General features: G+C 41.5%; 2 protein-coding genes across 3 annotated transcripts; one reads left to right on the forward strand and one right to left on the reverse strand.

The window, feature by feature from the left end:
• Positions 1 to 20,184: 20,184 nt before the first annotated feature.
• GPRIN1 (G protein regulated inducer of neurite outgrowth 1) lies at positions 20,185 to 54,956 on the forward strand. Of its 2 annotated transcripts, XM_087924194.1 has the most exons (3): positions 20,232 to 20,266; positions 41,130 to 41,553; positions 46,958 to 54,956. In XM_087924194.1, exon 3 carries the CDS (start codon positions 47,010 to 47,012, stop codon positions 48,768 to 48,770), a length of 1,761 nt encoding a protein of 586 aa, XP_087780320.1. In that variant the 5' UTR covers positions 20,232 to 20,266; positions 41,130 to 41,553; positions 46,958 to 47,009; the 3' UTR covers positions 48,771 to 54,956. The 2 variants fall into 2 exon arrangements, with proteins under 2 accessions (XP_087780319.1, XP_087780320.1); XM_087924193.1 differs by lacking the exon at positions 41,130 to 41,553 and having other exon boundaries at positions 20,185 to 20,262.
• Positions 54,957 to 56,003: 1,047 nt separating this feature from the next.
• CDHR2 (cadherin related family member 2) lies at positions 56,004 to 116,538 on the reverse strand. Its single transcript, XM_087923164.1, has 31 exons — positions 116,451 to 116,538; positions 113,638 to 113,706; positions 112,850 to 112,989; positions 95,055 to 95,108; positions 94,432 to 94,521; positions 90,186 to 90,275; positions 87,113 to 87,238; positions 84,817 to 84,960; positions 82,376 to 82,451; positions 80,742 to 80,848; positions 80,343 to 80,573; positions 78,750 to 78,905; positions 76,069 to 76,239; positions 75,306 to 75,367; positions 74,946 to 75,189; positions 72,485 to 72,724; positions 72,180 to 72,249; positions 70,544 to 71,158; positions 69,270 to 69,341; positions 68,807 to 68,856; positions 68,502 to 68,653; positions 67,276 to 67,378; positions 67,097 to 67,185; positions 61,046 to 61,126; positions 60,542 to 60,619; positions 59,931 to 59,991; positions 59,025 to 59,149; positions 58,664 to 58,777; positions 57,813 to 57,884; positions 57,463 to 57,529; positions 56,004 to 56,178 (listed from the first exon to the last, which is right to left on the reverse strand). Exons 1-31 carry the CDS (start codon positions 116,536 to 116,538, stop codon positions 56,020 to 56,022), a joined length of 3,996 nt encoding a protein of 1,331 aa, XP_087779290.1. The 3' UTR covers positions 56,004 to 56,019.
• Between the last annotated feature and the right edge of the window lie 27,641 nt (positions 116,539 to 144,179).

Raw genomic sequence — 144,179 nt, forward strand, 5'->3', positions numbered from 1 at the left:
CTGCAAAGACCAGCTGACCAGTGTGCAAATGCACGCCAGAACCCGGAAGAGCAATGGGCGATGGCTGCCGTGCCTGGAGAGATAGTTCTGTGTGCTGCTTCTGGCACGCGTGCCATAGGTTCGCCATCACGGCCCTATACTATTTCAGGCAAATCATTAATTGCTTAGTAGCTTTCAATACTGTCAGCCAAGATTGAATTGATTTTGAAGGTTGGGAGTACAGGCACTGCTTTGGGACGAGTTTCCTTTCTCCGTTGTTGTTTTCAATTGGTGTAGATGGGGAGGGGGATGAGTGGTGTTGTTCCTGTCCATTTGAATTTCTGCAATTTTTTTATTTCTCCCAGGCCTTGTGTTAAGATGATTTCTGAATCTCTCTGGTTTTGGGCTCAGTCATTTGTATTCTTTTTCTTTTCTTTTTAATTTTTTAATTCTAAGATATCCAGAGGTGCTATAGAATCAGGCAGCTTGCAATTAAAATAAAATTTATTTTTGTTATTGTTTTAATAAAATATTTCCCTTGAACTCCACCTGGTATCAGGAAGGGCATCCATCCAGTAAATGCTCAGGTTCCATCCAGTCACTCTGACTCTACCCCAAATTAAAGGATTACAGGGTCATGAAAAGGGGAGTATTGTTTCTCTTTAAGGGCAGAGTATTGTAATTTCAAAGACAGAATACTTAATTTTAAGTTTTGTCATTGTATAAGCTTTATGAGTATGGATTTTCAAATTTTCACGTGAATAAGGAACTAGGAATGGGGAATAGGTAACTGACATTATTGCCTTATCAGAGGAGACAGATTTTGGCTGGTTGGATTGGCAATAGCTAATTTAAGAAAGTGGTCATTTTGCGGAAACTAAAAATTGAACTTAATAAAGTGTAAGCACCATACTCGCTCACAAGATACACGTCTTTATGCATGATTTAATTCCAAAAGCTATGGCCCTTTGAGAGCATGAAAAAAAAGTAAAAGATTCAGCCTTGTGAAAACTGTTAAGCTGCTTCTTTCACGAGAGTTTCCACTTTCATATTGCTACATATATCTGTCCTGAACAAATTAGTGCTTCTTGTCACCTATAACCTACGTTGGCTTTTAAAGCATTAGAATAGTGTGGCATTTAATAAACTTTATTTTTATTCCATTTCTATATTTAGCGCTCTTATCTCTCCTCCCTCTCCACATCCCAGCCTTCCTTCCTCACTGTTTACTGGTAGGAGCATTTTCTGTCTTTGCATCTTCTGTGTTGCCTGGCAACCAGGTCCACAATCGATGCTGATTGGCTAAGGCAGATTCACCAGGCTCTGGAAGCATTGCACCTCCCTTCTCCCCTCCTCATATAGGGCCCCCTTATAATCTGTATAGAAGGGGGAGCGTGGGTGGGGAGAGGGGAGCAGCGGCGGCGGGTGGGGGGTGGGATTGTGAAAGACACTGTAACAGAACACTCAGGTAGGAGATACCGGAGCTTCTCAGAGTCATGATTTGCTCAAGTCTGGCATATCATTGGAAGCAATCACTAGCTTTGTCAAGCAAAGTGTTTGGGTCTCCCTTTGTTTCTCTGTGATTGTGTAACATCAGCCTACCTCAGAGCCTATCCCAGCCTATCTCCCCATGCAGGATAAGCATTTATATCCCAACCTTCATTCTAACCCTAACCGTCTATAACAATTGTATGTCTTTGTTGTTTGAAGACGACAAGAATAAGTTTCTTTCCGTTTTAGCCCATCCTCTCCATAGAGCCATCAAAGCAATTATGAAATATCCCAAAGCCCCTTTAAGCAACAATTCATATTATCTCACCAGATTTTGAAAACCTTACATGAAATGTGAATAACCTTCAAACGTAATTCCCATCTTTAACTTGTCCTTCAGAAGCTGGCTTGTCAGCCAGATAAATCGGTAGGTTGATAAGCAGAAAGAGAAAGAGAGATGTTTGAACTGGGGAAGTCAAGTCAAATTCCCTGTGTACAAAACTTGTGAGCTCATAAGTATAGGCTCCAATGTGCAAGAGTCATACTAGTCTAGCAGTCCTAAAAATCTGGGTTCTAGTTTAAATGTTTAATTCGCTTCAGAAGTGGTCATCCTGCTTTCACATCTAATTTTTTTTTATCACCCAGCTACTCAATCGGTAATACATTTCCACCATGTGGTTTAACTATCAGCTATGGATCATGGAGAATGCAATGTTCCCATTGCAACTAAAACTGTTGTATTTGTGGTGCTTTGCTGTTAAGTCAGTGAGCTCTGTTTAGGCCTGTAATTAAGCTTGGAGTAACATAGTCATTCTCCTGAGGCTCACAGGGAGTGAGAAAGGATTTACTGTGTCTGTAATGGTACTTCCTCCTGGAACTTTTACAACCCATGTCTTTTATCATGTCTACTGGGAGTATTTCCTCTCACTTTTTTTTTTGGCTTCCATCTAGTTCCATCTGTTCTTACTCCTGTTGTTGTATCCACAAGCAACAAAGGAAAAGTCAAGAGGTGAAGGTTTTTTTGTAAGCATTTCTTCCTTTGCAATGGCAATTCCACCAGCCTTCCTTCCTTCCCCATTACTACAGGAGCTTTCAGAGCAGTTAGCAGCAGATGATACTCAACCAGTTCCTGCTGGTAGAACTAGCCAATATCCTATTTGTGTGCCCACACAAAAAGCTAACAAAAAAAAAAAAAAGCCACAGCCCTAAAGAAGGCCCTAGTCAGTCTTTCCTTTCCTTTTAGACAGAGCAGAAAGGAGTGAGCCTCAGCACTCTAATGAAGAAGCTCTCTCTCATTCATTGAATGAGCCAAGCAATTAGTTTCCCCGGAGATCAGAGTGACACCGAGAATAGTCATGGAATAGCCATGGCGTATTGATATAGCACGTCTAGAGCTCTCTCACAAAAAAATACAATCATGAAAACAAAAACAAAAAATGGCAAGCATTACTAAAGCAATAAAGCAAATGCATAGCCAGGCTGGGGAGCAAGGTGTTCTTTTCATTTCCATTTTTTTCCATCATTACTAATCTTATTTTCCAACCCCATCTACAGATTTCTTCAGGATGATGAAAATGCTAGTTAAAATCAGAAACCCAGGAAAGGTATCTTGCAGAAATTTCTCGGTGGTATTCCTCCATCTCTGAGCTGGACTCTATGAACATGAAGGAATGTTATTGTTGGTTGTTTTTTTTAAATGGACCTCTTTGAAAACATTTTTTCTCCCTTATCTATCTTCCTTTCTTCCAGTTAAAGGAAAACACCTTCCTTAGTTCCCACCTGCATGGACACATTTTTCCAGATTCTCACCTCCCCTTTATAGGGAAGGAAGTGAAAAAGATGTTTGCATGGTATCTTCAGAGGGTCCTGGGTGAGATGGATTGTCTGGAGCCTTTCCACTCAGGTTTCAGGCCTGATTATGGGACAAAGACAGCATTGGTCACCCTTGTCCATGATCTCTGGTGAGTGTGGAATCCTTGTTCTTCTTGATCCTTTTCATCAGCCTTCAGTACTATCGAGCATGATATTCTTTTGGTTTGGCTGTGTGGTTTGAGGCTGAGCCGTGAAATTTTGTCTTGTCTTGGCTCCTTTCTCTAAGGCTGGTCCCAATCAGTCTTGATAGGGCGTGAGAGATGCAGTCCTTTGTGGTGTACCACAGGGTTCAGTACTCTCTTTGCTGCTTTTTAATCTCTACATGACGCCACTGAGTGAGATCATTCAACACAATGGGGTGAAGTATCGTCAACTTGTGTCTTCATCCCAGGTGATACAAGTGATGTTGTCACTGTGTTCTTGTAGTGCCTGAAGTTGGGGGGAGATGTCTGAATGGGAGACAACAAGCTTCAGCTGACACCTGGTAACCTCAAGTGGCTGTGTTTACATGGAGCTTTGGGATTCTGGAATTCAATGCAGTATTTTGAGTTCTGGAAGGGCTTGTACTATCCTAGACAGACTCTATGCATAACCTGGGGGGGCGGGTCTTCTAGGTTCATGACTCCTGTTTGAAGAGCAGATGGCAATTGTGGCTAAAAGAGCCTTTGCAGAATTTCATGTTGTGCGCGAGTTGTACTTGTTCCTACACCATGAGACCCTGCACTCAGTCACTTATGCCTAGTCATCTCGCATTTGGACCACTGCAATGTGTTCTGCGTGGGGCTACCCTTGAAGAGTATTTGGAAGATACAGCTGGTACAGAACATAGCTGCAGATAGTCGTAGGGGCCTCTAGAGTGACCCATATAGCACCACTGCTGCATTAACTCCATTAACTGAGCCATATAGCACCACTGTTGATGGTTTGCTTCAAGGTGTTGGTTATCACCTTTAAAGCCCTTTATGGCATGGCTCCATGTTAACCTGAGGAACAGTCTCACCCCAACCACTCACTTCAGCGGGAAAGGGATGCCTGGACCCTGTTGGACAAGGTATTTCAGTTGGTGGCTTCAGAAGTAATTTTTTTTTTGCTGTGGCTCCTGCCCTATGGAATGCCACGCCCGTCAAGATGACATCTGCCCTTACCTTTCTGGCCTTTCGAAAGGCTCTGAAAACCTGGTTCTGCCAAATATCTTGGGGCCTTGATGAAAACGTCCTACATGTGAGGTGGTTAGTGGATTAGCAGGAGAACCCACTTAAAATTAATTTTCCAAAATTGGATAAAAATGGACCGATATATAAATGGAAAATGTAAGTGGGATCTTCTAATATTTTAATGTTTAATGTTTTTAATATTTTTAATGCTCTAGTTATTTTATATTATGTTTTATGACATTGTAATCTGCCCAGAATCACTTAATACTGAAATGGGTCACATATACAAGAAAGAGAGAGAGAAGGAAAGGGGGGGGAGGGAGGAGGGCAGAGAAAAAGAAAGAAAAGGAAAGAAAGAAAAAAGAAAAAGGAAAAGCTGCGGTTGACTAAAAGCAGGGCCAAATGAAATGGTTGATAGTACCTTTCTCTCAAGGATTTAAATTGCATATCATGAAGGGCTACTAAAACTAATTACACTTTCCTTTCTGGATTTTTTTGATAAGATCTGGAAAACATAATGAGCTAGTCCAACAAGACCAAACAGACATATGGGTTAATGAATAAACATCACTGTCTTTTAAGCAATGCTGCGGAACAGATCAGGTTCTCTCTGGTGAAGAGAATTGCCAAAGGGACCATTACGATGTATTCAGCAGTAATCTTTTCTGACAATGAGCACTGACCCAACAACCTCCGTAACAAAAGGGCAGAGAGCATTCCTAAAGGAAAAGCAGCAGTTTTCAGCATTAACACCAAATTCCAGCGTCCCCCAGATCAACTTTAACTTTATTCAGAAGGCATTACAAATGCAAACCCGATCTCTGAAAAGGTAAATAACCTTTAATGAACATGATGATGATGACTATTGCTCAAATTAACTGCAACCAGACAACACACTGTTTATATAGACACTCAAACTGTTGCTCTTTCTTTATATAGTAAAAAAAATATTTAAAAAATAAATAAATGATTGTAAGGAGGGCAGAGAACAATGAGCACAATTTTTTTTGCAACTTCCGATTGATCAGCTGGTGGAAACACTGATGAACAATGTAAGAGAAAGAAGACCCTTGCCTGCATGATGAAGCTATTGCAGAACTTTAAGCAAGGCAATACTGGTTACATGCATTCCGACCAAAGAAAAGATCAGTATGAATAAAGCTTGTAGTCACAAGCAGTTGCCCAAATTGAAAAATACTTAATATGCAAATCAGGAAAAAATATTTGGCACACACATTTGAACAAGAGAATGTATGCCTGAGGAGGAGAGTTATGGAATATTATCTTGAATTTTTTTCATGCAGAGTAGAAAGCAGAAAGCCACATGCAATGCATTTTGGATATTTTAGGCCTTGCAAAAGCAGAGGAAGCAGTAGGTGTTTAAATCTTGGACTTCATGTTGCCATTTCTCAACATAATACTGGGTACAGTAGTACTACTCTGTGAATGTCAGTGATGAAATGTCTGAGCCAGCATCATTTTCTTTCCTCATTAAAACTGCATCATACTATTATTTTTACATAGGGCATTGATGCTGCTTCCCCATTACTATGCCTTTAAGTTCTCATACTAGAACTGATTGCCCCTTAGTAGGGATTCAAGCAAATTTTCTTTCAGCTCGGCCTCCCAAAACTTAACATTGCAACCCTTCCATTTTTCTATTTGCATAGTGAGCTCCATGGATCTGGAAAACAGTCCATGTTCATTGTCTTGATGGCTTTTCTGCTTTCCCCTCAGTTGTAAAGCAGTGTACTATCTATAGTGACCTCCAAATGATCTATGGATTTTTGCCAGCCAAATTGGCTGCTTTTCTCCCTTAACTTTAAGGCAAGGACAGAAGCAGTAGATGCAGGTGTGCTGGCCAGACACCAATTTCTACATTCTGTCATTGGTTGAGTAGAGGAAAATGCAGATCACTTCTCTCATTCCCTGAACAACTACTGTCAATCTTATGCTATTGCAGGAATGACTGAGGGCTTAGAGAGAACCGGGAGAGTGGGATGAAGATGGATGTGTAAAGTAACATTTTTGTCCTGAGCATATTATTCAAGGTAAGGCCATCCTGGTTTCTTCCCTCTTGCTATGCTTACTGACCTCTTTTCCTCCTACCCAGAAAGAAACCATTATTTTGATGGTATGAATTAGCCACTGGGATGTGATTCACATATGAGTCGTAGCACAACACACAGGTGGCATCAAACAAATTATAGGGCATCCACCCAGCATTCGTCTCTTCCAAGTGCCAGAATGCACCAATATATTCGCTTTCTTTAAGTACTCAGAGTACTATCTCATTTGCCCTCTTCTTGTAATTTTTGTTTGCTGCTATACTCACTAAGCTACTTCATTTTAGCAGGAATAAGGAAGAAGTATGCCAAGTAGGCATCACGCCAAGTGTGAAGGTCATTCCAGCTGCCTCGCTAAAACTGGAAAGCGTTGGAAACAGATTATCATTTTAGTAACAACAACAAAGATTTTTGGCCCAAATCTTCATGACACATTTTGCAGTCAAATTCAGTCTGAAGTAACAGAACCTGCAAGCAGTTATCACAGCAAAGGTGTATCCATGGATTGGTTGTGAAACAGATCAAAAATTGCTCATATTCAAGTTCCAAATCTAATTAAAATAGAGGAACCAAGCTAACCGGTGTCCACAGTACAATTCTGAACATATATCAACCATTTTCAAGAAGACCAGATATTCCTATGAAATCCTGAACCTCAATAATAGGAAAACAGAAGAACTGTGGAATGAAATCAGATAAATTAACGATTAATCTGAAAGGAGATTGCCAATAACCCCAAAGAAAAGAAAGCAAATTGAATGTTAATGGTGTACACTGCCAAGAGAAGCCAGCCAAGAAACACAAGATCTTAGAAAGAAACTTAACAATAAATTTCAGACAGCTATTACAAGAGGCAAGGGGCAGTATTACAACACTTGTAAAGACATCGAAGATGGAAACCGACATGAATAGTTTTCCAGACTATTAGTTCAGGACGAAGTTCCAACCTCAAATTGTTATGCTAAATGACAATAGACAGATAGTATCTGATTTTCTGATTAGAGAAAGAAGGAACATGCTTAAATTCGGTAAAGTGAAATCAACATCCAAGGTACCTTATATTTATTCACAGGAATCTAGTACTAGAAAATAACAAATTAGGGAGGGATTCTTGTCTCTACCAAATCAGAAGACTTTAGGAGCTCACATTGCTGGAAAACTCAGAAATATGGCAAGACTATGGGTGTGGTTATAAAACTGGAGAAAGAAACATTGATAACTTGCAATATGTTGATGACACTATTGTAATAGCTGAAATTACAAATTATTTGTCTGCTCTAGTAATAAAAGACAAGGAGTACAGTGAAAAAATATAAATATAAAAAAGCCAAACTAACAACAGCAGGTACAGCATCCAGTCTTAGAACTGAACAATTATTATAGTAAAGTAGCAGATAGCTTCTGACTTTTGGGATAAATTATCAACTATAAAGGAACACGCAGACCAACACTTGTTAGGTTAGCAACAAAGGCCTTGGAAATGTTATTCAGATGCCTTGACATGTCTATATCTACAAAGATCAGAATTGTATAGATACAGCTCACATAATTAAAACAATCACAAAACAATAATCAGAATACTAATAAAATTAGAAAAAAAAGCCAAATTAAAAATCATAAAACATTATCATTGAGAAAGTACAATACATGCATCAGTCCATACAACCATCTAGCAGACTTCACAAAACCCTCAGGATCAGGGCCTGTATTGATGATGTTCTAAAAGGACGTGCTGCAACACAAAAGCCTCTCCTGGATCCCACCAGATGACGCTTCTTAATAACTAGGATCTGTAACATGTCTATCACAGAACAATAGAATTGTAAGAAACTTTAGAGATGTTCTAGTCCAGTGGTGGCTAACCTTTTTGGGCTCCTGTGCCAAAAAATTGTGCGCGTGCTTGCATATATTGACAATGATGCCGTTAATATGGCTCTGCACTACATCCTACAACACCTTGAATCTCCAAATACCTAGGATCCTCTTTGTAGACTTCAGTTCAGCATACAATACCATCATTCCAGACATTCTTCTAACTAAACTAAAGTTAGCTAGAGGTACCTGAACACACTTGTAAGTGGATCATAAGCTTCCTAACAGACAGAAAGCAGCAGGTGAAGCTAGGCAGAATCACATCTGATATCTGTACAATTAGCACAGGGGCCCCCAAGTCTGTGCTTTCTTCACTTCTCCCTATATACCAATGACTGCATCTCAAATGATCCATCTGTTAAAATACTGAAGTTTGCAGATGATACAACAGTGATTGGTCTCATGCGAGACAACGATGAATCTGCATACAGACGGAAGATTGTACAACTTGCCTCGTGGTGTAACCAGAACAATCTGGAACTGAACACATTCAAAACTGAGAAATGGTGGTAGACTTTAGGAGAAACCTTCCCATACTACCACCTCTTACAGTACTAGGCAATACAGTATCAACAGTAGAGACTTTCAAATTTCTAGGTTCTATCATATCACAAGACCTAAAATGGACACCTAACCTCAAAAATGTCATCAAAAAAAAGCACAACAAAGAATATTCTTTCTGCACCAACTCAGAAAGCTCAAACTGCCCAAGAAGCTGCTGATAACAGTTCTACAGAGGAATTATTGAGTCTGTCATCTGCACCTCTACAACTGTCTGATTTGGTTCTGCAACCCAACAGGACAGATGCAGATTTCAGAGGATAATTAGGACTGCAGAAAAAACAATTACTACAAACCTGCCTTCAATCGAGGACCTGTATACTGCAAGAGTCAAAAAGAGGGCTGTGAAAATATTTACAGACCCCTCACATCCTGGACATAAACTCCTACCCTCAAAAGGATGCTATAGAGCATTGCACACCAGAACAACTAGACACAAGGACAGTTTTTTCCCCAAACGCCATCACTCTGCTAAACCAATACTGTGTTTCTCCAACAATACGGCCTCCACCAATAGGAAGGCCCAGCATTATTTCTAGGCATGAGGTGAAATTAAGCCCCACCCCCAAAATTTAGGCCTATTTAAACCATGTGTTTCCCCAGCATTTCTCACATCATTCGTTAGAACTATACGAGGTGAAGAGAAATGGGGGGAGGGGAGGGGGGGAGAAAACTTACCTTTAGGAGTGCCCTGCAGGTAGCCTAGGCTAGAATACCCTGATCTACTACCGATAGAACAGCAGCCAATAGAAGCTCCCCAAAGGCAGAGTCACCAACCACTTCGATCGGCCAATAGAAGCAGCCTCGAGGCGAGTGCCCACACACATTCCCCTTGCCACAAGGCCACTTCTATCGGCCGATGAAAGCTCCCCAAAGGCAGTCACCAGCCGCTTCAGGGCGAGGCGTGGCTACCCGCATCCCCTCGCCAAGGGCAGTCACCATCCACTTCAATTGGCCGGTAGAAGCGGCCTCGTGGCGAGGGGAGTGTGCTTGGGCGCTCGCCCTGAGGCTGCTTCTACCGGCCGATTGAAGTGGCTGGTGACTGCCCTTGGGGAGCTCCCATTGCCTGAAAGACACTGCCTTATGGCGAGGGGACGCAGGCCACGCCTCACCCCGAAGCGGCTGGTGACTCTGCTTTTGGGGAGCTTTTGTCGGCCGATAGAAATGGCCTCGTGGAGAGGTAAGTACGCATGGAGCGCTCTAGGTGGGGGACTCCCAAAAAGACGGCCTAGCTGTTTTTTCAAGGGTCAAAAAAAAATAAGGCCCGGCTTTATTTTGTGAGAAACATGGTAATTCTCTCAACACTGTCCAATTATTTACAAAGTCTGCACTACTATTACTATTAACCTTCTCATCACTCCTTATCACCATCTCCTCCCACTTGTGACTGTATGACTGTAACTTTGTCACTTGTATCCTTGCGATTTATATTGACTGTTTCCTAGTATCATTTGATTGCTTATTGTACCCTATGACTATTATTAAGTGCTGTACCTTATGATTCTTGACTTTTGACAAATGTATCTTTTGTTTTATGTATACTGAGAGCATTTGCACCAAGACAAATTCTTTGTGTGTCCAATCACACTTGGCCAATAAAGAATTCTATTCTATTCTATTCTATTCTATTCTATTCTATTCTATTCTATTCTATTCTATTCTATTCTATTGTAAATGCATTGGCTTTGTTTGGGCAGCTGCAGCACACTGCTGACTCATACTTAAATGGTTGTCCACTAGGACCCATAGATCCTCTTACAGTTACTGTTAAGACAGGTACCAACTATTCTATACCTGTGCATTTGGTTTTTCTTGCCTAAGCGTAAAAATCTAACTTTTGTCACCACTGAATTGCATTTTGTTTGAGAGGACCCAATGTTCAAGTCTTGTGAGCCATCTGGATCTTGAGACTATCTTTAAAAGTATTGGCTAGTCCTCCTAACTTGATGTCATCTGAAAATTTGATGAGTTCTCCTTCTATCTTCTAAATCCTTCATGAAGATTTTAAAGAGTACTGGGCCTAAGACAGAACCTTAGGGTACCTCTCCATATAGATATAGTTGCATTAAGGGTCACACATTGAGTATGGTTTATCACTCAGTTATGAATCCATCTTTGCTTCCTTTTAGGAGATGAAGTTGTCTGCTAGATTGGTCAGAAACCAATTTGATTTCCTACTAGGTGCAGAGTTTGTCTCCCAGTTGGTATCAAGATAGTTAATGTCTCCCATTACTCTTGCAGGGTGCTTCCTGCACACCTTAGTTAACTAACTCAGCTATTTTCTGTATTCACCTGGTCTCTTCTGCTGGACCTGATGTGATGGGTGGATGTAACTGGGGGAAGGTGGTCCCATATGTAATCAGAACTAGTTACCTCTATTGGATAGATAAAAAGGTATATAGCACAGCTGTCAGCTTTGAAGCCATTTTGGGCTGAAGCCATTTTGGGCTGAAGCCATTTTGGAAGCATCTTCAGGGCTGCCACAGCAAGACCGGTTGGAGCTGTGGGAACATGAGGGGAGAAATAGAGATAACCAGGGATGTATAGCCAAAACAATATTCTTTCCTATGAAAGCCAAGGATATTCTACCAGGTGTGGGAGAGGTGTAGACCAAAGCCAGCCAGGATGGTGGTTGTGACCTGGTTGAACCATGTGACGGATGTGTGACATGGGGAAAAGGGGGGTGATTTGGGTAGGACAAACCTAGGGTCCATTAGAGTCGGATTTCCCCCAGATGTGCCAAAATGGCATGCCTAATAAATCTATGCTTTGAGGAATATGCCTGCCTTGGAGTTTTGATGTTGTTGGGTGTGTTTGCTGGAACCCTGACAACAACATCATTGTTGACGTTGTGTTGGATCTCAATTCATTACTAGCACGGCCAGTTGCGAACATGACCCAATGCTTTCTGATTCTGTGATTTTCTCTGAATAGACAGTGGGGTTTCCTATAGCCAAGCTACCATACTGTTGTATTGTATGGCAATGATGGCACTGAATGCTTCCAAGAAGTATAATTAAATATGATAGCATTTTAGTGGAAGGTGTTGTAAGCTCGAAATAATGGCTTTCTTTTAGCATGGATGTCATTTTATATCAATATAATTCAGAACCTGAACATCACTAATTTATTTCTATAGCATAATTTATTTATTTCACTAAGAGAGTCAAAGTAATGGTCTTCTGTTTCAAGCACACTGCCTAAGCTAATTTCCTTTTTCTTTTTGAAGTATAATATCACCATTACATCTCATAACATTTTGTGATATGGTTTCTTTATGTTGCAGTATCTGATCTTGACCCATATATGGGCTCTTAATTTTAGTGTAACTCTGGCATATTAATTACCGGAGCTATGTACAACAAAGATGATACATAATTACCTTGTTCAGTTATCTTATAATCTATTTGAATACATCTTCAAACTATGAGAAAATAGATTTGTGATCTTGAGAGACTGGGGCTAGCTCAAAATGTTTGATATTTGATATACAGGAACCAAATGGCATTTTCCCTTTCTCTAAACAAAGCAGGGTATAACGCACTGGCAATTTCACTTTAGCCAGCCTCCTGAGAATAAAATAGGATTTTGAATTCTATAGTCCCAGAGCCCTTTAGCTTCTTCATTTTCTATTACTTTGTTTAGTTTGTGATCCCACCAGTATTTGCTTGCAGGCAAGCGGTATTTCTTGCAGATACTCCAGTGCACCATTGTTGCTACTTTGTCATACAATTGTTTGAGGTCAATCTGTGTGATCTTCTGCAGCAGCTAACTAGGTAGAAACTAGCTGCTTCTTCAGCTTCTTTGTAGAAGCGCTATTAGCTTTCTGGCTTTGTATGCATTTATTCTTAAGGCTTGGTGCAGCCAGAATTAGTTCCTCTGTCTCTTTTTTCAATTTTCCTCTTCTTAGCCCTTGCCAGGTCATAACTGTTACCCGCTTCACCTGGTATTTTGTTTAATGTACTGCCCATGTAATACTTTGCATTGCGGTGCCTCCATTCTGTTCTTCATTTAGTCTTTCTTGTAGGACAGTTTGGTCTCTCCAATTCTCGGTAAGCCTTCTTGGTACACTAGCTTCAGGCATCTTCTTCACTGTCTTTCAGATAATCTTCAAATCCTCTTTTCCTTCTTCAATTGTCTGGTGTACTTGCGATATTCCACACCCACATATTTCCTTGGGTAAGTAGTCTGGTCAACATTGTTGCTTGGATGAAAGGTATGATTCATTGTCATTATTTTTCTTCTCCCTATCCAGGACTTCTGTTTGAATCAAGTCCTCTATTCCAGCAGTGTATCGAACAACTAGAATTGCCTGGGTGTTAAATGCCTTGATGACATTTCCTCCACTGAGTTTAGACTTCAAGATCTTATGATGTATTCACTGCTAACTTTCTTCTTGACTTCATTGTGCTTGGTGTTGTCAGTTTGAAGGATTGCCCAGATGTTTGTAGTAATAGTCTTCTAGACTCCAGGTCCTTTTTTTTCCTGGGGCATCTTGATTCCTTTATTTTTCACAGTTTGATGGCGAGTCTGTCATATTTATTCAATCCAAACTCCTTTGCAATACCTTGGCTGAAGATATGGGCAAAGTTGAGAAGCGATTTTATTGCAGATGGTGTTTTTCCTGAGAAATGTGGAATAACACACAGAATACGTAATTATTTTAAATCTTAATGAAAAGGTGATTGGTGTTGGAAGAAATATCCATCTGGTTCAGTTCCAAGCTGGGAGGAAGGCACTGGAGACAAAATGGTGGCTGGAGGCTGATTGGAAAGAGTGTCCATTTATTGATGAACAGAACCTCATGTTTGTACTTCTGATGCAGCTGACCACATGGAGTTGAGAGTGTGGGTATTTATACCTTCTCTTGCACTTTGCACTTGAACTTCCTGTTCCTGTTCCAGAACATGTATTCTATTGGCTGTTGTCAGACTCCCAGGGAGCCATGTACAAATCCTAGGAGTTTGTCTGAGCCAAGTTTGGTTGACGTTTGGGCTGATGCAATGAGGGGGCTTGTTGGGCAATTCCTATTGTGCCTGAGGGCTAACCTTACCTCTGTTCAGACCTTGCTGCAGGGAGTAATGGGTTACCAAATCTGCATTTCTAAAAGCTGGTGTCAGCTTAGTATCTGCTTGTGATCAGGGAGCTGGGGTTCTGAGTTTCTGTCTCCCTTAAGATTTTTATTTCTCTTTTAGCGGAAATATTTTATTTTGCCTTTTTTAATATTTCTCAAAATATTTCATTCTTCTAGGAGAGAGGTGGGTGCTAACTTTCTACACTGGTAAAAAGTAGAAAAGGTGATTCAACCATGAAACTTTGCAGTTAACCTCTATCATCAGAGGCCAAAGTGGATAGACAGAATCCTGGAAGTTATAGCCCCACATCCTAAGAAGCAGGCTATTCTAAGTGAATCATTCTATTTTGTTCCATTCTTAGATCACTTTATATTTGTTTGTTTATTTATATACTGTAGTTTATAGGCCACCTGACTTCCAGTGACGTTCAAATTAAAAGTTAAAGAAACTATACACATACATATATGCATACACACACACACACACACACACACACACACACACACACACATAATAAATATAAACATCCCCCAAAACTATATATAATTTTTAAAAAAGCCAGATCATGGAATTATTCCTTCAGTAATAAGTGTAAGCCTATTATCCCAAAAGGGCAGTTTTTGCTGGAAACTGCCAAAAATCCCAGTGGTGGGACTCAGCCAGTTCGCACCAGTTCGGGAGAAACGGTTGTTAACTTTCTGAGCGGTTTGGTGAACTGGTTATTGGAAGAAATCATTAGGGTAGAGAACTGGTTGTTAAATTATTTGAATCCCACCACTGAAAAATCCTCCAGAAACTAGTAAAAAAATTGCAAATCACTATCATGCGATTGCAGGGAGGGGGGAGCTCAACAAGATTAACATATACCACCACAACTGCACAATTAACACAAACTGAAACTGGTTTCAAAGAAAGCAGGAGAAATGAATCCTTTCTTCAAAAGTACAGCTAAGAGGTTAAAAAAAAAGTTACTTTGCTGCGATGAACCCTGGTCTGTGACTACAAGTAAGCATCTGTTTATATTTCACAGTTCGATGAGCTTGTTGAAATGTGTTGAAGTTTTACTTGTCTGGTTTCTATTGCATCTTCTCTCGCACTTTAATTTCAGTACAATATCACATTTGAAGTATCTGTTAAGGGAAGCCTCAAATATAAGCTAATTAAATTGAGGGGTGTTGGACCTTTTAATAGGACAACAGTTTATATCTGACAATAATAATTACTGACTAAAGATCAAACTCATGTTTGGCCTTTTAGCAGCTATTCCCAAACAATAAGAAATAACAATTTGCTCTGATCTTGAATCTATTATCTTGTCTTAAAGCCAAGGAAACTCTTCAGAAAGGCATGCAAGAACAGTGCTGACTTGCTACATACTGCCTGTTGAGCTAAAGCAGAGAGAGTCTGAAGAATGACGGACCGGGGAGATGCTGCTGCAGACATGTTAATCACTGTGACTTTATAGATGCTGCTAGATGATGCCTGAGCTAGGAAGCCGAGGCAGCACTCCCACTGGTCCATGGGGGAGGGCTTTCCTTCCCTGGTGCACTCGGCTGCCATTAAAATGAATCCTGCATGTTCTCCTCATCGACAGATCTTCTAGAAGAGGCTCCTTTTTGTTTCGCAGAAAAAGAGGGTCATGAAAGAAACGGGAGGTGTACACGTAGAGAACAAAACACAATGGCTGCTGCTACATCTGCCTCCTCTCCTTTCAAAGAACCCAGTCTCTCTCTCTCTCTCTCTCTCTTTCTCTCTCTATCTTTATGGCTACAGAACATGTTGGTTCTCTAATGGAATTGGCAGAGTGGGTGGCATCAATTGTAGATTCAGAGCGTGGGTGGATTCGCACTTTGTGGATTTTATTTTTCCAAGATAATATTACTAATCTAAGCAGGGCAGAGGATGGCAAATACTAACGAATATTGGGAGGAGAAATTGAAGGAGGAAAATCATAAAGGATCACTATTCAAAGTGCAGAATGTGTGGCTTATCCCAGTGTTGCTATTGAACTGTGGTTCTTGGCTTTTCATTGGAATTTTTTCCTACTGGGGAAAAAATGGACTGTGAAGGCAAAAGTATATGTAGTCTAAAAATCAATCTTATTGATGTTATAAAAACAAACACTTGTTTAATCTCCATGGCCCAACATATCCTTCCTGAAGAGTGTAATAGAGGCAAAGTTCTTAAATCTGGATTTAAAAAAAATCATCTTCAGGAAGATATCTCAAAAATATAAATGCTTTATATAGACCAAGATGGTCCTTCAGATAATCTGGCTGCTAAACATGTATGCAGAGTTTTAAAGGTCAAAATCAGAATTTTGAATTAGTCCTAAATCAGCTTGGTAATGAGAGCAATAGGCAGAGCTTGTATTCTATATTCTGATTACTTTGCAGCAAAGGAGATTCTGCACATCTGATTTTTAAACATTTTTCAATAGCAATGCATTACATTTATCTATTTCAATTTTAATTAGTGCACATATCAAGAATAGATTTACTGTTCTTTTTAATGTATCCACAATTCCCTGAGGAATTGGTACAAAGAAAACTTGGTTTGTGCCTCCTTTTATGTTTCCGAATAACTGAATATTTTTGCCACTGAAAGTTATAAGAGAAGCAGCTGGTTCTAGGAAATTGGGAAATGGGGGTGGGAGATGGGGAGAGTGTATTTCTGAGGCATTTCTCTGTTATCAAGTTGGCCCTCTAGAAGGTCTCCCACAAGAAATATATTTAGTCCTAACTCAGGTCACTTTTCCGGAGTTTCTAAAATTGAAGCTTTTCTGGAGGACATTTGGAGGCTGATATCAAATGCCATCTAGAACATAACCCTATGGGACAGCCCTTCATGGAAGACCAGATAAGGACACCAATGCCATGTAAGTCAGTATTATTTTTATTGTGAAGCTACATTAATACGGTACAATCTTGCAAGTCTGTGTCCAGGTAAACCAGACAGGAGAAAATGACCAGTTGAGCTAATTCTACTTTATTGGGAAGCTATATTGATAGAATCTTGCAAGTCTGAAAGTAGATATCTCCCACCAAGACTTTTAATAGCCAGATCAATTAGGACAGGTCTTTCCTAAGTTTCTTACTCTGCCCATTAAGCATCTGCAGATTCATCCTTCTCATCTGGTATCATCTAGACAGCATCTCTTCCCAGCATCCTTCAAGGTCATTCCCACATAGAATTACAGCCTGAGAGTGTGTTCCCTTCCTTTATCTTCACATGAACTAGGGAGGGTCTATTTGAGACATTTACTCACGGTTACATTCTTGGCCCGGGCTCAGGTCTGTTTTACCTGATTGTTGCCTTTGGAATACTTCCTCCTGTCTTTCGAGGCCATTCTCTCAACGTTCTCCAGTTTTGTTGTGCGTTTTTAACTGTGCAATAGGTTTTTATATTTTTCACATCTATTACTATTTGTTTTTCATTGGAGCTGCAAAGAGTCTTTGTATGACTGCAACAGGATATAATTTTAATTTATATTATAAAGTTTATTTTATTTATAAATGATATTCTTATAAATTATTATAAAGATTATTTATATTAATAAATAAAACTTTCATTTGGGTCTGACTGATTTATAGATGAAACCTGAATGAACAAATACACCAGTTTTTGATGCTTGTTTATTTCATAAGCAAAAATAATCCAATATGTAAAATGCTGGTGGTAAGAGTAATCATCCATCCTTAGTTTCAGTAATCAATTTTGGCTATTGATGATACTCTGATACTCCTCCATAGTAAGTACCTTCAACTCAATATCATCTGGGATTTTCTAGCATAAGTATTTATACGAGTGTAGGTTGAGCTGATTTAGCTGTTCAAAAACACCTAATTCATCCATTCTGTTGTCGAATAAGCATCCTATACCCCCAACCTTTGTGGCCCCAGGGACCAGTTCCGTAGAGAAAGCTTTTTCTATGGACCAGAAGGGGCATTCTCAGGCTGCCTACATCCCACAGATGGGGCTTCTTTTGTTTGCCCGGCCCAGTTTCTGGCATGTCATGGACCGGTGCTGATCCATGGACTGAAGGTTGGGGACCCCAGCTGGTTATCTGGATAGAAACCAATGCCACTGGCTGTGGAATAACAGAGTCTCAGAGTTTTAGAAAGAAAGAAAAAACATAAGTTTGTTTCTCCTTGGAAACCCCTTCTGAACTTTGTGCTTGAGGTGGGGAAAACATGAAACTTTGACTTTGGGTTTCACTGATTAGATAGGTTTGTTGTTCTAGAAATGGCTAGTTTATACTATTATGCAAAAGTGAAAAGTTGAGGTTTGATGTTATCTTATTCTACTGCACCAAAGGGAGTTGGACGTCAGTGTCTTTTCTTTCTTTTTCCCTTCTTTTCTACAGTTTTCCCTTTTCCCTACCCTATTTTTCCTATTATTTGTTTTTGTATTTTATATTATAGACTAATAAAAAAGGACAACTCTAAAAAACAGAAATAGTTTTCTAGACTCACAACTATTAATTAGTTTTTTTACAAGGCATGTGAAATTTATTTTGAGTGGGGAATGATCCTTCTCTAGAATCTGACTGGTAAGAATTTCACTGTAATTAGTGAGGAATGGCTAAAAGGACAGTTCCAAATGAAAAAGTTATCTTCAAATGTTATTCAGTGTAAAAAAAACCCGGTGTACAGTGCAGTACACAAAAAGGTGGATGGATGGATGGATGTCGATAGAGACAGAGACATCACCTCTGTTTGTCATTTTCTAAAAGATGTATGTTGTAGATGACTCCTGTTTTTTCTTCTGGGGTTGTTGAGTCTTGGTCTCCTTAGGATGCTTTGAAGAGCTTGAGTTGGCTTATGTGGTTCTAGTAGTCTGTTGGTAGTTTCTGGATTATACTGTATGGCAGTGTAATTCTTTTTAGGTTTGTGTTGGTTGTGCTATATTGAGTTGAGTGGTCAGGGTATCTATTTGCATGGGTATCTATTTTGTTGGAATATGTAGTGAGATGCTCAATTTCCTTTTTCTGCTGTTCTGGGTTGCTGTACTAGGTTTGGGCTCAGCTAAATAAAGTCCTTATGCAGCTTCTCCTGTGGAAGATTGGATTGTTGCTTTGGTAGAAGAGCACCTGGTTAGTATGGGTGGTTTTTCTGTAGACCTGCATTTCTAATTTGCCATTGTGGTCTCAGCTAAACAGGATGTCCAGGAAGGGTAGTTGTTTTCTTCTTCTCTATATTTTCAAAATGTCATAGTCAATCATTTTTATTATGTCTTCCACAAAAACTAATAGCATTCACAGAATTCCATTTTACAAAAAAATGGGGGAGAGAAAAAAAAATTCCTCAATTATATTGAAACTAAGCCACAAAACCTTTTAAAGTTTTTCAGTAAATTTCTATGCACTTCTTTCCCAAAACAAGCTGTTCAGCCTTTGGATCCAGCTGAGATTCCTGCTTTCTCAGAGTCCATGGTGACTGCTCTTGCAGTCTCTCACAGCGTGCATCACTTCCAAACGCATTGACCTGTCTTTGCTCTTCTGCTCCTTTAGGGTTTCATCTGGGGCTCTGCTTCCAAAGCAGGAACCACTTGGGACGGAAGACTCACATTTTTAAAAAAAGAAAGGCTTGTGCATTTTATTTTGTCACAAAAGACTGAGTTGCCTTCCGATGACTAGGAGATCTCCCCTTCTTCCATCTGAAAATCCGCGGTTTTTTCCTCAGAGACCCAGGGGGACTAAGGAGGGGGAGAAGGGAAATCCATTTTTCAGGCCTGCCACCTGGCCTGCTTTATTGGGCTAATGGCATTCATAGCTTAAGTAGAGAGGGGCTCCGTTGTCTTAGCCTCCTAGACAGGCTCCTGAGGATCTGCGGAAGGAGCCAGGCTCTCCTCCTGCTCCTCCTCAGGCGGGAGTAATGCATCTCCATGTTCAAGTGCCTGAGCTGTCTCTCTCCCAGCCTCCCTCCCTCTCGCGTTCCTCCCCCCACCCATCAGAAACCAAATGCCTGGCTCTTCCACGCATGCTCCCCAGCCTCACACTCTCGTCGGCAGCAGCGCCTGGAACGGTAGTTGCGGGGCAAGAAGAGCCAGCCTGCCGCACCTGGGTCAGCTCGACATTCCGGCAAGTCAAAAAACAACAACATCAACAACAACAACAAAAAACCACCTCACTCAGACGCCACGCTTGATTGACCCCCCCAGGAGAGGAAGAAGCTCTCCTCCGGCTCCCAGGTAGGTGCGCGATGGACTTGGAAGCGCCTAACGCGCTCTGCCCACCGGGGGTTGGAGAGGTGGCGGGGGGTGGGGGAGAAAGGCGGCGGTAGTGGAAGGAACACACGTGCGATTTGTAGCTGGGCTGGCTTTGTTCGGAGACCGGTCCTGCCACCCCTCGGGGCCAAGGAGGAGGTGGAAACGAGGGTCCTTGCTCCCGATTCTCACTCCTACAGGTTATCTGGAGAAGGTGGCGTGGGCATCAGTCGGGCTGATCAGGGAACGGGTGGATTCTCTCCGCTGTTGTGGGTTAGAAGCTCCGGGCGTGCGGCTGACAGGAGCGTAACCGGGTTGGTTGAAGCCCCAACCCCCACCCCGCCCTCGCCTCCCGTTGAAATAGTTGGAGATGCGCGGCAGCCTGGTCGTCTACTTACGGTCATGCGTGTATGTATGTGTGTGGGGGGGAGGGGGAGTGGGATTTGCCTTGGTTCCGTTGCCCATGGTACGCGCTTAAGGACGCGTATTGGAATCGCGAGTTACCTTGAGGTCGGTAGGTGTCGACGCGTATTTTTGGCTTTGTTGTGTTTCATTCGCGGCGTGTTTTTGCCCGCGCCCGACCGCGGGTAAAATAATTCGCGTGGGCTGGATCCATTACGTGAGGTTTTCTTCCCGCTCGGTGTGCGAGGCTGCTGCCCTCGTTGGGTGTCTATACACACGCATCGGTAGTTGGAGAATAGGTTTGTGCACAGCCTGCCGATAGGCTGCTTCGATCCAACGGGTGCCTTTTTGGACGCTGCTTGGGTGGTGTGGGTTCCATTCATTGATTTCCCTCCGGGTCGCCCGTTGGCTTTCCGAGGCGATCATTCCATCACCGCCGCGCCGGGCTCTTCGCCCTCTTTCCCCTGCCCAGCGAATCCTCTTTGCCTTCATACCGTACAAGCCGTCGTGAAAAGCTCCTCTTTTCGAGCGGCGACAGCTTTGCTCCGAAGCCCCGCTTGCCTTCCCAGGTCCGCACACCCGAGTAAGCGATTGTCTGTCTGGCTTCTTAGCTCTCGGTCTGACAGCTGCCCCGGCAGGGATTTGACTTGACTTGACTGTTCGCTTCACTTGAATTCCTTTCGCTAGCCAGGTTTTGCTTTTCTGACTGTTTGTTTGGGGCTTTTGGTTTGCATGTGTTTTGGATCCTTTGGTTTGCATGTGTGTGCATGTAAACAAGGCACATGAAAGAAGAGGGTGTGAAATGTGGATCCCAAATGAAATCTGAATGTAAATCTACAGGTTTGAAATCATAAAGGCTACAGTTATTAAGCATCCCATAGTGGGTGCTATCACTTCAGAAAGAGGGAAAAATAATATTTTATTTGTGGGGTTTTATCTTAGAATTTCTTAGAAAAACATTATTAGCTTCTTATGATTATTACCATAGATCAAAGAGAAAAGAATAATACTGAATTGCCTGATAGCGTGGCCAGTGGTAGTAAGGTAGTATGATGCTGGAAATTGTTCAGTAAAATCGTGACAAACACTCTGTTGTAGATGGAGAATTGAAGCTAGCTAGCTAAAAGAAAAAAGCTTATCTTTTGCCTGCAAAGAAATATCAGGTTCAGTCTCCAGAACCTCAAGATAAAGAAAATTGCTCTTTGGGGTTCTGAAAAGTTGCTGCCACTTAGATCAGGGGTCGCCAACCTTTTGGACCTCAGGAACCAACCAAACTCGTAATTTTAAATCCCGCGGACCACTAATATGAATTTTGACTGACGGTGGCTTGCTGACATTGGTGGGAAAGTCGGTCCCATATTCCAGAGTTGCAGTAGTCACAGGACTGGCCCTTTGGTCATCTCGGAGCAGCTGCTCCTCCACCCGGGTGCACCAGACTGCCATGGACTGGAGGAGCTGCTCCGGGATGATCAAAGGGCCAGTCCTGTGACTGTTGCAGCTCTGGAATATGGGACCGACTTTCACACCAATGTCAGCAAGCCACCCCAGGGTGGATTTCCCTCCCCCACCATTGGTTTTACCTTCCAATTCCAGCTTGGGTGGCTCTACTCAAGGTAAGGTTTGCGCTTGGCCGAAGGGTGGGGGCCAGCGGGTGGGTGGGCCATGTGGGCAGCTCAGTCTTCTGTTCCTGCACAGCCTGGATTAATTGCTTTGGAGGGGGGTGCTTTTGGGGGGACATTTCTCTGCAGACAACCAAAATTCTCTCGCAGACCGCCAGTGGTCCCCGGCCCACCAGTTGGCGACAACTGACTTAGATCATCCCACCTTAACAGGATGCCCTGCGTATGCGCTGGGAACATACGTTGTTGTAAACTGCCCAGAGTCACTTAGGTTTAATGGGCAGTGTAAAAATGTGATAAATAAGTTTAAGCATTCCAAGCCAGCTTGGTCCACTCAACACAATATGGCATTAAGCCATTACTATACCTTCCTTTGGGATGAAGTAACCTCATATAAACCTTTGTCTACTCCCCTTGAGGATTTCATGCAGCAAGTAAAATTTGAAATTAAACTTGTGCAGTAAGTGCTTTTGCTTTCAGTCAATGTCTTCCTGTGACATGGTTATAGCTAAATAACACAAGGCATATTTTAATTGCTGCAGATGTGCCGTTAAGCAAAGCAGCTTTACTGGGGCTGGATAAGAATTGAGAAGAGACTGTGGGTTAATGGTAGCAAATGCCTTTTTTGTGGTCTGTGCAGCTGACTTGCTAAGGGAACCCTCCCAGCTGGCATCCTTTCAGAAGGAAACACATGCACAACATTGCTTGGGTGAAGTTCAAACCTTCCTTGAAGTCAGACTTTAATATCAGATGTGGGACTGGGCCTGTTTCTTAAGGAAGTGTGCAAACTTTGTGGAGAAACTTTGTTCTTGATGTGATGAGAGGTTGAACACTCCGAAAAAATAATGAGGAGTGGGTTATGACCCTACCAGTATGACTGATCTACAACTCTCAACAGCCTTAGCCAGCATGGCCAATGGCAAGGGATATAGAAAGTTGTTCAGCAACAACTCAGGACCACAGGGGTGAGAACTATTTGGGGAGCTGGAATTTCCCAGGGCAGGAATTCTGAGAACCTTCCATTGACCATGCAAAGAATAAAGGAGGGCTTCTATTAAACAGTGGAAAGGGTGGGGTTTAAACTCTGGAGGGTAGAAAATGTACCAGCAGCTTTAATGTCAGAAAGCAGTCCAAAGAGTTCATTGGCTTCAATCCTAATAAAGGACCAAAATTTGAGCTATGTAACAATTCAGAAGAAAAAAATGTAATTCAAAATACATGGGGTACTCAAGTCATACTTTCCAGCAATTACTTTAAAAAAAAAAGTTTTTCATGGACACGTGTGATTGTTGCTATGCAAGTCCAAGAAAAGGCACATTTCATTTATGAAGGTGCCAACAGATGAGGCATCCATATGCTCCAGATAATCTTTTTCCCCTTGGTCCTGATCATGGCATAGCCCTAATAAAGGTTTTGTTATTGTGGTATCAAATAGAGTGGCTGACAACAAATAATAATGCATAATTTCTTTAGACCTCTTGAATGATATTTCCTTTTATACCCTAATTTAAGGCTAGGCAACTTAGTACTTAGAGGTTGTGAACCGTGGCTGAGATGATTACATCCTCAAGAGGTTGCAATTCAAACCATCAAGAGGTTCCAGATTGCAATATCTGGCTCTGGCCTGATTCTAGATACACTGTGGCTTTTGCCTTGGAGTTGATTCGCAGAGAGTCATAGTTCGGTTTTTCTACTGAAGCCAACTGCTAATGGCTGGTGTTGATGTAGCTTTAGTGTCAGCTCAACCATTTGCTATTCATAGAAGCTGCAGCTTGCTGTTCTCTGTCCTTCAACAGATACTTGAAAGGATAAACATGCAGTGATAAATGAAAGCTTCTGGGCAGATTACCTAGATGGTAGCTTCTGGTCATGAAGGCAGCAACCTGTTTGCTATAAGCATTGAATCATTGTTCATAGTTCTCTGTGTGTGAGCAGCTGAGCATTGAAAGCATATACTGGTGACTGCCCAAAGAATTGTAGATAAATATAAGTAATGAGAAAGGAATTGCATTCTGAGCCATGGATGTGCCACAGGGAGCAGCAATTGATTTGCATCTGTTCTCAGCTTGGCACTGAGATATATTTCTGCGCGCACACACACGCGCGCGCGCACACACACACACACTTCCCTTAGTTGTCTTCATTTTTGTTGTTGCTGTTCTAGGGAAATCTGTCTCTTTATATTTATATCTGTTTGGAAAACTTGTAAATTATTTAAATCTTACTACAAATACCTTTTAGCTATAGATAAAATCATTCACGAAGAAACAGTTTAGTCTGATTGACCTGGTTTCATCTACTACTCTCAGGGGATAGACCAGAGGTGATTTAACAGCCAGATCTCTGCCGTCCTCTTTAAAATAATAGCTGGAAAAGAAGACACTGGGTGCCCTAAAGGTTTTATTTCATGGATAAAGGGAATCAGTTGTCCATTTAACTAATTCATAGTTTGCTATCAGGCACAGTGCTTTCCTTCTGACTGCTGCCAGCAGACATGGCCTGGTCAGAGAAAAGATGTGTGTGCATTCCCTATCGACCATATTCCCTTAGACAATTAAATTGGTCACTCTATAAAAGAAGAGATCAGATTGATTTGACACAACTTAGTTTTGATCAAGTCATGCTATTCCTGCTAAGCAATGTGTTTCTTTTTAAAGTACTCATAGATCATATACTTAATAGTCTAGTAGAGAATCTCCATAGACATGAAAAGAGATAGCAGAGGATATAACAGAAAATCAGGCTATTTTGAAAATAGACTTAAAATCAACAATATACAAGAATGACATAGACAAAAGTGTTGCATAGTATCTACAAATGAAACTGTCCAAGGTTTTATTAGTTAAAATAGATGTACAAATAATAAATGTACAAACAATAAATTAAAAGAGTGACTTGGATTTTAAGTCAGAAAAGGGACTTGGACAATTTTAGTACTTTGGATTTAGAAAAAAACCATAGGTGTGTTATACCTATAAAGAAATGTTGAGAAAAGGAAAACAGAGAAGAAATAAGCTTTTGGGACATTATCGAAAAAGAATAACCAAGACCTTTAAAACTAAAACAAAGCTTTAAAAACCAAGATTAAACTGTTTATAATCCTCTTTTTTCTAACAGCTTTTAATGGTTTTTTCTTGACTAGAGCTGAATGATAATGTTTTAAAGATTTGTTTATAGCTAAGATGTGGGAAGAAGAGAATTTTGTTGTATTTTTAAAGAAAGTGATAAGTAATGGTATTAAAATTTGACAGGAGATGAAGATAAGATGGTAAGAGATTGATTTGTAGGACATCATCTGAAGAGATTAAAAATTAAAAATTTTAATTTGCTATTTCTAGTAGATCTCAATGGAATTTTTCTCGGTTAAGTTCTAAAGGTTCTAAAGATAGTTTATAGATTGGAAGAATATTTTTTATTTGTATTTATTTGTTTGTATAACTGCAAACACTGATGGTGATGTAGACAATTCTCAGTCATCCAGCTCATGGTTGTCCCAAAGGAGGCAACTGGACTTTATTGTTTTTCTTTTGAAGACTTTTCACTTCTCATCCAAAAGCTATAAAAAGCGTGGGTATCTGTTACCTAGAAAGATGTTATATAGGTAGTTTGTTTCCTATTTTTTACATTCCAGGTTATTGGAAGTTTTTGACACAGATTACTGCAGTGTCCTTGAATAATTTTCAAAAAAAAAACCCACCTTCTCTTGTTACTGATAGTGAGGCACTTGGTTAGTTTGAGGTTTGTTTGTTTTTAATGAACTTGGTCTCAGATTTGCCATCATTTCTTCTACTAATGAGGATATGCAGGAAATGTAGTGGGTTTTTGTTTCCTTCTTCTCTTATAAATTTCTGTTTCCCCGTCTCATCTGTCTCTCTCATCAATATTTTTTTTATTATGTTGAAAGCTTTGTCTACATAGGAGATTCATATTTTTAGTTGAAAGTGTGAGAATTATTCCTTCTAGATGTTGCATCACAGTCTCAGCAATCCTGTTGGTGTTGCTTCTTTTTCCTCAGGGCAGAGGCAGAAATTCTTCCATTTGTAGAGGTTGTAGAGCACGGGTCGCTAACCCCCAGTCTATGAACCGGCACCTGTCTGTGGCATGCCAAAAACTGGGCTGCACAAACAAGTGAAGCCCCCTCTGCAGAAAGCAGGCAGCACATGAAATCACGCCCCCCCCCCCTCTGGTCTGCGGAAAAACCTCTCTCCACAGAACTGGTCCTTGGTGCCCAAAAGGTTGGGGGCCACTGCCGTAGAGTCTTTCCCCTTTTCCTTGAATTAATGGCAGCTGCTGTAAATCCAATGGTTGAAAAATATAGGGAGGCTTAGAAATCTATACTGAAGCTTCAGTGGAGAGGAGCTTCCCTTGACAGGTTTGGGTTTCTTCGTGTCACATTTCTCCCTCTCACTATCCTGTCCACTTGGTTTTTGTCTTATCTTCTGGGAGGCTACTTTGTACTGTTATCCCTCCCCAAGTGTCTTCTGATAAGTCGGATATACCAATAGACCAGAATATATGTAGCTCAGGTTGAACTGTGGAGTCCTTGATGCTCTCTGAGCTCTCTCTCTCTCTCTCTCTCTCTCTCTCCCTCTCCTCTCTCTCTCCCTCTCTCTCTCTCTCTCTCTCTCTCTCTCTCTCTCCCTCCCTCCCTGTCTCTCTCTCTCTCTGTCTCTGGACTATCAGCTTAAACTTGTAGCATGTACACAAGTTATTCTTCTCTTCAGAGATGAAAGCCTGCACAGAACATCCTCAGGAACTCATTAAAGCAGTTTCCCACTCCCTTGGTTCCTCTATGTACAACGAACAAATTGTGTCTTCCTCTTAACTCCTCTCATGAATTTCCTTACCAGATTCTTGCTTGCTTTCCCTGTTTACTTATTCAGTGAATTTGCTCTCTGGAGGACTGTTTTCTTTAGAAGTTCTTTGTAGCTGCCTCACCAAGCAATGCTCCTGTAACATACAACAGGCAAAAAGTTCCACAGGGTGTAGTTAGCAGCAGTTAGCAGTCTTGTCAGCAGTCTCTTTCCCTTCTAACTTTTCTTCTTCTTTTTCCTCCTCTCACCTGCCGGGTTTGCTTGGCTCTTTCTGTTTATTCACCCAACAAACAAAAGAGGAATATGGTGCAAATGTTATTCATTTTTTTTTCAAGGAAGGAAATGTTGCAGATTGTAGTATTTGAATCGGAACAAGATATGTAGCAGAACAAGCTCACAAAGTTCATGGATGGTTGTCTGCTACAATCTGCATACCTGTAGCCTGCATTGAAAAATAAAAATGACTTTTGTAAAACTTTCCTATCTGGCCATCATGTGGTGGTGCTTCTTACATGATCTTCAGTGCAGTTTTCTGTAATGAATTCAGTGAGATTTCCACTTAAGATAGCATGTATAAGACAGCACTGCAAACCATTGGAAACCGACTATAGATCATTACATTATAAGAAAATAATGTTTCTAAAACAAATTTCTTAGGAAATTGTTCAAATATTTTGAAAGAGGGAAGAAACTGATACCTGTCGGCCACATTAAAGCTTTCTCTTTCCAAGCTGTTTCTGACATTTTTGCCTCATGCATCTGATTCTATTTTCAGGGATAATGAGAAGCATTGCCAGCCTCTTTCTTAGGTTTCAGTCAGAGCAGGGCTTTGTTTTATTTAGCTAGGCTGGGATAGCTGGTATCTGGGAGATGCAGAGAAAAGACAGTGGGGTTTGCACAGCACACACTGAATCACAAATTAGGGAGCTTTGTTGTAGTTGAGTATTTTATCTAAATTCACCCTGATTTCAGTCATCGTCCAGTGAGTTTACAGACCTAGAAAGTACATCTAATTGATGAATGGTTATTAGTCACTGAGAAATGTGTCATATGAACAATATTTCAATATCATGTATTCTTGCACAAGAGTACAATATTTGGGAGCTATGAAAAAAGCAACTTTCTTGAGAGTTTTTGCCTTGAAGTCCTTTCTGTCTGCCTTAAAATACTAACAGAGGCCGTGTAAGTGGTGTCCAGTCTCATGTCTGACTTGGGCACGGTGCTCATCTCTTCTTGGCCATCAGAGCCAGCATTGTCCAAAGACAATTTCCATGGTCATGTGACCAGCATGAGTATATGCCAAAAGTTCCTGGAATGCTCTTCCCTTCCCACTGAAGTGATACCTATTCATCTACTTGCATTAGCATGCTTTCAAACTTCTAGGGCACACACACATACCCTGCTAGGTGTGTAGTACAGGTAATTCTCGAATTATGACCACAATCGAGCCCAAAATTTCTGTTGTCACGTGAGAATCACTTGAGTGTTTATATGACCTTTCTTGCCACAGTGGTTAAGTGAATCACTGCAGTTGACAAGTCAGCAACCTGGCTGTTAAGTGAATCCGGCTTCCCCATTGATTTTTGCTTTGTCGCAAAAGGGGATCACATGACCCTGCGACACCATAAGTATGAATCAGTTACCAATCATCTGAATTTTGATCACATGATCATGGAAATGCTGCAAAGTTTGTAACTGTGAAAAATGGTCATAAGGCACTTTTTCAGTGCCGTTGTAACTTTGAACTGTCACTAAATGAACTGTTGTAAGTCAAGGACTACCCATAGAAATGCCCAGCAATCCCTATGCACACATTACTCACTTAATATAGCTCATCTGATAAACAGTACACATACTGTATGTGGTATATGCATGCTCAAATGAACCAGCAATAGTGCTCAGTGGCACTCGGATTAAATCAAGATACTTTGGCTCTGACAAAGATTGGAGGGATAATCTTATTAATCCAAACATTTAACTTTTGTAGGAAAATAAAGCTCATAAACCGTAACATATCAAATGGATGGTAAACTATTAGAAAAGCCTGCAAACAGATAGATTAGAAGCAATCAGAACTACCTTTGATTGTGTTATTGCATCCTACTTTCTTCTCATGTGGCATTCCTTACAGTTCCCCTCACTGTCTTGTCTTTTCGATGGAAATAACAACACATTTAACAGTACAATTACACAGAATCAGTCTGTCACACACTTTCCATTCCATAAAGAGGAACACAAGAATGTGTGTCTAACCCTAGAACAGCGTCCTCCATTTTAATTCCTCCAGATGTTTTTGGTATAATATTCTCATTGGTAAGAGTGGTAAAGATGCTAATCCTTGTTTCATAATTTGTCCAAGACCCTAGCCTGACATACTAGAGGCAGAATAATACATAGGGAAGGGGATCCTAAATGATATTGAAACAACATTTATACTATGCGAACCGTTTGAACATTTTCTATATTACAGCTAATCCTTGATTTATAACTGGTCTCCTAGTGACTGTTTGAAGTTACGACAGACCTCCCTTGAGTACTTATAACCCAGATTCAAAGTCCCAACGCTCTCCCCCATTCCTGGAATCACGTGATCATACTTGAAGGGCCCGGCAACATTTACAGCCATTTGTAACCTCCCACATTCATGTGGCTGAGGTTTACAACAGTTTTGCCTAAAACTGGCATTTACGTTTGGTTTTCGGAACAACCGGCCCATAGGGAACCATTGGTTTTCTTAAAGTCCATGGTGTTCACTTAATAACTGCTGCAAAAAAAGATCATAAAATCAGGTCAGTCACGTGGATGACCCTATTTATGATAGTTGTGAATTACAACTGTGATGGGCAGGCTCTGTTATATCATAATTCTAGGGTTTATCTGTATTGGCACTGTCCAGAAATACAGTGGGCTGAAAGCATTTTCATCGTAATTGAAAATAATATCGTTAAATATTTAGTTTTATTTTTTTTCTGCATTAAATAATGAGGCAAGTATGAATTTTGATGCTCTGTAATAGCAATAACACTTAGACTTACATACCGCTTTACATCCCTCTCTAAGCAGTTTACAGAGTCAGCATATTGCCCCCAACAATCTGGGTCCTCATTTTACCTACCTCAGAAGGATGGAAGGCTGAGTCAACCTTGAGCCTGGTGGGATTCGATCTGCCAAATTCTGTCAGCAGAAGTAGCCTGCAGAAGTAGCCTGCACCATTATCCAGTCCAATCCAGCTGATCCTGCCTTTCTTTGCTGTATATCCTGATTATTTGTCTGTGCTAAGACAAGTGGATATGAGTTGTTTCTCTTTCCCCAAACCTCATACTACCCTGATATCAACTTGTCCTGTTTTAAAATTTATTTATTTGCCTATTGAGGTATCTTTTTTTTTTTGTAAATTTTATTTGAGTTTTCACAGAGAAAAAAAATACAAATAAAACATCTTTTTTGAAAGTAGCGTAATCCCGGGTTTACATTTCTTCGTACAGACACAAATTCAGGTTCATGCTCATTTTTATATTCTATTCCATATCTTATTACTATTTTACATTTTCTGCATAGCTTCTCCCCTCTTTTAATTTTCTCAATTTTATTTTAATTATCTCATCTCAATTCAGATCATTATATTTATATTTTTTGTCTGTCCTGTTTCAATTATCTATTATCTTTTCTTATTAAACAAAATTTCTCCTGTAGTTACTGATTGGAGTATGACGCCTTTATATCTTTTCCCTAAAGTTGTAACATTCAATATAATACATAACGTCCATTCGTATTCTGCTTGGTACATTCTTAAATACACATTGTATTCTTAAAAAAAGAAAAAATTATAAATGTATATAATTAAAACAACATTCCATTCCAATTCAATTCTGTCATTAACATTAATATTCATTAAAGCCTTAACATCTTTAACATTACTTTTCAATTAAATATATTTCTGTGGGAACAATTATAAGCTTTCCATAGTTAGTTCCCCCCCCCTTCACTTATATTTTATAAAACATTAGCTAATTAAAACGTTCCATTCCTTCCTAATTCAATTTTCTCATTTATTTTATTTCACTTATTTTATTCACAAACATTTCATTAATTACACTATTTTATCCCTCATTTTAATCATACGTTGTTTCCAATTTTCTAAAGTTATTTCTATTACTAGTATAACAATACAAATCTTATGTACCTTTATAGAATCCCTTTTTCAGTTAGATTTTCACCCATTATCTCTAAATAGGTCCTGTTTCTCTATATCTTGCTCCAGTCCTTTGTAACTTCTTTTCCTTTCCTTCTTCCTCCTCTCTCCCCTTTTTACCCCCTTGTCTCTCTACCTCTATTTCTCTCTTCTGTATTCCCCTTTTCTGTTGCTTTCCAGTATTATACTTATTTTTCGAATTATTTTTCTTTTCTTTGGTTGTTTTTTTAAATCTTAAATTCTCCATTCTCTCTCCCCCTTTCCTTTTTCTTCCCCACATAAAATTGCTTGTTCATTAAAGATGGCTTCTTCTTTGTCCCAGTCTTCTTGTTTTGCAGTCTTTTCTTGTTGTTTCTCATAGTTTCAAACCTCCATTTCTAAGAATTGAAAAACGAAGCCAAAAGAACCCTTCCTTTCTTGTGCATCTTCTTTGTACTTTTTAAGTTCCATTTTCAATTCATCCAGAAGTGGTGCCATTGTGTAAATTTGTAAACAACCACCCGATTGATTTTAGTCATTCAAATATAATAACCAAGAATCCAAAGATCACCAAATAATCCAAATACATGCAAGCTGTTTCTCTTTTGCTCTTTTTTTTCACTTTCTCTTCCTGGGGTTTCTATTTAGTTGCAAAGTTTCAGTTAAAATGTATCTTTTAGAAGTCTTGTTGAAGTTTTACTGTAGATTCTTTTTAATTCCAGGCAGTCTCCTCCCTCTTCCAGATTCTGCCCTTATTCTTTTTCTCTCCCTTCCTGCTTATGAAAAAGAAAAATTTTAATGTCCAGAAATCTTTATTATCCCTTTGGCATTTTGTTTTATTTTCAGCTTAATTGCCTATTGATGTCAAAGCGGATTTTTCCGATTTCTTATTTAAGTCTCTTAGTTGTCAGTATAGGGAAGGAGAGAGAGAGAGAAAAAAGCCAAACCTTTCCCTTTTCACTTTCCTTCGCTGCTTCCGACTCTTCTTTGGGAGTGATGTTATTTTTTGTAAGTTTAAATTCCAGGGTACCTGAGTTGTTGCTTTTGCAATTTAACCCGGTCAGCCAAAACTTTCACTTCTTATCTTCCTCCTGCACATTCTTTTCCAGTTGAGTTCTCCTTTGTGGTGCCCATTTCTGACCACCGCTGCAACCGCCTTCGGGAAAGGGAGTAATGGCCAGCTGAGGAGGAGAGATGCAGCTCTCCTCGACCCTGCTGGCAGTCTCCCCCCTCTTCACCACCTCTACAGGGTGGCTTAGCCCCGAAACCAGACGGCTCGGGGCGCTCCAGCGGCAAGCCCAGAGAGAAACCATGCACGATCGCAGATTTCTGTCTGTCACCAAAGCCCTTCAAACCGGGAGTCGCCTATTGAGGTATCTTAATCAAGGCAGAAAGGGGGAAAAATTAGTGTAGAGTGCTGGATGCTCGAGGTGAAGATATTTTCTGTTAACTATTAGTAGCAAGTCTCAAGGACAAATTTGAGTAAGGCATAAAATGGAAGTTTGAAAAACAACAACCTTGCTCTCCCAGGATCCACATCAGAATTATTTCTCCAGTTCACCACCATTCATAAAGCTGCTAATTGTGTGTATGTTGCCTTGTCTGCTTGGGCTTTAAAATAAGTAATAGATGAATGCTGGGTGATTTTTAAATGAATTGGCATATTTAGAAACTAGGGCTATTTGACACATTGTTCAACTTTCCCATCAGATTCTATCAGAGTGACAGCTGCTCTTGACTATTATCCATTATTCCAAGAATGCCACATATTAATAGCTGTTTACCTTTTTAAATGGTCATTGTGGTGCCAGTTACCAGCAAGGGCAGCTTGATCAGAGCACTTGTGGAGTGCCACAAACCTTTTGTCCTTGCCTACATGTTATAATTGTAGGTTGTCTGTAGGAGACTGTTTAGATAGTGTTGGTTTAGCATAGGGAAGATTTAAGCTGAGATGCTGATTTACCTCCCACCTGGTGATATTCAGCAAGTTAATAGCTTACCTACCTCCCGGGTTTTTGGTGGGGGTGGTGGAAATTCAGTAGGCTGTCACAAGTTGGTTTTTGGGGGTGGGGGTGGGGGCAGAATTGAATGAAAATAAAATAGTTTGTTATGGTTTTCAGATGAATGGTATTGTTCACCGGTATTGATTATTTGATTGATTTTAGTAGTTGGGATAAGGATCAACTCTTTCTGATCTCTTATAACTTTTGTTTTAAAAGCCTTAGTGATTATCTTTGGTAGGATTACTTCTCATTTGACAAGCCTATAATGTAGTTCAGCCTAGAGCTGCAGTCACCTCTACCTGTGAGTAAGTCAAGCCAAAGTAAGTTGGATTGATTTATGTGTAAACATCTTTCCATTTAACAAATCACTTGTTCTCCATGGGAGATAAGGAATTCCATGCAGGCAAGAGACCCCTTTCTCCATCATTCCTTGCCATTCTCCTTCATTTCCATATTGAGAAGAAAAAAAAATTACTCTTCAGATCTGTAATTTGCTTCTGTATTAATAAATGATGGTCCTTGGTGCTCTCTGAGCTTGTTTTCTTGCAGGCGTTTTATTACCCAAATTAGGTAATAATCATCAGTGCACTGTAAGAAAAATCTGCAAGAAAACAACCAAGCTCAAGGAAAAACCAGCAACTCTTCATTTCAATCATGAGTTGCAAGTTTTCTCCTTTATAGGTTCACAGATTGTTCATGCTGATTTAGGGAAAGTGAGGGCTTCATTTTTACAGCTCTGAAAATGTAGGTTAGTAGTCTCTTAAAATGCCAAGGGGGGGAAAAAGGCAAGAGATGAATTGCAATTTGAGGCATCAGTTGGGTTTATGCATACACATAGAGCTTGGCGTTTCTAGCAGGGCTCCCATTTTATTTCTTTTTTTGATGACAAATGATACCACTCTATCATCTGTCTGTCTGCTGCCCCCATAAAGACTATTTATTGAAAGCTATCTTCTAAAATTAAATGAAATTGCAGTTTCATACTGACATCATTGTAATCAATAGGATATATGTGTATAAATAGGGCAGGGCATAAATGCCTTATTTGGCATCTTTAAATAAGGTTGGGGATGAAAATGACATTGTTGGATGGTTTTGAACGTATTCTGCCAAGGTGGCTGCTGGCTGAGATCTCAGGTTTTGTGACATTTTTATTGTTATAGAGAATCTCTTTGATCTCTGCAGTCTTGTTGGGTCTGCCATCAAAGGAAGCAGCACCCAGCTTTGCCCCAATTACTACCTAAATAGAAGATATACATGGCTGTTGATTCCCTGGTTAATGGTTCCCAAATGATGCTGGCAAATCCAGTTGAACTCCCACTCAGCTAGTAGGGGACCAACTGCACTCTGCCTGAAAACCCACTTTTTATAAATTCTCTCTTGTTGTGATCTTGTGGCTTCAGTTTATGGAAGCACATTTAATTGCAGATGGACAGAAATGAATTTACATTTTGCTCAGATTGTAAATGCCATCTCCTTATCTGCATTTAATATAGGTCAACATTACCCAGCCTGTGTATCCTCCAGAATGCTGGACTTGGGGGTGGGAATGCATATCCCATAATTCTCTAGCCAGGCAGGCTATATCTGAGGTTCATCCAGGTGAAGACGCTCTTTGACCAATGTTTGTCGAAGAAGAGTTAAAACTTGACATCTTTTTACCAGCCACCAGAATTATGCAAGAGGTTCAGGATTCTTTTTATTTGCACACTAACAGAATGGAATCACATCCACCCAAAATCAGCTGGCAAAAGAACTATTGTGTTAAAAATAGGGCTGTAGGAAGAAAAAGCCATGCCGTTGGGTGGTGTCTCAGAAAGTTGCTGACTGCTCCCTTCGGAGTCCCTTTCCCGCTCCCTTTTGCTCGCATGATCCAGAGAGCAAGGCAGGCAGCCCACCCTATTCTTCCCAGAGCACATAGGCCAAAAGATACAGCCACTGTGGTACAGTGGTTAGAAACACTGGTTTGCATGTTTTCCATGCCAGTGTTTTTAAAAAAATAACAATAACCCCAACAGGGTGGAAGCTGTATTGAACTCAGCGGCACTTACCTCTGAATAAACATGGGTTGTGTTATGTCCTGAGAACTCTAGGAGTTCTCACTCAGGTCCACTCACTTTGTGTGGGCGTTATTCCCCCATTCCCAGCAGCCAGCTATAAAAGCAGGCTGCGGGGTCCAACCAGTTGCTGATTGCTGCGAGCCAGTTCCAGGCGTGGCAAGCACGGTCAGCCCTTTATTGTAAAATAAAGTATTGTTGAACTCATGCTCTGGTTCAGCCTCTCATTGCTCAAACTTAACACTGGCGACGAGGATGGGATGGCTACCAGAAGCACCATGCAACCGCTGAGTCACTAGCCACCGATCCGCAGCCCAGAGAGAGCGATCGGCTGGCGATAAGGGAAACGCTGATCCGCAGCCAGAGAGAGCGGTCAGCCAACAAAACGAGCGATCAAAAAGAGCAAACGCTGATCCGCAGCCAGAGAAAGCGGTCTGGTTCAAAAAGTTAGAAGTGTCTGTAGCCGCTTGTTAGCCCCGCTACGGGGAAAGTGAAGCGCTGCGAGCCGCAGCCGCTCTGTATTTGGCGCGAAATTCAAACGGGTGTCATTTGAATTTCGAGCCAGTAGGAGACACAGCACAGCGCTGTAGGAAGTCACTAACGCCCACTTTTGGCGCGAATCAAGACACCTCCAACGGCTAGCAGCCAACGTGGTAACCCAGAGAGAAAAAGAGAGGGTAGCAAAAAAACCTCTCCAGAGCTGATATCACTAGTAACTCACGAGCGCCCGTTGTCCCAGAGAGATTTTTTCCGCAGGTAGCCCAGCCGTTCCAGCACCATGAGTTCCAACCCAGTATTCCCGGCGTTTAAACCAGACGAAGAGAAGTGGGAATCGTATAAGAACCGCTTCAATCATTACATAGATGCGGTCGGCCTGGCGGATGCGGGAGAGCATCGGAAAAATCCTATTTCCTAATCTACTGCTTAGCCACCGTTGCATTTATACCGCCGCAGCACTCGTGGCGCCGAGAGAATTGAAAACGTTCCGTGGTCCGAGTTGCTTGAGATCCTCACTAACCACTACGCTCCCAGGCCTTCACAAATCGCCAGGAGGTTCACGTTCCGTATGAGGAAGCAATCAAGTAAGGAGACCATCAATCAATATATGGCCGCCTCAGAACAGCAGCCCTGCACTGCGGGTTTGGAACATACCTGGAGGACATGCTCCTCGATCAATTAGTTTGTGGGGTCAAGGATCTCAACCTACAGAGGCGCCTGCTAGCAAAAGACCTCAACCTCGCGCAAGCGGTCGAGGAGGCCCTAGCAGCCGAGCTAGCAACGAACTCAGCCACCGAAATTCAGGGCCCAAGTGCCAAGTTGGCATCGTTCCCAGTCCATTCCGAAGAGGTGGAAGCGGAGGAAACCCACAACGATGAAAACGACGTCCACCGCCTCGCCAACGACAGACGATCGCAGGTAGGGGCCAAACAAGAATACACCGGTCCACCCAAGCACATCACACTGTGCCTAGCCTGTGGGGATCGCATCAAAGGGCCACCTGCAAGTTTAAAGGAGCCACTTGCAACAACTGCCATAAGAGGGGGCACATCGCGAGAGTCTGCCAAGCCCCTCAAAGCACTGCACACAGACCCCCGTCCTCGCACTCGGGACCACAGAGGCAAGTATTAAACTGTCGTACGCACCGCCTTGCCAGGCGTACTTGCCACACTGTTAGTAAAATTTCTCTCTCCGTTTCCCTAGAAGGTAAACCGTGCCACATGGAGGTTGACACAGGGTCAGCGCTCTCAATAATCTCGTGGAGCACCCTCAAGAGACTCCATCCCAGCCTATCTACTACCCGGCTTCAGAGATGCCAGTTCGGTCTGAAGGACTACCAGGGGAAGGCCATTCCCGTGATCGGCAGAGGCAAGTTCTTTGTCAGTTTTAGAGCTTTTAAAGGCCACCTACCTCTAGTGGTAGTTAACGGCAATCTACCCACCTTATTGGGGCTCGATTGGTTTCCCCACCTCGGCCTAGGGCTAACAGGAGTCCATGCTGTCTCAACCTCAGACACTGACTCCTTATTCGCTGACTACGCAGATGTGTTCAGCGAGGAGCTGGGGTGTTATAATGGAACCCCATCTCGTTCACCGTTGACCCCAGGCAGTCCCAATCAGATTAAAACCACGTAGAGTTCCATTTGCTATTCGACCAAAACTAGACGCTGAATTGGATAAACTACTAAAACAAGGGGTCATTGAGCCAACAGATTTCGCCAAGTGGGAGACGCCCATTGTCACACCCTTAAAAAGATGGTAGCCTGAGAATTTGCTCGGACTACAAGACAACAATCAATAAATATTTACAAGTTAGCGCCTACCCTGTGCCCGTCATTCAGCACTTATTACACACATTCGAGCCGGGCAGTATTTTTGCTAAATTGGACATGTCTCAAGCATATCAGCAGTTCCCTGTTGATAACCAAACAGCGGAACTTCAGACCATCGTCACTCACAGGGGTGCCTTCCGATGCAAGCGTCTCCAATTTGGCGTAAGTGTTGCCCAGGGTATTTTTCAATCCCTCATGGAGCGGATTTTACAGGGCCTCCCTGGTGTAGTACCCTACTTCGACGACATCTTGGTCCGGCCAGGGACAGACCCCAACTCTTCCAGAGAGTGCGAGCAGTGTTAGAGAGGTTCAGACAGCATGGCCTCAAGTTAAAAAAGAAAAATGCGCCATTGCCACTAGACAGGTGGACTTTCTGGGCTATAAAATTGACGCCTCTGGCATTCACCCCTGGAGTCCAAGGTTAGGGCAATCCACGAAGCTCCCACACCAACCTCCAAACGGAGCTACAAGCTTTCTTGGGGCTGCTGAACTTTTATGCATCCTTCTTGCCCCATAAAGCCTCAGTAGCCGAACCCCTACACAGATTACTAGACAAAAAGTCACCGTGGCACTGGGGGCACAAAGAAGACCAGGCGTTTAACGCCGTCAAATCACTACTTACGCCAGAGGCAGTGCTCATCCAATTCGACCCCAACCTTCCTTTAGTACTGGCAGCAGACGCATCCCCTTTTGGAATTGGGGCGGTCCTCAGTCACAGACTCCCCAATGGCGCCGAGGCCCCCATCGCCTTTTTCTCCAGGACGCTCTCGGCCACGGAGCGAAACTACAGCCAAATAGACAAGGAAGCCCTAGCAGCTGTTGCGGCCGTGAAAAAGTTTCACGAATTCCTTTTTGGCCACTTCTTGAACTGGTCACCGACCATAAGCCCCTCCTGGGCCTACTGGCCGCGACAAACAGACACCTCAAGTCCTTTCCCCTAGGATGACAAGGTGGACACTTTTCCTAGCGGCCTACTCATACAAACTTATTCACCGCCCGGGCAAGACTCTATCCCACGCCGACGCTCTCAGTCGCTGCCCCTTACCCGCTCCGGCTGAAGACCCAGCTCCTGTCAACGCCATTTTCGAAATCACCCAGTTGGACCTGCCCATCACCGCCCTTGACATCGCCGCTAAAACCAAGGCAGACCAAGCGCCGCCCAGGTGCTCGACTGGGTGAGGGAGGGTGGCCGGGAGGCAACGTTGATAACAAATTCGCACCCTTTAAGACTCGCATGCAGGAGCTGTCCAGTTTGCAGGGTTGTCTACTGTGGGGCACTCGAGTGGTCATTCCGACCTCGCTGCGCACCCGAGTCCTGGAGGCGTTGCACGAGGGACACCCGGCATCGTGAGAATGAAGTCATTAGCACGCAGCTACGTGTGGTGGCCGGGTCTAGACGAGGACATTGTCAATTGGGTAAGTTCCTGCAGCATTTGCCAGGAATCCCGTCCTGCTCCCCCATCGCCACCCCTACCAGATGGGAGAGCGCCAGCACCCTGGTCTAGAATCCATATCGATCTGGCCAGCCCGTGCATGGAAAGATGTTCCTAGTGGTCGTGGATGCTTATTCCAAATGGATAGACGTGGCACAGCTATCCACGACCACCACACTAGCAATCACCAACGTGTTAACGCGCCTGTTCGTTACACATGGACTACCCGACTCCATTGTCTCCGATAATGGCCCACAGTTCGCATCAGTAGAATTCAGCCGTTTTGCTGCCAACCTGGGCATTCGCCACATTTTCACAGCCCCATTTCACCCTGCCAGTAATGGGTTGGCTGAAAGGGCCGTCAGGACCACCAAAGAGGCCCTCGCTAGGTTTGGCAGGGATGACTGGCACCACAAACTCGCACGGTTCCTGATGAGCCAGCACTCAACCCCCTGTACAGTCACCAATAAGTCCCCAGCGGAACTTCTGATGGGCCGGCGCCTGAGGACTGTATTGGACAGACTGCACCCTCAATACTGCCCTGACTCTCCCCTCGCTTCTACTTCGGGGGTTAGACATTTTATGTTACAGGAGCCAGTATTCGCAAGGAATTTCGCTGGGGACCCACTTTGGATTCCAGGCGAGGTCATCGCCGTCACCGGCCGAGATCGTATAGGGTCAGGCTGGAGGATGGTTGAGTCTGGAGGAAACACATAGACCAGCTTAGAAGGCGCCCCAGCACCCTTGCCAACAAGAATCCAGAGTCTCCAGTCGAAGAGGAACCACCACATCCGTCGCCCAGCCACATCGCACCCAACGACCAGTCTGCACCAGCGGTCGCTCCGGTCAACCCAAACTCGGACAACAGCGCCCAGAGAGTTGACCAGCCTGATCCAACCCACGAGAGCTCGACCCCAGTAACCAACCCGGTGGTTTCCGAGGATGCCCAGTCCGGAGGGAGCGTTGGCGACACTATGCCGGCTCAACCGTCACAGACTGATACCGAACAGACAGACAATGTTCCCGAGCTGCGCCGTTCCGGGCGCCAACACAAACCCCCGTCTACCTCAAGGACTATGCATGTTCGCATCTGGGGGAAGGGGTGTTATGTCCTGAGAACTCTAGGAGTTCTCACTCAGGTCCACTCATTTTGTGTGGGCGTTATTCCCCCATTCCCATTGGTTGGTTCTCTCCAGCAGCCAGCTATAAAAGCAGGCTGCGGGGTCCAAACAGTTGCTGATTGCTGCGAGCCAGTTCCAGGCGTGGCAAGCACGGTCAGCCCTTTATTGTAAAATAAAGTATTGTTGCACTCATGCTCTGGTTCAGCCTCTCATTGCTCAAACTTAACAGGTTGGATTATGTCAGTAGGACTTGGCTATCAGGAATGGGTTGTCTCAGAATTGTTCTGATATTGCTACTTTTGAATGTTGCCCAGCTAGACTTTTTTCAACCCAAGAACAAAAATCACCTCTTGGCAAGAAACAAGAAATTCATGCTTATAGTGACATGTAAGTAGCAAAAGTAGGAAGCATCCGTTCTGACGTTGCACTGAAGTGATGGCTACAACAGGTACATATTTCTCTCGCATATACATCTTTCTCACTTACATAGATGCAGCTCCACCTCAGGGCATTCAGAATAGCAGCTCCACTATATCTGACTTTGCCTGCACCCGGCCTTTCCCTGCATGAGCCAGATTCAGAAGTCTTAACAGGACAGATTTAGCCTGCATCACGTTTTCCCATCCCTCTGCCCCAGAAGGGATCTTCCCAATGGGCTCTCGTGAAAACATTGAGCAATAGTCATCTTCACGAAGCAGCCCAACATCAGAGGGAGAGATGAATAGGTGGGCCATGTCATAGTAGCGCGTGTCAATTTTTTCAACTTTCAACTTCCAAACATTAGGGGTGCTCAAAAGTTGTGACATGCCTTAGGGGTTCTAAAGATTTTTGGTTACTTTAATGTAGATGTAGCTACATAAATATCATAACTTTTAATATTTTATTTGTTTCATTTTGTCATAGCTTTGCTGAGAGATGTCTGTTAACTACTTTCCAGTGGTTACCTCAATTCATCAGGCTGCTGAAGAAGGAGAAGCCAGAAGGAACTAGCTGTGGTCCTGGTTCCTTGTGCTGTTGTGACTGTACCTCCTCTCCGAATTGCTCTGGGGCCACCCACCGCAACCCTTTCCGCCTCCCTCTTTTCTTATCTTTAGTGCCTCTTACATTGTACGCTTAAGAACAGGGCAGTGGTAGTACGCTGCCAGTTCTGCTTGGTTCAATCGAACCAGTAGTATCAGCTGAGAGGAAGAAAAAAGCCTCCATCAGCTGAGAGGAGGAAGAAGAGAAAAGTCCAGAATCAGCCCTCCCACCTGCCCCTGCGTTCTTCTCAGCTGATTGGCGCTGCAGGAAAGCTGTGCACACAAATACCAAACTGGTAGTGGAACAGGTAGGATCCCACTGCTGGGAACAGGGTCTTTGGTTTTTATTGTAAATTAGAGCCCCTTTGCATAAAAGTAGGGAAAAGAAGTTTTAATTCTGTTCTGAAATAATAATAATCATCATCATCATCATCTGTGAGTTTAAGTCAAAAAGTAAATGACCTCATTGGGTTCGTGTTAGAACTGAATGACTTTTTGAAACATAGACTAGACCACAGTTTAGTCTTGATTTAGTAATCACGATTGGGGCCAGCAGCCTGGTCATTAAAACGACACTGCTAAGTGAAACTGCCGCTGTGCTTACAAATCTTACTTTAGTTGCCTTTGCTTTATTTACAGAAGAAGAATATAAGAAGAATATAAATGCTAAGACTCATCACAAAGTTGCTTCTTCATAGCTGTCATAATTGTGAATGATCTTGAGATGAGGCAGTCACTAAACAAGTATTATTTGGGGGGGAATTTCAGCCTCAATCCCCTTTGCCAGTTTTACTGAGTCTTGTCTGCCTAGCAGGTGGTAGAGATTAGAAACAACAACAGTATATTCAGACTGGCAGCATTATTCCATAAATACATCACCATGAGGCTTGTGGCTCCTCTGACTTTGCCACAATGCCGATCTTTGAATATACCACAGCTACCTTTCCATCCAATAGCAAATTTTGTGGCTGGCCTGGTCATAGGTTGCTGGTTCAGAGCACCAACATTTTACCAGGGGCTTGCCGGGTGCATTTAGTTCTGTGAGATTGCAGACTTGGGAGATGTCATGAAATGCAATGAAAGGCTCCAGCTGAGCCCTTCTATTATAACCCCCGCAGAGTCCTGGACTATACAAGCTTCAACCTCTACATACATATTTGGAGATGGGATGGAGGATGGAAGCAACCTTCTTTTAGAAGCCTGAGAAAGAAGAAGGTGGAGAAGAGGATTGCTTGCTTGTTTGTTTGATTGATTGATTCAGGAGATTTTGAGTTTTGGTATTGTTACACCAGTCAGTCTGCTGCTCTGGTTCTATTTGGGGAGAGCAATCTTTTTCACCAAGACAGAGGGGGCGACAGGCAATGCATTCCTCTTTCTTTAAATTTTTGTCCATTTTTTTCTTTGCATGTCTGTTTCCTTTCCACTCAACATTATCTACTGCACTTAAAATCTTGGACAATTCCCTCAAGCTTCCATGGTTCCTTTCTTTCTTATTTGGACTCACTGGACCATGATGCCCTGTGTAGCTTCCAGGCAAAGTTAATGCCCTTTGCTTGCTTGGTGAACTTTTGGCACACTGAAGAGATTCATCTCTGTAAGGAATCTTAAAAGTATATAGACTTCACCTCAGACCAGGACCTACAATATGTTATGCGTTGTTGTTTTTTCTTTAGAAGAATGAGCCCAGCGATTCACTAGGCGGCAGTTCAAATGTAGGGTCATTTGTTGTGCTGTATAAGTACAGATTTAGAAAGTTGAAAAATTGTTTAAGGTTAGAGGTCAGAGGGTGATATTGAGCTGCCTGAGCTGCTAGGAAAATGCAGAATTGCTTTCACGCAGAAACTTTTGTTCAGACTATGATAGGTGGCTTCTTTGGGTCTTAAATTTACTTTCCATTGTGGATGCTATCTTGCATGAAAAGCCATGTTGCTTCTAGATAAAGTAAAAATAACGAAATAGTGAAAAAAGTTTTTGGCAGAATGAAATGAAGAGACTGTGCTGTACACCTACTGTGTCTGCACATTTCAGAGAAAAATATCTACATATCCTGCTTCAGTTTCTATCTGATATTGTATTTCCTTGCTTAAGTTAGTCCATAAATTAAATTTTATACTGGGTGGAAGGTTCAATACCTTGAGAATTTAGTTTCACTGGAACGATAGTTTTGGAAGAAATGGGTGGTGTCTGGTGATATTGTAGAAACTGGGAGCTCACTGAAATTTCCAGTTGTTAAGAAGTAGAGTTGCAACATTCTGCATAAATCTTGTTCATCTTTTTCTGATTAGGACAATGCATTGCAAACTAAATGAATGTGTGCAGTTCCTTTGCATAAGAATTCAAATTATGTAAAAGAGTCAAAATCTTGGCTGCTGTGTATATTTATTTTGGATGTTGTTATGGTTTTTATAGTTTTGGAATTGTAAGCCACTCAGAGTCATTTAAGATGGGTGGCTATAGAGGTTGAATTAAAAAATGAAGTGAATAAATAAATACGAAACATAAATATATCTGGATTATATCACCATTCACGTTATTAAAATGAAGTAATTCCAGCAATAAGAATCATAAAATGGTAAGAGCTGGAAGGGATCTTAAAGATCATCTAGTTCAGTCTAACCAATGGAGGAATCCATTACTGCAGCATCCATGACAAATAGATTTTGACACCTCCAGCAAAGGACAGTCCATCCCCTTTCCAGGAACTCTCTTCCACTGTTGAACAGTTCTTACTATTAAGAATTTTCTCTGGTGCCCCATCAAAATCTGCATCCTTGTATTTTGCACCCATTGTTCCTGCTTCTGCTTTTGGTTTGTTCTTCATCCATTGTTCCATATCTTGAGATAGTCCAAACCAAGTTGGAACAAGGAGCTATTTTCCTAGATTTTTTTAAAAAAAATTGTTTACTTGTTTATTCATTGATAAAATGAATGGAAGAAAAAATACCATAATCTCCAACAAACAAAACATATGTTCAAGGCCTCAGATTGGGGAAGTCTGGTTTAGGAATTGGTTAACAAAATTATTTTATGCGCACATCCTGAAATCTTGACAGAAAACGCTTTTGTCCTCACAGGAGAATTTTGACTCTATGAGAAAGCTTATATGTGCTATCTATTTAAAAGGAGAAGGTATTTTAATATTTTATGATGCACTGCCTAGAGTTGTTCTCCGAGGGAAATGGGCAGTTCAAAAATGTTAAAAATAAATAAAAAATAAACAGATGTGGCAGTACACCTATGATATTTTAAATATGTGGACATTTGTCACCATTAACTGAAGGGATAACAGATTATTGACACCATGCATTTCTGGCATGGAAGAATTCGTTCTGATCATAATAGATATATTATGTGAGAGGTGGAGATGTAACATCTCAGATAATGTATGGCATCCTGCTGAATGGCCATTGATTGAAGCCCTATAAACTTGACACTGCATCCCAGCCAAATTAAGGCACGAGGGCATGAAAAAGCAAGAAAGACGGGCAAGCGCTTCAGATGTGCTAGATCCCTCCTCTTGGACATAAGGTTTGTGTTCACAAAGGGAAAGGGGAGATAGGTTTATTCACTGAGTTGAAGATTAATTTGGGGGCTAGATTGAAAAGGCTAGAAAGGAAACTCTGGGAGAGTTTCAGATCAATCTCTGTGTGAGGTAAGTTCTGTTGTGTAGTTCGGTTGTGTCAACGCATTTAGGCCACGGCTAGAAGAACCTGTCGATAATTGCATTTGGCTGCCCCTTCTGGGTTCAAAATATTCATATTTCAGATTGCAGGTTGTTATCTGAGGAACTTTCTTTTATCAACTAAGTTTTCCTGGGGAAAAGGGGGTTCAAAGTAAAATAAAGAAAGGTTGTTTAACGTGATCTATGCCAATGGTTTTCAAAAAAAATTCCACCCCTCCCATATCATATCTCATTCTCCCACAAATTTGTTGCAAACTCCAGATCTAACGTATTTTTGAAAGGGCCCAAGGGAGGAAAGGAAGCTGCTCAGGAAATGTTTTGAAATGGGAGAAATGGCAAGGAGGAAAAGGGTTACGGGCAAATGGAGTTTCGGGGGGAGGAAACTGAGTGCTATTTCCCTCTCTGCTTTTCCTTTCAAGAATCTCTTGTGAAAGGTGCTTTTATATTCAAAGAAAGGAGGTGGGGCATTAGCACATAACATATAGCAAGGTCTACGATGCTGCCCATTAAGATTTGGTATTCTGAAAGCCAGTATGCCTAATCATGGTTGCACTGCTAAGGCAGTTCCATTTTGGCGCTCTCTCTCTCTCTCTGTGTGTATGTGTGTGCTCTTTGTTGTGAGAATTGTGATGAATTGCAGCATGAGAAGGAGGGCTGTGCACGTTTCAGAAATCTTTCAGAAGTGCTTTGGGCTCTACCTGAGTATAAAACCTGCCTGCTATTAATTAAAGGCATAATGTCTTGGGGGTGGGAGGATTTTACATGAGCTGCATAATGAGGCTGGGTTTAATTAGTGGCAAAGAAATTCTGCAGTTATACGCGGACCAAAGTTCTTCTTCCAGACCATTTGGGAATTATTCATAGCCCTGATGAGAATAGTATTTTGTACAGAGTAACAACTTCCACAAGGAAGCATTTTAATCTGTCTATTGGCTTGTAGTGCTATAATGTTAGATACCAAAATAATAAAGTATGTCTGGATAATTCAGCCTCCAACGTAAGAGGGATGTTGTTTGAATGTGGGATAGTTTGGAAATTAATGAGTTTGTTTAGAGTCACAGAATTCCCTGTTCATTTGTAGAATAATCGTTTATTTTGTCAAAAGAGCCACCTGGAACTTTAAAAAAAAAAGCCTTACTGATTGCCTCATTTGTCTTTCCCTGTTTAGGGAAATCACTTTACTTGCTTCTAGTAAAATATGTGATCTACTGCTTCATTACAGTTGTGTCCAGATTGTTCTTCAGGCCACACTGCGGAATGAAGTGATGCATCTTTGTCTTCTTTTTTGTCGTATTAAAAATGCCCCATTTTTTTTCTAGATTAGTAAGATGCAGAAGATGGTGAACTTGAAAGAGGACAACATTACTATTATTAGTAGTAGTAGTAATGGAGTAGATTATCGATTAAAAGGATACAGTTTAGTCAATTTTTACAGATTTTAGTATTTGCATAAGAAATTCAGTATTGCTTGAACAGAATTAAATTAAACAGACCATTATGAAAGTAAAGAATGGGAAGAGAGGGTGACGGGGATGGAATTACAATAGTCCTCACTTAGTGACCATTTGAAGTTCTGACCTCCCATCCAAAAGCTACTTAAAACCCAGTTCTGGAATTCCAGCAGCAGCCAGTTTCAAGTAAAAAATGACTATAGGAATCCATTGATTTGTTGTACGACTACTACATTCGCTTTACAACTGCTTCAAAAAAGATAAGAAAATTGGGTTGGTCACATAGGTGCCTCATGACTTATGGCAGAAATTCCATGCTCCATTACAGTCATAAGTTGAGGACTACCTGTACTTAACTAGAATTCAGTGGTGGGAAATCCGAGATTGAAAAACACCAAGTCTTATTTCAACTCTCAATTGGTTGTTAAAGCGGCAAGCATCATAAACTCTCTCAAATAATGCAGAGGAATCGTTGACCTAGAAGACGTCAAAGATACATAGCTTTAAGATGATGGCATTTTTGTTTGAGATTATCTGAGATAACGGTCTTGTTTCTTCTCCACTTTCTCTCTCCTTCAGGAACCTTCTAAGAGCGGCACGAAGAATAGCATGGCAGAGGTCCTGTCTAGAGATGGGCAGCGCTAAGGAGACAGAGGCTCTGCAGTTGCTGAATCAAGAGGCTGTTTCAGAAGATGCTCACAAGCCCACCGGCAGCTCACCTTGTGGTTGTAGAAAAAACAGCTGCCTCCAAAACGTCAGCTGTGCAGGTGGAGATTTCACCATGAGGAACTGCTGTGTAAATGAACTCGGCCCCAAAGACAGCAGCCAAAAAGTCACCATGGTGGATAACCCAAACCAGAAAGAGAAGGCTCAAGCTGTAGATCCAAAACCTTCTGTAGATCTAGTGGCTGCTGCTGAGCCCCCTCTTCTAAAAGACACCGGGGTTGGAGGAACTCCCCCAGAAGCAAAAGGAGAAGCAGCAGCTTGCCACGAGTGGAAACAGAACAGTAAGCAGGAGGAGAAGACGGAGGAGATCTCAAAGCGCACAGTGACCATCTGCAGCCCCCTGGAAAAAAAAGTTAGCCCGGTTGCCGGGGAAGCATGTAGGCCTCTCCCAACAGAGCCCTGCCTCAAAGGACCCAATAAAGACTTATCCAGTACGCCAGCCTCCTTGAAACATGTTGCTTTTCTTGAACACACCACAGGTAAAACTGAGGAGGAACGTATCCAGATAAAAACAGTTCACTCCAAGGTGGGTTCAACACTTCCTGCATGCCTGCAAAACACGAGTCGAGGACAGCCTACTGCCTCTAAAGGAGATAAATCGCACATCAGCAGTGTTGTTTCTGAAGCTATGGAATGTGGGAAAGAAGATTCCAGAAGTCTCTTTGGGTCAGGAGCTCTGAAGGAGTCTATTCTGGAACCCTCTAAAGCTGAAACCACCTCAGAGAAACCTGTCGCAGCCAAGAATCCCTCGAGCGATACTGAGGAAACAAGGTTCCCTGTTGCAGAAACTCACCCGCCTGGAAGCTCCTATAAAGTGCCAGATGTCCTTGTCACCAGCATTTCTTATGAAGTCAAACATCAAGGCGCATCTGGCGAATTAGAATTAAACCCAGCTAAATCCACGGAAGAGAAAGCAGAGCACAGGGAACCAACAACCTCCAGCTGCAAAAGTCAGGACCAAGCTCCTGAAAAAAAAGTGGAAAGGATTAACATAGCTACAAGTGGGGGCCATTCAACCAATGAGGAGATGACATCTGTAGGACCTCTTGCCCAGACCTGCATTTTGGGAGTCACAACTCCCCAGCACGATGCTGGAACTCAGGTTGATAACCGGGTTTCTTTAGTGTCTGTAGCCATCAGCCCTATTAATCCACCTGATGGCTCTTCAGCTTTCCCATTTCATACGAGAGGTTTAGGGAGTTCTTCTCTGAAGAGTCCTGGTCCAGAGGTGAAACCCACAAAAAGGGATGTGCAGATGCAAGTGTCCATCCCAGTGGAAACCAGATCAGTGGCCACGGGACCTATGACTCCGGTAACCCAATCCCCTCAATCGTCCTATCCCGAAGTGTACATTAAAGGTGCAGAGGAAGAGACCTCAGAGCCAATACGGGAGGTCAGCTGGGATGAAAAGGGGATGACATGGGAAGTATATGGAGCCTCCATGGAGGTGGAAGTGCTGGGGATGGCCATACAGAAGCATCTGGAGAAGCAAATTGAAGAACATGGTCGGCAGATGGTGATGACTCCCCAAAGTACCCGCTCCAGTTCTGTCAAGGTTGCCACGCGCAAGGGTGAGGTCAAGAGGCAGCCCAGCGTGTTCAGGGCGCTCCTACAGAATGTACGACGGCCGCGCTGCTGCTCTCGTGGAGGCCCAGCTGTGGAGTGAAAAGTGTTCTTGTCATTTCCTTGGGTTTTTATTGTAGCTGGAAAATGCAAATATTAACGTAGTTTCTCAGGCAAGGGGGGAGGGAATGATCCCTTTTTAATATTTTGAAACTGTGATATTATGGCACCTCTATCTACTGCTCTTCAAGTGGCATAGTTTAAAAATGTTGGCCAAGTACTGAATTATAAGCTTGATAAATTTGGCTGGAGAGCTTTGAGCCCCACCCAGCAACAGGTGTTTTCATACACACCTGAAGAACTTACCCATTCCTGAGAGCAGTACACATTGCCAGAGTGCAATTTTCATGCTGGATGTGTAATCTTCACAATGACAAAATTCAAAGCTCTCAACAACCTATTTACTATAGGATGGAGATAATCCTTGGGATTTTGCTGCCCAGCTGATACAGCCTGATAGCCCACGTTCGTCATTTTAAAATAATCACACAGGAGATCACACTGAGATCTCTGAAACAAAGTCATCCAAGATACAAGGGAATGGAGTTGGCCATCTTTAAGTGTTTGGGATCTACAAACAGAAGAAGCCATCCATTTCAATGAAGCATGTTTTAAAACGACCACTGGGGTTTTCGCCACTCCAGGATTATTATTTTTTTTTTGGTCCTGTTGCTGAACCACTGAAAGACCAGTGACAGTGACAACTGGTTCACCCAGATAAGTATAGATCCATGTGCATGTAGGTTGCTCCAGTTGGAGATCTCCTAGTGCTATTGTCAGAAATTCTTATTTCCTTCCTTAGCAGGTGGTTGTTGTTGGTAGTCGTGGTACTAAGAAAAAGGCAGTAGTAATTAATAAAATAGTAGGCATAGTTGTCTGGATTCTTCCTCCTGTAACCTGGAGGATGCCATTATTTGATTCCATAACAGTCCGTGAATGCAGCAAAGTAGGAACCACAACTAAACATTGTCAGTTACAAATAAATCCACTTAACACACACATTGGATCTTTTAGCATACCAGAAATGTGCTTTTCACAGCTGTTAATGGTTAAGCTTTCTGGCTCTCCCTCGAAGTAACTCAGATGGGAAAGTGTTTTTCTAAAGAGAATGGAGCATGATGGAATGCTTACCATATGTGTGTAATATTTTGCATTTACTTTGATCCAAAGAAACCGAATCTGGGACCACATAAATGCAAATCTCAAATTCTAAGCATCACCATTTGGAAGGAACCTTATATTTCCTAGAGCGCATGCTGAATGGGCCAACATCATATTTTCAGTGCAAACATACTTCATCTAGTTCCTAAATCACTGGGGCTACCCTTTCCTTAATAACAAAGTAAACTCCTTTCTGATTTCAAATATATTTATCCACTTAGAATTGAATTAATTCCCCACCTTTCTGTTTACCATATTCAAGCACTTGAGGTGTCTTGCAGTTTAAAACTGCAGAATATTAAACATAATAAAACCCACACAATTAAACTCAAAATCATTTTTACTTAAATTAATTAATTGTTGAAAAACTGACGAACACAATGTTATTTTTTCCATTTATGGCTTTCTCTGAGAGTCTTATAGTAGAAGGCCCACCCACCCATCTGCCTGAGAAAGGCGCTTTTCCTGCTAATATAACTAACTGAGCGAGTTCAAAGCCGGAAAGGCAGTTCTTGATAGTTAGACATGGAAACCAGAGAAAAGGATTGAGTAGCCCCTTTGCCACTTAAAAATATTTTTTTAAAAAAATGTTTGGCTTCAAAGAGGATCAAGACTTAGTTCTTAGTGAATCAGTCCTCTGTCAAGGCTTGGTCCCAGTTTCTTTGCCATCAGTCATTTTCTTTGGTAAGTGTGCACATATTTCTCAAATGCGATTCCTCTCAACAGTAAAGCTGTCCCAATCCTTTGGAAATCTGTTTTGCTTCCGTACCCTCCAATGAGGGGGATAGCATGATAAGGAGAGGGCTGCGTAGGGGACAGAGGCTGCCTTTAGGCTAAGCAGAACAAGCTTATTTAGTGTTGTAAGCACCACGCATGTTGAGTATTTTCTCATGTGCCATTTTTAAAAAAATGATCGATGGGATAAGGACCAGCAGCCTTACTTCCTAGATTACTCACTGTTGTGCTGTTTCACCCCATAGATCCAAAACGGGACCTTTGTTTTGCTACAACAATCTTGCACAGCTATGCTTGTAAAGTCTTACCTCTTTGACAGAGCTTGGAAAGATCCAGTTCTTGAAGTCTTTGGAGATAACGTTGAGGAAGTTAGCTTTAGAGATGTACAGCTGATGGGGCAATTTTCACAATATAATGCAGAATGTCAACTCTGAAGCTCTATTTTCTTCACAATCCCCCCATTCTTTAGGAACTGAGGCCAAGCCAAAAAGTGTATGTATGGGAGCCTCTAATAATTCGGAGCCAAAACATTTATACCCTGAATATTTACACACTCTGCTCTTCAGTTTGTAGTTTATCAAAGGTCTCCCATCTTCAGCTTTCCTGTATCACATGTTATCTAGCTTATTAAATGACCATTCCCATCAGTTTAGCCACACTGATAGCAGGTGATAGGACGTGCAAACCAATACATCTAGAAGCCCTTTTCCAACAATGGTTTAGACAAGCAAAACCCTGTAATACTGTAGAAGAAGCCATGGCTGCTGCACTACTCATTTATTTGTCCATTCCACACAGACAAGTTTCCCTCCTGTCATGGTATTTTTCTTGCCAATAACTTTCCCCCACATCATCTCATATATCCAGGAAGTAAGCCAATGGAACAATTTCAAGCTAATCACCCAATTCATGAAGTATGATTCACATCTAGAGATATGCATCACTTTTGGATCTGAAAAAAATGGTGATGCGTAGTTGGCAGGGCACAGATGCCACACCTGTGGGTTTGCCACACCTGTGGGCACACATGCCATTTTTCTGGGTTTGCATGGTGGCCATACAATACTAGGAAAATATGGCTGACTTGAGGTATTTAGGCCAGCTCTAAAGCACCTTCCTGCATATTATTGATGACTCCTTAAAATATTTTCCTTGGTTACCATACAATACAAGCCCAGACGAAAGATGCAGTTGCTTTAAGGAGGGACTTTAAAGAAGAATGGTGTGCATGCCCATATCGACTCTGAAGCCACTTTTTAATTTATTTTGACAGCACCAAAACTGTAGACATAGTTTCTTTTTGTGTACAGACATTACCTTAGTATGAGTATGGGTTTACATTTGTTTTGTTTTGCACAGAAGGTAGGCAATTTAGAGCAGGCGTGTCCAACTGCTGCCCTGCAGGCTGCATGTAGCCTTGGACAGCTACTAATGTGGCCCCCAAAACTAAAGGAAGTTTGTTATTTATATACTATATTATATCTTTTATATGCGTCCCAAGACAATTCTCTTTACTCAATGCAGTCCAGGCAAGCTAAAAGGTTGGACATGCCTGATATAGGGTGATAGTTCAAAAGAAACTGAGCTATTCCTAAGGCAAAAGAAAAATGTAGATAAAATATTTCATCGCCCTCGGTCTGCATAGTATTAATAGCCTTCTCAGGCCTAATGTCTGTGCCTCTTGCAAGTCAAAACTTTATAGCCTAGATATTAAACTGATGGTGGGTTCTCTATGTGGGCTTGGATCCCTTGTAGCATGACTGGCTAGCAAGCATCGCTGAGGCCCATGGATGTTGTTTTAGACCCCCACGCCAGGGTCCTGAGAGCACCAACCAATCCATTTGCCTGAGAAACTAATCCTTGGGAAGAACTCATGTCTTGTGTGCAAATAGGCAGCTTGATGTGCATCTTGTGTGCACTTGAATGCATGTACATATGTATCTTCGCCTCTTTGCAGTCTCCACTGTTTTCTCTATAGAACAAAGAGGTCCATTGCCACCTGAAAATTGGCAAGTGTCATATTCCAGATTTTTTTTTTCCAAAGGGTTTGTGTGGGCTGAAATATTTTATTCATATGTGTCAGGATATGGGGGCTTTAAAAATGTTGTTTACTCTGGACCAAATTCTTGCTTTTTCTTGATGTTGCTGTTCCTCTTTTTTATCTCCTTCATTTTTCTTCTGTTACTAATATTTGTACTGGGAATTTGGGGTTTTGTACTTTTCCCGTAAATAGTCTAATCTGAGCAGAGCTGTGTCTGACAGGAATAACTGATAAATTGAAACGAGGATGGTAATGTGGGGAAGACCCAGTTTTTTCTTTTTGATGGTAGTTTTCCAGATAGCTACATCAACTATAGTTTCAAAGGAGCTTCCAGTGGAAAATATAGTGCCAAAAATCTATTTTTAATTGAGTAGAAGAATGTTATCCTAACTTTTGTCAGAAAATAACATTTTCATTTTCACTTACTATTGTGATTTTTTGTCCCCTGTCTGGGCTGTGCTACTTAGCTGTTGTTAAAAGGAAAAAATGAACAGATCAAGTTTGCTCATCATGAAAAGTAAGCAAAGTTCTGCTGAATTTTCTTCTTCAGGAAGCCCTGCCATGAGAAAAGGGGAACATTGACCATTATCCTCTGAATGCAGATGAACTCCCCAAAGGAAAGACTTTCTGTATCTCTTTACACACAGTTGATTGACAACATGCAGCACTCATTCATTTATTCAAGACTGTGAATGGATTGGCTCTTCCTTCCTTCCCTCCCTCCCTCCTTCCTTCCCTCCCTCCCTCCCTCCCTCCCTCCCTCCCTCCCTCCCTCCCTCCCTCCTTCCTTCCTTCCTTCCTTCCTTCCTTCCTTCCTTCCTTCCTTCCTTCCTTCCCTCCCTACTTACCTAAAATATCCATTTGTTTTGCAGTGTTACATGGTTAAGGAGTCCTACTTTAACTCCTGGCTGGAGTGTAAAAATCTATTCACCGAACCCTCAAAACCCAGGCTGCATTGTGTTCCCATGATGCAAGGGTGTCCTTTTGATGACTGAGAAACGCTTTCTGAATGTTGCCTTTTGTCCAAACAATGAAGATTAACTCATTTCAGAATTGGGTGGGTGGGTGGTATTATTCATCTCTAAGTAGCTTTTAAAAACTTTGTAAACAATGCAAGCATATGAATGGTTTGGCTGTCTGCTATTCTGCACAAGAGAGAGAAGAAATCTATGTCAGGTTTCTCCAACCCAGTGTTCTCCAGACATGCCGGACTAAACCGCCTATCATCTCCAGCTAGCGTTGCTCTTGGAGGGCGTCTGGCTGATGGAAAAGTTTAGGCTCGTAACGGCTTTTAGCAGGCATTTGCTGAAGTACAAATGTTAGCACTAGGTTTGATACACAGGGAAATGTTGAATTACTGCACTGACTTAGCAACAACACTGCCTGCATAAAGCTACACCTAAAGTGTATCGGGTTGGCAAGCTCTCCTCCACACATTAAGCAGGCCCTTCGGAAGACCTGCTGGAGGATGGACTTAACCCTTCCGCCAGCTGCATTCCTAGGTTCCCAGAGTGCTCAGTGTTCACAAGTAGCCTTCCAGATGCAGAGCCAGGTTGTTTTGAGGTTTCACTTGCCTTGCAGGCCAAAGGGCATAGCCCGGAGAGCACAGTGTCATTGCTACCAGCACATTCAGCTGAGACTCAGGCATGCAAGAGAAGACTTGGGGAGAGGCATCCAGCCTGGACATACAAGCATTTGTGGTGAAATCTACAAACCCTGCCGCACTATGCCTAGAATGGGAAGTGCTGCTGAGGCTCTGGACAATGGACTTTCTCCCTGCTCTCTCCTCACAATAGGGGGAAACCTACAGAACCCCTGAAGAACCTTCCCCCATCCTGCTTTGTGTGCTGTTCTCAGTATGGTGTTTACGTGCCATATGGATTTATAGTACCAAGCAATGCTGAATTGTTAAAGAGTAATTTTGCCTTCTGATTTCTCCCCTCCTCTTTCTTTATATCTTTAGGGTACTACTTGTAAACCTAACTGTTGGATAATAAAATTTTCTCCAAAATACCCAAACAAACCCAACACACCAACAGTTTCTGCTCAAAACGTTTTCTTTGTGTTTGTCAAGGGGTTGGGAGGAAAGGGGTGGTTTCCCTTTACTGGGCTGAAATTCTGAATCGTCTCCCTGCTGGGAATGGTGAAGGTTGGGTTGAAAGGCTCTCAAACGGGATCCCTTGGCAGGTTCTAGAAAGAGCTGGAGAACAATCATTTTTGCAACTTTCAAAAAAGAAGGTCTTAAAATTACAAGTTTATCCTCTGTTCAAGTCATACATTGCAAATGTCACACTTGTACTGTAGGACAGACCACGTTGACCAGCATTTCAAATTCATACAGACACCAAAAATGGATTGTTTCCATTTTCCTTGTACCTACAAGCTACACTGATAACCAGGGTAAAAAAAAAACCCAGAAGCATTTTCCTTTCTCCTTATAGTCAAATTAAAATACTAAACTAAGAAATATTCGTTTTCTTATGATACCCAAAGAGGAATTGTCTTATTTTATCTGGCATCATGCCTGCTGACCCACACATTGTTAGAGAGTCAAAAAGTGAAAGCATACATAAACACATACAGTAGTGCATGTTAGAAAATAAGGTGTGTTTGCTGCCATAGTTCTAGCTCATTTCCAAGCATCTTAATAAAGGTTTAGAGGTTTAGCATGAGAATAAAAAAAATTGATATTATCACTACTTTGTGCAGAATCTTTAAGAATGGGGGTGGGGGTGGGGGAAAACAATTGTGCTCTTTTCTTTTTAAAGATAACTGAGTTTTCCATGTAAACCACCATCTGGCCACCTTTGCTATGTAATAAAGTAGCAAGAGATCTCCAATAGTGAGATGGAATGACAAGAGCCTGCATAGTGAAGGTGTCTGCCCAGAGAATAATAGTGTCCATAAGTTAGTTGTGACTTCTACTGACTACATGGACAAACTCATGCTTCATTGGCCCAAAGTCATTCTGTCATACCCCATTAAAGCAGTATCAGAACTTTTAGCAACCAGTAACCAACTTCAGTATTTTCAAACATATCGTTACCACTATCTTCATACTAAACTTTTGTGTAGTAGCCACATGTATGGATTTCTAAGCCCACAGGATGTTGGACCTAATGGCCCAAGAAGCTCCTTTCAGTTCTCCGATTCCATGATCTTGTTCAGTTTGATCTTTGCTTCTGGTTTAGAGCAGATATGGTACAGTTGAAAGTGCAGGCCTTGAGTTAATTCAGGTCACAGAGAAGGGAATATCCCAATGTTTTAATAGTTTATTTTATTAGTATTTCAGTATCTTCAAGTCACAGCTGCTATACATTTGGGACATTGCTTTGCCAGAAGGAAATGGGCAGAGTCATAGTTCTGTAGTATTCAAGGAAGAGTTTCCAAAATCTAGAGATGGCTGCTTGGAGTTCCCTGGCTGCAGCGGCTTGTACTTCCTATGATTGTCTAAAGCAGCTTTCAAGGGCTCTTCCCGATTGCTTGTTTCTTGCTGAGCATCTGCTTTGTCCAGCTGTAAAATCGTATTTAAGAATTATTGTTTCTGTGGGTTACAAATGATGGATAACAATAGTTTTGGATCGCCACACAATAGAGACATCATATCCTAGGCTTTATTAGTCTGGATATTTTTTTTAAAAAATAGTCACATCCTGCACAGTTTTCTTCTACCCACCAGCTCACATCCTTACATATAGGAGCTGGAAGATACTTCTAACAGCAGATCTATAGCAGAAAAGTAGGATATACAATTTTTGAAGCTGCTTCTGTTGACTCACAAAACTCTTCCCTCATGGCACTCTCCAAGTAGACTGAGAGTGCATCTCCCAGAATCCCTAGCTTTTGTCCACACTAGTGACAAATGCTGGAATTTGTATTCCCAGCCCACCTGTAGGGTCCCAAGTTGGGGAAGGTTGTTAAGTATGTGAAAAGCATTTTCTTTGAGCGGGGGTTGATCCAGAACACTATGCTTCTGGAGCACAGCACAGATGAATGTGGGTCTTTCCACTCTGTTTTCAAATACATACTTGGCCATCTGGAACCCTTGTAAACAGCCAAGCACAATGTAGACTATGGCTGCGATTGTGTGAACACATGGCAGGCTTATTTCTCATGCCATTCCTTGTACAGACTGGAAAGGCCTAACAACAGAAGTGATAGAAAACTGAGCAGCACAAGCCCAAATTCTTCATGAAAATCAGATTATCAGTGAGGGGTGAACCAGAGAGATGGGTGTATGGATATATAGCTGCATCCTTACCAATAATTTCATCTTCATGAAGAAATTGAGATAAGCCACAAACTTTGTTCCAGTAGTGCTGGCTTTGTAAGTTACAGAAATCCAAAAGCAAACTATTGTTTATGATATGTTATGAACCAAACCACTAAAGTTTGCTCAGTGATCTGTAACTTAACCACAAAGTGTGAATCCATCTTATTTATCAGCCCTTAAGGTTTTAGTTAAGGAGACAGAGGTTCTGCCCGAAACAGAAAAAGCCTTCACAAACAAAGGACAGGACAGCAGATAATTTCCATTTGTCATTCTATGTGTTAATCACAAATCAAGCAGAAGGTGACAGCAGGGCTTGACTTACCACCCAGAAATGTAAAGATAATGCAACTCGGTTTTAATACTTTCTATATAGGAAAATATTACTTTTAAAAATCCCTTCTAAATATAAGAGGTTAACTTATTCTTATTAAAGCAAGTAATATATTTATTTGGAACAAAGGATACCCTACCCAAAAATACTCATCATGCAAAAAATGTGCAATAAAATTGTGACAGGTGTCTTACTTTCAGTTTAGCAGGAAATGAGTTGTGTGGGACATCATCAACCATGTTTTCATCCAGAGAGTTCAGGCTGTAATACAAAAAGCAGCTTGATTGGCCTAGGAACTCTTTATCATCTTTAGCTGCAAATCTCCATAACCCCATTATCGCCTTCCATTAGTTCTGGAAACCCCTATGGCTTCTAATTTTTAGCACATGTGGGTAATTTGACACCTCATTGACAAAAGTAATGGGGAGTTTCAAAGATATTTTAGGAACTGTATGAGATAAAGCTTTGAGTAAAGCAGTCCCATCAGCATAATTACAGTCTATTTGCATAGATGATTAATTAAAGATTAAATTCATTGTATTACCTGGCTACTTCAGAACTGGCATTTTCCTCAAAGCCAGAAGGATCCAAGGAGAAACCAAGCACAGGATTAGCCCTGCAAAAGAATGTTTTACACATGAATACACACACGCAATATATATTCTTATACCCAACAGAGAATGTCATAACACAGCATTTGGCATCTTGCAAAGATGCCCTACAGCTACACTTGTGTATGCCACTAATCAGGTGAAACTGCCAAGGTACCATACAAAGGATACTAAAACTTTAATTTTCCACAATGTTCCAAACAAGCAACTGCTATCCTAATTGTGCCCTCCTAAAACAGGTTTGAAGCGTCAGATTTCATATTTCCCAAAGACAGAAAGATGGTCTTCGATTTTTCTTGGGGACTTCTATAGTGTTTCAAGAGTAATTCAATAATTTCCAAGCTCTCCAGTTTTAATTACGTTCAGCTTTTTGTTCATTTGAAGATGCTATATAGCTTCAGCATATTCAAATTCAGCATAGGATCTGCCCAACAGAGTTTTCTAATTGAAAATTAGCAATGTGAAGGATTAGATGGTTTTCGGAGGTGGGAACTTAAAACTTATTCCATTTCACCCATCATAGCTCGCTTTCCCTTCCTCCACCCTCCCTCTCCATCTAATTTATATGGCCACCTATATCAATGACTTACTCTGTGTAGCAAACAAAAATGAAATAGAATAAAACTAATAACAAGACCTACAAAAATAAAAAATGCAGGCAACCAAGAAACCACAATCCAATCTAATGCAACCAAGAAGTGCATCCCTCCACAATTCAGGGCTTCTGTCACAAGCTATACCTGCTTCTTTCTAATGTAGCAAACCATTCCCTATGACCACATACCCTTCTGTATTATATTTATTGGTCCCAGGGATGGCAGATCCTTGCTGCGCTCCGTTGGCTGAGAAATGTGAAGCCACCTTCAAGGCTTTGAGTGCCTTCAACTTCCTCAAATAACTGCAAAAACAAAGTAAGTTTGTTTGTACCAAATTGACAAGCGGGTTGAAGGGAATTCTTAATAGTAGAAGAATAGACCATCCGAAGGAGGTTGCTGCACTGGCTTTTACAGCTGTGGAGCCAATATAGTATGGCAAAAGGGTTTAAAGCTTGTAGCCATGGGGAAAATTCTGGGTGCAATGAATTCACTCAAATTCTGATCAGGAATTGAAGAAAAAACATTGGTAAACTGGTGGGGAAGTTGTACCTTTTCCTCATGCCAATTATTGTCCCAGTCAGGATGAGGAGGAGGATGAAGACTGCTGCTGCCAACCCTATAATAATACCAAACAACTCCATCCCTTTCTCAGGTTCTTTCACATCCCCGGGACCCTGGGAACATACAAATGTGTTATAATAGCTCACTCGGTACAGAGTCCATTCTAGCCTTCCCCATCCTAAGGCTCCCCATATCAAATTGCAACTCACATTGTCTAAAGTCAGCAGAATCATACTGGTTGGGCACCATTGAAGCTATAGTCTAAACCAGGGGTGTCCAACCTTGGCAACTTTAAGGCCTGTGGACTTCAACTCCCAGAATTCCTCAGCCAGCAAAGCTGGAATTCTGGGAGTTGAAGTCCACAAATCTTAAAGTTGCCAAGATTGGACACCCCTGGTCTAAACATTAAGAAAATCCTAATTTTGGGAAGACCGATCTGTAGTACATAGGCTAATGCTAAAGATTATGCTGGGAAATTGGGGTGGGGGAAATCACAGAAATAGTGTTGTCAAGAAAATTGTGCCCATGGAGCCATTAGGTGCCAAGTTTGATTTGAGGAAGACTTTTTGTAGACAGAACCTCCCCATCCCAGCTACCCTGCAATCCTTTTGTATTACAATTCCATCATTGCCATCCAGTGTGGCTAATAAGAAGGGAATGTAAAAACTATAGCCTGGAGTTGCATATGTCCCATTGCTGGATGCCTATTTCTGCAGATGAAACTTTGGCTTCCCTTATACGGCTTCTCTCTTAGCTGCTTTGCTCACTTCTGGCACAAAATTACTGTCGTCCCTAGTCATATATCTTGCTACTTTCATTCCTACTTTTCTGTTTGGTTTTCAAATTCAACTCATCTCATTCAACTCAATGCATTAGAAGGATAAGGACTCTCACAATGACCAGCAAGCCAAGATTGATAAGTTGTTCCAACTGTTCCGGGTTTCTTCGAATGAGCCTGGAGGAAACATATTTTGAGGATGATTGTGAGGATGATTAGAAACACTACATTGCAGCTACAATAGAATTTAGTATGAGTTGTACTAAAAAAATGAACAAAAAGTCTATTCCTAACTTCTCACTTAATGCCTCTGCAGATCCTCCTGTGGGTTTTTTTGTGTGTGTGTCATTATGCTGAACTATCCACCAGCAATTGCTTTCTCAATCTCAATCTTCCTCTGCATTATTTTTCCTCTGTTTTCCACCAGACTTTCCTATTAGCTCCATATACACTGATACATTCAGATATTTTGCCCAGGCTGAAATTACATGGGGATAGAGAGAGAAGAACTAGGTTTGAAGGTGTGGGGTGGTTATTAGCTTAAATTATTGGGGATGGGAATGAGGGATAAGGTTTGCATCATTTAAAGGTCCTCACCTTTTCTTTTTATTTTGACCACTTCCTTTTCCAGTGTTGTCACACTAACAGCTGAACGGGCCAACCCAAATGGGATTTTTATTTGACCTCTGTTCCTTCCCTATTAGATTTAGAGCAATATGACACTTACATGAGCACCTGATCACCAGTGAGAGCTGTGCCATTCTTGTAAACAAAATAGGCATCCATTGCAGTGTTCTCTAAAGCCCTACAGAAGGTAAAAAGATATGTAAGATATACGGATGGAAGCAGGACCTTCTTAGGACCATGACCAATCCAAAAGCTATCTGAAAGGTATGGCTACCTCTCCAATCACCCTTAAAAAAAAAAGCATCCTAAGAAATCAGTGTTATAAAGGCAGCCTGATCATTTGTAAAAAAAATAACTAAACTACACTGCCCACCCAGATGCTAACTTCATGCCGAAATCTCAAAAGTCTCCTTCCATTTTCATATGTTCTACCGACACCATACAAACACCATCACATTCCTTGGAGTATGCCTGTGCTAGTTGCTGTAGCAAAAGATACCCCCAATATTTCAACATGCGTCCCCTCTTCCCTCACCAACCATTTTATATACTTTTTAACCCCATTTACTTCCTCGTTACTATAGGTTCCCTCTGTTCAAATCACCTTTCAGATCTGGAGGTTGATGGATCATCTGTATAGATTGCCGTTATGTAGACTGTTGTTCCAGTTGCTTTGCTCAGAATTCTGAAAGCAGCATAAAAAAGGCACAGGTCTCATCAGCGTTCCATGCTAAGCAGCCCATACCATTGCACAGCAGGGAACCCAATTAATGTTCACAAATTGTAAAATAATCATTACTTAGTGTCGCTTCATTGTAAATTCCAATTGTCTCTGGTGTATGGCCTACCCTGCACCATTAAGTATGAGATACACATATCATTAGAGAGCCATCATTCAAAACCACATTTTAAATATGGAGACATGGGACTGGTGAATGTAATTTTGGGGGGAAAGGGCCAGCCATCTTTAGCAGCATCTCAAGGGATTCATAAGGCATTAACTCTGACCAAGAAACTTCTAGAATCCTGAATACACAATGTGCCTGCTACTCTGTCCTAGTCAAAAATTTTAACAGCTTAGATCCTTGAAATTGATAATCCCAGCAGTAACTATTTGCCTTCATTGCATACGTTTGGGTGCTCTTCTTCACACATTGCACTAAGGCATAATGTGCCTTGTCTCACCATGCTGTGTGAGCCCCCCATTGTGATTTCTCTAGCTTAGCACATTAGATGAAATTAAATAAATTGTAGTGCCTTCAGTAAACCAGAGTTAAGCATCTGGTATAGCGTGATATGTGAATTTAGCATTTGTTTTAAGAATGGCTTTGCCAAAGCTAAATGACACCTCCTTCACTTATGGCTGGGATGTTAAACTTGTGTCATCACAGCAGCATCACAACTTTTGTTAGGAATATGAGTCACCTAACAGCTATTTGGGTTAGAAATATATAAACCAGGATAAGCATTTTAAAACTGAAACTTTAAGAAAATGCAAAACTGTAATGCAGTGTGGTTTCTCAAACGGCCATAAGATGGAGCCAGAAACCTGGTTTGTCTTAGTCTGAGTCTCAGAAGAGAGTGTGAGTGTATCTGTTTCCTTCTGTTGGAAAGTATTGCTGTTCCTCCATTTCTTCTAATTGACTGAGATTACTGGATTTGATGTAAGTCTGATACTGAACTGTTTTTGACACTGGTATTTGATATTTGGATTATCCCTGGATTGAAAAACTGACTGATTTACCTGTGAATGACTTTTGGACTGCTTATTTTGGACTTTGCTTAAACCTTTCTGGAAGTAAAAACCTACATTTACTGTACAGTGTATCTGTGTACTGTGTGTGTATTATTCAAACACTTCTCTCAAATACGTCTCCCTGTATGCGCTCATTCTCCTAATGGAGAATTACCTCAACACTGATTATGGGCCAGGCCATACCAGGCTCAGATAACTGAGAGTTAGTGTGAATCCACAGTACTGTTATACAGACAGCTGTTTACTGTTTAATTGTGGTTTACTATCCTGATAAAGATGGCACAAGAAACTTCAACAAGTCTATCACTGATAACCCGGTTGGATGGAACAAACTATGTTTCCTGGTCTATGAAATGCAGTCTACTTCTGCGTAAAGAAGGTTTATGGAATGTAGTTCAAGACCCACCAGATGTAAATGCTTGGGATCCAGCTAATGAGGATGATGCCAAGAAGCTTGCTGACTTTAAACAGAACAATGAACGAGCTCTTTGTATAATTGGACTAACACTGAGTGACCAGCAACTAGTCCATATTCATGGAGAAGAGTCTGCTTCTAGGAGTTGGGAGAATTTGAAGAGGATTTATGTTCATGACAGTGTAGGTGTACACATACATCTTACACGTAAACTGTTTAGAGCACGTCTTCTGAAAGGTGGAGAAATGTTAGCTCATTTAAACTTCATGAAAAGAACTTTTCAAGAGCTACATGAAAAAGAACTGATATTTTCAGAGCTGCATCAAGTTTACAGCATTCTTTCCTCATTGGATGAAAGTTATGATGACTATGTATCTTCACTGGAAGTACTGCCCAAAGATAAACTGACATTGACTGACATAACTGGAAGATTGTTAGAAGAAGCAAGAAGACGGCTGGATAGGGACCAAATGAGGAAGGAACAACCACAAGAAGAGGATTTGTCTTCAACTGCCTATACTGTTAGGAAATGCTTTTCTTGTGGGGCTAAGGGACATATAGCTAGATTCTATAAGAAGGAAAAACAACAGCATACTAGTAATCACCAGAAGGCTAAGAAGAATGTTAGTTTAGCTATGTCTAACAATTCAAATAAAACAATGATTTGTGGGTTGTTGATAGTGGAGCATCACAATACATTACTAAAGATAGAAAAAGATTTGTAAAGATGTCCACGAGTAAACAACATGTATCATTGGCAAATGGATAGAAGATTAAAGCAACAGGTCAAGGTACTGCATATTGTTCTTGTATAAACAAACATTTAACTATGTTATATATACTTGAACTGAAATTTAATTTGCTATCAATAAAGGCTTTAGTTAATCTTGGTTATGTAGTAACCTTTAGGGGAGATAACTATATAATAGAGAAAGAGGGTAAAAGTATTACTGCTACTTTAAAAAATGATTTATATGCAATACATTGATGATCAGCTGAAGATGGCGAACTCAGTTTATAACAATGTTAAGCCACATGATGAATGTATACGTTTACAACATAGATGTCTAGGGCACATTAATTTCAAATGCTTAAACAAACTGTTGAATTGTCAGAGGGAGTAAAATTGAAACCCTGTAGCAAGTATTTACACTGTAATGCTTGTAGTCAAGAAAAGAGTAAGGTTACTCCTGCAAACAGACTGAATGGGTTTAAGACCAAAGAACCTTTAGAGGTTGTGTTTGCTGACATAATTGGTCCTAAGAAACCAAGTTTAGAAGGTGCCTGCTATATTTTGAGTATTATGGACCATTACGATACGGTTTCTGCTATCTTATGAAAAACAAAACAGAAACATTCCAACATTTCTTTAACTGGCTAAGGTTTGCCGAGAGAAAAATGAAAAGTAATTACTTTAGTAACTGATAATGGGATTGAGTTTGTTAACAAAAGATTCCAAACTATGCTGAAATTGGCTGGTGTTGAGCATAAACCTTCTGCACCTTACAGATCACCACATAACTCATTTATAGAATGAAGAGGGCAAACATTACAAGCCATGGCTCGCACTATGTTATCTGATTCAGGTTTACCTGAAACACTGTGGGGTGAGGCCATAAGGTGTAGTAACCATTTGTTGAACAATGTAGTTAATACAACAACTGATGAATTGCCATTCACTCGTTGGCATGGCAGAAAACCAAATTTAAGTTACCTACACACATTTGGAGCTCCAGCATGGGTGCATATTCCCTCACAAGTAAGACTGAAAGGGCAACATAGAGCTAAGAAGTTTTTTGTGGGTTACGAGGCCAACCATAGATCATTTAGATTCTGGGATCAAGGCACAGTTCATGTTTATTGTAGTGCTAGTGCAAAATTTCTAGAGCATGTTGGGTGGGATAAACTGGAACAGGAATCTAGCAATGATATTATTATTGACACCCAAATAGTCCCTAAAGATGATATCAGTAAACAACAAATAGCCATTAAAGAGGAGGAACAGGAGGAAGTAGGAGAACAGGCACAGGAGGAGGTAGAAGAACAGGAGCAGGTGGCACAGGAAAATCCACCAGTTAGCCGTGTGTTGCCAAGACGTTCAACCCGAGTAACACGACCACCTGATAGATATCAGGCTAGTGTTGTATGCCAAGTGAATACAGTTCCTAGTAACTATAGTGAACTAAAACTGTATCCTGCTAAGGATCAGGCTGCTTAGCAGAAAGCAATGGATAAGGAACTGGAATCATTAAAAACACTGGAGGTATACGAAAATGTTAAGTTACCATCAGGTAAACATGCCATAGGATTTAAATGGATCTATAAACTGAAGACAGATGTAGATGGGACTGTTACCCATAAAGCCAGGTTAATAGTACAAGGGTTTAATCAGACAGCAAATGACTATGATGAAGTGTTTGTACCTAGTCTGAAGGCTACTACATTAAGGGCAGCATTAGTGTGGGCAGCTAAGGAGAAATACATTGTAAATCATTTGGATGTAGAGACAGCATATCTGCATGCACCGTTGCAACACATTATATATTTAAAGAAACCTTTAGGTCTCAAAAATGATAATACTGATAACAATGATTGCTAGAAATTGAAAAAGAGTCTTTATGGCTTGAAACAATCAGGATATGAGTGGAACCAATGTATAGTTAAAGAATTAACTAAGATAGGCTTTGTAGCTGGCATGGCTGATCCATGTTTGTTTAAAAAGGAAAGTAATGGTATAGTGTCATTATAGTTATTATTTACTGATGATATAGCATTAATCACCAAAACTGAACAAGAAGCTACTGAGATAATTTCACTATTGGAAAATAAATTTAAGATAAAACAATTAGGAGAAATCAAACAATATCTTGGTTTAAAGATAGATAGAACTAGGGAACGATACAAGATCTCACAGGCAGATAAAATTAACCAATTACTAAAAAGTTTTAAAATGGAACTTTGTAAGCCGTCTAAAACACCATTGAGCCAGGAGTTTAGCCATAGTGATGTTCAAAGTCCTATTTTTGATAAGAACATTTATCAGTCTTTGATTGGTAGTTTATCTTATCTCAGTAATTGTTCAGGGCCAGATATTGCATACAGTGTTAATCAATTAGCGAGATTTAACGCTGAGCAACTGAAAGGCACTGGCAAGCTGCTAAACATGTGTTAAGATATCTAAAACAAACAATGCATTATGCATTGTATTTGGAGCCAAAAGATGCACTGAATTTAACTGCATATGCTGATGCAAGTTTTACTACAGACATAAATACACGAAAACCTACATCGGGTACTGCTGTATTATTGGGAAAAGCATTGATTGGATGGAGATCTATTAGAGAGAAACATCTAAGTTTGTCAACAATGGAGGCTGAATTCTCATGTTTGTCTTTAATATGTACAGATTTAGTTTTGTATAAACAATTATTAATTGATATGGGAATTAATGTAACAGATTCTATTGTTGTTTACGAAGATAACCAATCAGCAATACAGATGGCTTCAAATATTGCTGTTAAAACAAGAACAAAACACACAGATTTAAGATATTTGAATGTGAGTCAATGTGTGCAAAGTAAGATGATTAAGCTAGAATACTGTATGTTAGAAAACAATATAGCAGATCATTTTACAAAGGCCCAAGGCTCTATAAAGCATAAGGCTAGCTGTGAAGATTATTGACTTAGAATGTAAGGTTGTATATATTATCTTACGCAAAAGGGGAGAATGTTAGGTACATGAGTCACCTAACAGCTATTTGGGTTAGAAATATATAAACCAGGATAAACATTTTAAAACTTTAACTTTAAGAAAATGCAAAACTGTAATTAGGTGTGGTTTCTCAAACGGCCATAAGATGGAGCCAGAAACCTGGTTTGTCTTAGTCTGAGTCTCAGAAGAGAGTGTGAGTGTATCTCTGTTTCCTTCTGTTGGAAAGTATTGCCGTTCCTCCATTTCTTCTAATTGACTGATATTACTAGATTTAATGTAAGTCTGTTACTGAACTGTTTTTTGACACTGGACTTTGATATTTGGATTATCCCTGGATTGAAAACTGACTGATTTACTTGTGAATGACTTTGGATTGCTTATTTTGGACTTTGCTTAAGCCTTTCTTGAAGTAAAAACCTACATTTACTGTACAGTGTATCTGTGAACTGTGTGTGTATTATTCAAACACTTCTCTCAAATACGTCTCCCTGTATGCACTCATTCTCCTAACGGGGAATTACCTCAACAACTCCCCCCACTTTGCTAAACTGGGGATGGGTGTGACCAGCAGGTGATTCATCTGGCCCACGGCCCACGAGTTTGACAGCCCTGGCTTATGGAGTCAATGCCCACAAGAGTGTATGTGCACATCTACATACCATACTGCTTTCTTTGTACTTTATTTTTGACACCGTATTTTGCCTTGTTCTGCATAACAAGATGGACAGAAGCACCATATTGAGACAGTGATAGGTGAGAGGGTGCCATACCGTTTGATTTCATTTGAATTATCCTGCACTTCCTTTAAAGCGATGCTGAACTTTAGATTTATACGGTAACTCTTATCCACGCTGAAGATCTGGAGAAAGAGAGAAATGATCGTTCTCAGAGATCAGACATTATGAAAATTCTATCAATGGAAGTTGGTCAGGAGAGACAACAAACTTACATCCAGTGATGTGAAATTGCTCAGGGCTTGAGTTCCATTGTCTTTGGCTTCCACTTTCACCTGATATCGGCCTTTCAACATGCTGTTAAGGTTGCTTGCTATTCTGTAGGAACAGAAGGTGTTGCAGCATCAGAGATGCTTGTTCTTGGTCAAATTCTGCACTACCCTGAAGTAGACTTGCCCAGTCCCACCTCCATCTTGAAATATTTCTGCATTGGTAGAAGCTTTCATGCTTCTATTTCAAGTTTCAGGAGAGTTCAGCAGAAAACCAAATGAAGCATTTGCTAAATTGGAATCTTTAGCGTGGCATCAGAAAAAAGCTGGACATCACCAAAGACCACATCACAACAGATCCTGCTGATAACGTTTCAATAATTTAGAAGTTTGTTTTTCAGAAAATGATACAGTAAAAATGAAATTGTGTTAAATGCAATCAACTGTTATGAGAAGCCAGCAGGTGGTGATCTATGTTGTATGACGGGTGTCAAATTCGCGGCCCATGGGCCGGATGCATCACGTGCTGGCCCCACCCCTGGTTTAGCGAGGAGGGAAAAATTTCCTGATACATCACGGGATGCTGCCGTGATGATGTGAGTTTAACACCCCTGTTGTAAGAGCTACATCATACTATTAATCCATAATCTGGCTTATTATTTGATCAAAAGCATTCCATGTGAACACAGTGATTGCAATTTTCTAATCTGGGTTTAGTGTGTTCTGCTAACTATATCCAGATGGTCATTCAGCATGCATGACAGCCTCTCCTAATCATCTCCCCTCAGGAGCTGTAATCCTACATCCGGAGAGCACCAATTTAAAGTTGTTCCATGAAACCCAGGATCAGTGAAAACATTGAACCTTAAGTAGCTAAGTGATTACCTAAAGTTCTGCTCCTATTTAGCTGCTTTGAAAGCAAATCTCTCCTCCCTAACCAGTAGAAGTCTCCCAATGACCCCCAGGTATACATTCAAAGTATGTGTGTGGAAATAAAGCACTGCAGCAATCTATTGGTGCAAAAGCCAGCTCTTCCCCATAGCTTCTTGTCCTGCAAATTCCCATGGGTCTATTAAACATATCTACCCAAATATCCTCAATCACCTATTGATCAATACAAGGAAGTCAAGAGTGGGGGTTCTTAGTACACATGCCCTGCATTTACTCAATGTGACCACAACCATTTGGCAGCATTTTTAAAGCTTTCAAGCGAAGAAAACTCCATCACTTACAGGATGTTTCCCACAGAGACAGCCTTCTCCATTGTTTTTGCCACTTTGAAAACATCAGAAAACTTCTGTTCATGCCCATTGTCCTGGACGAAAACTACCTCGGAGATGCTAAATGTGATCACACCATTTTCATCTGAATCGGCATCCTTGGCCTGGAAGAGGGGGGAAAAAACATTGATGATGGACTTTGAAATATGATCAGATCCTGTCACACAGGTTGGGAGCATCCTGTTTAATTTCTTTAAAAAAACCCAAAACAACTAGGAAATCTGTACAGCTAAATAAATAGGTATTCATAATCTTACCTTGACCACAGCCACAGACAGGTCTATGGGAGAGATTTCTGGGATTATTACTGCAATGAAATACCAGATACAGATCAGTAAATCCGAACAGCAAAAGGCAATAGGTCCTGCTCTGCTGTGAGGCCAAATCACATTATAATGGACCTGCTGTCATCTACTCCCAAGCTCTATCAATACCCATTGACCGGCTGTCAGTGTGGCATTCCTCTGCCCTAGCTAGACAGATGAATGTTCCCCTCATGATTGGCTAACATAAAGAGGAATGCATATATGGAAGGAAGTGATTGAAAGAAGCTTAATGAGAACTGCAATCAGCTAGGATAGAGAGGGATGCCCCTGCCTAGCAGAAATGTCTGTTTGAATGGGCTGAAGGGAATTCTTAAAGCACACTATCACCTATCTATTGGGGGGGAGGGCAGTGAGGCATACCATGGTTGCAACTGTCCTACGGCACTGCTCTTACCAAAAGTGTCATCGACAGGATAAAACTGGGGTGCGTTGTCATTTGCATCACCAATTAAGATGACCAGGGTCTCTGCAAAAAAAAAAAAAGCCAACAAATAGATTCCAGCCATTGATATGAAAACAGTGTTGTATATCTTCCTAGAAGCTGCACATTGGAGCCATAACCTTGTTCAGGCAGAACTAGTCACATTTCCCACCAATAGCACGTGTTGCTCTCTCATTTATACAACAGTGTGGATGCGGGTATTCCTCCAGCTGTGAAGTTATTAGGAGCAGATAATCTGTGGCGATGCTTTTTTGCAGCCACCTTTCTACTCCACCTTTCTAAGACACAGATATGACAGTGGCAATACCCTAAGATAGAGAAACAAGTCTGTGATTCATTTTGTCACCCGCTCTCTTTCTACTCTGGTAATCACTGAAGCAACGGACTCTTCAGGAAACAACTGAATGAAAAATTGCTGGTGATCTTCTACCGCCGCACTATAGAGAGTATTTTAACTTACTGCACCTCTGTATGGTTTGCCAATTGCACAGTGGGAGATAGGAAAGCACTCCAGAAGGTCAATGTCATTGCCCAGAAGATCATTGGTTGCCCTCTCCCCTCTTTGGAAGAGCTTTATAGCTCCCGCTGCCTTAAGAACGTTCAAAACATTCTCAAAGATCCATCTCATCCTGGGAACCCTTTTTCTGAACTATTACCATCTGGCAGACAGTACAGAATAATAAAAACAAGGACAAATAGGCCAAAAAACAGCTTCTATCCCAGAGCAGTAACTATATTGAATTCTACTGTACAGTGGAATACTACTGCAATATCAGGGGTTTTCAATTTAATTGTATAGAATGAAAAGGATGTGTGTTTCTGTTTTATTTTTATAGTTTTTTTATGTATAATGTATACTGAAGATGGCATTTAATTTCATTGTACGAGGTGCAATGACAATAAAGTAAAGCAAAGTAAACAATGGCCGAATCTTCCCTCTATTCCCTAATACCAAGGCCACCCACAGCAGCCTTCTCCAACATTATCCATACGTAACATGGTTAGTACATCTGGAGGCCAGCAGGCAAGAGTTATGGAAGGTATTGATGAAGACAGCTCAAGTGAATGTGGTTATGAGAGAGAACAATTAAAGAACAATTAAATTACTCCCGTTGAATTAATAAAAAATCCAGTAGAAAGGAAAAGTGGGACAGATAGAGGAAGGGTGTACATCTCACAGAATTAAAAAAAAAGTATTAAAGCAAGTGTTCTTTCAGGTACCTTACCATTTCTACTGTAGGGATTTCCTACTGCAGTGAACTCATCCTTAACACACAATGTGATTTCCACTTGGGTGCACAGTTCATAGTCTATATCTGAACTATTCACAAAAAGTGATCCATTGGCTACTAGGCGGAACCAGTGCTGACATATAGTGCCAACACTGCCTGTACTGTTGAAACATGCAACAGCTGTCTCCTGGAATACTAATGAGTGGTTGGTGTCCTTATCAGTAGCCTCCAGCTCAGCTACTAACGTATGTAGGTTTTCATTCTCTGTAACGTGAATCTTTTCTGGTGGAGATGGTACAATGGTTGGGGACTCATCATTGACATCTAGCACATACACCTTCACCATGGCAATGGCAGCTTTCATTGTTTCCCCTAAGTCTGAATTTTCAGCCCGTAGAATGAGATTGAAGAATTTCTCTTGCATTTGGTCATAGTCAAGAGCAATGTCTGGGTCTAGATACAATGTGCCCTGATACCAGCCAGATCCCTTGGCGCTGGAACGAATCAGAAAGTTGCTTGAGCCTGTGCTGCTATTAATGTAGAATGAAATACGGTTGTGAATTTGTGTTTGATCGGCATCTCTGGCTTCCACAACTCCCACCAAGGCACCTGAGATAGAATTGGAATATGAAAATTAAAATAATTGCAGAGTTAAACATATACCATCCTTCTACACCCAGATAAAAATAGTAGAGGTCTACAGATCCCTTGTAAATGGCAATGGTCCATTCAAGCAAATGCTATACTCTACCTCCAGTTTCATGCATTACTTAGCATTCCTACTATTGGTTCTCAAGAATCCTTTCATGCACTATTTGGTGATTTAAACTGACTCTTATTAGATTGGCTTTGAAAATGGCAGTTATAATCTAATAACACATAAATCACTTGGTTTGCACAGGTTGCCAAACTCTTGCGTTTTTGCTTAACCCTTGACTTGGTTTACAAAGCACAACCTAGCCTCTTTGGCTACAATTGAGAAAAGTGACAACAATCTTGTTTGCTGTTTTTCTGTCAACACATGAATATTGCAGTGTAGCAAATCAAAGCTGAAAAGTAAAGAAAAAGCTAAAGATTACTCAAACCCAGTCATATATGTGATGGGATGCATGTCATCTGCCTATTTTGCATCCCTATGTCAAATGCATTATTAGTGACAATTGTTAATCACCTTATCCCTTAAGATCTGTGCAGAATACCATATATTAAAACTTTGGGTAAACTTTGGAAGAATATCATCTGCCTCTATCTAGAACATCCTCTTCAAGAAAGGCTAAGATTAGTTTTAAAAAGCCTGGGAGGTTTTCCTCTCCCCAAACGATCAAAATAATGCAATCAATGAATGCTGATCTTTAGAGCTATAGATTGCTTGCTCCTATAATAGGTATCTAGGATCCAGAGCAAGAAAGTCCAGCTTCTGGTCTTGTTATAGGGGGGATTTGGGGAAAAGAACACTCAACTAGACTGCTGTCATCTGATCCAGAAGAGCTTTGTAGGTGGTTTGTTTAGCTCCTCACTTGGGATTTTTTTTTTGAGAGCCCAGTAGCTACATTTTTTGCTTCAGGTTACCCTTCAAGATAGTTTCTAGTTTTATTTTCAGTCCAGATCAAAGAGATTCAATGAATCATACCTTGCATGCCTTCAGAAACAGAGAATTCATAATTTGAACTGCTGAAGCTGGGTGGATTGTCATTTTCATCCTAAGGAGAGAAGTACTTAAGTTATGTGGTTGCGCCGTATAGAATTGAAACCCGATTACCAAAATTACTTGTCTGCAAAATAAAAGCAAATTTCATTTCTGGAGTATTTTACACACGCCCCCTTCTCCACCAGGCACTTTACCTAGAATAGAATTTAGGTAAGAATTTCACATTGCCACCACCTCTTTCTCCAACTGCTTTAGCTCAAATTCCTGGCAAAGAGCAATGGGATTACCTCCACAGTGATGGTGACATTAACAGTGGTGTTCAACTGAGGGATCCCCAAGTCTTCTATAAGTATTGTCACCACTATCTTCCCGTTGAGTTCTACAGGAATAGCTTCTCGGTCCAAGGGCCCTTTGCTGACTAGCTCTCCAGTATCTGGGTGAATAGTGAAGTTGTTGCTGAATTCGCCAGGCATAATTTCAAAATGCAAACGGCTATTATTGGTTTCTAGGTTATCCTGATCAGTGGCCTAGGAAAAGAATTGGGGAAAAAATTAATCTTACTTCTTACTCTTCCTTGTTCCAGTCAATATTAATAGTAAGATGAAACTTCTTCAACTGGATAATATAAATTGATGAAGATTCTCAGTCATCCAAGTAGAGTTGTCTGGAAGTTAAGTCGTGGCAACTGAACTTCTTTTCTTTGAGTTTGATAAATTTTGCTGCTTATCCAAGTAGCTTATTCAGTCTGGATCACCTTTACATGCATTTGGACATTCAGAACAGCCAATGAAGAAGCAAAAATAGGCACCCAACATGCCAAGAAAGTACCAGATTAGGAAAAAATTGACTTATACTAAGATGAAGATGAATATCCCATATTTACCTTGTATGGCAAGTCCCCACATTTTTCTATGGCAGCTCTATTTAGATTTGAAGATATTATTGGTCTTAGGCTTCTCAGTCTAAACTGTAACCCTGTGGTCATGCTGAGGGAGACCATCTAACTAATAATCAGGTCTGATTCTGCTTAATATTTTGTTAGATCAACCAAGATCACTTATACCTGCTATGACAATTTCAGGAACCAAGATGGAGATAGTTAGTACTTAAACTCCTTTTACCAGAATTCATGACATATTACTTCATAGACCGCATAGAGTATCAGACTGGAGATCCAGGCCTGGAAGAGGCCAAAACCTAATGCATATAACATACTAAGCCATGTTGTGAGTTTGTTTTTGGCTTGTTATATTGTGAGAACCAAGCCAATTTATGATTGACAAAGTAAGCCGTGGTTAAATTAGCAATGTCTTAATAGGATGTGTTGCTTCCCCAACCCAGGATGTACTTTAACAACCACATTATTATTTATTTATTTAGAGTATGGCATATCACACATGGACTACCAATAACAACCACAAAAAATAAAGTACAGTATGTTTGAAGTCAGTGTAATGCATGGATACCTGTGCAATTTTATCCAAAACTAGCTGTTCATTCAATCCACTATGGCACAACCAGCACAGATTATGGAAAGGACAATACCATGCTACATCAAAAACATTTCAGCTACAACCAATAGACTATTACAACTACACGGCATTTGTAGCACACAAACCAGCTAAAGCTCTCCAAAACATCTTAACTAAATCAAAGCAACCAAAAGTCCAAGAACAAAAACCAAGAGTTTTCTACAAGATACGATGCAAAGACTGTAACAGCCCCTATATAGGATGGGCAGGCAGAAGACTAGCACAGTGCATCCATAAAGTTGAGTTTTTCTGGAATGCTGACACACTAACTAGCAGTCAGAAGACACAATGACAACTCCTTAATTTAACAACACATGACAGATTCAACCACAGTTTTAACTTTGAAACTGTAAACATACTAGGCCAACCCATATCCAGACCCATATCCAAAACCAGGGGTGTCAAACTCATGGCCCGTTGGTTGGATGGGTCATGCACTAGCCACACCCACTCTTGATTTAGCAAAGGGGGGAAAGTCGCAATACATCATGTGATGACAACGTGCTAACTGAAGTTTAACACTCCTGCACTAGAGCGTTCCTGGAAGCTTGCATTCATGGAAATCTCCCATCAATAGATACATAAAGATAAACCATTTTTACATACCATTCAAAAGAGAAAATAAAGAAACAAAGGAGGAAACAAAAAAGAGCAAAACACATCCTTTCCAAGCAACACACAAGGACCAACACAAGACAAACAAACAAATCCACCAAACTGGCAATGCAAGATACCGTATATAAACCAGGAGCAAAATCCACCAAGGATTCTACAAGTCAATCTGTATCTTAAATAAATGGAAATCTCACACCTGTTTTAAACCTATGAATATAGTGGTTTGAGTGCTATGGGTTCTCATTTGCATGGAAAGAACTCCTATTTCTTTTAAACCCAAAGGTTAAATGACCTATAATTGTGGCATTCTGAAGTTCTTGTCTATATAAGGATTGAAAACGCCATCTTTAAAAAACACAAACGCTCAGAATATCACATTCCAATGCTCCATAATTTTGGAGTAGGACTGGAAGGAAACAGGACAGTCACAATTTGGTGAAATAATCTCAGCTTCAGGTAAACTTCCAAGTTTATAATCTATAATTAAATTATTACTTCTTCTAAGAAGCAAACTATTGCGTTTTGTTTTGCTTGAAAATGCCTATTAATCCAGTTTGGGAAATGTTCTAGTAGACAAAGGAAGCTGGCATTTTGGCTTTACCTGGATCTGGATAGGCTCCATGCTGTCGCCCTCAATGACCATGAAGTTGTAGGTACCTATCACAACCGGAGGATTGTTGTTGATGTCAATCACTGTGATCTCCAATTGGGTAGAACCGATCAGCCCACCACCATCCATTGCTTGCAAAGTGGCATAATAGATAGGGCGCATCCCCCAATTTATTTTACTGCCATTGGCCACAAATATTGTACCGTTCATTGAATTCACAGTGAAATCTGCCTGGCTGCAAAATAGATAAACAAGCATGACTTTAATTGCGTGATCACACTCACTTAGCAAGAAAACGGTGACGCATGCTCTTTCTATTCCTCTGCTAATTATTGCACTGTATATACTTACATGCTCTTAGGCAGTAACTGGTAGGTGATCTCTCCAAACTTTCCACTATCTGGATCAATGGCCTGCAAAAAAAAAGAAAGAAAGAAGAAGAAACAGTTAGTTTATCATGGGTTCTTCAGGATTTGAAGTCTGCAACTCAGGAAGGAGAGAATTGGGATATAAATAGGTTTCATTTCTACTAATAAATACTGTAATTGCTTTGAAGGAATTTATAGCAGATCTTAAAGCCAAATCATTTGTTGCTACATTTATAGAAGAAAAATGGAAATATATCTACAGTATGTGCAGGATAGAGAATCATTTTGGTGTAGGGGTTGGCATCAGTCTAGAAACCAGGAGACTGTGAGTTCTAGTCTTGTTTTAGGTCACAAACCATCTTAGTGACCTTGGGCTAGTCACTTTCTCTCAATCCTTGGAAGGAGGCAACGGCAAACCTTTCCAAGAAAACTACAGGGACTTTTCCAGAGAATTGGACATGACTAAATGGAAGGTTAAAGAAATATGCAGGTTGTGGAGAAACAAGGAGCATAATCAGTGGTGGGACTCAAATAATTTAACAACTGGTTCTCTGCCCTAATGATTTCTTCCAACAACCAGTTCACCAACAACCGGTTCTCCTGAAGCGGTGCGAACTGGTTGAATCCCACCACTGAGCATAATATCCTACGGGTGTAAAACAGCCATAAAGTCCTAGAGGTAATAGGCCCTTCTATCTCCATTGTCTTTAGCACCAAGAGTCCCAAAAGACATAGAGTTTTCTTACTGTAATATTAGAAGCTACAATGGAACCAGGCGGGCTGTCTTCCAATACCAAGAGCTTGTAATCAGTCTGTCTGAATTCAGGCCTGTGATCATTGATGTCAATAAGATGGATGGTCACCGTGGCAAAAGAACAGCAATCAACTCTCCTTCCACTAGTATCATTTGCTATAATCTGTTAGCATACAAAAGCATCAAATTAATAAACTCATCTCATGTATAAGAGTCACTGTATCAGTCAGATGGGTGGCATAGAAATTGAATGAATCAATGAATCAGTGAATCAATGAATAAAGGCTGATAACCAGAAGAGAATTTCCTTCAGGATGAATCTTACTGTCTCAGGTAGAAACAGGCATTCATGCACATTGTTTAGCCCATTAGCCCCTTTGAGGTAAGCAAGATCAAGAAACAGAAGAGATGCTGTGTCACTGGATAGAATTGTAACCACTCAATCTTATACCAAACAGAATCAAACCTGGTCCATCCCAGCCCTGAAAGGACCTAATGGTAAAGACTGCAATGACGACACCATTAAAGCCAACCTCGTTAACAAATTCTTTGGCTCAGTATTTGTAAACAGCAATGGATCATGCCCAGTATTTCCTAGTCAATCCACAGATAACTACAATGATCTAATACATATCGATTTTACAGAAGGTAATGTTGAAAAAGCACTATGCAATCTAAAACCATCTCCATCTATTGGACTGGACAGAATATGTGCCTACTTCTTAAAAAAGCTATCCACTGCCATAGCCGAACCTCTAAGCATAATCTTTGAAAAATCTTTCAGGACCAGCTTCTTGCCAAAACTATGGTCACAAGCCATGGTCACCCCCATCTTCAAAAAGGGAGACCCCAGCCTAGTTGAAAATTACAGACCAATCTCTTTATGCTGCGTCACCTGTAAACTCACGGAATCAATTGTTAATCAATCCATCATCCTCCACTTAGAGACAAACAACCTACTCTCTAATAAACAATTTGGTTTCAGGAAAAAACTACCCTGTAATCTGCAAAAAATGTATGGATGACACAACTCAATCAGGGCAAAGCAATAGATGCAGTCTACATAGCCTTCTGTAAAGCTTTTGATTCAGTGATACACAACAAACTACTCCTAAAACTAAAATCTTACGGTATCTCTGGACACCTGTACAACTGGATAGAAGCATTCCTGTCAAACAGACAACAGATGGTCAAAATTGGGAGCGTCCTATCAAATTCTGTACCTGTCAACAGTGGTGTCCCCCAAGGCAGTGTTCTAGGACCAACTCTTTTCATACTCTACATAAATGACCTCTGTGGTCATATTAAGAGCAACTGCATTTTCTTTGCTGATTATGTAAAGCTATTCAACACCACAGACAATACTGTTATCCTTCAAAAAGACCTCAACTATGTATCAGAATGGTCAAACAAATGGCAACTTCAAATCTCAATAAATAAATGCTCTGTCTTACATATTGGCAAAAAAAATCAGAAAATAAAATACAGGCTGAATAGTCAAGACCTTGTTGATGATCCAAACTCTGTCAAGGATCTTGGAGTACTCATCTCTAATGATCTAAGTGCTAGAGCCCACTGTAACTACATAGCCAAAAAGGCATTAAGAGTTGTTAACCTAATCTTATGTAGCTTTTTCTCTGGTAATATTACACTAATAACTAGAGCATACAAAACATTTGCTAGACCAATACTCAAATACAGCTCATCAGTCTGGAACCCGCATTACGTATTAATACAGTTGAGAAAGTCCAGAAATATTTCACAAGAAGAGTTCTCCATTCCTCTACTCGTTGCAGAATACCTTATGCCACCAGACTTGAAATTCTAGACCTAGAAAACCTAGAACTATGCTGCCTTCAGTCTGATCTAAGTATAGTATATAAAATTATACATTGCAATGTCCTACCTGTCAATGAATACTTCAGCTTCAGCCATAACAATACAAGAGCACACAATAGATACAATCTCAAGGTTAATCACACCAAACTTGATTGCAGGAAATACGACTTCAGCAACAGAGTGGTCAATGTCTGAAATACTCTGCCTGACTCTGTGGTTTCTTCCCCAAATCCCAAAACTTCAACCTTAGACTGTCTACTATTGACCTCACCCCTTTCCTAAGAGGTCTGCAGGGAGCGTGCCTAAGTGCACCAAAGTGCCTACCGTCCCTGTCCTATTGTTTCTTTTATTCTTCTTATATGTATCCATTTATTCATAACTATGTTTGTACTTATACCTATTATCTTGTAAGCAATTGACAAACCAAATAAAATAAAATAAAATAAAATAAAAAATAAAACCAGGATTGTTTTAAGTTTCCTTTCTTATGCTTAATGGCTCATCATTCTTTCCCATTCCCCAAGTTCAGATCTACACTTATTATCTAGAGTAGCCCCACAGCCAGATGGGGAATTAATTAATTAATTCTTGACATTTGTGAAGAAGGGATAGCCATATCCTTGGCAGCAGCTAGATGGGGATTATTTGGTTGCACGATTCATAGTAGTACCAGTTTCCATATAGTCTGAGATCTGCAGAGTATAGATGCAAATGTACCAGGTATTCCCCACTTACATCATCTACAATAAAGCTGTCTAAGGAGTAATTCAGTGCTCAGAGGAAAGATTATTAAAGTGTTGATTTTGGTTACATTTACCTTTCTATTTTTCTCACCTCCACACTCATAGTAGTTGTAGTTTCAAAATCCACAAGGCTTGAATTTCTGACTAGCACTTGAACAGTGCCTTCATTTACAATCTGCCTGGGTGACACTGTGAATGCCAGTGCATCAGGGCCTCTCAGAGACAGCTGGAAAGTTCCATTTTCACCCTGTTCAATAGAAAAGACAGGACATTCCGAAAGAACTCTATCAACCAGGAGAATTGATTAGTACCAGCCAGGGGAGTGACAGCTGGTTGGGATTTTTGGCAATAGAAGATAGCAGGTAGTAGTGTATTGGTTTTCTTTTCTTTTCTTTTTTCTTTTTGCCTGCATTCACTCCTGAATTTTCCTGGAGCTGCAAAATTTCAGTTGTGAAACAAGATTTTTGTAACAATCTCCTAGAAAAGCAAAAGACTAATGATCTTGGAGTGACATTGACCTACCTCTCAATGTCACAATAAAGCACATTAAAATATTTTATCAAATGAGCCAAAGTAATTAGTTGAACAGTTAGCTTGTGTTCTGAATGCAGACGAACATTCAATAAGTATATTTAAAACAAGTAAAAGAGAGAAGTTACTGCTGGCAAAAAAAACAATGATTGATTCTCTTACCATTTAACTGGAATGACCTGATTTCAGCGAACACAACAATGAACTTTTCCCAGCTCATTTGTGGGATTATACTGCTGTATTGGCAAATTCAGTGGGACGATATGAAATATGTTCATCATTAAAGAGAAATTAAAGAAATATGTGGATTCCACTGCCTCAAACAGACAGGCACATAGACAATTTTCTACCAGTGCCAAACTCAACTTCTAGTGACTTCATAGACATGTCTTCATAAAGGCTTTTTTGGCAAAGCATGGTAATATTCTGCCATTGCTTTCTTCCGAAGGTTTAATAATTTTTAACTTTCTAATTTAGTCTACAACGTAATTATTTCATGGCAGTCTCCAATCCAAATACCAAGGAGATCCAGTGCCGCTTAGCCTAATTCTGTTACGTTCTAATTGGTCAAAAAAATTTAAATCTGCCTTTAGTCCAAATTCAAACTCCTAGTTTTCAGTGAATGAAGCAGCAGGCTGGTTTTGCTAGAAGGTCAATCACATCAGAGGTGGTCTTCAGCAGGTTCTGACCAGTTCTGGAGAACCGGTAGCGGAAATTTTGAGTAGTTCAGAGAATCTGCAAATGCCACCTCTGACTGGAGATTTTACAGTATCTTTCCCCTGCCACACCCACCAAGCCACTCCCACAGAACCAGTAGTAAAACATTTGAATCCCACCATTAAAATACATCCAGCCTTGTTCTGAACTGATATGTTTTACTCTAGCTTTGTACGAACTACATGAAGATGTCTAATTCATCCACTGTTATGTAGCAGTTTAAAGTGTTACACTAGAATTGGAAAGACCCAAGGTGTTTCCACACTCCCCCATGGAAAATCATGGAGTGACTAGGGGACATTTGGTGGCTGTCAGCCCAATCTACTTTGCAGGGGTGCTTGTTGTGGGGATAAACTACACTATAGGAATCCACCATGTAATCCCACCTAGAGCATTTGAAACAGATCAAAAGCTAACAAAATCCCCAAACCCTCACCTTGTCAGGATCATAGGCTACAATGCTGAGGTTGGTCACAGGTGTTCTAGCGGAAGCATGTTCCTCGATCTGACCTGAAAAATTGACCTCTGTGGGGCCCTTGAAGTTGCAGGGTGGACCCGTGCACAAATAAAACTGAGGTTTGTTATCGTTGACATCATTGATGTGGATGGTCACCTGGGAGGTCACTTGTGCCACTTCATGGTAAATGTTCAAGTTTTTTTCTCGAGCCTGTCCATTGAAACAAGAGAGATCGCTTAGTTTAGTAGGTCTACTTAGTTTAGTAATTTGATGCTTTTGTATACTAAAATATTTTCGTATACTAACAGGCCTTTGACAAAAAGTAGGGGTAGAGGAAGACATAGACCAACCCTTTCCCAGGGCTGCTTTGCTACTCACAACAATCTGAAATTGCACCTCTTCACCTGGCACACCTTCTCGGTCCAGGTTACTACTCACAGTGATGACTCCTGTGGACTGGTTCACTGTAAAGAGGCCGCTGGCATCTAGAGAGAGAGATAATCAGAAAAGTGTCTTATCAGCAGTGTTGAACAAGTTAATCCTTCACCAAGGATGGCCATTGTGTTCGGCTTTTAATTTGGACTTGAAGAGAGGGGTGTGCTTTTGTAAGAGGCTGTAGAGATTCTCAGTCATCCAGATCATACTTGTCCCAAAGATGGTTTTTTCATGAGGCAACAGGACTTTCTTGTTTTTTCTTTGAAGACATTTTGCTTCTCATCCAAGAAGCTTCTTCAGCTCTGACAGGATAGTGGGGAATGGAAGGATTTATGTTCCTTGCAGACTACAGGAACCAGGAGCAGTACTCAGGTGACCCTGAGGACACAGATAAACCTCCAAGTGTCCTTAACGGCCCTCTAAAAAGATGCAAATGACCAGCTGTCTACAAGGAATATAAATCCTTCCATTCCCCACCATCCAATCAGAGCTGGAGAAGCTTCTTGGATGAGAAGTGAAATGTCTTCAAAGAAAAAACAAGAAAGCACAGTTTGCTCATGAAAAAAGCATCTTTTGTATAAGAACAATTTTCTAACCTCTTGGTATGTTATAGGACCCCAACCAGACCCTTTGACACCCTTTTCCTCCTACTCTTGGGATGGAGAGGCAAGAAAAGGTTTAAGATTGCAGTCATCCAACATAGTCAAGTTCAGGGGTGGGCTTCAAAAATTTTAGCAAAGGGTTCTCTGCCTCTTTGCTTGGTAGGCATGGCCATGGTGGGCGTGGCCTACTTGGCCTCCTACACCATGGCGCGGGGGGGACTTTTTTTGCTCTCCCCGGGCTTCAGATGCTTTTTTTGAGCCTCTGGGAGGGCAAAAACGGCCTCCCTGGATTCCAGAGGCTCTCTGGAAGCCAGAAAGGGGCCCATTTCCGGCTTCCAGAGAGCCTCTGGAGTCCAGGGAGGCCATTTTTGCCTTCCCAATCTTCCAGGAGGCCTATTTTTTGCCCTCCCCAAGCCGCCTCACGCACCCTGCACTTACCTGCATCCAAAATGGGCCATGTGGGGACTCCTGGGAGGGAAGGGGAAGGATGGGTAGGGCCAGCCAGGAGTGGCATCTGGGTGTTCTTCGAACTGCACAGAATCTTAGCTAGGTAGGGGCTCTCCTGAACCTTGCGAACCCCCAGCAGCCCACCCATGGTCAAGATTAAGCGATGAGACTATTTCTGGAGCTGTCCATCGCATGGATAAACAGTTGACTGTGAGAACGTAAGTTCAATATACATAGAAGACATTATCTGACTGTGGGAAAAGTTATAATGCAAAGGAAACCAAGAAGACAACTTGGGAAGAATGTGATAGGTGCCAGGCTTTCTGCTGTAATGTGTCAGAAAAGGACTGAACATCAGCTATGATTTCCTAAGCATAAGGGTGTTGCTCTGCATTTTGTAGACATAAAGTATCAATATAGTAATTAAAAATTAGAGGCATATGCATAATTAATTTTATGGTTGTAGACAACAGGAATCATAAACTGTCTGCACATCTGATACCCCTCTTCCCCAGACTCTTTACTCACTGACGACACTGTAAAGGATTACATCATTCACATCTTTGTCCTTGTCAATGGCCAGGACTGTCATTACAGGAGTGCCCTAGAAAGAAGAAAGCCTGAATTAGATACAACCTATTTTGTACCCACACAGTATGTAAAGAAAGAACCTGATTTGCCAATGTGTTCATCAACTCTTGCAGCTGTGCACAATTCTAGCTTTATAAAAAAGAAATAAAAGATAAACCATCTTCCAACAAGGAAATAAAGCGATCCACCTTCTAGATAAATCATTGCTGATCAGGAAAATAATTTCAGGTGTCTAAAAAAGCAATTCTGTCTTGGTCTCCAGGAGACAATTTGTTCAGGATGCTGCTTATAAGTGCTATGTGCTTAGAGCTCAAAGCATTGTTAGAGAACCCACATACCCACTTTACGGTCTGTTTCTGTTGCTCCCCTCTGGGAAGAGGTTTTGAAGTATTTCTAGCAGGACTTCCAGACTATAACAGCTTCTCTATGCCATCCATCTGGTAAATGTGCAAGATTCATTTCTCTCACCACAAGTACATGTATACATTGGATCTAGACCGTATTGTTTCTCTGCGTCATATAACGTATGTGGGTATATGCATAATTTTGTGTTTTATTTATTTTGTCATGTTTATGTAGTGTATATTGGAGATGGAGACCCTTTGAGAGCTGTACGCAATGAATTTTCATTTTAATGTGTGCCAATCGGTGTACATTCAAAGTGACAATAAAGTTATTCCATGTCTATGACAAGAAGCAATGGAAAAGCACTCAAGAATCTGCTCTGGCTGGTTTTTAAAAAACATTTTGTCAGCATGAAGTCATATACTATGTACTTTCATTCAGATTCATTTTGGAAGCAAATATTGATGACATTTAAAACTTAAAGATGTCACCAGGTTGACTTGCAGGAAGAGGAATTAGATCAAGCATATATTCAGTGTGTTTACTTTGGATTATATAAAAAAAATACTAGAACCAAGTGACTGGTAGAAGATGAATACATTGTTTGGGCAAACATGATTTGACACAAGGAATTTGTCACCTGTAACATTTTTTGTTCTCAAGGGAAAGGACACAGAGGCAAAATGAGGATTCACGAACACAGAACTGGATTTCACCACCTGTTATAACTATTAACTTCCCTCTGTCTTTTTTAAAATGAGATCTTAGATGTGATGTCACAATATCCACTTTTCTTTTTAAAAAATCCTCCTCTTCCTCACAGGCTGCTCTTGTCAGGGTTATATTACAATACTGAACTTTGCAGCTTAATAAAAAATGCTATGTGGTGGTCAATGTATATCAATATACATTGGCTTCTCTGATGATGATCTCAATATACAGAAGACTGGGGTATTTGTATATCTTTGTCTGATATGACAGCTGCAATTTATCTTGGAGAATAAAATTCTGACTATAGTGATTCATGCTTTGATGAGTTATCTGTAAAAGTGATTAAAAACTTCAGCAACCACGAAATGAGCTGTACATTATATAAAATTTGGATTAATGCCACTGGCACTCCACTAGTTTCCATGCACCAATGAAAACTAGCATGATGTAGGACTAGGATAAATGAGGTAGTAGTATACAGCCCTTTAGATATAAGGTAAAAAGCTGTTTGGCAGCACATGTGGGAATTCATGTGGCTCTTGTCTACTACTTCTTACAGTGCTTGCAATGATGCATGACTTAAGGTGCTTGCAACTGTGTACAATCCAAAGTGCACTGAAGATGTCTCCTTGAATGGAGGTGAAACATTTGCAACCAACTTGCCAAGCTCAGAGTTCAAACAAACAACACAACTACCAACCTGCGCTACTAATACGCAAAGACATTTCATGCAGGAAACTGCTTTGCTGTTCACAAGGAAATAAATTGCTTGCCAGGCCAAAATGGAACGACCAACTTTCTGAATCAACCTGCCAATGATTTCTGATTTTGGAGGGGAAAAAAAATCTCCTCACTCTAGAAGATAAAGCAGAATCTTCTCCATGGGAATTGTGGAGCTACCTACTGAGGAATTTTAGAAGGAAATATATTTGAATTATGTAGGCTTTCAATATAATGCCTCTGTTTATATTTTTAATTCAATGCCATCTCGTGATTTTACTATGCTTAGCCCCCAAATGGATTTAGTAGGAAATTTTGAAATTTATGATTTGAAAGCCAGGGTCAGTTTGGTGGCAGTATTAAGGTACTCAAGAGGCCAGATCATGTCTACCACTCATAATCCACTCTCTGGGATTAACTGATTGATATGACCCTATTCTATTCTTGCTTACTGTGTTCAGGCTGTAGGGATGGACATAGCTTCATTCTGAGAATACAAATTCATATATAGATATATATAGACACACACACAAAAGGTGATAATTTTACTGTATCTAGGGAAGGTGTTGGGTTTTGTCATATACAGGTGAAAAAATTCTTACCAGAGGGCAGTTCTCTGAGACTGAGGCCACATATGGCTCTCCCAAAAACCCTGGATCCAGATCTGGTACATCAATAACTGTCACAGATATATACGCCGTATTGTTCTGCTTGATAAAAGAACCGTCCCACATTCCCCCATTGTCCTATAATAGACAGAAGCAACCATAAGTCATTTGAATTGACATTTTACCTATCTATGTTTGTACTGTGATGAATCCCTGTATTTTGATGTAACTGAAAACATACCTAGAGCATCTAGAAGATTGCATTTCCATAAAAAAAACCTTGAAAAACACCTGTTCTGATTTTTTTCTGAATAAATACCTGGATCTAAAGATCTTCTTTCATAGTGTTGCAATAGCAATAGCAATAGTACTTAGAATTATATACTGTTTTATAGTGCTTTACAGCCCTCTCTAAGCAGTTTACAGAGTCAGTCCCCAACAATCTAGATCATCATTTTTTCCCCCAACAATCTGGGTCATCATTTTTGCCCCCAACAATCTGGGTCATCACTTTACCCACCTCAGAAGGATGGACTGAGTCAACCTTGAGCCTGGTGGGATTTGAACTGCCAAATTGCAGGCAGGCAGCAGGTAGCAGAAGTAGCCTGCAGTACTGTATTCTAACCACTGCTCCACAGAGGCTCTAGATCTGTATCTAACTGTAATAGGTTAATTGTTCTGAATAGTAAACTTAGAACTGAGAGTGATGGAGGGTTTTTAAAAACAGTTTTTTGATTGCCTATCTAAATCAATGATTTTAGAACTTGATCTTATTACACCATTGTGGAAAAATATTATCTAAGAGGTTGGCTTTTGCTAGCTTTATATAAATATGGAAGAATCCATCTCAATTCATCTCTTGGAATAATCTAAATCAAGAATTGAAAGATACTCTTTCTCAGACCTACTTAACAAGACTACCCAGGTAGGTAACTTAATTAGAAAGGACAATTAATTGATTTTATGTGAAAGCATTTATGTATTTGTCTTCTCTGTTCCTTGCCCTTTTCCTCTCCAAACAACTTAAATATATATATATTTGGACATTTGGCTATAATGTTATAAAAAAACATGGTTTCTCTAAAACCTTTATCTTATGTAGGATATTACTTCTCTTAAAATGTAGTTGAATTAAAATGCAGCATCTGCCAGATAAACCAAGTTTTCCAAATATAATTGTTATACAGGTTTGTCGATATCTAAACAATCTAGCAAACTCTCTTCCACAATCCAATATCTAAAAATATATTGGTCTACATTTTTAATCACCCCAGTCAATGCAAGATAATAATAATTGGGAATCTATCTCTGTGAAAGGTTCTGAGGGGTGGAGAAGAGGGGAGAGGGAAGACCAAAAGAAGAAATGGTTTTGTGTAGTTTTAACAGATTTTAACCCCACCCACCCACCCAATGGCAATAACGTTTAAACTGAAGCAGGTACAGATAGAGAGATAGTTATTTACAATGTACATCTCATTCCTAAACTTTTCCTGAAGTTGTTGAAGATTTTTCAAGATCTCCTTTAGCATCCTACAAGTCTGGAATTCATCAAATGGCCAGCATAGAGCAAACACAGAGCCAAACCCCTACCTAAATATTCCATTATTATCCACAACTTTCTGCTTTTCAAATGGGTGCTACAATATTTTTTGACATTAGGAACATCACAATAGTTGACAGCCATTATTTCCTGCTGATGTGGTCAATGTCATCCTTGGCTTCCTCCAGATTGATGATTTTCACAACTCCTGTACTGCTGCATTCAGTTATCAGTGCTTTGAAGGAAGAAGGAGCCCTTCCCAGTGTGCTCCAGGTTGATGAAAAGCTCCTCGGGATTCTGTATTCTGGGCATCTGCTTGGTTACTGGTGAGCATGGTGCAGATCCAGAGGAGGAGGAGGAAGGACAGTCTCAGTTATAACAGTGCCTTCCCACTGTTTCCTAATCTGATTTGGTTAATCTAGGACCTGCATTGCCAACAGAATACTTAACAAACCATACTACATTATCCTATCTAGTTCTTGCCCTACTGTTAGTCATAGTACAAATAAAATCTGCTCAAGACGTAGATGGAGAGGGAAATACTCATGCTGGAATCCCCTATCCAGTTTTCATCAGACAAATGTTGCTACATGTGAATTCTAGGAGTTGCAGTCTTAGCACACTCATGGGCTAATTGTTGGAACACCAATACACAGTGCCTTATTCATGGCAATTAAGCACCTAGTTTTTCTTCTCCACAGAAATGGTATTATCATCCCTTCCCTGCCTCTGACTATTTCTAAGTCTCACCGTAGCAAAGATCTTGATTCGATAGAAAGTGCTCTTATTGTTGTAACTGAGTGAGCCATTCAACACCACAGTGCCATTTTGCAGAATGTTAAAAAGCTGATTATTCTCTGCATTGTTTGGGATGACCTGTAAAGAAATTGCATGGTAGAAACATGTACGGTTACAAAAAAAAACACAAAACTTTGCCTCGAATAAAATACACATTCCTCAAGGATGACTTTGTGGCAAGTTCTGAAGATATTATAAATTAGTTGATGGTGGGGGGAAGTATATCTATTTATAACAGACTCAACCAGTAAAATAACCTTCTCCAGTGGTCAGTTAAATTCTTAGCTTATCTAGCCACATCTAGTAACAATGGTTGCAGTGGCCAAGGCTCATGCCATTACCATTTTAACCTACCCAGCTGGCTTCTGACGAGCAAAGTAATGGGGAGGAAGCTGGATTCACATATTAACTGTCTGATTCATTTAGCACTTGCAGTGATTTGCTTAAGAACCATGGCAAAAAAAGGGGTGTAAAATTATGTGGGACTCACTTAATAACTGCCTCGCTTAGCAAGAGAAATTCTGATCCCAATTGTGGCTGAAAGACGAGAACTAGCTATATGTCTTAACTAGATTCCATTTACAATTTTAAAAAGTAACAATTTTTCAATACCTTCACACATTCTCATGTCCAACTAACCTTTGAAATTCTTGTACTGCATGTATCTTATTTTTAATTCCATTTTTATTAATGCAAATATGCAAATTCACAGATATATATTAATCAAAATTCTCCATTATGATTATGTAAATTAACCTGATGTCTTTAAATGGCCTTGATATAAAGCATCTTCTGCCATTAGACAAACATTACTTAGAATATGTTCAAAATGCTAGCATCAGAACATTCACTTATCTCTATTTATCTATCATCTATCCATCCATCCATCCACCCATATCTATCTATCTATCTATCTATCTATCTATCTATCTATCTATCTATCTATCTATCTATCTATCTATCTATCTATCTATCTACCGTATTTCCCCATGTATAAGCACCCCCTTTGTATAAGCCACCCCCCCAATTTTTGGACTGTGAAGTTTTGAAAAAAATATTTTATTAGAGAAACAAGTTATGAAGAAAGAAAATTTACAAAGAAACAAAATTCGACGTCTAGATCTACAACATCGGTCATGCGCCGAAGCGGTGCGGCGACGCTAGCAATCTACGCATCGGGCAGAGTAGGAGCGAAGCATTCAGGCCGATGCCTAGCGTATGCATTTCTATCGCGTACTCGCACTCGTAATGTATCATCATGTACAATTTTTACAAAAAGTATAGCATACTGCTGGAAAACCAGTTTATTCCTACTTTATTATTTTATGCATTTTTCACGTATAAAAGTGTACCTGCTTTGTATATGCCACCCCCTACTTTTTGGGCTTGAAAATTTTGGAAAAAGGGTGGCATCAAAGGTATTCTATCATCTATCTATCATCTCTAATCTATCTACCCTTTTTTTTTTTTTTTTTTTATCTGGTTTTTATATTAAAAGGGCCAGGTCTTGTTTTCTGGCCCTGAAAGTGGCGGGCTGCTTTTTTGGGTTGCATTCCCACCACCTTGCTCATCGGCGGGCAGCTGTTGCCCGTGTAGTGGGGCACTTCTTTTGGGGGGGGGGGGGGGGGGGGGGGGGGGGGGGGGGGCTTGAGAACATGTTTGGAACCAACCGGGGCGGGCCCCCCCCGCCCCCCACCCCCCCCGGCGGGCCCCCCCCCCCCCGGGTGGTTTATATAGGCCATTTGGGGAGGGGCTTAACACGTGCTTATAAAACATCTATCCCTTGGGGGGGGGGGTTTGGGGGAGAAACAGGGTATCTATCATCTATCATCTATCATCTATCTATCACCTATCTATCATCTATCTATCTATCTATCTATCTATCTATCTATCTATCTATCTATCATCTATCTATCATTTATCTATCATCTATCTATCTATCTACCGTGTTTCTCATATAATAAGGCCAGGTCTTATTTTTTCTGAGCCCTGAAAAAATGGCTAGGCTGTCTTTTCGGGGTTGACTTAATTCCCCCCCACCTTGCATCATCGGGCGGGCAGCGACGGCTTGGATGTTGACCTCGGTGTTGGTGGGGCACTTCGTATCGGGGTCAACGCAGGCAGCACCATATCCGTGTGTGCAACAAAGTACTTCCTAACGGCTAGCCCCCCCCACCATTCCCCCACATTTTGCATGTTTTAATATAGGCCTTAATTTGGGGGAGGGGCTTAATTTCATTTCATGCTTATAAAACATGCTGGGACTTCCTATTGGGGGAGGCCGTATTGTGAAGAAACAGGGTATCTATCTATCTATCTATCTATCTATCTATCTATCTATCCATCCATCCATCCATCTATCATCTACCTATCTACCTATCTATCATCTATCTATCTATCTATCTATCTATCTATCTATCTATCTATCTATCATCTAGCTATCTATTTATCTATCTATCTGTCCTATCCTATCCTATCCTTCCATCCATCCATCATCTCTATCTGTCTGTCTGTCTGTGTCTGCCTGTCTGTCTGTCTATCTATCTATCATCATCATCATTATTATCTATCTATGTGTCATCTATCTATCTATTTGGCATATGGCATATCATACATGGACTTGCAATATATATTAACTTTTCACTTAGATTAAAAAACACAGAAAAATATGAATATTAAAAAAGTCTATATTCAGATACCAATCTCTAGGTAATCTAACCATTGAAGCGCAGCATTGTTTATGTAAAAAAAGATCAGATATTGGATCAGATATGCACTCAGCTTATAAAATGCCTATAATGTGATCTAGAGTTTGACAGTTTTTCTCAATGGAAATGGGTTGCTGGACGCCCAGAAACAGGTAGGTGTGTAAATTACCCTACCCAAAAGTGCCAGGTTTGAATTATCATGCCAGCAATGGACAACCTTGAATATGGTTCATACCTCACACCTTGCATCTGCCAGGATTCACCATATGAGGGGTACAGCATCCTCCCCTCAGTGTGACTGTGGGGGTCCTACTCACCTCTAGGATTTTATAGGATACCCATCCAGCATTTTCACTGTCAAGATCCACAGCTTTCACATGATAGATTGGGGTACCAATTGGTGTGTTCTGGAAGAGAGTTAAATCAGTTTGCAGGCTTGAAGGTTGGAGTGAGTTGAAGGAAGAGCAATAGAAGCTACGTATAATATCCAAAGCTAATATACAAACCATTAACAGAACCACACATGCTTTGAAAATTATTCTCAATAATTGCCTTGGACCTCGCACAAGCGCAACACTTTTCTGCTTTGATTAAACAAAGTGAACCTGAAAAAAAAGATACCACTGCTTGAAGAGCTGTATTAACTACTAGTGCATTCTTTAAAACAGTGGCACCATTACTGAGTACTTTAAAGCAATTGGGCTGCTTTAATCAGTAGGAAGGAGGTGTTGTAAAGTCCAAAGTACTTCCTCTTGACTATCTTGGAAAAGAGCATCGTCGTATTAAAAATTATCTAATAAGGTGAATCCCTTGGTTATTTGAGAAAAAAAAAGAATGACAAAATTAGAAGTTACGGCATTCTTCCTTAACCTTTTCCATGTATGTGTTGTGATTCACCGGCAGCTGATGCAAACAGCAGTGGAATCAGACAGTGGGGAAAACGGGGACCAGTCAGGGAATCTGGAGAGGACTTGGACAAGGGTCCTGCGTCTGATGCAGAGATGGGGCCAGTGTTGAGGCATTCCTTGTTAGGAGAATGAGTGCAATCAGGGAAACGTAGTGAGAGTGATGTTGAATAACACATGACCAGCATATAGATACACTGAATAGTAAAATGTAGGTTTTACTTCCAGTAAACGGGTAAACAAAGTCCAACAAACAGTCCAAATCATACACGGTTAAAGCAGTTAGTATCAGTCCAGGGATAATCCAAAAACAAAGTCAAGTATCATAAACAAAGTTCAGTAAATGCTCCATCTTATGGCTGTTGGAGGAACCTCAGCCAATCACCATTACAGCATTCTCTTAAAGATACAGTATTAAATGACTATCCTGGTTTATATATTTCCAACCCAACTGTTAGGTGACTATCATTCCTAACAGCCAGGACCATCTGGAAGTGGAGTGCTGCCTTCAGAGCCTTCGGAGTCTGGCAGCAGCGAGGCATAGGACTCAGGGGAGCCTGTTCCCAGTGTGCGTGTGCACAGAGCTGCTAGAAGGCAAGAGCAGCTGAAACAAAAGGGGTGACTCAGGAGTAAAGCTTGGAGGTGATTGCCCCTACCATAAGGTATAAAGGTCAGGCCAAGGTGATGAAACCTTTGCAGGAAGCAAAGTAGTTCGATCGGTTCAGAGTCATTCTGGAAGGTCTTTGTACTTGGGTTGGGGTTTTTTTTTTTGTACTTCAGTTGGTTTCTTTTCTAGTTTATTTGATACTTCTGTTTTTAGCAGCACTTCACAGAACTGAAAAGTGTGTGCTTATCTCAGGGGACTGTTTGAGATTAATTCTGGCTGGGAATGAAAACAATTCTCAACATTTCAATAAAATAAGTCTTGTTTTTAAAATAAGTGTGTGCGTAATTATTGTTTAGGAAGCCTGGGTCAGAACAGTATGCCAGTCATGATGTCCTGAAGATGCAAAGAACTGGAAGCTACCAAAAATTCAGTCAGGAGGGCAATTGAGGAGTTACAGTCCACTATCTCTGACGGGCAGAAGCTTGAATAAAGTGGGGCTATTTCTCTGGGACATAAGAAGCACCACATAAGGGCTAACAGCTCATTCTGTGTCTCAATCCAGTCCTGACACTGGAGAAAACAAGCAACTTTTTCTATTCCTTGATTTCATTACTTTTAAAGAGCATTCAGGTTTAGTTAGTCTAACCTGCAAAAGCTACCATTCTACATGTTGAAGTAAACTTGAGGTAACATCTAAGGAATGAGACAAGATCAAAATGTCTGAAGAAAACAGCCTAATTATTCATTATGTTTAAGTTACAGTGTAAACAATAATGTATAGCTTTATTTAATTAATTATTTTGCACCAATTGGGGTTGCAATATATAGGGAAAAGAGAATTAAGCTGTTTTTAATTGGCTGCAATCATATTAAAAATCCATTATTTTGATAGCAATTAGGCTGGGGGAGGGGGAGAGTTGCCATTGACATGGCAATGAAGCTTTCTGTCTAAGCTGTTTTAAATATACAGATCATGCTGCACAACACAGATTTAACATTTTGCCAGTTCAGGCTCTATTATTATTTAAGTAATCTACTATAAATACCATCTAAATCTCCTGCAGATTTATAAATTATTACTTGTTTCATCCAACAAGTCCTTAGAATACCTATTTAAAACAGCAATTTTTCCTCAGTTTTCTTACTCCCATCCCAAAGTACCTTCATTCATTCCTTGTTTGTAACAGTAGCCATAGTGACTAACAGTAGACATAGTAACTAGTACTATGTTAGAAAGGAGTTCAGTAAGAATGAACTTGTGTGGTCAAAGTGGACAGAGTTGGATGCAGAAGTTGTTTCTCAAATATAGGTATCCAAATGATATAATGTCCTTGTAGTTGTGACGAGTTAATCCCTTTTTTTTAGTTCCCACAGAAATTGAATACAAGAGAAGCTGCTTCAGTGAGTGGCAGGGAGGTCCTCACTTGATACTTTCAAGAAGAGATTGGACTGCCATTTATCAGAAATGGTGTAGTGTCTCCTGCTTGGGCAGGGGGGTGGACTAAATGACCTACAAGGTCCCTTCCAGCTCTGATTATCTGTTATCTGTCCTGTATTCATGCTTGTGGTGAGCTCTATAGCATTTCTTTGAACTCATTTTCAAAACACACACACCCCTGATCTCCATTGCTCCCATGACTAACTATAGCCAATCATTGTACAGATTTATTTTTTTAAAAAAATATTTAGCATGTTTATAATTTTCAGTTAACAATAATTTCTTTTGAGATAATTTAGAAGCTATGGGGATGCTGAATGAATGGTAGTTATGTCTGGTCCAGTGGTGGGATTCAAAATTTTTTACTACCAGTTCTGTAGGCATGGCTTAGTGGGCATGGCTTTGTGGGGTGTGACAGGGGAAGGATACTGCAAAATCTCCATTCCCTCCCCACCCCACTAACCTGTTTGCCAGCTCCGTTCTCCTGTGCAGGGCAACGAAAGAAGACCCAGCCAATCAGCTGGGACTTGGGAGGCAGAGAATAGATGGGGGCGGGGCCAGTCAGAGATGGTATTTGCCGGTTCTCCAAACTACTCAAAATTTCCTCTACTGGTTCTCCAGAAGTGGTCAGAACCTGCTGAATACCACCTCTAGTCTGGTCTCCAAAGTTACAACTGTTGTAGCACACTCATGGTGATGTAATCAAACTTCTGACATTTGGCAGCTCACCTGCATTTATAACCTCAGAAATGCTTAATCCCACCCCTCCATCTCCCCTATCTTCATTTCTAATTCTTGCATGGCTTTGGAAGGCTTCAAAACTCCACAAGACAGCCCCATGTTATGTTTGGATAAGGCAGTAGGCTGCACTAAGTGCAAAGCCAGCAGGGGAGAGATGGAGGGGAGGGACAGATGGGAGGGGGGCATAACTGATATTCAGCAGTTTCTCACCAGTTCTGGAGAACCGGTAGTGGAAATTTTGAGTAGTTCAGAGAACTGGCAAATATCACCTGTGACTTGCCCTGCCCCCATCTATTCTCTGCCACCCGAGTCCAGCTGATCGGCTGGGTCTTCTTTTGTTGCCCTGCACAGGAGAACGGAGCTGGAAAGCAGGTTAGTGAGGTGGGGAGGGAATGGGATTTTACAATATCCTTCCCCTGGAGTAGGGTGGGAATTGAGATTTTGCAGTATCCTTCCCTTGCCATGCCCACCAAGCCACGCTATGCCATCAAGCCACGCCCACAGAACCAGTAGTAACAAATTTTGAATCCCACCACTGGTGGGGGGACTTGATGAAGAGGTAAAGGAAGGAGGGCCTTACTTTTCCACAGATTAGGATGGGAAGGCTAAACTGGAACAGCTTGGATCAGTGTGAGTCTTCATCTAATGGCCAGTGGGATTCAATTAACAATGGCAACAGGGATTGTCAGAATAGCCTCCATTAAGCAATGTGATCATGTAATGACATGTTTTATGATTGCATCACTTAGCATTGGATATTTTGGTCCCAATTACCATTGTAACTTGAGGATTATTTGTATGGTACACACAGTCACAAATAAACAACCTTTCTAGCATGAACTTGAGCAGAAAGAAATATGGACATTAGATACCTCAAGGACATCTATCAGATAAGGTTCCTTCTGGAATATTGGTTTATTGTCATTCCCATCATTTACAATGATAGTTATTTTTATAGAGGTCTGTTGAAAAGAAAGAAGAGGTTAAAAACTAATGATATACAAGACTAAATAGAAGGGCTTCAGCATTCACAAGTAGAAAAGGGCTGTACAGATATGATAACCCATATACGAGGCAGATCAGGCCCCGGACCCAAAAGTATAAGACTTGAAACTCGACTAGTCAGAGGCAAAACTCCAGCAGTCAGCATATAAAAATGTAATCATCAACAATAGCAGTTGCAGCTCAGCAAGTTAATGGATAAGAAAAACCGCAACCACAGAAATGTTTTCAGCTGTTACATTTGGTTTTGCGTCTGGCTATCTAGTGGAGTTTGCGTGTAGGCTTTTCTCAATGTTATAACTAATTTTGATTTCCCTCAGTGGAATTAATCAAAGGGTAGCTTGCTCAAACTGTGCTCTAGCTCCTAAGTGAGCACTGTGGTAGCAAATACACCTCTTTGCCCTATGCTCCATCATAGCACGCTACCATAGGGATTCTATGCCCCATGTATCCCTCCAGATTTGTCTTTCTCCCAACAAATCACTTTACTTACCGGTACAGTTTCATCATCCGTCACTTTTGCATTGAGCGGAATAAATCTTATTTGCTGAAAATAAAGTGCAAAGCAGAAGTACTTTAATAATAAAATGCCAGCATGATGATCATATTTTGGTTTCAATCTGGTTGATAAATAAGTCGTATTTATTTACTGCCTATCTCATTGCTTTTGAGAGTGAGATGGGCAGCATATAAATTTAATAAATAAATAAACATAGAAAAACGTATCAAAGATATAATATGCAAGTAGTCCTCGACTTACAACAGTTCATTGAGTGACTGTTCACAGATGCAACAGCACTGAAAAAAAATGACTTATGACCGCTTTGCACACACTTACTGCCATTGCTGCATCCTCCGTGATCGTGTGATCAAAACTGAGATGTTTGGCAACTGACTTGTACTTATGACGATTGCAGTGTCCCAGGGGGTCATGGGATCACCTTTTGCAAGCTTCTGACAAGCCAAGTCAATGAGGAAACCAGATTCACTTAGCAACCAGGTTACTAATTTAATAGCTGCAGGGATTCACTTAACAAATGTGGCAAGGAAGGTATTAAAATGGGACAAAATTCACTTAACAAATGTCTCACTTAGCAAGAGAAATATTGGGCTCAGTTGTGGTTGTAAGTCAAGCACTACCTGCGCTAATAAAAGCTGTTACATGTCCATCCTTGGGGCATCCAGAATTGCTGGTGTAGCCACGTTCTTCCTCAGCTGACGCTTCTGGATACTCTTCCGTGATACCCCATGTAGAGCGCATTGCAATGATCCAGATGAGAGACGACCAGGGAATGAATATCCGAGTGGAGATCCTCCCTAGGCAGGAAAGGATGTAACTGGTGCACAACACAAAGTTGAGCAAAGATCCTCCTAGCCAGGCCTGCCAACTCAAGCAGGAGTTGTGAGTCCAGGAGATTCCTCAGATTAGGCACCAGGTCCGTCTAGGATGCTGCAACCCCATCCAAGGCCAAAGATACTAAATGCCCCTACAGAGGAGCCCTCTACCCACAGCCACTACATCTTACCAGGGTTCAGCTGAAGCCCATTGTTCCCCATGCAACCCACACAACCTCAAGTTGTCTCAGGCCTCAAGAATGTACATAGCATAACTTAGTTCACCCAGGATGGAAATGTATACCTGGGTAGCATACTGGTGATATACCATTCCATAATGGCAGATGATCTCACTTAGTGACTCCATGTAGATGTTGAAAGAGCCCAGAGTGCTGTGACAACCCACAAAAAAGAGACCTCTTGCTTCCTATCAACACCGATAGGGAGCAGCACAAAACTGTAGCCCTCAGCCCTAATGGATATGGTATTGAAAAGATCAATGGTATCAGAAGCTACCAAGAGATCAAGAAGAACAAAAATGGATGCAGTCTCCCCATCCTGGTCTCACCAAAGATAATCTTTAAAAATGGTATTTATGTCCCACATCCAGGCCTGAAACTTGATTGAAAGAAGTCCAGATAATCCATTTCATTCAGCACCCTCTGAAGTTATAGAGTTGTGGTGCCACCAACTTCTCAACTACTTTCCCTAAAAAGAAAATGTGGGGAACTAGTTGAAAGTTGTCCAGAATGGCAAGGTCCAGCAATGTTTTTTTGTGGAGAAGTGCACTAGCTTCTCTAAAAAAAGTTGAAATGCTCCCTCCCTCAAGGATGAATTCATTATTGCTCAGATTCACCTACATATCGTGTCCCAGAGGTGTTTTATTCCAGGTGGCAACTGGATTTTCTTGGTTTTTTTCCTTTAAAAATGTTTTGCTTCTCATCCAATAAGTTTCTTCAGTTCTGTTAGGGTGAGTAGGAGATTGCCTCCAATAAATTTAGGGCAAGGGGAGAGGAAGGAATGTGTAAGGACTCATGACTTACAACCTAGTTATCAAAACAACAGCAGAAGCTTCTTGGATGAGAAGCAGAATGTTTTCAAAGAAAAAAATTAAGGAAGTCCAGTTGCCATTTGGAAAAAAAACACCTGTGGAACAACTATGACCTGGATGATTGAGAATCTTCACAGACATTCACCAAATGTCTTGACAATTAGGAGGGTATAGATCTAGTTCATATCTGGTGGCATTTACAATCTGAAGGACCACATCCACTTTTTCGGGTCCAATAGGGTCAAACTGTTTCCAGATGACCGAATAGGTTCACTCCCTGGGCATCTCCACGGGACTTGTTTCATGTCTGGCATCCAACTGAGAATAGATCTGAATGATTTTATCTGCCAGATGCATACAAAACATCTGCAGGACACTAGGCTCCCAGTTCACACTATATATAAGATACTGTAATCTACTAGCAATTTTAAGATCTGTGGACTTTAAATCCTAGAATTCTCCAGCTAGCATGTCCACACATCTTCTAGTGGCCCAGATTGAGAAATATTCATCTATGGTCTACAGAGGATAAGTACCTCTAAAGGTGAGGTACTGGGATGTTTCTTTGATCTCTGTGCTGACCCAGATTGGGGTGGAACAAGGAGGTGAGGTGGGGGAGTTGCTGTTGATGATGTTCATCTAGTTACAGATGAAAAATTAAATATTGTGAGAATAGAGTAATCTGGAAGAACAGAGGCAAGCAGTGAATATTGTCACTGCTGTATACAAATTATAGAAAAAAGAAAATAATTTTAATATGAAGCCTTCTGGCTTACAAAATATTTTGGGAATGCATGCTAAGAATCTGTTGTTTGCAGCAAAGATGAGATGAGATGATAAAACAATGGATAAATTGCAAAAAAGCATTCAATATCTAAGGTAAAAGAGTTTTTGGCTTCGTGGACATACAGAGTTGCTGATCACACTGATACACAAAGGACTTGAGATATCTGGTGCCAGCAGGACACAGTGGGATCTCTTTTAATAAGGTTGACCAAGACTTAGTGGATTATCGGAAGATTTAGAATCTAAATAACCATGATGTGAATTGGTCATAACTGTACTATGCATAGAGCAATCCAATCTAAAAAGGATGAATTTGAGTAAGATTCGGGTTAAGAGGCAATATGGCACTGTAGGGAGTAATGCTTTGATTATCAAAGAGGGTATAAAAATCTAGTTTACTGGAAAAAAATAAAATGCCAGTTTTCTCCCCAGTACTTAATTGAGAACTTAAATGTCAAAGATGTAACTTGTCCTTTAAAGTGTCAAAGGTCTGACAGGTAACCAATGTGGCATTGTGGAAGAACAGATGGACTGAACTGATTATAAGGCAGACACACACACAAACACACATACCAGGGAATCAGGATGATCCAGCTGCCAATCAAAGAGCAGCATTGAACAAGTGGGGAGGAGGAGGAGGAAAGGGGAACAAGATGTCTGCCTGGAGCTCTCTGCAGCCATAGGTCTCATGAAGAAGAATAGGCTGAATAGGCAAATTCCAAGCCCAAGAGTAGAAGAAAAGAGACAAACTAGAAAAGTGGTGTGCAAACTGGTTTTTCCTTCCCTCCGAGCTGGCAAAGTTATTCTACTGTTTCCTCAACCGGAGCCAGGTTTTGTAAGAGAAAAGAGTCAAGAAGCCCAGCTGGGAACACACAAGGAGAAGCAGCAAAGAAACAGCCAATACTCTGACAGAGAAGAAATGGAAAGCTTTTAATCTGTTGTTAAGATAACAATATATTAAAAGATACTTTGAATTCTGAAGTATATTTCTACAGGGAATGACCATAGGGGGATATAGGACTTGAGATAAAATAAATATGGAGATCAGTAATAAACGGATATATTGAAGACTGAGGCTAGAAATATATGAAGACATAGTACAATTTAAAGAACAGTGTAGATAAAAAGCCAATAAAAATACCATCTTATTAGTAAAGTATTAATTTCTGAAGGAGTTGAAGGCGTTTATAATTTACAGTTCCTTTCTGTCTTTTTGGGCAATCTTTCCTTCTTTTCTAAAACAAGTCTCCACTAGTCACTGAAGAAAAATTCAAAAAAAGTAACCAACAGTCTAAATTTCCAGTACTTTGTGTCTTTATTGATTCTGGATCAACCTGATTACTTCCCATTCAAAAGAAGATCTTGTGAAGACACTCTTTTTAAGAAGAAAAATAGAAACAAGGACACATGTGGGAGATAAGGAATTTTAGTTCAATCATCTTAATGTCTCTTTTTGGAAAATTAGAGGCAATGGTAATCCAGGGGGAAAAAAGATGAATATTAATCAAGTAACCAATGCGTTTTAATTTAAATGAGACAAAAGAAATGCATAGTGGAGCAAATTCTTAATTACACAAATACACTGGTGGTATCTGAGCTGTCTGTAAATAACAAGGGAAAATTAATGAATGAACTCTTTATTGGCCAAGTGTGATTAGACACACAAGGAATTTGTCTTGGTGCATATGCTTTCAGTGTACATAAAAAGAAAAGATACATTTGTCAAGAATCATAAGGTACAAAACTTAATGATAGTCATAGGGTAAAAATAAGCAATCAAATCATACTAGGAAACAGTCAATATAAATTGTATAATATAAGAAAAGTTCTTAGGGTCACAACCAAGAATTCAACAAAGGCATTGTGAAAGGAACAAATTCTGTGCCGGGTATAATTAGAAAGTGGCTGTAAATAAAAACTGTGAAAAGAGAAATGTCCTTAAATAAATACATGGTATATAATGTGCATAATTCTGGCACATTTGAAGAAGGATATACAGGAACAGAGCTGCAAAAAGAGCAGTTCAGATTATCAGAACAGGGAGACTTGATGTTTTTCTTGCAAGAAAAAAAAAGCTAGAACATTTGAAGCGTTTTAGCTTAGAAAAGGGTGACTTGGATATGATCAAAGTATGTGACTTCATGCATGGCCTGGAGAAAAACGATGAACATTTTTCTCTCCTCTACTCTTAGAACATTAGGATCAGGGGTCATCCAATTAAGTTGTATGGGATGTATTTTAGAACAAAATAGATTACACTGTTGTTAATTTGTGGAATTCGTTCCTACGTTATCTGATATAAAGTCATTAATTCCAAAAGCTTTAAAAGGGTTGGATAAATTCACTAAGGACAGCTCTATTGAAGTCTTTCAGGCTAATATGAATTAATATCTAATTCAGGGGCAGTTAAAAGCAAATGCAGATGTACTGATAGGATTGGGGAAAATTCAGAAGTACAAAGCACAACACCAAGGAGAAGAAACCATGTTGTTGTAAGAAAGAGAGATCCCTAAAAACAAGAAAGCAAAGATGTTGATAGCAGTTGAGAGCTACAAAGTAGGAAACCCTATTTGTTTCCCATCCTGTAGTTCTATAAATAGACCCAGATTGGAACCTGTAACATTATCCTGGGACATGTATGTTGTAGTTGAGCAATGAGAGGCTAGACCAGGGCTTGGTGCAACAAGACTTTATTGGAACAATAAAGGACTGAACGTGTTAGCCCTGCCTGGAGCAGGCTTCCAGCGATCAGCGGCTGGCGGACCCTGCAGCTGGCTTTTATAGCCAGCTGTCGAGGGAGGCCAGCCAATGAGGGGCAGCAAACGCCCCGCAACATGAACGGACCTGGGTGGGGACTTTGGCAAGTTCCAGGGACATAACACCCTTCCCCCAGATGCGAACGCGCATAGTCACTTAAATAAGCGGGCGGTCTGTGCTGGTGCCCGAGCGTCGTAACTCCAGTGAGTTACCAAGTGTCTCAGAGTCCAAGGAACCCGGTAGGGTTGGCGGGGTGCAGCCTCGTTCTGGGGTATGCACTGGCACCGGTGTGGCGCTTCTGGAAGGTGATGTTGTGGTCTCGTCTACTGGGCGCGGTGGTGGACCCATCGGGCAGTCCTGGTCTACTGCCAACTCTCCTGGTCCGGGTGGAGGTGGTGCAGTGGCCCTGGCATGGTCATCGATGGGAGCTTGGTGTGGCACCTGGGGGTCGACCTGAGCCCACGATCCGACACTGGCGAAGGTACCCTGTCGCTTCCTTAGCTGATCCAGGTGTCTTCTCCAGATGCGGCCGTCTTCCAGCTGGACTCGCACGACCGGGGCGAAGTGATGGCTACTATCACTCCTGGAATCCACAGCGGGTCTCCGGCATAGTTCCTCGCAAATACATGTTCCTGCAAGACAAAATCTCTGACCCCCGTCATTGAAGCAGGGGTGTCAGGACAATAGTGAGGGTGGAGCCTGTCCAACACAGTTCTTAGGCGCCTACCCATTAGAAGTTCTGCAGGGGATTTGTTGGTGGCCATGCAAGGGGTCGAGTGTTGGCTCAGCAAGAAACGGGAGAGTCTGTGATGCCAATCTTCTTTGCTGAATCTGGCTAGTGCTTCTTTGTGGATCTAACGGCTCGTTCTGCCAATCCGTTGCTGGCAGGATGGAAGGGAGCCGTGAAGATATGTCGGATGCCAAGGTTTGTAGCAAAACGGCTAAACTCTGTTGAGGCGAACTGGGGGCCGTTATCTGAAACAATGGTGTCTGGTAACCCGTGTGTTACGAATAGGCGAGTTAGAGCCTTGGTAACTGCTAGCGTGGTGGTTGTGGATAGTTGGGCCACATCGATCCATTTTGAGTATGAATCTACGACCACCAAAAAGGTCTTGCCGTGTATTGGACCCGCTAAGTCAATGTGTAGCCTTGACCAAGGTGCGTTGCGCTCCCACTTCATGGGGTGGTGACTGGAGGGATGGTCTGGATTCCTGGCAGGGTTGGCATGAGCTTACCCACTTGACGATGTCGTCGCGTCCAGGCCAGGCCACCAGGCGAGCTTCGTGCCAACGCCTTCATCCGGACGATGCCTGGGTGACCTCGTGTAGTGCCTCTAAGACTGGAGTGCGGTGAGGCCGGAATGACCACCGGGTGCCCCACAGCAGGCAGCCTTGTATGCTAGACAGCTCCTGTTGACGGGTCTTAAAAGGTGTGAATTCGGCTGAAAGGTTTGAGCCCGGCCACCCCCTCCACCCAGTCCAGTACCTGGGCGATGGTTTTGTCCGTCTTGGATTTGGTGGCGATGTCAAGAGCGGTGACAGGAAGGTCGAGCTCGGTGACATCGAAGATGGCGTGGACCGGGCCGGGTCTTCTGCTGGAGCTGGCAGGGGGCAGCGGCTGAGGGCGTCTGCGTGACTTAACGTTTTTCCTGGGCGGTGGATGAGCTTGTACGAATAGGCCGCCAGGAACAAGGTCCACCTCGTCATTCTGGGGGACAACACTTGGGGCGTCTGCTTGTCCCCGGAAAGAAGACCCAGGAGAGGCTTGTGGTCCGTGATTAGCTCAAAGTTGTGGCCAAACAGGAATTCATGAAATTTCTTAACCGCGGCCACTGCGGCTAAAGCCTCTTTGTCGATCTGACTATAGTTACGCTCTGTTGCTGAGAGCGTTCTGGAAAAGAAGGCAATCGGGTGCCTCAGAGCCGTTGGGTCGTCTATGGCTTAATACGGCGCCAATCCCAAAAGGGAAGCATCCGCGGCTAGTATCAGTGGAAGGTGTGGGTCAAATTGAATAAGGACGCGTCAGATGTGAGCAGTGTTTTGACTGCGCTGGAAGCGGTGTCTTCCTTGTGTCCCCAGTGCCAAGGTGCTTTTTTATCTAAGAGCCTGTGTGAGAGGCTCTGCTACTGATGCTTTGTGAGGTAGAAATGATGCATAAAAGTTCAATAATCCCAAAAAGGCTTGTAGCTCGGCTTTAGTGGTTGGCGTGGGTGCCTCATGAATTGCCTTGACCTTGGACTCTAGGGGGTGGATGCCTGAGGCGTCAATCTTATAGCCCAGAAAGTCCACCTGTCTAGTGGCAATGGCACATTTTTCTTTTTTAATTTGAGGCCATGCTGTCTGAACCTGTCTAACACTGCTCTGACTCTCTGGAAGAGTTGGGGTCTGTCCCTGGCGGAGACCAATATGTCGTCAAGTATGGTACTACGCCAGGAGGCCCTGTGGCATACGCTCCATGAGGATTGGAAAATGCCCGGGCAACACTTACGCCAAACTGGAGACGCTTGCACCGGAAGGCACCCTGTGGGTCACAATGGTCTGCAGCTCGGCCGCTTGGTTGTCAACGGGGAACTGCTGATACGCTTGTGACATGTCCAATTTGGCAAAAATGTTGCCAGGCTCAAAGGTATGCAGTAAATGTTGAATGACCGGGACAGGGTACGCGCTAACTTGTAGAAAGCGGTTGATTGTTGTTTTGTAATCAGAACAAATTCTCAGGCTGCCATCTTTTTTAAGGGTGTGACAATTGGCCTCCCATTTGGTGAAGTCTGTCGGCTCAATGACCCCTTGCTTTAATAATTTATCGAGCTCTCGTCCAGTTTAGGCCGAATGGCAAATGGGACTCTATGCGGTTTCAGCCGGACTGGAACCGCTTGGGAGTCAACTGCAAATGAGATGGGGTACCATTATAACACCCCAACTCATTGCTGAATACGTCTGAGTAGTCAGTGAATAAGGAGTCAGTGTCAGAAGCTGAGACAGCATGGACTCCTGTTAACCCTAGGCGAGGTAGGGAACCAATCAAGCCCCAGAAGACTGGGGAGGTTGCCGTTAACTACCACTAGAGGCAGGTGGCCTTAAAAGCTTTAAAATTAACCAGGAACTTGCCTTTGCCGAGCACTGGAATGTCTTTTCCTGGTAATCCCTCAAGGAGATCTGGCACTTCTGGAGCTGGTTTCTGGATAGTCTGGGCTGGATTTTCTTGAGGGTGCTCCACGAGATGATTGAGAGCGCTGACCCGTGTCAACCTCCATACGTACAAGGTTTACCTTCTAACAGAACGGAAAGTGTTATTTTACTAATAGAGTGACAGGTGTGGTTAGCATGGTAGCAAGTGTGACAATTGAGTACTTGCCTTTGAGGCCCAGAATGGGAAAAAGAAGGAACCTTTTGTGCTGAGTTGTGCGTGGCCTGGCAGACTCTAGCGATGTGGCCTTTTTGTGGCACTGGTTACAGATGGCACCCTTGAATTTGCACGTAGCTCTCGAGTGAGGTCCGCCACAGGATAGGCATAGGATGATGTGCTTGGGTGCGCTGTTGGTTTCTAGCCTGGCTCCTGCCTGCGGTTGTTTGGCATGGGTGAGGCGGTGGATGTCTGTTTGCTCGTTAGGGTCGTCTTCGTTGACTACCTCTTCTGAATGAACGGTGGCACAGCTTTGTCTGGGAGCGGGGCCTTGAATTTCAGTGGCGGACTGGGTTGCCAGCTCTGCTGCCAAGGCTTCCTCGACGGCCTGGGATAAGTTGAGGTCCTTCCTGGCGCAGTAGTCTGCCTCTGGAGGTGAAGGTCTTTGACCCCGCAGACGAGCTGGTCGAGGAGCATGTCATCAAGATAGTTCCCGAACCCGCAGTGGAGGGCTGCAGTCCTCAAGGCGGCATATATTGATTGACGGTTTCCTTTTCTGCTTGCTTCCTCATCCGGAAGGTGAAGCGCCTCGCGATTTGTGAGGGCCTGGGGAGTAATGGTTCGTGAGAATTTCTAACAATTCTGCCCAGGGGATATTCTTTAACTCACGTGGAGCGGAGTGCTGTGGCAGTATCAAAAACGATGGCCCGCAATAGCTGAGGAAGAATGACTTTTTCTGTGCTCCCCAGCATCAGCCAGACCGATAGCGTCGATGTAGTGGTTAAAACGATTCTTGTATGACTCCCATTTTTCTTCTTCCGGTTTGAACGGTGGGAAGGCTGGGTTGGAGTTCATGATGAGGACTCCTGCGTGATATGCTGTTGAAAAATCTCTCTGGGACACAAAAGGCACTTGGGCTCTTGTCAGGCTCGTGACTTCAGCTCTGGAGAGGCTTCATAGACCTCTCTGCTCTCTCTCTGGGCTACAATTGGCTAAAAAGCTGCAACGACTGTTGGCAGAGTTTTGAAATTCACGCTCCTGGAGAGCGTAGGCGGTGCTGGCTTGCCGCCTCTGATAGCGCTTTGGAGTTTGCGCCCGTGTGAGTGTCAGTAGCTCGAATAACAGCACGCGCTGATCTCGGCTAGAAACCAAACGACAGCCGTTTGAATTTCGCGCTCTTTTTGTACTGAGCGGCTGCGGCTCGCAGCGCTTCACTTTCCTCTGTAGCTTGCTAACAAGCGGCCACAGACGCTATTACTTCGCTCTTGCTGGCCGAGCTCTCCGCCGGCGCGGCTGCGGCTCAGCAGTTTTTAGTGATTTCAGCTGTTGCGAATTGCCTCTGGTAGCCATCCCATCCTCGTCGCCAGTGTTGTGAGTTGAGCAATGAGAGGCTAGACCAGGGCTTGGTGCAACAAGACTTTATTGGAACAATAAAGGACTGAACGTGTTAGCCCTGCCTGGAGCAGGCTTCCAGCGATCAGCGGCTGGCCGGACCCTGCAGCTGGCTTTTATAGCCGGCTGTCGAGGGAGGCCAGCCAATGAGGGGCAGCAAACACCCCCGCAGCATGAACAGACCTGGGTGGGGACTTTGGCAAGTTCCAGGGGCATAACAATGTACATTCGCCTTCAACCTGATTTGTGGCCAACTTTTGGAGAAGTGAGAAAGGTCTTATCCACGTACTTCAGATTTTTCCTGCTTTAATCCTTTTATTGCAAAGTTATAATTCTTGGTATAATGTATTCTTTCAAGGCAGATGTCAATGCAATAAAATTTATGTAATATATTATGAACATTCCATTATTTACAAAAGACTTAAATATTGAAAATAAAAAAGTAAAAAGTCTACAAATATTAATAGCATTTAGGAAGTCAATATTGCAAGCATAAAATTATCTAACTTTTCATCAAAATTGAATTTAATATTTAAAAAGAACCACTGCATTTTTTTTATCAAAATAGTTATGTGATAATGATTTCAGCCTGAAACTAATTACTTAGTATTAAAATACCCACTGTTCCATTACTTATTTTATTTATTTATTTATTTTTGTCAATTGCTTACAAGGTAATAGGTATAAGTAAAAACATAGTTATGAATACATGGGTACATATAAGAACAATAAAAAATAAAAGAAACAATAGGACAGGGATGGTAGGCATGTTGGTGCGACTTATGCACGCCCCCTACAGACCTCTTAGGAAAGGGGTGAGGTCAATAGTAGACAGTCTAAGGTTAAAGTTTTGGGGGTTTGGGGAAGAAACCACAGAGTCAGGTAGAATATTCCAGACATTGACCACTCTGTTGCTGAAGTCGTATTTCCTGCAATCAAGTTTGGTGCGATTAACCTTGAGTTTGTATCTATCGTGTGCTCTTGTATTGTTATGGTTGAAGCTGAAGTATTTATTGACAGGTAAGACATTGCAATGTATGATTTTATATACTATACTTAGATCAGACCAAAGCCGGCATAGTTGTAGGTTTTCTAGGTCTAGAATTTCAAGTCTGGTGGCATAAGGTATTCTGCAATGAGTAGAGGAATGGAGAACTCTTCTTGTGAAATATTTCTGGACTTTCTCAACTGTGTTAATATCAGATACGTAATGTGGGTTCCAGACTGATGAACTGTATTTGAGTATTGGTCTAGCAATGTTTTGTATGCTGTAGTTATTAGTGTAATATTACCAGAGAAAAAGCTACATAAGATTAGGTTAACAATGCTTAACGCCTTTTTGGCTATGTAGTTACAGTGGGCTCTAGCACTTAGGTCATTAGAGATGAGTACTCCAAGATCCTTGACAGAGTTTGGATCATCAACAAGGTCTTGACTATTCAGCCTGTATTTTATTTTCTGATATTTTTTTTGCCAATATGTAGGACAGAGCATTTATTTGTTGAGATTTGAAGTTGCCATTTGTTTGACCATTCTGATACATAGTCAAGGTCTTTTTGAAGGGTAGCAGTATTGTCTGTGGTGTTGAATAGCTTTACATCATCAGCAAAGAGAACACAGTTGCTCTTGATATGATCACAGAGGTCATTTATGTAGAGTATGAAAAGAGTTGGTCCTAGAACACTGCCTTGGGGGACACCACTGTTGACAGGTACAGAATTTGATAGGACGCTCCCAATTTTGACCATCTGTTGTCTGTTTGACAGGAATGCTTCTACCCAGTTGTACAGATGTCCAGAGATACCGTAAGTTTTAGGAGTAGTTTGTTGTGTATCACTGAATCAAAAGCTTTACAGAAGACTATGTAGACTGCATCTATTGCTTTGCCCTGATTGAGTTGTGTCATCCATACGTTTTTTGCAGATTACAGGGTAGTTTTTTCCTGAAACCAAATTGTTTATTAGAGAGTAGGTTGTTTGTCTCTAAGTGGAGGATGATGGATTGATTAACAATTGATTCCGTGAGTTTACAGGTGACGCAGCATAAAGAGGTTGGTCTGTAATTTTCAACTAGGCTGGGGTCTCCCTTTTTGAAGATGGGGATGACCATGGCTTGTGACCATAGTTTTGGCAAGAAGCTGGTCCTGAAAGATTTTTCAAAGATTATGCTTAGAGGTTCGGCTATGGCAGTGGGTAGCTTCTTTAAGAAGTAGGCACATACGCTGTCTGATCCAATAGATAGAGATGGTTTTAGATTGCATAGTGCTTTTTCAACATTGTCTTTTGTAAAATTGATATGTATTAGATCATTATAGTTGTCTGTTGTTTGACTAGGAAATACTGGGCATGATCCATTGCTGTTTACAAATACTGAGCCAACAAGTGTCATCGTTGCAATCTTTACCATTAGGTCCTTTCAGGGGTGGGATGGACCTTGAGTCTTTTAGTTTGTTGTTTACAAAATTGTAGAAAGCGTGGGTGGAATTGGTGCATAGAAGGTTTTCTTCTTGATTAATGTGATAATTGGTGCATTCAGTTTTTATCTGGTGGCACAAATTTTTGTATCGGCTTTTGAAGTTGGCAACATGACCAGATTTGTTTTTCCACCAAAGTAAAAAACTTTCTTTTTGGATTGAAGCTTCCTTATTGTTATGGGTAATTTGTTTTTTCTGGTTTTGGGAGTTGTTAATAGTACATATAGTTTGATGACTCTTTTGACTTCAAGTAAAAATATGTTGTAATGGTCTTCTACAGTATTGCATCCAGTGAATAGAAATTGCCAATCAAGGGATGAGAGATCATTGTTTATAAGATCATAGTTGCCTTTTTTGAAGTTATAATTGAGGATTCCATCATTGTAATGATTTTTTTGTGTGGACGTATGTTGAGACAAAAGTCAATCATACTGTAGTCACTGTTGGAAAAGGGTCGTTAATTTGTATTCCATAAATTGAATTCAAACTATTGCAGAAGATGAGATCAAGGCAGTTGTTAAGTCTAGTGTTGTTGGTTACTAGTTGTTCTAGTCCCAGATTTGTTACTGCATTGTATAAGGTTGTATGTATGGGTTCAGTTGTACATTCGCTAAAGGTCCAGTTAATATGAGGTAAATTGAAGTCACCAAGAAAGATAAAAGCATGTGGGCAGGATGCTGCCCATGTTAGTTGTATATTTAGCTTGTTTGCATGTTCGATGTCACAATCAGGGGCTCTCTAACATAGTAAGAACTGAAATGTGATATTTAAGGACAGTTCACAGACGATGGTCTCAGAAATAGCAAGCTCCTGGGTAACTTGGATGTTTTTTAGATGTAGGGACTTTTTATAGAAGATAGCAACACCACCTCTTCTACAGATTTCATGATCTGATCGGTAAACATGATAATCTATTACTGTGGTAATGGAGACAGGGAGAGATGCGTTAAGCCATGTTTCACAGACAAATATAATATTGAATTTAGCCATATTTAGTAAGAGGAAAAATTCAAGTATTTTATTTACAAGGCTTCTTGCATTGAGTAGTTTGCATTTAAGGCCAATTGTGGTTGGAATAGAGGTAGTTAGGGGTGTAGGTGCCTAGTTTTGAGTGATGTTGAGTTGGATGGGGTGGGGTTGGATGCGGAGTTGTGACTTTCTTTTGATGCAATCAGCTCAGTAGTCATTGTATTGATCCTTTTCTCCATTGTCTAGATGGTTTTTGAGTTCTTTGCGGAGTTCACGGGAGCGGATTCTTTGCAGTATGGATAAGTCTGGTCTTGAGCGAAGGTTTTTGTAGTTGGGATTGGTTTTTGCAATTATGTTTATTGTATGAATGAATATGCATTTGCTGGACTCATTTTTGCATACAACTCTACAAAATCTTGGGGCCATAGAAGCGTCACTGTATTTGTACTCAGGGCCATCTCTGGTTATTTCAATGATATCTTCAGGAGAGATGTTTGTTGTATTTGAGTTGCTTATGATATCACGAATGCTGAGAGTGAGTGTGTACAGAGAGGAAGAAAGAGAGAGATGAATAAAAGGAAATGAGAGATAAATAAAGCAAAGTTAACAAACATTAAAATACCTAAAAAGAGAGGAGGTGACAAAGAAACACAGTATTGATTTCTGACTTCTCCCTTTTTATACCATTTGCTAATTGGTGGTACAGTATTTGTAAATACTCAGGTGCCCTAAAAGCCATTTAGGCTATAAGTGATTGTATGTATGTGCTTGGTGTGTTGTATGTGTGGGTTATTGTTAATTGTAATGCAAAACAAGCCTTTCAGCAGCAGAGCTGGGGGCGTCCATTGTTAAGGGGATGGAAGGGGATGAAGGGAAGATTCCTTGACTGAGGATGGCATTTTCTGTATCTCTATAGTGCAATTTCCTTCTTAGGACTGCACCAAGAAGGAATAAGGAGACTCATAAGCGCACCAACGTGCCTACCGTCCCTGTCCTATTGTTTCTTTTGTATATTTTTTATTTTTCTTATATGTGTCCATGTATTCATAACCATGTTTTTACTTATATCTATTTTCTTGTAAGCAATTGACAAATAATAATAATAATAATAATAATAATAATAAAGATTTAGATCAGGCGTGTCCACGCATGGAGCTCTGGATAACTAGTAATGCAGCCCCACAAGATTGCATCAAAATAGAAAAGGAAGTTTGTTATTTACATACATTGTATTATGTATTTTATATGTGGCCCAAGACAATTCCTCTTCACTCAGTGATGCCCAGGCAAGCCAAAAGGTTGGACATCCATGGTTTAACTTTAAATGAAACTGCAAGGAGCTTTGTCTGCGGGGAGGGAGGATCAGCCTGGACTTGAAAAGATTAGGCAGAGAGGAGCTGGGGTTTGAACCCTTTGAAAAGGCAGGGAGGGGGGGCGGGTTCAGCCTCATTGTGTGTATTATGTATTAATTTTAAATACATTTGATTTGTACTTAGACTGTAAAGTTCTATAAACAATTTAAAGAGAACAAAATTGCGTCAATTTGTCTGATTTTTCAGTACTGTGGCTCTCCCTTCGCAGAAGCTATTCTTTTTCTTCAATATACTTTTTCTCCCAATCTACTTTGCTTTTTTATTTTTTTAAAAACGATGTTGTTCCCATGCACTATTGTTCTGAAGGTTCTAGTTTAAAATGGAATTAAAACTTGTATTCACAAGAATCTCTTTAAAACTTCTTCACATTTTTCTTCCACATATGTCCTTAACTTGAATGGGGAAGAAGCTTATGAATATGAGTTCCATGGCCATCCACCATTTCTTTACTTTGATGATGGGAGTAATTTTTCCTTACAATATTTAAATGTGTACCGGAGTGATGGACAACTACATTTTTAAAGAAAAACTATTTACTGGCATTCCTGCAAAGATCCCAATCTGTAACAGAACCCAGCCAATCTTGACGGATCTTGAAAAAAGGCTAAGTGGAACTGAACCTGAATAATACTTGGATGGAAGACCGTCAGGAAAGAAACACTATTGACTAGAATAAGACATTTTTGAAAAGGTCCAAGATCCATAAGAAAAGTGTTAAATCATTTCCATTAGCTTTGCCAAAATGTTTTTTAAACATTCTGTACATATCTTCATGTACATATCTAGGTAGTCACTTGGGACTTAATGCAATTTTACAGAAAGCAGATGGGACTTCTCAATTCTTCTTGTTATTAATGATAAAATCAATTACATATTTGGAAATAGTGTAAAATACCAATCCAGATATTATAATAGAGGGTTTTAAAAAAACATGTTGAAAAACAAAACAAAAGAAAGACAACATGGTTATTTAACTGCATTTTAAAATTGTTATTGAGTTGGACAATATTCCATTTTCACATAAATTATTAAGGCATTTTAATTAGAAGCAACTGAGTAACAAGTCGTTTGTGCGATAAATGTCTGAAGAAGCTACTTCTTTCACATATGAAAGAATGAGAAAAATGTTATTTTCAGCTGTAACCATATATATCATGAACATGGTTTCAATGGCACCTTAGTTACAGTTTAGTTTTCAACCATTTTAATACACTGTAGATGTGAGCCCAGTGCCAGTTGAGGAAAGGGAAAAGGAATGCTATCCCCTGATATTTCTCTCCTAAAAAGTTCAACCTGAACTGAATCATGATTAGTTTCTTGTAAATGCCTAACTTTCCATTCCAAGCAACGCTCCTCTGATCACAAAACATAAATACTGTTTGGTTTTAATGGGTCTGAGCATACAAAAAATGACTTGCATATAGCCACATTTGTCATAGGAGGTACCAGTCTTAACACACTGAACATTAGCCTTTTTCTCCATATGCTCTTGCCACAATCTCAGTGTTTCTCCAACCTTTTTATTTCCCCTTTGGTCTCCTTTGTACAGATTGATTGATTCCACTCACTCTCGGCAGCCATGGCAGAATCACCCAAAGTCCCTTCTTTGCTCTGAGGGGACAGCTAAAGAGATCCTGTCAATGGCATCTCCTGAAGAATTGCTACTGTATATGAGGAATAGAGCAATTGTTTGTTTTTTTTTAAGACATGGACCTTTTCACAAGCCAATGTCCATCCATTCACCCTCCCTTACTTTATTCAATTATCAAAATGGAGTTTATACCCTGAGTATATATGTTTATTACAATATAATCTATGGTAGATTCAGTTTGCATGCCTATGTGCTCATGCATCTATATATTTAATGAGGGGTGGGATTCAAAAATTTTAACAACCGGTTCTGTGGGCATGGCTTAGGTGGTGGGCGTGGCTTGGTAGTCATGTGACTGGGTGGACATGGCTTGGTGATCATGTTATTGGCTGGGTGTGGCCAACTCAATATCACTCACTTCGAGGCATGCATCTCCTCGCCTGGCCTCTCATGACTGTGGAGATGTTGCAACAGTCATAAGTGTGAAAATTGTTCATAAGTCACTTTTTTCAGTGCCATTGTAACTTTGAATGCTCACTCCACACAAGCAAAATACCAGCAAAGGAGGGGAAAAATACTCCAGAGATGTTCCTGAGACTGGAAGTCTAGTCCTGCCAAGAATGTAATAAGGGTTAACGGAGAGGCAGTTTCTGTAAGCAACACCAGAATGTTTCCTTCCTGCCTTCCTTACAGGATTAGGCCAGTAATTTCTTCTAACAACCGGTTCTCCAAACTGCTTAGAATGTTAACAACCGGTTCTACTGAATAGGTCCAAACTGGTAGAATCCCACCCCTGCTTGCATCATATTACAAGGATAATTAAGGAGCAACAACAACAAGTATAGTAATGCTAGAAATAGTGCAAGATCTTTAACACAATACTCATGTTTCTGATTTACACAGATACAAAGGAAAGATTGAGAAAGCCACATGAGTAGTCCTTATTTAGCAACTTGTTTGCAGTTATGACTGTAATGTACAAGTAACTTTATGACCAATCCTTTCACTTATGATCTTTGCAGGTCCATATAGGAAAGGAAAGCTGAAGTAAGATATTAAATACAGTTGTGAATTCACTTAACAATAATGTCATTTAATGACTGAGTTGGCACTCTCAATTGTGGTCACTGAATGAGGTCTACCTCTTTGTTCAGAAGGAGGTTGCCAGAGTTGCCACCCCACTTTGCCTATCCCTGGTTATGTCCCTTCATATCTTTACCTCATAATCCACAGGTTGCTTCAGTGTCACGTTGCCTGTTCTTCTATCAAGTGAGAAGTAGTAAGCATTTTCACCCTCAATGCTATAGTATAATGGATCATTGTCATCATCCTTTGCCACCAACTGAAAAACCAAGGTGCCTGCAGTGAAAAATGAGGGCCAGGAGCAAAGAAGGTGAGAGGAAAGAACCAGAGAGATACCTGGTTTTAAAAAAATCCTTATGGCCAAATATTTCTCCCCTACTCCGAGTCATCTCCCTAAAGCCACACCTTTGGAAGAAACCTGAATGATTTCTGGATTACTATTTTATTTTATTTATTTAAGTAATGTAGCCACCCATCTCATAAAATAGTGATTCTAGTTGGTGTACAGCAAAACTAAAACAATAGTTAAAACCATTATCATTAAATTATTTTTTAAAATATTAAAAACTATAAAAATGGAACCAAAATAACAAATAATAGATGTAGGGATATTAATAATAACAGAGCCATCTCATTACTTCACCCATCCCCTGGAGTGCCCAGGTCCGCTGGCATAACCAGGTCTGGATAGATTTTGGAAGCCACTCACTATGTCCTCTTACCATAATCCTTTTAACATGTCCTCACTATGCATAGGATTATAGCTCCTCCATCATCACAACCACTGGCTGAAATAATGGGAGTCGCTATCTGTCTCAGTTATAGGTCTTAGCCAAGGAAGGCTATGAAAAATACCATTGACAAATATAGAAGTACTGGCTTTCATTTTGTTGCATTCCAAACAAAGCTTTCTCTGTCACTAACCTATAGGTGTGTCCTCTGGCAACATAAAGGTGGTGTTCATGGTGAACTTTGGGGCAGTGTTCGCGGATGCTGTATGAAAGACAGTCAGCTGAAATTATGATATCACAAGCAAAAGACAATCCCCACCCACTCACACCACGCAATATTCTAATTCTTCGTTCATCTGAATTTCCTCATAATATCCCGTGCCATAATTCTTAATATGTTTCAACACTCAATGGACTTAAACGTAGTGGACTTAATGATACCCTTAATAGGATGTCCAGAACATTCATGGTCTAGTTTAGCAAGTAAGATGCTGGAAAATTTATAGATCCATCAACCTCCCTTTACTTTCTTAGAGAGAGGATGAATACCAAGAGCCTTCCTGATTTATTGTATGATTACTTCAATGCAAACAGTACTGGTTGCAATATACAGAATTGTAGTGCTTGTTGTAATTCTCATTTGAAGATGTTCTTCCATGCCGTGCCAAGCCTCAGTAATGTCTCAGCAGACATGAACTGGCATAGAAGTGGGGGAGGAATTTTTCCAGAGAAAACCTTACCTAATGTCAGAAATGGAGAGAAAACTACCCATGAAAGCCAGAGCATTCTGTTGAGATGAGGAGAACTGCAAATACAACAGAAAGGAAGGATTAACTATCTTGAATATAAAACTCATAAAGCTTATCCTGCCCAGGGCCTGGTTGTTTGTAAGATCACATTTGTGGCTGGGAATGGCTGTCCTTGGAAAGCAGGAATTGTGTTCCTTTAAAAAATGTATCACAATGAAAAGGCAACAGAGAATTGTGTGCAATGTAGATTTACTCATATGCCATGTGTTATGTCTTATTATGTCTCTGAAGTACTATATAAAACACATATGTTCTCTGGGTGTAGTGGTTAAATAAATGCTAAATTGCATTAGCAACAAAAACTTCCTATATCTAATAATGTTTTATGGCATTACAAGCAGGAGAGCCTACATTTATCACAGAGTTTCAATATGCCCTCTTACCAAACTGCCCAACATAACCAGAAAATATATATGACATAAGGAGCATATTGTGCAAGCCAAAGAGAGAAGACTAATTTACAAACTTATCTATATAGACCCAGAAGAAATGGGATGGTAAAGGGAAAAACTCAATGTAAAAATAGAACACGGAGAGAGGAAATTTTGTTTGTTGCAATGTATTCAAGAAATAATTTCCAGAAAAATAGAGCATTAATGAAATACTTCTGAAGCAGTGGAAATTTGGTTGCTTCCTTAATCCAATCTTTAAGTAAGGTAACCTAGCACAAAAACCGACTGAGCTTCTGCATCTTTAATAGCTGGGTACAAGAGAGGAAAACACAGAACAGTTTGCTAGGCAAGTCTATTTGTTGAAATGTCAGTATATTTCATTAAGGGACAAAAGGGCAGGGAATTCAGGCTTTTTTGCATCCAGCCAACCTTGTCAAACATGTCAGCCCACACTTTTCCCAGTTAAGAAATTAACTAGTAATGCTTTGATGTCCTGCATTCTGAAAGATACAATTTTGCAGAACTGGAGCAAAACAAACAGAGATCTGGCATGGTCCCATACAGTTGGTGTTGGCGCTGGCGCTGATAGGATCTTCTCAAACTGTTGATGAATCTACATCCCTTGTCAAACTTAGCAACTCCTAGGCAGAAGGATGAAAAGGTCAATATTCCAGCTAGGCATGGACTCTGGCCTGCTATAAAACTATTATGGACATTTATTTATAGTAACATAGAAAGGACTGACTTGGCCTGCTAGGTGGAGATGCTAACTGTGATCTGTGCTGGAATCTAGTTCCTTTTGCGGCTAACTAACGAACTTGAGGAAGGAAGTGCAAAATTTTACTTGTGGTGTAAAAGATTCAAAGGAGAAGTACACCTCTAGAATCTGTGAGACAGTTCCTCAACCAAGAATAACAATCCTACACACTATTTTACACCTCATCTTTCTAAAAAAAAACCAACAACATGCCATTTCTCATTATTTTTAATTAAAACTTTATTGTTAAATAAAAGCGAGCAAACTTTAAATATGGATTAGGAATGATGATGGTTTGAGACTGGGTACAATAAGTTAGAGTTAATTTAATGTCTATTATTATAGCAGCCATAGGAAAATATTGTCTTTCTCACAATATACTAAAGTGAGAAATCAATAAGTAAATGGAAACAAAAGAGTTAGTCATGTACACTTCAAAATAGTTAATAAAACAGAATGGGAAATTCATTTTTTTTAAAAAAATAATTAACTTGCGATATTATAACTATTCCCTGCATATTTATTTCCTGGAAAGAAATGGTGAAATCTAAATTCACAAAAATAGGGTTTGAACCTGTAACAACAACTAGAATGACAGATTAACATATGCTAGTTTGTGTCAGCTCTGCCAGGTAGATCAGACAGAAAATCAACTCCACAAGAAAACTAATTGAAAGTACCTGCAATAACAGAGTGATCTGAGTCTGATTGTGCTGGACTTCCTCTTCCTTATACTTCAGTGAATTAGGGAGGCATCTGTCTGTGTTGCATCTGTTCTATATTAGCATTCTCCAAACCTCAAAATCCTATTGGTCCAACGGGCCACAATCTGATTGGTCAACTGAGTGGCCATGATTGGTGCGCTGAGAACCTCCTGCGATTGGCTGAGCCGATCACGGGAGATTCAAACCCCTGTCATTGGCTGCTGAGCCGCTGGCCGGCTCTATAAGAAAAGCTGCGCTGAGTGCAGGTCCTGTACCCAACTGTATATTCAATAAAGAGCTGAATGTGCACTTTGAGTCTTGCGTCTCCATGCAACCCGATCTACCATGGGCCTGATCTACCTGGGACTGATCTCCCAGACTTAACACTGGCGACGAAGGTGGGATTGTGAGACGAGAGACCATCAGGCACATGGCAAATGGCACGAAACGACCAGCAAGATGGCCAGCAGCACCCCGCCACCCGCTCCTTTCAACCCAGCCACCGAGGACTGGGAATCCCACACCGACCAATTCCAGATGTTTCTGGAATGCAGCAACCTTAAGGATGCCAATGGACAGAGAAAATGAGCCGTATTCTTGACACACTGCGGGCCTGCAGTGTTCAAGATGGCCAAAGCATTGGCAAAGCCCACCGACGTAAAAGAGATGGACTGGGCTGACCTCGAGCCCATCCTACGCCACCATTACGCCCCTGCCGTGCCTACCCTCATCCGAAGGCACAACTTCTACTGGCGAGACCAGTGCGAGGGTGAAGCCATCAGCAACCGTGGCCCAACTGAGGGACCTTGGAGGCCTGTGCAGGTTTACTGACTTGGATGAAGCCTTACGCGACCGAGTCGTTCTCAGAGACCTCGTGCTGCAAAGCCGACTAATGGCCAAAGGTGACATCTCCCTCGCCGATACCCTCGCCGAGGCGACTGCAGCCAAAGTCACTTGCAAATCGGCGGCCCGAATGAGGCAAGCGAACGTGACGGAACGACCGACGACCACCGAGATGACCTCAGCACTGGCAAGGCCCGCAGAGACCAGCCACCGAGAAATGACCACCCACCATGGCGATGTCGACTCCCGCTCTGACACTGATGATGAGGAGAAGAAGATCCACCGGCTCCAGGCAGAATGAGATCGGCGGGACCGGAGGGGACGTAAGTCGGGCTTCCATTGTGCCTGCTGCGGTGGTGATCACCCCCGGTCTGAGTGCCGTTTTCTCGATGCCATCTGCTGGCATTGTGAGAAGCAGGGGCACATCGCCAAGGTGTGCTGGAACAAGCGGACCTACAGCCCCCAGTGATGAGGCAGCAGCCCCCAGTGACGAGGCAGCAGCCCCCGATGACGAGACGGCACCCCCCAGGAACCTCCAAGCCGAGAGCTGATAGAGCCGAGACAGCCGGAACAGATGACTCAGTGAGGCGCAGCGACGAGAGGAAATCCACCAGACAGTCGTAATTGGCCATTCCTCAACCATCGACGCCTGGAAGGTACACATGGAGGTAGGCATCGAAGACCAACCCTGTGAAATGGAGGTGGACTCCGGGTCCTACCTCTCCATGGTCTCCTGGTGCACAATCAAGTGCCTGGTGCCTACCATCCACCGCCGTGAACTGGACGACCAAAAACTGACCCTGAAGGACTACCAGGGAAACCGCATCCCTGTAGTTGGCATCGGACATTTTAAGATCACCTTCAAAGGCCACACCAAGGGTACTGCCACTCATGATCATAGACAAGGACTGCCCCAGCCTACTCGGACTGCAATGGTTTTCCCCACTGGGAATCGAAGTGATGGGTATCCACCACACCGATGAGGCAGACTGGGAAGCGGCGCTCATGAGGGACTTCCAGGAAGTCTTCGACGACACCCTAGGCAAGTACCAAGGGGCCCCTATTTCTTTCAGTCTTAACCCAAACGTCGCCCCAATCCGCCTCAAACCGCGGTGAGTGCCCTTTGTGCTCAAACCCAAAATTGATGAGCAGCTAGACAAGCTCATCGCGCAAGAGGTTTTACAGCCAATTAACCATGCCCGCTGGGAAACACCCATAGTCACCCCCATCAAACCAGAGGGCTCCATAAGAATCTGCGGTGACTATAAGGCCACCCTCAACCATGCCCTGCAGCAAAGTGTCTACCCTGTCCCAGTGGTACAGCACCTTCTGCACTCACTGGGGGGAGGCCGGGTCTTCGCGAAACTTGACCTGGTGCAAGCCTACCAGCAACTGCCGGTCGACGCCGAAACAGCCAAGGCGCAAACGATTGTTACACACCGGGGGGCATTCCGATGCAACCGATTCCAATTTGGAGTCAGCATCACGCAAGGAGTCTTCCAAAGCCTCATGGAAAGACTTCTCCAAGGCATAAAAGGAGTGGTGCCCTATTTTGATGATGTGCTGGTGGCAGCCGCCAACAAAAAGCAATTGGAAACCCATTTAAGGGCAGTGCTGCAAAAGTTCAAAGATGCTGGCCTTAAAGTTAAAAAAGGGAAATGCCAACTCTGCACCGAAAGGGTCAAATTCTTGGGGTACCTCCTAGACCGACACGGAATCCACCCCACTGGGAAAAAACTTAGAGCCATCAAGGAAGCCCTCACACCAACGAATAAGGCGGAACTGCAGGCATTTTGGGGACTCATTAACTTTTACAATGTTTTCCTACCCCAAAAGGCAACCGCGGCGGAACCCTTGCATAGGCTGCTGGATAAAACAGCCACCTGGACTTGGGGGAAGCAGGAGGAAAACACATTCCAACAGACCAAAAGCCTGCTAACGTCAGATGCAGTCCTGATCCAGTATAGCGACACCCTGCCGCTGACGGTAACATGCGACGCATCACCCTTTGGCATCGGAGCAGTCCTCAGCCACACGTTAACGGACGGGAAAGAGGCACCCATTGCCTTCTTCTCGAGAACGCTGTCCAAGCCGGAGAGGAATTACAGCCAGCTGGACAAGGAAGCCCTTGCAATCATCTCCGGAGTGAAAAGGTTCCACGAGTATCTTTACGGTAGGACCTTTTCAATCGTTACAGACCACAAGCCTCTACTTGGGATACTGGCAGGGAACAAGGCCACCCCGAACATCCTGTCACCCAGGATGACAAGGTGGTCCGAGTTCCTTGCCGCCTACAGCTACGAGCTGACACACCGGCCCAGCAAGGACATTTCGCACGCAGACGCACTAAGCCGATCACCACTACCAGCCATAGAAGACGACCCAGCGCCCACAACAACAACCCTGCAAATAGAGACTCTAACTAATCCACTCCTGACTGCACCAGACATTGCCCGAGAAACGAATAAAGACAAGTGGCTGGCGCGAGTCTTGAGCGGGGTTGAGAGAGGGTGGCCAGAAAGCAACGGAAACGAATACTTCAAAGCTTTCAGAAACCGGCAAACCGAACTTTTTTCACAAAAGGGGTGCATACTTTGGGGAGACAGGGTGATGATACCAGAAACCTTACAAAAAAGGGTACTGGACATGTTGCATGAGGGGAACCCGGGCATCGTCAAGATGAAAGCCCTGGCCAGAAGTCACACTTGGTGGCCAGGGATGGACAAACAGATCGAGATGTGGGTAGCCGCATGCAAAAGGTGCCAGGAAACGTGATCCATGCCCCCCCGCTGCACCAGTCTTGGAATGGGAAACCCCCCGAGGCCCCTGGTCGCAAATTCACATAGATTTCGCTGGGCCTACCAAAGGACACACATTCCTGGTCACCGTAGATGCTTACTCCAACTGGCTGGAAGTAAGCACCATGAAGACCACAACGACAGAAGCCGTCATAGAAAAGCTGAATAAGCTTTTCGCCACACACAGGTTACCAGATGTGCTAGTGTCGGATAACGGACCGCAGTTCACCGCACTAGCCTTCAAAAAATACCTAACTGAATGAGGTATAAGGCACGCCTTAACCTCGCCCACTCATCCAGTGGCGAATGGACGGGCGGAGAGAATGGCACAGTTCACAAAAAAAAAACCATCCAAAAAATAGAAACCGGCGACATACAAGAAAAAATAAATAGAATGCTACTCATACAACACATCACCCCCAACACAACTACAAACAAGACCCCAGCAGAGCTACTCATGGGCAGAAAACTAAGGTCCCCACTAGACCAATTGCACCCTACATACAACCTGGAGAAACCCCCAGGCTCGTCCAGTAGACACCGGACATTTAACATCAGAGACACCGTCTACGCGAAAAACTTCACCAGAGACCCACTCTGGGTACCAGCACAAATAACCCAGGTAACAGGCCCCCGGTCATACCGACTACGAACCAGCGACGGACAAAGCTGGAAGTGGCACATCGACCAGTTACGGTCAAGACTAGTCGCTGACAGCACCAACACCCCGCAAACAAACACTAAGGAAGAAACCGGGGAGGGGGGGGAAAACCCAAACGCCAAACAAAAGGAAGAGGGAAGGCCTAAAACGCAGGCAGAACACCCCTCACCCAGAACAAACCAAAACCAAACATTTAACCAGCCATACTCACCAGCAGACCTCGAGCCGTTGCGGACGGGAGCTTCACCTGGAAGGAGCAGCCGAGCCAGCTCAGCCAGCCCGGAGAGACCAGGCGGGAGCGGCGGAGCCGACAACTCGACTGACCCAGGCAGACCAGGTGGGAGCTGCAGCAATGGGCCTGGCTCACCATTCCAGGCAGTTCCATCGAGAAGCTTGGGAGCGACGCAGAGCCTGTCCGAACCGGTCGACGACAAGACACCTACTGAAACGCGCAAGTCAACTAGGCAAGTAAGAAGCCCTGCCTACCTGCGCGACTACATCACACGCTATGTCGGACGGAACCAAGAGGGGAGGGGTGTTCTATATTAGCATTCACCAAACCTCGAAATCCGATTGGTCCACACGGGCCGCAATCTGATTGGTCAACTGAGCGGCCGTGATTGGTGCGCTGAGAACCTCCCGTGATTGGCCGAGCCGATCACGGGAGATTCAAAGCCGTGTCATTGGCCGCCGAGCCGCCGGCCAGCTCTATAAGAAAAGCCGCGCTGAGCGCAGGTGCTGTACCCAACTGTATATTCAATAAAGAGCTGAATGTGCACTTTGAGTCTCGCGTCTCCATGTGACCTGATCTACCTGGGACTGATCTACCCGGGACCGATCTCCCAGACTTAACAGCGTCCAAACGTTATCTTATTCTGAATTTTAAAAATATTTTAGCCCCTTTTGCCTAGGCAAAGGATCCTGCATATTTCTGCCAAGATCATCTTCCTTATTCTCTACAGTGTGGGAGGGTGCTTGGGAAAATTGGAGGGTTTCAGATCCAAGAAATCTACAGTTCTGCTGTCAAACCATCCCTGACGTGTTTCTTTCCTGGAAGAGACCTCCAAATATTTTTTTGCTTTCTCTGTACTCAGACAAACTGAAGGATTGTTTGGCTCCTAGGAAGATAATATGAAGACTGAAGGATTAATTTACCTAGGGACCATAAATCAAACAATAATCAATTGAATCAGAACAAGTCCAAGCATCAAAACCATAATAGTAACATACAAACAGGAATAGAAAGCAGATGCTATAAGAATGCCATTAGGACAGGCTAAGAGTCTTTTCTAGTCTAGTACTATTTTCATTTGGGATCAATTTTCCTAAGAATAAATGGAAGATGATATAAATGTCACTTCTTATGGTTTTTCTTCAACATCTATTGATCATGGGATAATATGAGAATTGATACACACTATAAATGAGGACTACGTAGATGAAGCACAAAAGACTTGTAACCAACCGACACACTGTATGTAACTGGAAGATGGTTTTATGTTTTATGTTTTGTTTGTATATGTTTATTTAAAAATAAAAATTCTTAATTAAAAAAAACATCCATTGATCATGGATATACTACCTCAGATCAAGGCAGCTTCATTTGTCTACAGGCTTATCTTCTACAAATAAGCTTCAGTATTTTAAAACAATCGCTTAAGCTGTAGCCATCATATTTTGTGTTACATAACAAATTATTGATTATAGAAAATACTGAATTTACCCAAAGTGAATTCCAATAAAGTACATAATTATTAAAATACAGAAATATTAAATGCTATAAGGTGGGATGTGGGGGTGGAGAAAAGAGGTACAACCTTGCACTTTCTATACCTGTGCTGGATAATATACTCTCAGTCATAGAAATACTAGCTATTCTGTTGGTAGAGATACAGAATTAGGGAAAGGTGGCATACATACCATCCATTGACCCTGAGGATTTTGCAAGTTAGCACTTGCCCTTTATGCAGAGTGTTTTCCTTAGAGGGGTGAGGAGCCATGGTCCCCTTCATGTTGTAGTAGGGCTGCCTAGGGTCATTCTCATCCAACTTCCCCTAAGCACAGCTGTGAGGGATAACCAACAGCTCTCAAGTCTTACCTTGAATTGTGCAGGCTCATGGGGCATTGCCCGGTTCTGTTGCGGGTGATGGAGGTCTGAGTGCTTTATGCAGACTTTGGCTCCTGTTATAAATTAGCTGATCATTAACTGAAATGAGTAGATAGAAAAATTCAAATCTCCTTCCTTGAAAAACCTTCCTTTTTCAGATTGCGTCAGTGCTGAAGTCTTATTTATGCATCAAATTGCCCTTTATAATTGGGAAGGGAAGCTTGAAATTCCCGAGACTTTACATGACTTCCACCCCTATTCTTCTGATGGCGATTTCTCTATTTTTACACAATGTATGCTCTGTGTTCTCCTTTCTGGTTAGTCTGATCACCATGAGACACTGAGTGCTCGGTTTCATCTTTTATTGGGACTCTTATTTGAGGTTCAGACCCTGTACCTGGAATTGAACTCACAGACCTCTGCACTTCAGACGACTACATACAAAGCATTCCTTAAGAGCTATCCAGGTTCTGGCCCTCAGTGGTTGTGGAAGGAATATATAGAAGTGCCATCAGAAAGGTATACATGTAGTTAACAACTATTTGTTTAGTTACCATTTGAAGTTACAATGGCACTATGACTTATGACTGGTTTTCACACTTACAACTATTGCAATATCCCCATGGTTACGTGATCAAAATTCAGGTATTTGGCAACTGGCATGCGTTTATAACAGTTGAACTGTCCTGGGTTCATGTGATTATAATTTGTAATCTTCCCAGCTGGCTTCTGACAAGCAAATGGGAAAAACCAGATCTACTTAATGACTGCATGTTACACTTAACAGCTACAGTGATTTGATTAATAATTCTGGCAAAAAATTCCTTAGCAATGGAAATGTTCGGCTCAATTGTGGTTATAAGTTGAGGATTACCTATATATGATCCACCTTCCCTTAAGCTCTGAGAGCAGAAAAATAAAGATGTTATATTATGTCATGCCCCCATCAGCTGGGTTTTACATGACTCTCATTAGGCCAGGAGTGGGACTCTCATTAGGCCAGGATGTTCTGTCCAGTTCTAAAGAACCGGTAGCTCTAAAGAGCAGCAGACACCGAACTGGTTCTGTGTTTGCTGCTGCTTGGTCCACCTGCCTGCCCGGGCTCTTACCTGTCCTTTATTTTCTGCTTTTTCAACCTCAGCTGCTTTGCGTGGCACAGCTGAGGTTGAAAAAGCAGGGGGAAAGTGGCTTTTCAAACGCTGCGCACCTGTGCGCAGCGCTTTTCAGCTGTCCGGGCGGCACAGCTTAAGGTTTTGCGTAAACTGCAGCCAGCGAACCAGTAGTAACACTGGTTGAATTCCACCCCTGCATTAGGCCCTTTCTTTTCCTATCACCCAGAAGTTATTCAGAACCATAGCCAATTTCTATCTAAGGCATAGTTTACAAGTTATGGCCTTGCCTCTGCTGAGTGACAGACCAGCCATTAGAGGAACTTGTTTGCTGGATGCTTTTTGACATCCTGTTTCCAATGGGAAGGAGGGAATGGCAAATCTACCAAGACCAATCACTGTAGAGCAGGAGCGTCAAACTTGTGTCATCACAGCATTGTCACAAGACATATTGCAACTTTTTCTCCCTTCACTAAACCAGATGTGGGCGTGGCCAGTGCGTGACTTATCCAGCCGGCGTGACGCGAGTTTGACAACCCTGCTATAAGGGGAGAATTATTCAAAAAGATGTCTCACTGTCAAGCAAAAGAAGAGGAGGAAAAGGTGCATGCACTTTTCACCACCCTAAGGAGAAGCTTCCAGAAAAACACTTTGGAAGGCAAGACACAGTTAGTCTAATTTCAAAGATCATTGCAAGGAATCAGTATAGATTCCCCAAGGACTGCAGTCTGTCCGTTCCTTATTGCGGGGGTATGGAGAGAAAGAGAACAGGGTATCAGAAAGAATCAATTGTTCCAAAATATAAAGAATAAATGGCTTCACCCTCTCTGACCGTCCGCTTAGTGCTTGCTACCTTCATCACTGCCACGGGATGCAGCTTTCAGAAGATTACAGCTGACAAAATGTTGCCTCCCACAGACTTGAATTTCTCTGGGTCACCAAGTCTTTTTTCTGCCCATCCCACTCCCCCTCCCTTTCCTTTTATTACACATGAACTCCCAAGCAAAAAGATGAATCACTGGCTTGCGTGGTTATTTCAGCCATAAGCACCTAAAATACATTAGAGTATATTTCACAGAATTGCCTTTCCAGATGAAATGCAGCACCTTTTGTCCCCCTCTCAATAGCAATAGCAATAGCACTTAGACTTATGTACCGCTTCTCAGTGCTTTACAGCCCTCTCTAAGCACTTTACAGAGTCAGCATATTGCTCCCAACAATCTAGATCTTCATTTTACCAACCTCGGAAGGATGGAAGGCTGAGTCAACCTTGAACCTGGTAAGATTCGAACTGCCAAATTGTAATCAACAGGCAGTCAGCAGAAGTAGCCTGCAGTACTGCATTCTAACCTCTGCACCACCTAGCTTTCCTTAGTCCCCCCCTTTGGCAGTTGCACCCTTTCTCGGACTACTATTAATAGACTCCGCCACCCATCCCAAATGATGGCCTTCTCTGCCAGTGCAGCACTTTCACATTTCCTGTTTTTGTCACTTGCTGTCTCCTCCTCTTCCTTCACTGTGCCTGTAAGCCCTCATTTAAATTCTTTAATATAACTGTAGAAATTATAGATGGCCTATAAACCATTTTGATTTTTTAAAAAAATCTCTGTTGCCCCTTCCTATAGGTGTGTGGAAAGAGACTGTCAATAACTCTCGTTTTCCTTGTAAGAGGATCTACAGCGTGTACCCAAACACAGTTTCTCTTGTCACAGCACAGGTCAAAGGATGTCAAGGTGACATCTCTACCTGTAGAATTGAGTGGGAAAATGACTACCTCAGCCCAGACTTCTGTGTTTCTGCCTCATGGTTCTTCTCAGCCGTTGGCCTTGAACCCTGAGCCTCGCCTAAGCCAAAAATACCAGCAAAGTGGCAAGGCAGATTTCTTCAATTTGCTGGTTCGTTATGCTTTTGACTACATGCTTGAAGTAACTGACAAGCAAGAGGATTTGTCAGGCGGGGCCTTGTCCTGTTGTGCAGTGGTGGGGGGTGGGATTAGTGTAGCTTCCCCAGTGACCTACTTTCAGGAACAAATGCAGATTGTGCAGTTTCCATTCAGGCATAAATTGAAGGAGGCGTGAGCAAATGAGGGGATGGTGAATGTTTCTACCTAGATTCTAATCACTAATATTCTAGCATGATATTAGCCACACATCAAACCAAATAAGATTCCTTAGAAGTTTGGATTTCCTTTTGCAATGCCCCAAGTTTGAAATGAAGAACAATACAGATGACAGAAGATAAGATGCTTTCGAGTGACATGACTACTATACTGCCCCGCTAGTTACTTTAAGATGAGGAATGAGCAAACGCAGTTTGATACTTTACCATGATGAGTAAGACAAGGTTTTTTAAAATTTTGATTTGGTTTCGGTTTTAAATACCAAAGGGCTATTTTCTTCCATTTCTTAATCCAAGTGGGAAAGGCTTCATGTCCTTCTATTGTTGGCCTATACCCTTCTTTTCCTTGACCACAAAATGTTGGCAGAGCCTAACATTATCTGGAACCTTTTTGTCATAATGGCTAAGCTTGTGTGACACAATTCCCAACCTGTTCGAATGGCATCTTTATTATTTCCTTCTGAGCAGTTTTGTGATGTTTTTGTTTCTTATTCTGTCACTATGGGAAAGAATGTGAGGTGAGAAAGTTATATACTGTTGTTCCTCTTGACGAACCTTTCATCTTCACCTTTGATGGGGTAGCTCATTGGAGGGAAATAGGAAATTGTCCCTACTGTTATCATTCAGGCTTGGAAGATTGACCATTTATCTTTTTTGACACACTTCATGCCCAGCTAAGCTATCACAGAGTTGGGAAGACTGCTCTTTAAAAATCTGCAAACAAAAAAGAAACACCTATGTTTGCTCTGACAAGTTACTAAGGGTGTTAAATCAGTGTTCTTTCCACTGGAAAGGCAGAGGTTTTTTTCAACATTAAAAGGTGAGGATAGCTTTTAAGGACATCTTTTAAGTATTCTTAAGGATGAGAAAGGAGACCAAAGCATTTACAAGAGTCAAAGAGTTCCAGAATTCCAGAGCAGCCGAGAGATCCAAAAGCAAAACCAGCAGCCACATTGGTACATAATTAACAAGGTACACCTGACACCTCTATATAGCAACCTGGCTGCCAAAGGCCATGTCTTGTTTTCCATTATTTCTCTGAGGTTGATTAAGTGAGTTTCCTGTGTTTGTCCTTCTGCACTGCACATTCCCTTGGAGAGAGTGAAAAATCAGGTGATGAAGTAAAAAACTGTTTTGAAAGTGAGTGAAGTGGGCAAAAGAAGGAGTCCTCAGCAGGGTGAACGGAATGAAAGATAAAAGCTATGATGTGATCTGGGATGCAACTGAAGCTAGGAAGGAGAGTTTTAAACACTTGTACGTGAATGAAAGTGATCTGTCAAGGAATGGAATAGAAAAATACATAAAATGTTAGTATCCAAGTAAAAATGATGACAATAAAGTCTTAGTTGGCTGCATGTGTACTGCAATTGGAGAAATATTAAGATGTGATTGTGTTTTGTTAGAGAGAAGGTGCATCATATCTCACATACATTTGTGTCTGATGATTGAAAAAATGTCATTAGTATTCCCTTAACTAGGAGAAAAAAAGGATAAGAGCAAATACAAAAACTATATGGGAGATTTTGTTAATTGCCTCAGAAAGTAACAGAGAGGGTACAAGAAGTGAAAAGGAAGTACAGTGCAGTGCATGTTAGGCAGGTGGTCTGCAGTCCAAATTTTTGCTCTTCAATCATCATAAGAAATGTTAGAAAACAGGTGTTTTGTATGTTTTTTGATTTAAAGAATATGAGAAAGTGCATAGGATCGAATTAAGGAACATTTGAGTGGTGTTTTTGAATTAGATGAATAGGCCATATTGAAAATAAATCCTGCACGAGAAATGAAATATTTTGCAAATGACTCAACACAAAGAAGACATTAAAAAGAGCATGTCATTTTTTTGTGATTATTTAATGTATTTTGTCAATGAATGCATAGAGTGATGTAATGTGATCCAGCACCATCTTGGATTTCTGCCCATTGCAGCATCCCAAGCTCACACGATTCCACTTTGCCACTTTCTCTCCTGGTACCCCAAAAGCAAAGTCCATTGGGGAAGCCAACAGAAAATCAGAAGCTGCAATCTCTTGAGGTTCCTACTGAACCAGAGTCTGCTGGAACAGCTAGTGCTGAGCAGCATGGTTATGTGATGTCATGCTTCACAACTGCATTCCTTGCAATGGAAATACTGGTCCCAATTACAGTTGTTCAGTGATTTATAAGATAATTTGTATAACTGGGACACTGTTTACTAAAGACTTGGAAATGGAGAAATTTTGATATGCAAATGCTGGTGGAAAAATAGTGGGTAGTACGTGGATTGATAGAAAGAATATTTATAGAAAAAAAGTGAAAATGTCTATATACTGTAAAAGTATCCTTCAACCTCCTTTATTATATAGAAATAAAAGCTGGAGAAGTATAACAGTAAGTTGAATGTAGTGGGAATGGAAACTTAAGATGTGCATGTGGTAAGAAATAGGCTCAAGAATGAAGGGATGCTGAGTTAATGTGGGTTGAATACAAAAGTGAGGGACCAGTATGAAAAAAGTTGGTGGAGGTTATTTGGTCATACAAAGAGAAGGAGCAAGCATTGAATTACAGAACAGATTAAGTATCGATTATGTGCCACCAAGGCTTTTTTGACTCCTAATCATATAGATTTTCTCCATGACCATCTATTCTTAACTTGGTCTTTTAGGTCTTCTCATAGGGCACCATAACTGATTGTCGTCTTCTGCTTTCTCCTTCTACCATTCTCAGCATTAGAGCGAGCTAAATCTTCATTTAATGGGTCTGAAGGTAGGATAATTTGAACCAGGTCAATTCTGCTTCTAGTGAAAATTCTGGATTGATTTGTTCAATAATCCATATTTTTTTTACTATCCATAATATTCTCAGGTGTCTTCTCTAACACTAAAGTTCAAATGTCAATACTTTTCCAATCCTGCTTCTTCAAAAATCCAACTTGAGCTTCCAGATAATATCATAGGTAAATAGCTTTGCTTTCACAGTTCTGGTCTTTGTAGGCATAAAGGTATGACATTTGAATACAGGGTAGGTCTTGATTAATACAGATAATGAATCCCACGAAAGGGTAGCATTATTCAAATCTGTACTACAAGCAAGTGATATATCCATGGAAAATATGGTAATTGGTTCCAGCTTGACATAAATAGGCAATGAAAAATTGTAAACATAAATTTTATACATATATGAATAAAATATGAAAGTTAAGGGTAAAAGGAATATATATATATTTAATTTAAATTTATGGTTTACAAAGTTACAGTATTGTTATAGAAAGCAAAATAAAATTTAAAACATCAACCATAGAGCCAGGCATTCCATCATCTTATTCCATAGCCATAGTGTGGCTATGACCACGTTCAGGTTGTTCAATTACATTAAATTTTTGCTCTAATGTAATAATAAGCCTCTTTTTTTGAAACTTGTCTGGATTCAGTTTCAATCTGCTAACTAGAGAAGGCTACAGTCTAGTCCAGGCAGGGAGAAATGTGGGAGTTAAGTAGACCTATTGGAAGGATGGGAAAAGGGAAGCAACCTTGGATTGCTTGGTAACAGGATAATATTCTGCTTCACTATCACTCACAGCCTCCGTCCGCAATCAGCTGCATAGCTGGACCTCTCAGAAAATGTTCACCAAACAGCTTGCTTGAGGAGCTTCACATTAAATCGGGCAAGTTGCCAGATTGGAGAGAGCCAACAGCTGTTTGGCAGGCGGAGGGAAGGGGGGCTGCCAAGGTTTTGAGACACTGGACTCGCCGGCCTTATCACTCAGCTCCTTGTTTCAACTGATGCATGCTCCTGTTTAATGTGCTCCATAAAGTGGGCCAGATGACCCGCCTGTCAGAACTGACCACCTCCCCAAGCCTCCTTCCTGTACCTACATTACTGTTGTAATTGGTGGCAGATGGTTTCTGACTGGCTGGTGACACTCCTAATGAGGGAGGACAGCAAAACCAACAGCTTTGCTCGACCCTGTCCTTCACATATAAACTCAGGACACCACCATTTGGTGGCAAGCCAAAACAGAGACAATGGGGAAAGCACATATTATGCCTGTAGTTTCCCCTCAAATCAAGAACAGGTTTGCATTTTTACTCAGCAGCAGAAATAGGCAGGCCCTTGGAGTCTGCTGCATGTACCAGAGGGAGGGGAGAGCTGATTTGCACAATTATCTTGCAGCCCTAAGACTTCTTGCTTCTTCTGGAGAAGGTAATATAGTTCCTCACCTCACACCCATTTTTCCACCCGTAGATCATCCTTTTATGAAACAACTGAAAAATTACTGCTAGGAACACTGCTCTTAAAAACCAGATGGAGGACACCACTAGAATCTTGATTGGAGTGGAGATGTTGCACTACATAAGCATATTTAAGTGAGAGCGATTTCATAAGCCTGTTGACTTCTCTCTCCTCACTTTAAGGACCACATGAAGTGTCTTTTTATAAGCATTGCAGGCTTGTCTGCCTGCTCGAGTTCTCTCTCTTAAGCACGGGATGTCCAGTCTGGATCCAGCAGAAAATCTATGCCAGTTACAAGTTTGAGAGGTGCTTGTTCTTGGCTCATTACAGGCACTATGGTGTGAGGTTCTCTATGCGGCCCAAAAGACCCAACCCAAGCCTTTGGAGCAATATGGTCTTTTGCTTGATCCTCGCACTCTCTCCCTGCTGTAGGTGCAGATGAAGCCAGCTGTGGATGGCCCCACTTCCTCAGCAGGGAGAAGCTGCTCCTGATCTTCTGTGAGCTGAGCAGAATGGTCAGCTCCATCAGGGAGTTAGTCAGGGGGAAGGGGATGGGAAATGGAGCTGCAGTGAACAGCAGGCGGATCCTGGACATCCAAGGAGGACTGAGCCCATGAGTCTTACCTGGTATAGCAGATGGGATGGGTGTTGATGGAGCAAAGGCTTTGACGCAGTCTGTTAGTTAAGGCTGTTATACAGAGATGCAGCCTCCAAATAGACTCAGTTGAAGACACCATATTCCTCGTGTACAAAGGGGAGTAGAGTTATATAATGGAATCTATGATTTGATCTATTGAGTGGCACAAGATATAGATCCCTTAATCTACTTTTATCTAATTAGTCAGTGGGGCATATTTTAAACAGCAAGAAGGCTGAAGGGCCAGCAATGTAAGGTGTGAACATCTACTGGCTGTTCATGCAGATGCTGATGGTCTTGGCCTTTGTACTAAGGTTCTACAAAGGTTTCTTTTTTTAAAAAAGAGCACATTTGTTCATTCCCCTGCTGAAGCATAGGAAGGAAGAGCAGAATGGTAGAGAACAGCAGAGGTCAAACGGCTTCACTCGTGAATTTTCTTTGTTATCTCTTTTTGGAATGTCATTGCAAACCTTTTTTAAAATAAAATCTGTAAGCAGACAACATTGAAGGAGAGCAGCTGGAATCTCTACTATGCCTATGTCTTTTTTTAAAAATGCATTCTCTGCGAAACATAAATCCAAGTATTTTTAAAATCAGTCACCATGGAGTTAGCTATTTTCACAACAGGCTTACATATCATTACTGATTTTTTGAGAGGATTTTTTTTTTGTCTGGGCCCAGTCACCCACCCTCTTTTATTCTGTATTTCGCTTAACCCCACCCTTTGTGTGCTTTTTTTTTAACATGGCTTGTCTCATTTTGGAAGATAAGGCATATACAAAAGTAGGGAGTATGGCATGAGTTTTGAGGTAATACAAAATGAGTGACTATTTATAGATGAGGCAATATATTGTGTGACTTGATTAATTAGTTTGAAAATCTTTTGAATATTCAAGATTTCCCAACTTTGGCAGGGCAGCCAAAGTTTCTGAAATTCAATAACTTTAAGAACTTCAAGTCCCAGAATTCCTCAGCCAGGCATGCTGGGTAGGAATTTGGGGAGTTGGAAGTCCATCCATCTTAAAGTTACCTAGGTTGAGAAACACTGATTTAGACCATGTCCCATTAATATGGCTGCATCTACAGTATGAAATTTCTGGGAAATCTATTGTAGCACAAATGTATTACATGCATGTAGATATCAGAGTATAATTTTGTCATATTTTACAGAAATAATATGAAAATAAATCCTTAGTGGGCTCACTGAAATTGAATTCCAAGTCAGTGAGTATTATATAATTTATATCCCTTCAACTACAAAGATATTCAGTGGGCACGAGCCATGGCAGAAAAGGCTTTTCTTCTGGATTTAAATTTGGGTGTGATCCGTGACTTTATTGTTTTGGTAACACTAATTTCCTCTTTGAGTTGTAACTATTCTTCTCCTTCGGTATGTCCATTCAGAATAAAGAGTTGACAATGGAAAGCTTGTGAACCAAATCTACGAAATGATTTGTAATTAAGAATCTTGCTGTATATGGCTTTACTATAACACAGTTGGGTGACTACAGCAAAGAGAGTCAGATTGGTAGTTAAGGTACAAAGCTAGAAATGAGAAGAGGATGAATTATAATCCTGCCTTAAGCACAAAGGCAGCTGAGTGACTTTGGGCCGGTTACTTTTCTCAGCTCTCGGAAGCTGGCAATGGCATACCAGATCTGAAAATCTTTCCAAGAGAACTGCAGGGACCAGTCTAGGCAGTTGAGAGTCAAGACTGATTTGAAGGTGCAAACACACATGCACATACACAACACCAAAGTAAACCTTGTAATGCGTTTGATGTCAAAGAGTTGTAACTATGATCCAAATAAATGAGATAGGGAGGAGAGGCACAGGAGTGGGATTCAAAAACTCCAGCAACCAGTTTGCTGCCTGGTTTCTGGGTGGACGTGATCATGGTGGGCATGGCCTACCGGAACTCCCAGAAGTCTAGAAATGGGCTTGTTTCCAGCTTCTGCTGGGCCTCCAGAGCATGAGAAAGGCCGTTTTCACCCTCCCAGAGGAGGCCTCTGGACCCTTGGTTTTTTGCCCTCCCAAGGGTCCGGAGGCCTCCCCTGGGCTTCTGGGAAGGCAAAAACAGCCTCCCCCGGGCTCTGGAGGGCCACTGGAAACTGGAAACAGGCCCATTTTGCAACTTCTGTTTTTTTCGGGAGGGCCATTTTTCACCTTCCCAAGTATCTGGAGGCCAACCCCGGGCTTCTGGGAGGGTGAAACAGCCTTCCTGAACTTCCAGAAGGCCTGTTTCCCTTCCTTTCAGAGCCTCCACGTGCACCCTGCACTTATCTGCATGGAAAATGGGCTCTGAGGAGACTCCTGGGAGGGGTGGAGTGGGCAGGGCCAGCCGGTTGTTTGAAATACCGGTTTGGCAAACCAGATGGAAAATTAACATCCGGTTCGTGTGAACCGGTCTGAACCGGTGGAATCCTATCCCTGGAGAGGAGCTAGGTAGACTTTCCACATGTGTATACTCCCTCACATGCTGAATGAGTGCCTTATTTTCACCATACAAACATTCTTCTCTGATGCTATCCTAAAGGAGACATAAAAAGAGATGTTACCACTTCTGAGGCTGAATCCTATGACTTCACTGAGGGACTTGAAAAAATTATCTTGCCCCACAGGCACTTGGTAGCTATTTTAAAACTAAATAAGAAACATTTTCCCAGTTACCAATAAAATGGACTGTGAGCAAAGCAATCAAATGAATACTTGCGATAAGGATAGTAATGGACAGATGATGGAATTGTTGAGGTATTTGTATGTGTTTTATAGTACTATTAAAAGTTATGGCATTTAATGATTTTTGTTATCCTCTACTGGTTATCAAGTAAAGAATAACAGCAGCTTCAACTCTGTTCTTTTCCACCTTTTACTCAGAGGGTTGATATTCAAATTTATGATGTCTTTTGAGTATAATGCTGGTAATTACTAAATAATAAATAATTTCAAAATCTATTTTGAACTTTTCTGTAACATTTTTGGCTATTGATTTCAAGATGATTTTTGAAATGCAACATTTTTGGATCCTTGATACTGAAGTTATGTGTTTAGGGTTTTTGTTTCAGAAACAAAGCATTTTATCTGTCTTAGTACACATACCATAATGTCCACTGGGATTTGCTTGGTTTATGGCTTAATTTATGTTAACTCCATATGATTTATTCAGTAAGTTGTGACAATGAAAATATGGCTTTTTTCTTCATGCAGCTTTGAGCATCAGTTTAATTCATAATTTATTAAGTGTTTATCCTGCAATAAAACTGTCTTTAAAGTGCTATGTGACTTAATTTTGTTTGTGCGTGTATATTTGAATATTACTGTTTTTCAAAAATTGCAGAAAATACTGTGTTAAGGAAAGCATACAGTGACTATCCATCTACATCTAAATCTTATTTAAGGATGTGGAATAGACAGTGATATTCCTGTTCTAATTCTTAATGCCAAGACAGTCTTTGTCACATTGGTTGTGGAATATGGCTTGTTAGTGATTTAGTTGAAATTTCAAAAAGGTGCCTCAGAGTAGATAGAGGTGTTCTGTTCACCTTTACATGGCTTTTGCCCTACTGAGTAGGTCACTGGATAACCTTTCATTTGAGTTTAACTTGATAACCTACCTTTTCACAAAGAACTTAGCATTATATATTATTCCTTTAACAATACCATGAAAAAATTTGGGTTGGCTTAGATCAGAGCCATCAAACTCAAGGCCAGGGTGCCGGATTTGGCCCATAGGGTGCTTAAATCTGGCCTGTGGGGCTGCCCTAGAAATAGCGAAGGAGCAGCTGCGGTGCTGCTGCCAGTGAAAACTGAGCTGACGAGGGCCTCGTGCGGCCCTCCTGAGTTCCGTTTTTGCTAGCAGAGGGTTGCAGGAGGCTGTCGCTGCTGAAAACGGAGCTCAGGGGCCTATTTTCACTGGCAGAGTGCTTGGGTCACCACAGGCGCCCCCCAACACATGATGTCATGTTGGCCACGCCTACCCTGGCCACGCCCACCCTGGCCCCCTGAGGTCAAACACCACCCTGATGCAGCCCTCAATGAAATCGAGTTTGACACCCCTGGGTTAGATATATTACATATATGAAATACAGACATGCAACTAACTATAGCCACCACCCCATTGTTTATAAAGCACACAACATGAACTAGGCCTGTGGAAGGCAGAAGTTAGATTAGATCCTAAAAGTAGACTTATAGATGAAAGCTCAGGAAAGGGTTCCACCTACCAGCTGTTTAACAACATCAGTTAAAATAGTACAGCCTCTCCTACACTACTGATTAGATTGCTGGAGAAAAATACATTCAACAGTGGGATAAAGAACAAGAATGTAGATTTTGTTTATGAAACTACTTGCAAACATTTCATTCTGATACTAATCACAAATTCCTGGGCAAAGTAATCCTATTGAATGACCACTGGTTATGCTGCTTGGATTTTGGGATATTGCAGATAATCAACTAGGGGTCCTAGGGCTAGATTACTAACAGAATTTTGGCAAGGGTATTTGGCAAGGGTATCAAAAACAAAGCATGACATATTCCTTTTAGTTCTAATACATCAATTGGATGGAGAGGGCATCTATTTCAGAAAGTCCATTGGATCAGATAAATCATTGCATTGATACAGATGATGTAAATTATATTTGCAATATATAATGTCATGCAAATTATGATGCTAACATTGTAACTCTGTGATGACATCAATATGCGGAGTATAATATCATCTTTATTTCCTATACATGGGCCACTTGCCTGCAGTTCCTTTAATCAAGCACATCCTGAAGTGCCGTTCTGGTTTCAAATCTAAAATGCTGCATAGCTCTAATGCCTGTTGCAGCCAGGGGAGTCCTAAACAGAGTTACGGTAGAAAGCTTTTCTCCTTCAGTGCAAGAGTCTGATAAAGCATAAATAGCATGGTCTCTCTCTAAACTGAATGTGGCTTATAAGATGGTGGTAGAAGTAATGATTCCTTCAGCAGCTGCTACTGCTGAATAACTTTTTTGTGCTTCTTATTTACAGACAAGTCCAATAACAAGTAAGAGCAAAGGATAAAATAGTTTTAAAATATTTGCAGATTGCAAAGGAGGTAGTGCTTTATAATCTCTAATTCCTGGATCAGATGAGGGAATTGATTTAGTCAACAAAGAGAGAAGGGTTGCTGGAGTAAGATCTATGGATTTCTTGGTCAAAGTAAAAGGGGTTTTTAAAAAGAGGTTTAATTAGCTCAGTTTATGAACATTAAGAAAACACCATGAAAAGTATGCCTATATAGGAGGGTTAAAGGATCTGGGACAGGAGTCTCCAACCCAGGTCCATGGACTGCAGCATGCCAGAAACGGGGCCACTCAAAGATGCGAAGTGAAGCCCCATCCATGGGATGCAGGCAGCACATGAAACCAGCCTCCGTCTGCTCTGTGGAAAAACCTCTCTCCATGGAACCGGTTGGGGACCACTGAGCTAGGAGGCCGTATACAGCTAACAACATCATCAGATGCTGCTCTGTTGAGGCCATTGAGTGATGAAACCAATTTGTTGATTTCCCTCATTATTCTTCCATATCAGAGTTTTGCTGTGAAAAGCACTAGTAGGCTTTAACAAGATCCTTGGTTAAATAAGCTATGATAAAATTCCTTTCTCTGAATTAGCGGCGATTCTGGCTCAGTGTTTACACTTCCCTGACTAAATGTTACTTGTGATTTTTAAAAGTTTGTTAAGCTTTTCAGCAGTGAAACCTATCTTCTGGACAAAGAAAATCTAAATTCTGCATTTTACCCAAGGCAGAAAAATGACAAGGTGGCTTTCAAAACTGCTTCTTCTGACTGTGGAAATGGTATAAGAGGTGTTTTATTTTTATCCTGCCTTATTATTTTTAGAAGTAACTCAAGGTGGCAAACATACCTAATACTCTTTCCTCTTGCCCACAACAACAGACTGAGATTCTGTGCAAGGCAAGCCTTTCGCTTTTCAAGTCTTCATGTATATCAGGGTGTCAAACTCGTAGCCTGGATGTGTCACATGCTGGCCCCAACCCCGCCTGGTTTAGCGAAGGGGAAAAAAGTCCTGATACATTATGCGATGCTGTGAGTTTGACACCCCAGAGAGCTTGACATCCCTGATGTATATCATTGTAGCCATTAATAATTACAACTTGAGCTTAATTACAACGTACGCCTGTCTGTTTGTGAGGGTAAAGATGAAATTAACAGGATTCTACCTATAGCATAGGAACTGAAGTAACCTCTATTTTGAAACCCCAAGGAGAGGGGGATTTCAAAACCTCCAATAAATGATTCTAAAGTCACTTTGAAAAATATTAATCTGGGCAGCAACTGTTTGCTAAGATTGTTATGGTGAATTCCTGAAAGTTACTGCTGTTGAAAGGAGTGGGAGATGGGTGTTCTTTGTGTTATATTGTGCTATATTTGTGCTTACCTGAGAGTTGGTGCAGGGATAGATCTTGATTTGATCTAATAAAGGTCTCCTTAGGCTATTAAGTAAAAGGGAGTCATTAAAATCATTGGATGTGGAATAGTTATGCTTATTGTGTAAATTTATACTTGAGCTTTTGAAATGGAAAACAGTGTAGCAAATTTTGAGAACTCTAACTAAAAATACAGTTCATTGTCTCTATGATGGGAAGCTTTGATTGATTGCATTATATCATTCATCTACCTAGAATGGTTCTGGGAAAACAAAGCTCTCTGCTGCCATGAAGCCTATAGATTATTTTGGGGCATTCCCTTCTCCCAAGGAAGCAATACAACTATACTTGTTTTTCATTTTGTGAGATCTGGTTTGTTTTAAAAATATATGTCAAGTCTTCTTTTTCTGTATTCTGCACCCTAGTGGATTTTTAAGCTGTGCAGATGCAGATAGATAAATTCAACAAGACGTCCATAACAAAGTACATTTATTGGTTCATCAAGTATCCTCATAACTCACATTTGTGATGAAGTTCTTCTTTAATGACCAATCCTTTGCATATCTGCCTTGTAGGTAAAAGATGGTTATCTCCTAACCCATCTCATAGTGATAGAAAGCAGCTGCCATGAGCTAGGGAATTCAGGCAAGTGAGGAAAACTCCCCCAACCCACCAAGGGTCAAATTAGTGACCAATTGGGATTACAGATGTGGCCATGTGACATGAACTACATTTCCCAGGATACCTTTAACTACATTTACCAAGATGCATTCCCTTAAGGGGACAGCTTATAATTCCTAAGTAACTATCCAATTGCCATAGACTGGCTGGGACAGCACACTCCCCGCCTGGAATTGTAAATTCCACTATTAAGAGAAGAGAAAAAAATTAACTATAAACTAAGATCATCAGTAAACAGTAACACTATGAATAGCATATAACGATATAACTAAGATAAACAGTTAGCTATATAACTAAGAAAAACAGTAAACATTAATAAAGCATCAAACAAAGCAAAGCATGCAAAGCTTGAGGTACAATCTTCAAGTTTGGCCTCTTGGTGCAAGTCTGCTGGTCACCTCTGGCGGCCTTTTAGGGTGTATAGGTACTCTTGGTGGCAAAGGTGAAAGTCTGGTGGTTGCTTCTGGTGGCCTTTTAGGGTTGATAGGTACTCTTGGTGCCAAAGGTGAAAGTTAGGTGGTCCCTTTTGGTGGCCTTTTAGGGTTGACAGGTACTCTTGGTACCAATTGTGAAAGTCTGGTGGTCGCTTCTGGCGGCCTTTAAGGGTTGGAACGGTACTCTTGCTTCCATGGTGTCAAAGGGCATCAGGAAGCTGTTGGAAAGGTTGTTGCGGAGGCATATGCCCATGTAGAGCGTCTTAGTGGACGTCTGGTGGTTGCTGGCAGCTGTTTAGGGTGTCCTAGTGGAAGTGTACTGATCACCGATGGTTTTTTATTCTGGAATGGCATTCCTGTTTTTGATGGTACTAAAGGGCATCGGAAGGCTGTTGGAATGGATGATGCTAAAGCATTTGCCTGGGTTGGGGTCTGCATCCGATCGACACTGACAATTCCTACGATCCCCATCCTAGTGGAGATTTGATGGTGACTGGGCCATCTACAGGGCTGCCAACTGACTCGGAGAAGAGAAAGGCGCATGGGGCATTATTTCCCAGCAAGAGTAGGATCTCAGCCTCCAGATCTAGAGTGGGAAAGTGATGAGCCAGGTGCTGTAGGTGAGGCATGCTACTTATGACCTCAGGTGTTGCGATCTTACTGTGGTCGTTCGGTACCCCATCGCATTCAAATACGGGCAGTAGTGGGAACCGGGAACTTCCATCCAATGACTCTATGCAGAGTCCAGTAGCTCTCCTCCCCGCCATGCTTCTTGGTCCATGGCATGTTGATACAGTGAAGGGAAGTTTGTCCTGTTGCACTTCAAAGTGGTCCAAGAATGCGGGTCTGGCCAGGATGCAGGTGCTTTGAGTGTCTATCCACACGTACATTTTCATGGCATCTTTAGGGCGTCCTTCAGGGCACACTTTGGTTAAACAGATGGGAAGACACGAATGAGGGCATGGTGAGTTGGTGCACAGTGCTGTGCAGTTGACACTCATCCTTGGTTTCGGTTGCGGTTTGGCAGTCTGCTGAGGAGCCCTGTATGCTTCTGTGTTATGTTGAGGCTCCTTGTCTGAAGGAGGGTAACGAGATATCTGCAGTGGTGGCTCGGAGTCTGGATGCAGCGCAGTCAGGTGTTGGTCACTATGGAAGTTTTCGAACAGTTTTGTTCTGCGTGTCGACCTGATTGAGACAGGCAAGTCCCGGTAAGTTGGGATCCCATTGTGCCGTTCTCAGCTGGACAAGTATGTTAGTGAGGTCTATGATCCGGCGAGGCTTGTTGACAGGAATTTTAGGAAAACTGTTGAGGCTATCCAAGAGTGTTGCTTCTATGTCCTCAGAAGTGCCATACAGTTCATCAAGCCTTTTCCATGATAGCGGCCCGGTCGTCTAAGTGGGATGCATAAAGTGCCCTCAGTATGTCGACAGACTGTGGGCCTAGCCATGCTATCAAGTGTCCGATTATTTCATCAGGGTTCAGGCGTGCCGCCTGAACGGGGCACAGGAAAAGTTTCCTCCATACTAGATACTTGCTGCCTGGCTTGTCAGAGAATTTGCAAACTCTGTTGGCATGCAAATTTAGCTTTCCACAGCCAAGTTTCTCCAGTAATCTTCAGCATTTTCTGAGTTGGGGAGAGGTACTGACATAGATGTTTCTTCCCCTGGATTCTTGTAGAGTGGGTTCGGGTTGTAAGTCAATGATGGGTTGTACTCTTCCTCCAGTACTTACGGAGGATGTCGGTCTCCCATACTGGGGACAATGGTCGAGCGTCATGCTGCTGTGTAAGCTGGGCATGGTTACCTTGTGGTGCCTGGGAGCCGGAGTGGTATTGAGGTTATGACAGGAATGCTGCTGCCTGTGGATTGAGTGTGGCAGTTGTCGTTGATGCATGTTGACTCGTCAAGAAGTCATTGTAAGCACTGGTGGGCTAAGTTGCTCGGCCAGCATGGCATGAGACGTTGGAGCAATGTTGTTGATTCTGGGAAGAGCATCTTGGACCTTAGTACGTACAACATCAGTTGGGGAAGGATTGCTGTTGGTCAAAAGTGAATCTCGTACTTTAGGTCGTACAAAGTCAGTTGCATAACTGATGTGTAGAGTTTGTGATTGAGATTCATCCCTGTTCTACCTTGGTAGTGGAAGACTTCTCGGCATCTGAGGTGGTTGCACCTGCTCGTTTCAAAGAGAGTGCTGCTCATTCATGTAGGTTTTGACCCGTGTATCTGGGCTATTTTCTCCCAACTCTTTGAGGTTGAATTGGAGGAAGGTGTTGTCGGCCATCTTCCACAATGCTGTGGCCCGTGCAGTTTTTGTTGCAGCATCTCTTTGCCGTTCGGCCAACTCCAATTTGGCCTGCGCTTTGGCCATTTCTGCCTGTTGTCTGGCCTGGGCTTTGGTTATTTCTGCCTGTTGTACCACTATTTCAGCCTGTTGAGCTGCTATTTCCGCCTGTTGAGCCGCTACTACCGCCTTCTGCCATGTTACCTCCTCTGTGGCGCGTAGCTCTGCGTCTGCTACAACAGCTTCTACCTCAGCTTCTGTAGCTCAGTTGGTGTAACTTGCTGCTTTGGAGGCCTTAGATGTGCCGCTATGATGGGAGGATGCTCTGGAAGGATGGTGAGAGCTGGCAGCAGAAAATTGGCATGAGACACTGGAACCTGCTTGTGATCTAGCCGGTTTAGGATAGAGGGAGGAGGTTTTCTATGAGTGGTGGGAAGAAGATGCATGTGATTGAGGAGCCATGTTGGATGTGGCCTGCTCCCTTCACGCTACTTTCTGGCGGAGTGCGTTGTGGAGTGCTGCCTGTAGGGCTGTTTTGTTTTCCTTGATGCAGTCTTCACGTTCCTTGTAAATCTCCTCAAAGCATTGGACGTGTTTGAGGAGTTTTGGGTCACCCAGTCTTGACTGGATGGACTTGAGGTTGTTTTCGCTGCATCTCCACTGTGTGAAAAGGGCATCTAGATCATCTAGCAATGTGCGGAGTTTCTTGGGGGCAGCTTGTGTTTTGGGGCATCACAAACCTCCAACTGCACGGGCCACAGCATTGTGGAAGATGGCCGACAACACCTTCCTCCAATTCAACCTCAAAGAGTTGGGAGAAAATAGCCCAGATACATGGGTCAAAACCTCCACCTAGGAGTCTCCATAATGGCGATATTGCTTCTCCCACTCGTTCCTCAAGTGTTCTTCCATGGGTTCAGTAAGCTTCTTACTCTTTCTGAGGTCGTAGGCTTTCGGAGATATCACCGCTTCCATAGAGATTTGGACATCTGAAACTCAGTTTCGGGAACCAGTTTCCACACTTACAACAAGGGTGGGTGGAGGATTCAGGTCTTCTGGTACATCAGAGACATCTGTCATGGCTGAGGAAGTTGCCATGCTTCAAATTGGCAAAGGGAGAATTTTGGAAAATTTAGTGGTTTTCTGTGTAATTCCTTTTGTTGTACTAGGGGGCGCTATGCCGGGTAGTGGAAAGTAGGATTTCTGCTGAATTTAGTACTTGAGCACATAGGTGGCGCTGCAAAGCCTGGGCGATGCTAGCACAGCACACAGTATGGCTGTTTCTAGAGTACATTGTGAGCTTGCAACACAAGGGGGCACTAGAGGTTACATTGCGAAGTCTGAAGACTTGAGGGCTGAACGCAGAAACATGCCTGCTAGTGTGGCTTGCTCCACAAGGAGGCACTAGAGGTTGTGTTGCGAAGTCTAGAGACTTCAGGGCTAAATGCAGAAATTCGCCTATCAGTGTTGCTTGCTAAACAAGAGGGCACTAGAGGGTCTGGCTGGGCTGCAGTGAATCCTGGAACCTTGAATTAATTGATTAAATTGTCCACAATGCAAAAGGGGATTGTCATTGGATAAACACGTATTGGAAAAATATGGGAAATTTCTCCTTGACCACCAGCTGGTGCTGTGGGCTGCTTTGCTTGAGTCTGGTAGGTTGCAATTAATCTTGGAACATTTGAATTAAATTGATTAAATTGTCCACAAGAGTTGCAAAAAGGGGTTATCATTGGAGAAACACTGTGGTCAAATTTGAGAAACTTTGTAAAAAAAATCATATAAGAAATTTTTTTTGACCACCAGATGGTGGTAGAGTCCAGCAGTTGAATGGCAATTGAAAACACAACTATGATGCTTCACCGTGGTTGCTTTTAGATTGCTACTAATTTTGTTAAAGGAAAAATCCTTATTGACTTCAGCAGGATAGCAAAAGGCAAGATGCTGACTTTGTTTAAATCATTGCTAGATTAAGTGTCTCTCTTCAGGGGGAAGGAATGTGCCCATTGCTCTGGAGACGGCTCTGGTGGAAGAATTTATATAACCCTGGCCTCTTTATTGCTTTGCCCGCCTTCCAGATGAGCAGAGGAAGATCAGCTTTTGTTTTACCGACAAGCATACAGGCATGATTTCTCAGAGTCTCTCACTGCATTTGTAGAAGGTTTAAAGACAGAGGTTTGATTTTCCTTTGAGAGCTGGGAAATATCTGACTCTCCTTGTTATGCAAATGGAGTCCTTGAGATAACAGAAAGACAAATTGAGCAGAGATGGGGGTGGCTGGGTGGGTGGGTTACTGGTTTTCAATTCCACTGTTAGAAAGTTCTCTTTGTTTCTAGCATGTGGGGGAATTCCAACCCTTCCCACCATCCAACCAGCACATAAAGAGTTCTGATGCTCACAGAGAGAGAGAGAGAGAGAGAGAGACGATGAGAAATGCAGGCTTAGATTAACATTGCATATTCACTCCTGGCTTCAATATTACTTTGCTTTATCACAAATCCAAATTAGCAGTCTTTATACTGATGGACAAGACGTCCATAACAAAGTATATTTATTGGTTCATCAGGTATCCTCATAACTCACATTTGTGACAAAGTTCTTCTTTAATGATCCTTTGTATATCTGCCTTGTAGGTAAAAGATGGTTATCTCCTAACCCATCTCATAGTGATAGAAAGCAGCTGCCATGAGCTAGGGAATTCAGGCAAGTGAGGAAAACTCCCCCAACCCACCAAGGGTCAAATTAGTGACCAATCGGGATTGCAAATGTGGCCACGTGACATGAACTACATTTCCCAGGATACCTTTCACTACATTTACCATGATGCATCCCCTTAAGGGGACAGCTCATAATTCCTAAGTAACTATCCAATTCCCATACACTGTCTGGGACAGCACACTTGTCTTTTTTGAGTTCTAAACCATATTGACCAGAGACAGTACACAATGACAGCAAATTAGTTTGGTGATTATCTCTCTCCCCTTAAGCTTTATTTGTATGCAATTGTTTGCTACATATTTGCAAGATTCTAAGTGGTTTGTAAATTATAAAATATTCATAAAGCAAACCACCCTAATAAATATATTACTAAAGCTATTAATAGGCATTTTGGTTATCTCTATTTGTTTTTATGATTTTGCAAAATGCCATCGCAGTGGGGAAACATTTGACTTGGGATAAAGCTGTTCAGAAGTTAACAGACTACTGCTTTATATCCAGTCTTTTACCCAGATGCCTAATTAAACTGTTACACAAATAATTATGATTTCATTTTGACCCAATATGTAGTCTTAGGTATTAGAAGTACCTTATCCATCAAGTGTGACTCATATGTAGCCCAAACTGCACTATTCACGAAGCAGAACAAAGCTACTGAATAGTGCCTAGCTATTTTAAACTGCAAGTCTTTGTTGCAGATTCTAAATACAGTAAAGATGCTTGTGATATTTTAATCCATCCCATTACATCACCACACATCATAATATATTTTATTTGGTTCTGAATTCTTATGCTCTGTGATCTCAGTCATTGTAGCTTATGAACCAGTTTCTAGCTTGGCACCATTTGTTAAGCAGACCATTCTAACTTGCTTAAGAAATATGAGAATTATGGTTTAGTATGCTGTTTATTTTTAAAGTGCTACAAACATCTTAATTTTGCTACAATGGAATTAGTTTTATCGCCCTACAGAAGGGGCGGATCACTCTTGGTCCTTTATGAAACTCTAATAATGCTTACTCAGCATGGCAAACGGTGATTTTTTTTTTTTTCTTG

This window comes from Pseudonaja textilis, chromosome 2 (genome assembly GCF_049901715.1).
Source record: "Pseudonaja textilis isolate UNSWEBS1 chromosome 2, rPseTex1.2, whole genome shotgun sequence".
Lineage (NCBI taxonomy): Eukaryota > Metazoa > Chordata > Lepidosauria > Squamata > Elapidae > Pseudonaja > Pseudonaja textilis.

Bases quoted from the DNA above. Each gene is read 5' to 3' on its own strand.
- CDHR2 (XM_087923164.1), bottom strand. From the start codon at position 116,538: ATGTGCCTGATGGTCTCTCGTCTCACAATCCCACCTTCGTCGCCAGTG. The intron at 94,522-95,054 runs GTAAGTAAAGTG...TCTTTTCAACAG, and splicing joins CGGATGATGAAACTGTACCG to ACCTCTATAAAAATAACTAT. The intron at 56,179-57,462 runs GTAAGACACCTG...ACGATTTTACAG, and splicing joins CATTTCCTGCTAAACTGAAA to CTGGACAAAGCAGATGCTCA.
- GPRIN1 (XM_087924193.1), top strand. From the start codon at position 47,010: ATGGGCAGCGCTAAGGAGACAGAGGCTCTGCAGTTGCTGAATCAAGAG.